The sequence below is a fragment of the Colias croceus genome, chromosome 1 (assembly GCF_905220415.1).
Source record: "Colias croceus chromosome 1, ilColCroc2.1".
Lineage (NCBI taxonomy): Eukaryota > Metazoa > Arthropoda > Insecta > Lepidoptera > Pieridae > Colias > Colias croceus.
The window spans coordinates 2,404-146,582 of record NC_059537.1 but is presented as its reverse complement, the minus strand read 5'-3'; the positions used below and the strand labels follow the sequence as shown (position 1 = coordinate 146,582).

The 144,179-nt window shown below is 38.4% G+C and overlaps 3 protein-coding genes across 3 annotated transcripts; 1 reads left to right on the top strand and 2 right to left on the bottom strand.

Moving 5' to 3' along the window:
- Positions 1–60,959: 60,959 nt before the first annotated feature.
- LOC123697273 (Down syndrome cell adhesion molecule-like protein Dscam2) lies at positions 60,960–102,751 on the top strand. The gene is made up of 39 exons (XM_045643738.1): positions 60,960–60,993; positions 61,793–61,854; positions 62,303–62,507; positions 63,709–63,898; positions 64,957–65,117; positions 68,177–68,329; positions 72,386–72,526; positions 73,233–73,350; positions 73,763–73,976; positions 74,383–74,596; positions 76,124–76,277; positions 76,367–76,518; positions 77,107–77,197; positions 77,488–77,666; positions 77,829–77,974; positions 78,054–78,189; positions 80,202–80,321; positions 80,691–80,897; positions 80,980–81,133; positions 81,223–81,371; positions 81,481–81,682; positions 81,784–81,929; positions 82,038–82,108; positions 82,644–82,911; positions 83,002–83,139; positions 84,116–84,280; positions 84,355–84,484; positions 87,273–87,466; positions 87,576–87,737; positions 88,932–89,120; positions 89,188–89,388; positions 89,910–90,076; positions 90,314–90,422; positions 90,800–91,054; positions 96,254–96,469; positions 101,034–101,132; positions 101,207–101,351; positions 102,025–102,058; positions 102,619–102,751. Exons 1-38 carry the CDS (start codon positions 60,960–60,962, stop codon positions 102,035–102,037), a joined length of 5,850 nt encoding a protein of 1,949 aa, XP_045499694.1. The 3' UTR covers positions 102,038–102,058; positions 102,619–102,751.
- Positions 102,752–104,040: 1,289 nt separating this feature from the next.
- Positions 104,041–108,231, bottom strand: LOC123696330 (odorant receptor 4-like). The gene is made up of 8 exons (XM_045642445.1): positions 107,919–108,231; positions 106,023–106,233; positions 105,355–105,477; positions 105,130–105,252; positions 104,953–105,052; positions 104,755–104,859; positions 104,513–104,668; positions 104,041–104,091 (listed from the first exon to the last, which is right to left on the bottom strand). Exons 1-8 carry the CDS (start codon positions 108,229–108,231, stop codon positions 104,041–104,043), a joined length of 1,182 nt encoding a protein of 393 aa, XP_045498401.1.
- A 2,462-nt stretch (positions 108,232–110,693) lies between these two features.
- Positions 110,694–113,360, bottom strand: LOC123697263. Its single transcript, XM_045643726.1, has 2 exons — positions 112,119–113,360; positions 110,694–110,720 (listed from the first exon to the last, which is right to left on the bottom strand). The coding sequence occupies exons 1-2, from the start codon at positions 113,358–113,360 to the stop codon at positions 110,694–110,696; spliced, it is 1,269 nt and encodes a 422-aa protein (XP_045499682.1).
- Positions 113,361–144,179: the final 30,819 nt, after the last annotated feature.

The following is a 144,179-nucleotide window of genomic DNA, read 5'->3' as shown; positions in this document are numbered from 1 at the left end:
GGCCTACTCGGTAATAGGTTTGGTCTACTCGAAGGTGTGGTCTACTTGGTCGACTCGGTAATAGGTATGGTCTACTTGGACTAATCGGTGAAGGTGCGGTCTACTTGGTCTACTCGGTAATAGGTTTGGTCTACTCGAATGTGCGGTCTACTTGGTCTACTCGGAAATTGATGTAGTCTACTCGGAAATTGGTGTGGTCTACCTACTTGGCCTACTCGGTGAAGGTGAGGTCATGGCGACATATCCAAGGGTGTGGTTTTATGAAACCAAGGTAAAGTGAAACTGTTCGAACGGTTCCGAACACTGCTTTGTGTAGCGCATGTCGCGTGCCGAGTAGGTATATACCTACTCGGCAGCCGCGATACAAGCGACATGCGCTACACAGACCAAAAAGTTTGAGACGATGTAATAAAAGTTTCACTTTAAAAGGCACGATTCTTACGCATACTTGAGTGTATTAAATGTGTGAAAATGTATTTGTTGGATAAATCAGGCCAACCTCATCAAGCAGACACATTTGGATACGAATAATGACTTTGTACTCAGACTTAGGACATCTAGTGCAAGTAAGTATATGGTAAAGGTTTGTAGACCTCAATCCGGCCCAACCGCAGCGAGCGCCGGTCGATACGTCACAGCCACGTGCGGTTACTGATTGATTACCTTGCAACTAACCTTTTGAATTTGCTAATAACAATTGGAAGTACGTTTCCTTATTAATAGAGTTGAGATGTGTGGGCGTACTCGTATTGTCGAAGTGAAGGTTCAATTGCAGGCACAGTCGATGGATAGATCTGGTTTTGTCTTGATAAATCGCAGCTTAGTCAATGAAGGAGAATTATTCGCTTGCAAAGTGATTATTTGTGAAATGTGGTTCAATCATTATTCTAATACTTCTTATACTGTTTTGTTACTCAAACACATAAAAAATTAAACCTGTATGATAATATCATATTTGTATAACACTTACCTACCTACCTGAAGTCTCTTGTAACTTTTAACATAGAAAATATGTAGTCCTACTAATATTATAAATGCGAAAGTTTAGATGTATGGATGTTTGTTACTCTTTCACGTAAAAACTACTGAACCAATTACAATGAAATTTAGCAGACATATAGAGAGTAACTTTGATTAACACAAAGGATAGTTTTTATCCCGGAAATCCCACGGGAACGGGAACTATGCGGGTTTTCCTTTATAAACGCGGGCGAAGCCGCGGGCGGAAATCTAGTATTTTCATAATATCATTATTCTATGATTAATTAGGTGTCAAAAAAGTTAGACTGCTGGGATCAGTCCAGTACTTAAGCTAGTCCTACACTAGAAGAACTTTGATAAATAATATAAAGTGAAAAACTAAAACCCAACTACGACAATAACCGGCGCTGAAAAAGTATAAAACAAGATTTCAGAATACTGAACTGAACAAAGTTGCTAATGTAGTTGCAAGTAAATGGACACAGTAGACTCAACCAAGATGCCTTCGTTGTAAATTGACAATAATGTCATACAATACTATTCTGAAGTATGCAATATTCCACTTAACTTCACTGTCACACGTTACATACCTAATATACCTATCTACCGTAGCACTTCAACAACGTGTGACTACGCCTTTCCAAACATGAAAATTTATCTTTACATAGTGGAATATTGCATACTTCAGAATAGTATTGTATGACATTATTGTCAATTTACAACGAAGGCATCTTGGTTGAGTCTACTGTGTCCATTTACTTGCAACTACATTAGCAACTTTGTTCCGTTCAGTATTCTGAAATCTTGTTTTATACTTTTTCAGCGCCGGTTATTGTCGTAGTTGGGTTTTAGTTTTTCACTTTATATTATTTGTACTATTTTGGTGTTAAAGTGTATTTGGGGGCATAATATTAACAAAAGTTAAACTGATGAACTAATAAAGAAGCTATGGACGAAAAGATGTGAATTATATGCAATCAGCCCATGAATACAGGTAAAGTCACGAGCAAATGCTAGTAATATATATATATTCAAAATGTACAAGGAAAGCGCTTTCAAATGATACCAAACACGGGATATTTATCTTAACTTTATTTTTTTACTTTGTATGTTTTGTCCGATAGAGGACGCCACATTAGATTTTGTGAAACCCCATATAGCCTATAACCAGCGGACAATTAAGACGCTTCTAATGATATGTCATTTGACAAATTCTGATAAGTAGTTTAGACGTTACGAGGGAACAGATGAACATACATACATACATACATACATAGCCTGTCAAAATCATAACCCTCCTTTTGCTTTGCCGTAGTCGGGTAAAAATGCATAATGTTTGTAACATCTATTATGACCGTAATTAAAATATAATTTCAAATATTGTGCAAATCTTAAACGAGAATCTAGATGGGATTTAAAAACCATCAGACTTACAGAATTAAATATTTCATGTATCTTTTTGAAATGCTAAAATTACGACTAATTCAATCGACTTCGTCAGCTAGGGGGTCTTTCTATATTACAAACATTTTAAAAATTACTTCACTAGACAAAAAGTTTTCATATTCTGGACTGATATAGGATGTAGGTCTATAAGTTTTTTTACTGCAGTTCATTACGGCCGACCTCAGAAGCAGCAGAAGCTTGCAGTGACAATTTGTCCAGCCGACTAAGAACATGGCTAGGCCCAGCGCCTAATTACTAACATCGCCAATTCCAAAACAAGCATTTAAAAAGCAATAAACATGACAAACCGGCCATGTATAATGCTCCTTATCTCGCCAATATGGACGTAATTGTAATTTGAAATGAGCGGGTCGCCGTCTCGGTCAATTTATGGGCGAGTTAAAAGTTAGAGTTCGCTGCGCCATTCGTTCTTCGATAGCATCTCAGATAATAGCCGGAATGGGATGATTTAGAGGAACATTTTTAAAGTGTAATTATACGGCGCCCTATTAGCGACTGCTGGTTTGGACTTACTGCTTCATTATCATAATCGCTGTGCTATTTTGAGTTAATCCCCTCCACTCGTGTAGTATTTTACTCACGAAACTATACCAAAAAAATAAAACCATCATAAGTATGTCACATTACTTTTGTAAAAGAAAAGCAATATAATATTTTCTCTCGATGAACATTAAATAGTTTCCTTAAGGATAATTGCCGGAACCATTTTTACTTCCACTGTTACCTTTCTATAATCATTATAATTACAAAGCAGGAATTACATGTAATATATAGCCCACAAATAGTTCGGGTACTTTTATACACGTAGAAGGGCCATTACGGCTGCCAGAGCAAACAAAATGAAATAGTTCTGTAACTCGGAGCAGCTCAGGCGCTCAAGCGGCTAGATACACCCTTGGCCGGATATTAATATCCGGACGGACGGACAAGCCGGATATTTTGTACGCGCTCATACCTCTCGCCTCTAGCCTGCTAAATATTTTATTGTATTGTTTTCGAGCCTTGTGTTACACTGTATTAAACATATTGTTCGTCCAGTGATAGTAACTATAATAAAATGAAATGACAAATTATACGATTTCAAAAGATATAACATGTCATCATCATGACGTCATACAGAAAATCCACAGAACATCAGTGTTGCAATTTTGTTGTAGCGTAGGCAGTGTAACTGTCTCGTTTGTCTCTACTTCTTATTCTCTCATACTTATTTTTTTTAAATTTATTTTTCAATTCATACAAATACTAGTTTAGGCTTAATACGAGTGGTTTTTAGTATGATCATCTGCGAAATGATTCATTGCAACGCACCCTGCCTCAGTACTCCATTAAACATCCACCAAAAGCCGATTTCAATTTGCAACGCTTCTTTTAACTTCAAATGCCCCTAAAACCAAACGACATTCGACCTAAATACGTCACTTTGCGTGACAATAACCCTTGTCAGCGTGTCACGCCGGGACACCAATCCTCACTCTTCTTTTAAATTGTTAATTTTAATGCGTGGGCTACTGGACTCTGTTTTTTTTTATTTAGGCACCTATTTGGCAAATCGAAGCTGACAACACAAAGCAATGATTATAACACAAATCTAAATTATAACTTTCTTATCTGTATGCAATTAATAATTATTAATCGCTAAATAGATGGTTAAATGAAATATAACAATTCATATTCTTACATTTTATTATTTTCCGTTTCAAATATTTTTGAAGTGAAAACTTCTTTAGCGGCGTTGGGTATAAAATCTTAAACTCGCGTCAGGACACGTGGCCTGATCGAAAAAGCGTAAGACGGATGTTTTTTTTTTTTTTAGCCCTTATATTCCATGCGTAAGACGGATACCATTCCAAAATATCAAACATACTGAACGTTAATAATCAAGTTTTCACTTCTGCCGGCACTCCCGGAGTGCAACCCGTCTTTTTTTTTGAAAATGCCTATGCCTATGTTGCTCAGTGAAGATGCAGCTTTCTAATGGTGAAAGAATTTTTGAAATCGGTCCAGTAGTTTATGCGTGAAAACCATACATACATACATATTTACAAACCTCTTATAATATTAAGTATAGAAGTATAGAACTCAAAACTCTTTATAATATTAAGTATAGAAGTATAGATGACCGAATCTATGTCCTATTTCCTTTTTTAATTTCTCCACCTCAATACTACTACAACCCTTTTTTTCATCACCACAGCGACATAAAACAGCAGCTTACAAAGCTCACATATAGATGAGACATCATTTCACGGAACCGCACAAGCGGCTCATTTGTGACGTCACAGGCCTGGGGATTAATCCCGTGGCATCCTTTCCGGGTCAGCGAGCGTCCCGGGCTCGGCGGCTAATTAAACTATTGCCTCCAATCGATGGAACCCTTGTAAATGATCATATGAGCTGCCCTTGTCACGGCTTTAATTGCTGGCTCGGATTACACTTCTATTATTCGAGAGTATTATTGCTAACGAGAAATGTTATACTGTCTTGATATCATACTGAACCTTATATTTTATGGATGACATTTTGACAATAATAGTTACTTAAATATCTCTATTTTACCATGCATGCCATTATAAAAAAAATATCTTCATCATTTACAAATCTCTAACATCTCCTTGTACTCAATGCAATAAATAAAATTCCTGTAAAACGTTTAATTTCGTCTATTTATAAACATGACTAACAAATATATAAAAAGAACACGACTAATGCAAAGCTAATAATAATAGTTTAAAAAAAACTAAAAAACACGCTTTTTATAGAAAACCGAACTAAAAAATAGAAAATTTTATCAAATTAGTGTATTGTCATCGGTCCTCAATAAATCTACAAAGTTTGAACGAAATCTGGCCGTTAAAAGTGGGTCAAAATCGCGCCCAAAGAAGTCGGTGACAAACAAACATACAGGTGAAGCTAATATAAAGCCGTTTATAAATACAAATAAATAAGAAAGTATAAATATTGGTTCTTCTTTTACAAATGAAGCTTAATAATTACGCATATTTACAAATTTATACCAATAAATCTGATTGTTTGCAATCCTGCATGGTATAGAATACTGTTAATGATTTATTCGTTTATTTAGTTAAGATGATAGATAAAATAATTTGGTAGAATTTATGCAAAAGCAATTCCTCCATTTCTCTAAGGCACCATAACAGTATAGACATAATTACATACATGTAAATTGCCTATTTCCATCAAGAATAATCGCCTTAAATGAAGACAAATACAATTAAATTATAAATTTAATCAACACTAGCTCCCGCCCGCGACTCCGTCCGCGCGGATGTCGGTCTTCGCGTGGATGGTTTATTTATCCATTTTGAATACCTCTGACAATAACATCTTATAAATATCTATTGGACCCAATTCCCAAATACGGCTAGGCCTATAATAATACGCAACATGTGTTCGCGGTTCTACGGAACAACGTCTATGGATAAAACTGAAAAATTAAGATTTTTTTTTTCTACGTATTTTTCCAGGATAAAAAGTATCCTATTTTACGCCCAGGATAATAAGGTATAAGTATACAAAGTTTCATCGAAATCGAACCGCTAGTTTTCACGTGATGCCTTCACATACAGACGGACAGACAGACAGACAGACAGACAGACAGACAGACAGACAGACAAAAATTTTTTTAATCACATATATGGGTTTGGTATCGATCCAGTAACACCCCCTGCTATTTATTTTTTCAATATTTTCAATGTACAGAATTGACCCTTCTACAGATTTATTATATGTATAGATAATGTTATATCTTCCACTACTCGCAACAGACGAACTTACGTTTGATATTAACTGTATAATTGCGAACAATTACACAAAGAGAGTCCAACTTCGCACAGATACGTTGCCTTTGAGTACAGAACAGATAATTTACACGAATCATAAGGTTGAGCACAAACGAATCTAAAATTTTCATATAGCAAATCAGAGAAAGTTTAACTATGTAATTTTTTTACCTCATATTATAACGGTAAGAAGAATAATTTAAACTAAGTATATCTTGCAAATTTTCGTTAAATCTCGTTGAATGTATTTACTGGTTTTTGTGCTGTCGTAAGATGAAACAATTCCTAATGGTTTTTCAAATAAATTATATCTTAAACTATATATTATATTGTCGACCTTCCTGAGCTCACCGATCGGCTCGATCCATTGGCTTTGAGGCGTGATGTTGCGTCTCTATGTGTGTTTTATCGCATTTACAACGGCGAGTGTTCTGAGGAACTGTTTGCATTGATACCACCTGCAGAATTCCATCACCGCACTGCTCGGCACAAACAAAAATATCATCGTCACCATCTCGATGCATGGCGTTCGACAACTGTGCGTTTTGCACGGCATTTCTTGCCTAGAACCACACTCTTGTGGAACAAACTACCACCTTCCGTGTTCCCCAACCAATATGACATGGGAACCTTCAAGAAAAAAGCCTACACCCACCTCAAAAGCCTTCTTCCACCTAAAAACCGGCAATACGTTCCCTAATGTTGTGAACTGTCATGGGCGGCGACCATCACCTACCATCAAGTGGGTCGCCTGCTCCATTGCCGGGGTTGCAATAAAAAAAAAATATAATAATAAAATTGATACTGCTGTGAAAAAAGCTAACTTTAACTCATCTCTACAACCAAACGTAGAGCCACAAAAACTATAAGCTCGTTACTTTTATCGTAGTATGAATTGTAACTGCTAGTTTTTACTATTCACTTGTCGGTAACAGCCCGTTCACACATGTCTCCGTTTTACTGTTCCGTTTTATCGTGTACGTTTTTTTTTCGTCGATGGCGTATGTAATTGTATGAGCGACTTCACATATGGCACAGTATACTGTATACAGTAAAAAATATCGTTCCGTAAAAAAATTACATTCCGTTTTGTCATCGAATACTGGACGACGGAACAGTAAAAATATACGGATACGTAGAATTTTAACGGATAGGTCCTGTGTGCGTGAAGAGCGGTGTGTGCGGGGTGTAGAAAGGGGAGTGATGCGACAGGTTTTGACTCACATTTTTTATTGTACATTCAAAGAGAACGCGTGCGTGCATTGTGTGTAATAATAATTATTATAATCATTGATTTCTAGAATAACGGCGGTATACTGCGAGAGATTTCTGTTCACACATCCGATCCAGTAATGACGGATCCGTTGAACGTTATACGGTGCCTATGTGTGAACAGAGCATAAATTTATGACGTATCCGTTAAAAACGTTCAAGTAAAACGGACTCCCATGTGTGAACGGGCTGTTACAGTAAGGTTACCGACGTTCGAGACGCTCTTGTGTGCACCCGCCACGTCTCATTCGTTCGATAAATTATCCCGTAGAGTATTTCCCGTGTATCGTCCCGGAGCGCCAGGCTGATATATTTGTGCCTCATTTTGTTTCTTGTTCTTTCTTAACTTTACCAGATTGTTACTGTACTTGATAGCACATTCAATATAGAGGAAAATGCAATTATGGTGTTCGTATTTGTAATTATTTTCTTCAGTGGTATGATTTTTTTATTGAAATGTAATTGTCTTTGAATACAATTAGAATTTTCAATAATTTTACGTCGTATCATAATACAATCTAAAATCCATCATCAAAAAAGTTTAGGACTGATATATTAGACTGTGATGTTTAGATCTTATTTTAAGTGATCGTACGATAATGTTTAATTTTCCTATTATCATAAGATTTTATACGATTCATAGGTTAAACGAAAAATAACACGCGATAAAAGTTTATGCAATTATAGTATATATGCAATTACGCATGGAACTTGCTTCTCTCTAATTAAACTTCTAAATTTAAAAGCATTAAAATGTTATGTATTCAAGTATGTTTCTTTTAACTATCTCAGTATTATATTAAATACTAAAAAATGTTTAAAACATAAAATTTCACTTTATTTAAAATTCACGCACACTTATAAAAACACAGACCCTTGAATTATTTGATTCGAAAAGCAAAAAGCGTCCATAAATTCCCATACTTTTCTCTCTAGCTACACTCCATCTCGCAGTGACCGCAGGTAATCCATTGCACACACGTGCACACACACATGCACACACACATACGTGCCCGACTCCGCTCGGCCAGCGCTACTCTCAGTGAAATACCACACCGATCCTTGCGGATTTTGCAATATATAGGAGCCATTTGTTTGTTAGCTAAAGGTTTTTATTACTAAAGATATAAAAACCTTTGCATAAAATAAAATGGAAAGAATAAAAACAACTAACCTAAATTACTGGGAAACTGATCCAATAATTAATTCTACTTATCAGGAAGTCATAGAAAGCAATGATTTCAAATTAAGAACTATTGAATTGAAATCTTTTCCACGAACGACAATTACTATCTGTAGCGACTTCCTATCAGTTCATAATTTTTAAGTTTAAGTTAATACAGTAAGCGGCACAAATAAATAACCAATTATAAAAGTAAATACAAAATAGAGGTCATATTAATGATGCCAGGAAACATATTGCAACTAGATATAAATATGAACTTTAACAAACTGACTATTACTTTAATTAAATCACAATTTAAAGCACGCTTTGAAAATTAATTAAAAACCTGTTATTCATTTTCAGTCCAAAATATCACAGCAAGATGAGGAGCCATCATTGTACGTACTTTCATTGTGAAGCTTTTCATTGCATTTTGTAAAGAAATGATGGTATAAAAGCTGACTCTGCAAGTGCAAGACGTTCTGCTGCTCATTAGTATTTAACTGCAAAAATTAAATGGGCTGTATGTGACGTTACTCTCTAAAGCACTTGGAATTATCTGGGAAACTAGAATATGAGGTGCTGATTGTTGTCTCCCCATCCATTACTCAATGGACGAAATTCGACTGTAAAGTATAGATATTGCAACTACCGCGCCAAACTTTTTTGAGCGTAAGTTGAAAGCTCTGCGACCCAATTCTTGCTCAAGCACGCTGGACTCAAACGAGCATTCTCTAAACTGTATTACTTCAGCCAGAAATTGCACACGAGTAAATTTCGTAGCCCTAAATTCGATTACAATATACAAGGAAAGTGTCCCTGTTTTTTGCGAAGTAAATTTCGCTTTTACTCGGCTTTTCGAAGAAATTCGCTCACAACAATGTGTTTTAATTCTGCTAATTACACCCGTAACACCAATTTTACGGTCACTCTCCCGAGGTCACGTAAACCATTTTAAGGCCCACTCAAGAAGCTCCAGCTATTCTGAAGGACGCGCCCTCCCAATTACCTCCCATTCAGCCCTCACTCAATACATTACGAGAGGCCAAGAGGAAAAGCTTTGGAGCAGTAACTCAGTTTATTACATAAATAAGCTGGCTTTGCAACCAACATGTAAGTAATTGATAGAATTTTGTATCATTACTGAATACTGAATACGCGGAATTATTTATGAGTATAGATGTTGTTTTTATTTCTCCGCAAAGGTAACATGAATAAATTGCCTCGAAGTTCAATTATATTGCGAACTTTAATAAAACGAAAATAAAATTAGAAAAAGACTTAATTTGCATTTTGTAACGATCCTTTCTTTGAAATTAGCTTTACAGTCTCCATTCCCAAGCCTACTAAATCAATTAGTAGCCAATTAAACAATAATATTATTTTGCAATAGCTACCCGTGGCTCAAAGAATCCAGGAATGCCTCAATAACGTCCTCGATACGAAACAAAACGCCGCTCGCTTTGAAAGACGAGATCCTTTATCATTCGAGGCGATTGACTTTACTTGTTCAAAGGAAAAATGTTTAATAGACTCTGCGATTTTTAATTATCGTTGTCTTGTTTCTTTGGGAAGCTCTAATTAAAATTCTCTAGAATTCCAGTATTTTGAATCAGTATAGAGTGCTGTATTTCTTTATGTGAGGATGAAATATTATCTTCATTCTTCCAGAATAGTTGTTTCTACTGCGCTGCTTTGGCCTACTTTTAGAATTTTTTTTTTATGTTCTACTCTACAAGTGTATGTGAGAAATGCGATACAAATGAAATATGAACTTGATTAGTAACTTTTCAAACTAGTAGATAAGTTTGAAAAGGGGATTAAATTAATATAAATGAACCTGAAATTAACTTTGTAACAGTTAAGACGAAATGTGTACGAATTTCAAACAAATGTATCTAAATACAAATTACACTTTTTACTTTAAAAGTTTATTTCGATGAAGTTTATTCAGTCCTCAATTTCCCTTATCTAAAGCACGTTAAGGTTATGGTGAAACTGGAGGTGTAGGTATAACACTAAGTGTAGCAGACAATTGCTAGTTGATCAAGCGGAATCGTCCATGAAGTGGCGCAGTTAATCTGTAACAATTGGAGTGAAGGAAAAGTTCGACGGCGGCGGGGTGAGGGGTACAGTGTGGTGAGGGGCGGGGGAGGGGGGTTCATCACGTGATGAGTTTCGCTAAACAAGTAGCGCCTCCGGCTCAGCTGCCCGTAATAAACTTTGTGTTTGCGCCCGCTGTGTACTTTGATCTCGTGAGCGAAACCTCTTGAGGGAACACGCGGGCTCGGAGCCTCGTAGCCGGCACTCCTCGTGGCTACATCGCGAATGATACTACCGGAACATTGTAATTATGTTGCAATTGACTTGATACTTCGGAAAAATTCGATTATGTGTTTTGATTGTTGATGTTGCTATCGTTTCAAAACTAAACTTTGACTAGAAGTGATTCATGCTTGTATTTTTCAATAGATTTTTAATTACACATAACATAAAGAATCAAGCACAACAAACTGGTTATGAAATGCAGAGCTAGATTATATTATTCGTCTAAACTTATTTATTTTACGAAGTTCTAATCATAACAGTTTATAGTATTCTGCGTATGGTATTCTGAAGCAATTTAACAATAAATAATTAGTAATTTATTAAAGGTTACTTCTGACGGTTCGGTACACATAACCTCCCCGTATGTTTCCGTGCATTTTTGCCACAAACACGATATCACGCTATTATACCACCGGCGATGAGACATTTAACACAAATTGTGTTTGCCTAAAACATTTACATGAGCTCGTAGCGGTTGAGGGAGCTTCTATGAGCTTTATGTTTTGCTATTAAAGTATCAAGCGCGAAATGTTCTGTAAACAATCTTAATAATGAATAAGGTTTTAATATATTATAATACTTATAATATACGTATATTATATATTTTTGTATACTCTTCAAAATTCGTTTAAAAACACAGCCAATAAGGGACTAGAATATTTGAGCTGTTCATTCGTTTAAAAAATAGTAATTTATACCAAAATGTTATGAATAAGAAGACATTGAATAATACAAGACACTTGCCACAAGTTCACGTATGATTAATATACACTTTCCATTTTATATATAAAGTCTCAGACTGCGGAAGGTAGGGAGCGACCTTCATGAACCAATGTATAGTGATCATAATATTATAGTGATATAATCCACAACACCGAGACATGTGACACGAGCTGCCCTATCTGTAATCTCGCTAATGCAAATATTATCCCACTTAACACCTTGTTAGCGAAGTTTCTAGCACCCGACTAAATCGTATTCTACGACGAACAAATTATGTACAAACCAAATTATATTAAAGATGTTTAAGAATTTATTAATTTCAAAAGAACTTCTAAAAATTTACGAATATAGATTACACTGAATTTAGATGGCGTCATACACAAATTTAAAATCCTCATGATAAATTTTTATATTCTTTATTTATAGTTCTTCAAAAATTACTAATAAAAAATTACTGACCTAGCATCCCTTTTATTATTGACTAGCTTCCGCCCACGACTTTGTACGTGCATCCCCGTTTTTCCCCGTCCCCGCAAGAATTTCGGGAAATCCTTTCTTAGGGGACGCCTACGTTATGACATCTACCTGCATGCCAAATTTCAGACCGATTTGGGCTGTGCGTTGATAGATCACTATATCAGTCACCTTTGAGTTTTATATATATAGATGTAAGTATTTCGATATAATTTTATTCGTTGATGTACCTTAAACAAATCAATTTTAAAATAGTTGAGTATCTCTATTGGCGAGAAAATAAAATTCAATAAAATATTCATTTGGTTTCAATTCATCTTTCATACAATCCACTGGCACAGGGGAGCGTAATTGAAACTTATACAGCAAATGGAAACTCAATTAGTGTATCGTATGGAATATAAATACGTGCCTACGCTTTGGAATAATACAGATGTTCATTAATATTAACCAAATTGTTATACAAATTAGAGAAAATAAATAAACATTTTAATTGTCTACGCCCTACGGTAGAATTGCCTTCGAGAAACGAAATATAAACAATTATAAACGGATTATCCGACACACAAATGAGAGACCGGTGAATGTAGGAAACTGTGAAGTACACTTTATTGCTCTTCTACTATTTAAGTAGACCTATACATACAAGTTTTCCAATTATTTTAAACCCTGTATTTTATGCGGAGCGTAATTCACTTGTAGTAAAACTTTTTGGTCCTCAGTGTTTCTTGTTTTAATAGTTTTACATACGTAAATAATAACTTTATAGATATTATTATTTATAAGCTAGGAATGGATATTCCAATGAGATTTTCCATAGCTTGTTTAACAAAATCTAACCTGTTAAATACAATGATTTTGAAACAATCGAACACAAACAAACACGTATATTTAAATCGAATTAAATACCCAACTATACACAAACTGTAAGCCTGTTTGAACGTAAACTTAACAAAGTTAACACAAACGAATCGGACACGAAAAGAGAATAACTTTGTTTGTACAATAAAATATTAATAAGAGAGAAAACAAGCATGCTTCACACTGCGTGGAGTCGGGCGCGGGCGTGTTGGCCGGCGGCGTACGGGACCGCTACAAAGCCTGCCCCTGTAGTCTCGACACATTAGTCGGTAATTACCGACAACTAATTTATAGACCCGTCTTCAGCAATGAAAATGATGTCGCTTAATACCTCTCCCCAATTTGATGGAAGCATACAATAGATACATATTTGTTTATAATTTTTATTCTTCACAAAACTTTCCGTTATGCGTCAAAATATTTATATAATAATAGCAGTGTAGTAATGCATTTTTATCTAAATTAATAACATCATTATTTCAATTCCGTAGATATATGAACAATAAATAAAATATAGATTTCATGGATTTGGAAAATCATTTCTTTGCAACACATTCGAATGTTGTCAAAACAAATTATACTTTGACATTGTCAATCGTTATGATACCGACGTTTTGATCTCGACAAGATCTCGATAACTAAAGCCCTTCTCCCATTACGATAATTCTAGAATAGGTACGATACTCGAGTAGAATACTAGATTTGCTCGCTACCCGATGATCGCATATTATGCGACTGAAAAATGACATCGTTATTGCGCCTCGTTTTTGTGGGCGGACGTTATATAATAATAATAATAATTCATTTATTTATTGTAACAACAGTTAGGTCGTTATGTCGAGAAATCAGCGATTCCAGTGACGAAGAAGCTCTTGCATTTTTTCTTTTTTATAGAAATAGAAGACGGCAACATAAGAGTAGGAAGTACTGGATTCATCCATATATTGAAATAAAAAAAAATTGTAGAGATTTGTAGCCGCACGAGAACTACAACTCATGATGATTAGAAATTTTTATTTTTCTACCGAAGAGATACGCGGGAGACGTGACGCAAAAGCGACCAACACGGTGAGTCGTGCGATGCTAGTCGCGGACGTGTAGGATACCGATAGCGTAGTGTGCGAGCCTACATACAAATGTATGTGATAATGTGAGTTAGTCCGCGGCGACTAGTCTCCGAGACTTGCAGGATACTTGAATCGCCTGTGCGTATTGTAATGGGAGAAGGGCCTTACGGTTTGTGTGGGTTTGTAGATACGGTTGAAAATATCGGAAAAATTATAGATTATTATAATCTATATACATATAATAAATCTGTAGAAGGGTCAATTCTGTACATTGCAAATATTGAAAAAATAAATAGCAGGGGGTGTTACTGGATCGATACCAAACCCAAATATGTGATTAAAAAAAATATTTGTCTGTCTTTCTGTCTGTCTGTCTGTATGTGAAGGCATCACATAAAAACTAACGGTTCGATTTCGATGAAATTTGGTATAATTATACCTTATTATCCTGGGCATAAAATAGGATACTTTTTATCCCGGAAAAATACGTAGAAAAAAGAAATCTTAATTTTTCTTAATTTTTCCGCGCGGACGGAATCGCGGGCGGAAGCTAGTTTTATAATAAAAAAGATATTTCACACTTCCGATGCTATATGATTAAACGCAATAATTTTTTCTCTTATTTAATGTTATTGCAATTAAAATAAAATACACAAATAATGTTTTATTTTTAAGATGGTTTCAAAATGTTATTGAAAACTAGCGGTCCGCCCCGGCTTCGCCCGTGGTACATATTCACGTTTTCTTTACATAAGAACCATCCTCGTACTTCAAGGAATATATTAAAAAAGAATTAAAGAAATAGGTTCAGCTGTTCTAAAGTTATGCGCTTACCAACACATTTTGGGATTCATTTTTATATTATAGATGTTAAGAAGCCTCTTATATTACTTATATTAAATAAATATTAGAATAGTTTACTGCTATCTGCATTTATTCAGCCTAAATAATCGATAAATTTCTTTCTGAACTTCTAAGATAATAAAATTATACAGATGAATACAAATAAAATAAAAACGATCCAATTACGAAAAAAAATTTATTAGAAAAATTTAATTTAATAGTTTATAATAGCGTAGTTGAAAATTTGGCTCAAAACCATCATCTCTCACCAACATAATTCTAGTAACTTGTACATCTGTAAAATATAAAATTTATAGATAAATATTTATGTTTAATAAAAATAAATATTTATATTTAAGTAAATCAATTGCGTATATTCATCCTTTGCTTATTAACCGTAATAAAATATACCTACAATGATGCACATAATATTATTGTATAATAAGACAAGCTAAAAATACAAGTGATACAAATTATCCGTTCCGTCTTTAGTTTTAGTTCCGTCCGTTTATATGATGTCTTAAAGATTTTTCGGAAGGCTTCGAATTGAGCAAAATTATCTTGTAGAGCTTTTAGAGTCTTTTGATTAGAATGTTATTGCACTTCACAAATAACGAAATATTACTAAACTAAAACTAATATACTATATAAAAACATAACGCAGATTGATATTTTCTTAGGACATTTGTTATCTAATAGATTTATAGGATTTTTAAGAATATAATTAAAAATTAAATCCTCTTGAAAATACAAAATTTATATTTATTTTGATTGATTGATGTCAAATGTCAAAAAAGTAAATATAGAGATTGCCATAGATGGAATTTTGGATTCCATGAATATGTAATAAATAGAACATTAATTAAACGATTGATATAAAAAAATATCGAATTTGATTAAAATTAAATTAACTGCCATGTTTTTTGTGCATAACATGTGCTTTTTTCATATGCAATTGTATTTGTAATAATGCGAAAAATTTATGTAACTAATTTTAATTTACTATATATTCCATAATATCAAGGTAAATTTCTTGGAAAAACAACACAAAATTTTTTAGGTCCATACTATAGATACTGAAAATCGTTAGTTACCGACCGATTTCGGTCGACATCGATGTCGATTAATGTGTCGAGACTACAAGTACTGATATAATTACAACGGTATGACACACGCTAAACCCACATACTTAGTACGGTATTATGTTTTTCTCACAATTAACACTGAGCTTGCATGACTTGATAACGACTGTGCGGTATTTTTAGCAACATTCACGTTTCTCTTTGTGTGTTTTATTAGAATTTATGTAACAATTGAATGAAAGCTGAGTTGTGAAATTATAATTTTATATTTTATCTCAAAAATGTGTGCTATATAAATTGTTGTCACAGGTTGGCTTAGCAAACAATGCAATTTTAAATAAATGAAGTATTTTTTGTATCTAATAAAGTACAGTTTTACTAGCGGTCCGCCCCGGCTTCGTCCGTGGCACCTACATGTTTATACTATTCTATCTCTCATGTTGGATCGAACTGTACATGGTGTGCGAATTTTATTATAATCGGTTAAGTGGTTTAGGAGTCCATTGAGGACGAATTGTGACACGAGATTTATATATATTGCACGCCTCATAAGCGAAGCGTTGAGGTGGGTACTACTGTCACTTCGCGCAAAACATCTGATTTTTCAAACTTAAAATGTCTTTATGTATCATACATTGCACTTGTAAGATAATACATACACACACATATTAAGAAAAAACACTATTTTTAACATTCATGATATTTTTGATGTCATTTTTGTTATTTAAACTAGTTAAAAAACAGTTTAAAAAAGTTCTGTCTTGGACGTCCGTGTGTCTGTATGTGCGGAGGATTTTCTTGTTAACACGATAGCGACCGAAATACTTTACTAATCGAGTCTTTTTTTTTCTCTTACGCTTGAGTATGCTCAGGAATAGAACCCTTTCATTTTTCAGGGTCTGATTCGATGTGGTTTAATTGTTATTAAATAAACAAAAAAAAAATATCGACTGTTCTCCATAATTTTAGTATATCTATATATGTATATTCTTTATTTTATTTTATTTTTTTATATTTATAGTGTACTCAAAATTCACCATTATAAATTCGATTCTTTATACTATAAGCCAAGGTTTAAAAAAATAAGTTGTTAGTCAGTCCCTTAAACCTGCGCAGTTTCACATCTAGGTGGGGCCACAAGAAAAATAGCTCAATTATTTCGGTACCGCTTTCTTTTTACTTTTCCAACTGTTTTATTTTATTTCTTTTTTATATTTATAGTGTACTCTTTATAAATAATCAATTTTATTGTAAAGGATGAGATTATGAGGCGTGCACTTTTGGATTTTCCAAACTATTTTAATTAATATAATGCCAAGCTTCTTTGAATCGAAAATGAACTAGCGCCAGATATCAATCCCGGCTGACCTGGTGACCCATACAGCCATACAACTTTTTGTCTTTTTCCGTACTCTTCCCCGAGCGTGGAGCGTGGTGGAGCGGAGTGAGCCTGCTCTGTCACATGCTAATATTTTTCCAAGCAATTAGCTAATGGCTAGTTTGCTGGGGTTCTAGTAAGAGCGATTGAAGAAAATTCTCGAGAAAATACTTTTGCTATTAGAATAAAAACATACTAAGCCTTCTGATTTAAGTTGTAGTGAAGTTTTAGTATATTATATCTGAAACTAAAATCGAAAATTCCACACGTAAATTCCACACATAAATATAATTTGAATTTAATGTTCACTTATTTCGCCCTCACCATATTATTATTAAGTATGACAGTAAATAATATAATAATTTATTTAATTTAATGTATTAATATAATTTTCAAATGCTTTCTTCAAATGAATGTGTGCATAAACAACATGTTGTTACGAATTAATACCCTAAATGGATGAAATGGATGGTCCGAGTTTAGTTCCAATGATTTATAATAATTCACACAAGCGCGTGGACGCATGCCAAAACAAAATTTATATATGACTTTGATCCTACTTTGTTGTCACAGATATATGGTTGGTTTAAACGCCAATGAACGTATTTATTTATTTTATATTATATTATTATATTTTGTTATATTAGGTACTAGCTCTCCGCCCGCGGCTTCGCCCGTCTGAGAAAGTCTCTCATTTGGGCAAATGAGAGAAGCGACTTTGCTTTATACTATGTAGTGAGATTATTCCGCTAGATGTGGCGCCCGCCGCCCCGTAGCAGCCGTGCGAGCTCACACGGAAGGATTCTTTAATCTGCATAATGCACGGCAGCACCCCGTGTGTCCCGCACTCGCTGATTGCTGCCGAGCTTCACTTCTCCGCTAATTAATATTCACGCGTCGTCTTTTTGCTTCAACCGCCTGCGATGGGAAATCGCTTCATAGCTTTTTTGATTCACTGAATCTGAAAGTTTGGCAGACTAGTTTTTGTTGCTTCAAATTAGGACATTTCCGAACTAATGCTGATAAAAAATCCATTACAGAGCACTTATTTAATTTAACTCGCCTTTTGTAGTTATCTGTATTTCGTCACGTAATAAAATAACGATAAAAGCTTTCAAATCACATAAAAACATAATCAATTCGCAAATACACAACAATTACGTCAAAATGAAGTCTATTCAAGTTGGCTTTCAGCCAGGCTGGAGCAGGGACAGCATTACGCCCATTTGCATGTACATCGCTGGCTATAAACGTTATACACGGCGCGCTTGCCAATGTGCCGAGCAATGAACAGTGTAAAACGAAATTTTAGATTTTACGGCCGAAGGCAAATCCGAATAAATAGATTTACATAAATGTTTCAGACTTGTTAAAATGTACAAGGCGTAAGAAATATTGTGAAGCAATGGATAGAGACAAAAAATTGTTGTTATTATTTTTTAAAGTGAAACTTTTATTACATCGTCTCAAACTTTTTGGTCTGTGTAGCGCATGTCGCGTGTATCGCGGCTGCCGAGTAGGTATACCTACTCGGCACGCGACATGCGCTACACAAAGCAGTGTTCGGATCCGTTCGAACAGTTTCACTTTTACCGTGGTTTCATAAAACCACACAACATTTTATATATTTTGTATACAATATACATTTTACACACTACTTCTTGTTGAATCCGACCGATGTGACCGATATTATAAAATTTTATTATTTCCTTCACCTTCGTGCTTGATTGTAAATCCTTTTGTTCTGAAAATATAAAAGAGAAGTCTCATATTTTGTAAATTTTAATTATATGAGCTGTAAAATATAATGAAGTCTTAGTCAGATTTTATGATTTTTCAAACCTAAGTCCTTCAGTTGCATTGTAATTCCTGTTTCATTTTGTACATAATTTTAATTTTTCATCCAGCATTACCATATTTTGATATTCCTCATTACAATACCCGTTGCAATACAAAACGAAGGTATACGACAATTAATAAAGAATCCGACTACATCTCGACAGTTCAATATCCGAGACAAAATCTCTATCACAATAACTCCTCGTGAAATAATACCGTATTTTCCTTCCATCCCACAGGAACATGCCTACATGCGACATTAAGCCGTATTACATTGCAATAGCAACGATAATAGCCGATCTAACAGGCCTCTCTAAACATTGATTTCTAATGTATCCTGTTCCAACGGGATAAGGGGGCGTTTTGCTTGGCACATTTGCCACGTAATTGAAATCTAGACTTACCGTGATGCGTATAGAAACTATTTTATGTGCATGTAATAATTCAGAATAATGTGTTTGCTGGATGTAGACTAGGAGCTTTATAGGATTTTAAGCACTGAACAAATAATTCTAAGATATCATATCAAGATGTCATTAGAATGTAAAACGAGTTCATTAATAGTTGGCATTTTGAGCTATTTTAATGAAGTTTGTACTGTTCCCAATATAATGTATACAAAAACCATAATATTTAGGGAGGCGGTCGATCGAAATTTGATTATAAAAAAACCCTCTATTGCTTTCAAACTCTACCTATATTTATGCTTTTATATTATTGAAGTGAAACTTCTTTAAAGGGGTTGGAAAAAAATTTAGTGTAACATTTTTCCGTTACGCGCCATCTTTTTCTTATCCCTACCACGCGTGATTCGACGTTTTTCTGTAAAGTTGCATATAGTAAATTATTTTTTGAAAAATAAGGTCTTAAAGAAGTTTCACTTCTTACGTGGGTACACTAGTACACGCACACATTTTTTTTAACCGACTTCAAAAAAAGGAGGAGGTTATCAATTCGGCCGGTATGTTCTTTTTTTTATGTATGTACACCGATTACTCCGAGGTTTCTGTACGTACGTGATTCTTTTTTTTTCGATGCGGGATGGTGTTGAATTGGTCCCATAAAAATTTTATTCGGATAGGCCCAGTAGTTTTTATTTTATGGGCATTTTGCAAGTGCAAGTTTGAAGTCGGTTGTTTTTAACGCAGTTATTTTATAAATGAGTTCTTGTAAAAGGTATGTTACTTTTACTCTTAATTACAATGCGAAATCTCTTTGATGTTGAAAAAGTCGTCATCTCCGGGAGCAGCATATGAGTCGGTTGAAGCGCAGTCAACAAGCGGCTCAGAGCGAGCACCGCATTACGAGCTGATTTCTCGCTATCAATGACGAGTGCGCTGCGGGGACCAGGGTCACCAGCTTCTTTATACGCGCTTTTTGATTACTAGCAAAGTCTTAGGAAAAAATACCTAGTGAATACAGTATTCTAAGAAACAATTTTTGCTGTTAAGGAAATATTAATAAAAACCTTCCTTCATTGTTTAAAAAGTATTTCACAACGAAGTGCTATTTTTATGTCTATCAATAACTAACCGCTCTTCTAGGATACGTCCGGGTTGGTTTGTGATAAAAAAATATATACAATACTAAGAATACAGTTTTCTGATGATGAATTTAATAATGTTTTAACATGGCTCAGTAGTTTTTAGATAAATCTTTACAAACTTACAACATAATCTTCCCTCTTAATAATATTGAGTAGCGTTATATTATCATCAAAAGTAATATTGATACGTTTAAATCCGGCTTTAATATCAAATGTATTGCTACCTTTACGGTCCACTCTACATAAAGGGCATACGATTTTTTCAAACGCAATTTAAACCAAGAACGTATTTTATAAAAAAAAAAATATCAAAACTTGTCACTGGCAGCCCTGGGCTTGGTTCCCGGAGAGGGGGCTCCAGGCTAATGAATTAACTTCTTTGTTTGCGGTACGCGGGGACAACGCTTTGTCCGCTTGTTTAGATTGTCTATTACTCGGGTATTAAACATCATAACAGGCTGGGATGAATAGTTTAGAATGTAGATAAAAATACTTTGTAACTGGATTGTTTGAGACAAAGAACTTTCTGATTAAACTCTATGAAGGGCTAAATATACGAAGTTCTTGATCAAACGCAACGGATTGGGTTTTTAAAACTGTTCTACTTTAAAAAAATTTTTTAATGCATTCTGTTTATATACATACAACGGCGTAGCATGAGGAACAACTATATAAATGACCTACCTGATAAGAACCAGATATACATACATAGAAATGAAATATTTTCACCTATACATTTCTCACCTCTAAACATTTTAATCATACGGGTGGCAACAATCTTGAATGTAGGTCATTTCCAACACAACTAAAACATATTTGTATTTACCGGATTTAATTTCTATACGAAGTTTATGATGGAATAGTTTAATATGAAAGTTTGAAATTAGCTGGTGCTTGGGTGCGAGAGTGCGGGGTGCGGGGTGCGGGGTGTTAGTGAGCGATCAAGTCGACAAGTCGCTAAATTACTTATCGCGCACCGCACTCTGGTAACTTCATCTGCAGCTGATGCTGCGAGTAACAAGACGCAGCGGTTTTATGTCAAGTTCTGCTGATAACTGAATCAGCAAAATCAAAAGTGCATCCGTATACTGATACGGGAATCAGCAAAATCAAAAGTGCATCCGTATACTGATACGGATGCACTTTTGATTTTACGCATGAGCTGTGTCAAATGCTTGTGATGTAACATTAATTCACCATGGCTTTCCATCAACATACAGTTTATACCTCAATTTTTTTTCAACGTAATTTAACTGCTCTATCGAAATTTAAATCTAATCACAAAAGTATAACACCTATACTATAAAACAACGAATTCCATTTATTATAAAAGAATAATTTGTGCCCTTACTTTGTATTAGTAATTATATTTTGAAATACCTACCTCGTTTATCATTCATATACCTACATATTTCTAATGATTGTTTCTTGGTACATAAAGTTCAACCTCAACCACAACCTACATTGAATTCAATCAATAGTCCCTTCCCACTCAAGAGCTAACAATATAAAGCTCTCCGCGGTTCTCCCGTCCCTTCGACCGATGCAGTGTGCATACATCGCGCCGATAGTCCATCCCGGGCTAGATTGAATACGCTCTTGACAGGATTAGCTGCATCGCCTTACTGACGTTTCTGATAACTATTATAATATTTTAAACATGCAGATTAGAGCGCTTTTGCAAGAAAAATTCTGAACGTAAAATTTTTTGAGCCTTTAACCACAGTTTACTAAATAGTTGCTTTAATGTTCCAACGGTCAAAACACAGAATATGACGGAATTGAAATGAGATTTATTCATTGTGTTATTTCCTCAAAGTTTGATAGACTTTAATTTCTAAAATCAAACAAGAAAATACGAAGAAAAAGATAGTTTCATAATCTTTGCTCAAAGAAAGTTATACAACAAAACACGACAGCTCCACAGACAGCATTATAAGAACTGATTACCAACTTTGCCGAGTTAACTCAATATGCAAAATGTAATTGTAAATTGCATGCCCGTAGTTTTTCCGCTGTCAGCTCCCCTGAGGTAAGGGAGGGGAGAGGGGGGAGGAGTGTGTGAGCTGTATCGCTCAACCGTGAAGGATTTCATTGTGAGATCTAATTTTTGCAGCGATAACCCGAGCGCGATACGGTTCGCTTCATGTAATTTGGATGGCAGATTTTTGCACTAACTCTTCAATATTTATTATTTAGTAACTTTATTTTATTTTTATTTTTAACGTGGTATAATTGATTGTGTTAAAGGTTCATTCATGTAAGTTGCAAAATTAATTAAAGAATGAACTATTATAAAAACGAAAAACGAATATAGTTCATTGAAATGTTACATTTTTTTGGCTTAACCTTGCATTTTTTAGAGGACGCAATTTTATTTTTTGGATGTGTAGGGGGGTTCAATGTGAAGCTAAAACCAAGTTTGTGGGGTCGCCACCCTTGTCCCATGGCCGCCATCTTGAAAATAGTGGTTGAAATGGTTTTTACGATATATCTCTTAAACTATAATTTATCTGATAAAAAAAGTTTGTTGACATTATTTGTTGCAAATTAAATTTTCTACAATTTTGATCCAGTAACTTTTTGTCGTAGAACTATAAAAAAAAAAATATAAAAGAAAATGTTCAGAAATTAGAGCTATTTAAATGTTTCGATAAAATTGTTTTTTATCATTTTACGAAGAAATGATATCAGACCATTTTTGTAGATTGTTTTTCGAGGAACAACTTTTACATACAACATTTTTTCATTACGTCAATAGCTAAGGTTTTACAGCGCTCTGAAGTGAGTACTATTTTTCAGTACTCTTAACTATACATATATTGGCTATTGGCTCTTTTCCCATGCAGCACTGCAAGAACAGAACATTTCAGCCCTGCTTTTCAACGTAAAAAAAACGTGCTTCCAGACTCTAACCTCCTGGATGGTGGGGAAAAGAGTCAATAATTAATTATTAATAATATTGCAAAATTAATTATTAAAAATATTATAATAACAAAAAAAACAATTACTGATGACAAATAATTATTAGTACACACATAATAATATATGTATAACGTATAGCTAAGAGTACTGAAAAATAGTACTAATTTCGGAGCGCTTTAAAACCTTAGCTATTGACTTTATGAAAAAATGTTGTATGTAAAAGTTGTTCCTCGAAAAAAAATCTACAAAAATGGTCTGATATCATTTCTTCGTAAAATGATAAAAAAAAGTTTTATTGAAAAATATAAATATCTCTATTATCTGAACATTTTCACTTATAACTTTTTATTTATAGTTCTACGACAAAAAGTTGCTGGACCAAAATTGTAGAAAATTTAATTTGCAACAAATAATGTCAACAAATTTTTTTTATCAGATAAACAGTTTAAGAGATATATCGTATAAACCATATCTTCCGCTATTTTCAAGATGGCGGCCGTGGGACAAGGCTGGCGACCCCACAAACTTGGTGATAGCTTCACACTAACCCCCTCTACACATCAAAAAAATAAAATTGCGTCCTCTAAGAAATGCAACCCCAAATGTAACTTTTCAATGGACTAATAATATTATTATAATAAATAAGTATATGTAGAGAAATCTTTAATAGAAAAACTTCACTTTATGACACGTTCGATCGATCGAGAGTCGAATAATTGGGCCCAAAAATCTGCTACAAATATTTACCTGTCGATTAAGAAACAATAATCTTTAATATTAATTCCCTATTGACAAAAATAACATTATTGCGAGCATATTATTGTTGGAAGATAATTATGTAATTCATTGTAATCATGCATTCATTTTAATACAACGGTGAAATTTTACTGTGTGTATACTTTATTGTATCATTATAATATTTGATAAACATTTCTATAAAAGAGTAAGCTTTCAGGCGCTATTGACAGACTATCGAATGTCCCATTAGCTCGGCTCTTATCTCGCGTATAGATATTTAGACAGGATTAGACCAGTTCTAGGTCAACCTTCATCATGCTAAAAGGGTAATATTGACACATCAATGGCTCATCTTTCACATTCAATGGGATCTCTCGTTACATGACCTAAATTAGAACAATTACAATATAAATATTATAAGTAAATAATTAAGACTCTTATCTCATTCTTAACACCAGGAGAATAGATAAACTAACTCGTAAATAGTATTTCGGAACACGTCGACGAATATCTAAATTATTATCCGTACCTATACAAATTGCCTAATAAAGGTAAATCAATTTGGATTTATAATATTAATACGTGATACCTACTTTGTTATTAATACGTATCACTTTGTCATTTATACATATTTACTTCGGTGGAGTAATACAACATAATATCGAGTTTAATTACAAAAACATTATTCTTTTGTAGTATGACACCTTTAAATTTTTTCCAGTAAGCGTAGATAAAAATACAGATTGAAACAAAATGGAGTCCCCTTGAAACTCGCTAAAATATTTGAGTTGCAGTGTCGGTTGTTCGACACCACTCCACCGTCGAGGGTGAGCTCAAAGCTGGGCCGATACAGGCTCGATAAGTATCTCCGATAAAACTACGGAGGGATTGCGGCCTCAGAGGCGAGCGAGACGACTGCAGGAGCGGCTGCAATGGGTGATAACTGATAACTATGCTAATTTCTCATTGCACTTTAGAGGTAAATAATATAATTCTAAATATAAAACTTTAAAAATCACAATATGATAAATAATGTGTACTATGTATTTTGAGTACCGAGTTGACTATACCTCCACTAAGATGTTGATAGAGCATGACTTTTATTTAGTCTAAGTTAGAATACAAATCAAGTGCTTTCAGTATGTTTATAAAATATTTAGACTATTTTCCAGTATTCGCTACGCTCTACACCAAGGCTGTGGCCACACCGGCGACCTGAATACAGTCAGCGTTTATATTGGGCGGCTCGGGGCAGATCTGTAGCACGATTATCGAGACTAACGGGAAAGGACTCCACTAACCACGCTAGTGATCCAATTAAGGAGATTAAGATTTCGATTTGGATTAATTAAAATTATTTGCCTCACCAAATAGTACAGAATTTAAATGAGTTTTTAAATTTTATTTAACCATTTTTTTATAAATACAGACACACCGAGTCGCTTTTCATTACCTTATGTTCGTAGTTGTACATGTTTTAATCTACATTGAATATATTATCTTTAATTAATAAAAAATATTTTAAATAATTTACATTGGTACATAAAAAACATTGCAGAATTTGTGACGAATTTAAACAGCAATTTATTGAAATATTTCAAACTATTCTCAAAGGCTCGTGATAAATTTTAATCCGTCACATTTTAATCCGTCTGCGATTAATTTCTAAAATTAAGGCTAGTTTCACAAATTCTAGATAAGTTCCATTTAGCTTATCTGTCCGTTTTAATGATAAATAGTTTAAGATAAAAGGATTAAACCCGGTCCTTAATATTATTTTTATTTGTAACTATCAACACAGTTATCGTAACCTTAATACAAACGTTTTGACGATCAGTTCAAATTACACCAGAGTAGATATACGAATACATAGGACCATAGGAGTTCAACTTCAACTGTATGCAATAGAGTTAACACGTAATCTGTTTGTAACATAAAACAAAATGCTATTTCTGGAATAAAGTAAATTGCGGGTTATAAAGATGTATCTCAGCGCATTTGTCAGGTTGTTGCTGACTCCGGTCACGTGCTAATGCAGTGATTTTTACAGGATGCATCTGTGCATGAGGAATCTGCCGTTCCGGTGAGCTGAGCTGGTTGAAACTTTTAGCATAAATAAAGTTAAGTTTTTAAGTTTAGGTGGTAAATGTACATTTTAAATTTTAATGCATTATCAATTTAACGTCGGTGGTGTTAGAGAAAATATTACCATTACCTACTTATGAATGACCTTTCGACGAAGCCACCTGAAAATAAAAGCTTGCTGCTATTTTACAATAATTTAATTATAGGGACAATATACAAAATAATGGAATTTAATGTCAGAATGAGTACCTACAAATTAAATCTAGAAGTCACATTTAATAGAATAATATTATACCCAATCTGGAAGGCAAGGCCACGGGCAAAGTCGAACCAAAACATTGACCCGGCAAGGAAGGCTAGAGTTCAATAATACGTATGTTTCCCGAAGCAGTCGCGTGCATAAGTTATCTCAATACTGCCGCTGGTCGCACGCCACACGTCAGCTAGGTTTTACGGCGCGGTTTACGGGCTCCTAGCCTGTAACTGGGATACTGATCAATTATGCAAACATTGTATTTTCTATGTTTTATTCAGATTTATATTATTAGGTCAATAAGGTATTTTAATTAAAGTTTGTTTGAAAAAAATTGTAAATACATTGCTACAAAATATTAAGTTTGTATGAAAAAAATAGTAAATATTTTTAATATGGGTTGTGTACTTGTGTGTTATATTTTATTATCTGCAATATGTATGTAATGTATGTAATAATGTAACGCTATCATTATTTTCAAAACAAGTTTATGTATTTTTGCGAAATCATTAATTCAAGAGTTGTTTTCCTGTTTGAAAATTAGATAAATTACGACGGAGTTTCTTAAGTGCTTTTCTATTTTCGGCGTCGAAAATATACTTGAATAAATCTCCTTGTATATTCTATAACATAATTCTGCTTAATACCGAATATTTCAAGCTCCAATAGACGTCCGACGATATGATAGAATCGTAACATGAATCATTTCCTTACATTTCATGACCGTGTAGCCAGTAAAAGTTTTCTAAAAGCTATCGTTGGATATCGGTCCTTGTGGAGGAGGGTACAGGGTTGAGATTGCAGCTTGCGCGTTTGTCTATTTCACGTTCGAGTGGGTAGTCCAGCGCGCCGTGAAGCGTGAAAGCGGATAGGGCCAGCGCGGGCAGCTCTTAGCCGCTGGTTCGATACGATACTGCTAGCCACAATAATAAATATTATCCTTACTAAGAACTGTCTATCTAAGAAAAATTATTTTCAATGTTATCCACCTAAAGAAAATATACGAATAGCATATTTTAAGAATGTCAAATGACTGAGAATAAGAGACCAGCAGGAAAATTTTACTAAAGATTTCCAAAATACGAAACATTATTATATGTTTATCGCAAATAAAGAATTATTGTATATCAATAAACCGGATTGATTTGCAGATAGAAGTTGTGATTTAAAAGTCAAAATATTAACTTTTAAGTATTCAAAGGGAGACGGGAATTAAATTATGCAAAACGTATGTCATATCTATCTCTGGGTTCCAGGGACCGAAAAATTATATTCAGGTCACCAAATTAGATTTGTTGACCTGAAACTCATTATTACGTATAGCTGAAAAATGGAGTGAAATTTGTGTATTATATTTATTTTTATCTCAAAATAAAATAGATTTATTTATTTATTTATTTATTTATTTATTTAAACAATTAGATTACACAGATCCATTTATGTTAGTACGAGACTTAATAACTAATGTTAGTAAATATTAAAAATATACTCATTATTATCAGTTGATGAGGCACTCTATGCGTAAACTTGTCTCTTTGAATGGACAAGTTCACGCACAAAGTGTCCCATGAAAGATGACATGTATCGCTCCGAAATGATCATCATGAGACTGTTGCGACTGCGCCGCACTCTATCTAAAGTAGACGCTGTTTTTCTGCGTATAATCGCCCAGAAGTCGTCAGTATGCGCATTAGCAAACATTCCAGACGCACTGCAGTAGCGAGGCAGTCCCAACAGCATTCTAAACGCATTGTTATACATGACACGCAAGGCATTAAGCGATCTATCAGTATAGTCAAACCATAGACTACCCGTGTAGAAATTTTGACAGTAGGCTTTAAAAAGCGTGATTTTCACTGGATTACTACAACGGGCAAATCTACGGGCCAACATATTACTTCGGATCGCCAATGCCCTACGCTCACGCTCTATATCTACATTATCCTTGAGGTCATCAGTAAGCATGTGTCCGAGGTACTTAAACTCTTTAACTCGTTCAACTGTTATAGCGTAAAGAGATATATCAGACGTACATTTCCTATGCTTACCAACGTCCCCAAAAACAATGCATTTACATTTAGACACATTATAAAGCAGACCGTGAGCAGCGACATATGTCTCACAGACTTTGAGCATCTCAGAAATGGCACTTGCAGTCGGAGCCAGCAATACCATATCATCGGCATAGCTTATGTTGTTACAACTGATACCTCCGATCCGGCAACCAACCCTCATATTGCTGAGTTCGACAACAAGGTCATTTACGTACAAATTGAACAACTTAGGCGACGACAGTCCCCCTTGTCTTACACCGCATTCTAACACATACGATTCGGAAAAAGCGTTAGACCATTTTACAGTATTCTGTTGGTTGGCATACCAATACTTAAAAACATTAAGAATGTTAACTGGTAAGCCCCTGCCCTCCAGCTTGTTCCATAAAACATCGTATGACACGAGGTCAAAAGCCCTGGAAAGGTCTAAAAAACAAGCGTACACTGGTGTGTTACGCTTGGTATAGTATTGTACAGTGTGCTTCAAGCTTAAGATTGCACTTTCAGTGGAAAGTCCTGGTCGAAAGCCAAACTGTGCATCGTGTAAGTCCAAAAAATTGTTTAATCTCGCATCAAGCACACTGTCCAACACCTTGGCCAAAACTGTAGCAAGGGATATGGGACGATAATTTCCAATGTCGGAAATGTCACCTGTTTTGTTTTTTAAAATAGGTACAACGATTGTTTTCATTAGATCTGCTGGCAGATAGGAGTGCCTTATACATAGTGTGTAAAACATCGAGAGTACCTTAGGCAGATGACATCCCGCATATTTTAAATGCTCGATACTGAGCCCGTCATGACCTGGAGATTTACCTCTGCTCATATTCTTAATAATTGACTTAATTTCATTTGAAGAAATAATATGAAACAGAGGTTCATCTCCACGTCCTCCAGACTCCACATTCACTTTTTTATTAGATGATCCAAGAGGTGACTTTACTGTAAAATGATCCTTGAACATCATAGCGATTTCTCTTGGATCATTCTTCCCACCCACACTCACAGGTAGACCCGGCTTAGCATCTAGTTTACGAGTGGATTTCCAAAATTGTATAAAATTTTTAGAAGCTTGATGTTCGGCTAAAATATCCATCCTAATTTGGTCTTGATTATCTTGACACCACTTCAAACGACTTTTAAATTTTTTACGAGTAGTGCACATTTGATCATAAATAATCCCTGATTGTGGACGCTGGTGTGATAACCACAACCTATAACTAAGCCTGGCCTCCCGGTGAGCATTCCTTACATGTTTATTCCACCCACATAATTTTTTAGGCTTATGGGTACGCGCTGGCTGAGGTTCAGGATGAGATAAAATTGCAGATTCAGATAAGCAATGAACAATTTTACTGTACAATCTATCCAGAAATTGCATATGTTCAGACAAAGAACATGAACCGTGACTGCAACCGATTAATTCACGGGGAAAATCAATTTCTTTTAATTTACTATCACATAGCTCTCGGTAAGCATCAATTTCTGAGTTACTTCTTTCACCCCAGTTAACTTTACTACGAGGCATGTCACGAATCACACTCTTACTTCTTACAACACCTAAATTACACGTAATGAATAACGGCAAATGATCCGACACATACACATCTTCTTTAATACTCACGTTAGCAATAGCGTAGAGGAGATTTACAAGAGCGTAGAGGTGAAGTGTACTCGCCAAGACCCATAACGTCTTCGAAGTCAAAACAATACTTATTCAAACTGTTGTGACATGTTTAATAATATTTTTTGAATACGTCAAAATAGAATTTGTCATCACTTTTATTTCACAAAACTCAATGCAATAGAAAACTAAAAAAATAAACACTTTAAATAATATTGGAGATTACTGCCAATGTTAAGAAAGCAAATACTTAGCGATCTAGCTTTTAGTCTGACTCCAGCGCGGCTCTCAAGCGAAGTGGAGCGAGGCTGGCTTGGAGTTATTGCGTCGAGACAGATTTATGAGACTTTCTCTCGTCCTGTGTGTGACTGTGCGATTGGCCTTCCTTGCTAATTCTTATTCTTATAACTAGCTGTTCCCCGCGGTTTCACCCGCATTGCTCCGCTCCTGTAGGTCTTAGCGTGATGATATATAGCCTATAGCCTTCCTCGATAAATGGGCTATCTAACACCGAAATAAGTTTTCAAATCGGACAAGTAGTTCCCGAGATTAGTGCGTTCAAACAAACAAATAAACTCTTCAGCTTTATAATATTAGTATAGATTAACAATAATATTACTCACTAGCTGCTCCGCGCGGTTTCACCCCCGTGGCTCCCCTCCTGTTACCCGTAGCGTGATGAAATATAGCCTATAACCTTCCTCGATAAATGGGCTATCTAAAACCGAAAGAATTTTTCAAATCGGACCAGTAGTTCTCGAGATTTGTGCGTTCAAACAAACAAACAAACTCTTCAGCTTTATAATATTAAGTATTATAATATTAGTATAGATATGATATATCTATACCGGCCAAAAAGTTCCAATGACTTATTATCAAACTGTTTAAGGCTTGATGCCTTTTGGAAATTATTGCTCACCCTCGTCCCAAAAATTATTTTTTATAATTCACGTATACGGGGCTCATGTGTTTATGATTTTTTTTATGTGAGAAGTTGAAAGCGATTCCATTTATTCCTCTTCAAGTTAATAGTAATTGTTAACTGCAAATAAATAATTGAAGCATTAATCTTCCTCCTAAATGTTAAGTATGCACAAGTTACTGTTAAGGTATCCAACAATGAGCAAGGAGCCACTATAAATGACTACAAACCACTATATGCATTTCAGGCAGACATGACTAGAGCGGGTTCACGATTCAAAGTGAATATGACGAGAAACAACAATGATAACTTGCAAATTAATTTAATATCCAATTAAACAAAACAAATTGTCTGTCGAGAGGAATGTTCTAGTTAATTAGCTGTCTCCGGCCTCTATGTGTCGGAGCCGATCCATACCATACGACATGTGGACGATATTGTGATGTCATCATTTTAATATTTCTGCTGTTATAAACATTATTAGTTTTATTTTTGACATGTCTGGAACATACTTGAAATTAATTAATAAGAAATTAAAATACAATATGAATATTAACTGTTTCTACTTTTTTTGATTAAGTTAAAATATATAGCAATTTCTATAGGAATTAAATCAGTACGTTTATAAAAAACAATTGACCGATGTCCTCTCAAACTTAAATTCAAACATTTATTCAATAAGACTTTTTCTAGAAGCACATTTTAAACAGAATAACATAGTTTAACCAATTATCACCGATTCGGAAAGCAGTTTTTACGGAGAGGAACTGGCAAGAAACTCCGTAGTTACTCTTTTAAAATCATCATAATACCTATTACATTGTAATTTTACATAATATCTGCATAATATAAATAGTAACAATTATATCAAGAAATGTCCTGTAGTTCTTCATATTATATTATTTTCATCTTCAATTTCATCAAAATTTTGTTGTTAATAATTATTATTTATTTTTTACATATATTTCTGGTCATGCTGCCTTACGATATTATATCGGATCGCACATATAAACGCACTCAGGAAGCGAGGGGGCAGGAGGTCTTATTACAGCCTCCGACGGCGTCGCGACCAAATTAAATTTGGCCTTAAATCTACGAGTTTCTTTTACAGAATAGAGTCTCCTTTTTAAACGGTGTTGGAAAATTAATAAACTTTTGTCTTGATGACTTCTGCTTTACTTGTTCTTTCGTTGCTAAAATTGCTATGTAATTTTATTCAGATCATTGGTAAATATTATAAATTTTTATTAGTATTTTTGTTATATATTAAATTAGGTTGATGGATGTTATGGAGGAAGGTATCACCATGTCCGTGAACTTAGCAGAGCATTTTTAGCAGATCAAAAAAATAATGTGAGTTCTTATCGCGTGCAGTTGAGTTCTATAGTTCCTGATACTTTTTAGAAATAGTTCTGGCGTTTTTACCTGAAAAAACGACATTTGAAAAAATGATCTGCCAACTTCCCGTAGCAGAGCATTTTTAGCACATCAAAAAAATAATGAGAGTTCTTATCGCGTGCAGTTGAGTTCTAGAGTTCCTGATACTTTTTAGAAATAGTTCTGGCGTTTTTACCTGAAAAAACGACATTTGAAAAAATAACTTAGCAGAGCATTTTTAGCGGATCAAAAAAATAATGTGAGTTCTTATCGCGTGCAGTTGAGTTCTAGAGTTCCTGATACTTTTTAGAAATAGTTCTGGCGTTTAACCTGAAAAAACGACGTTTGAAAAAATAACTTAGCAGAGCATTTTTAGCGGATCAAAAAAATAATGTGAGTTCTTATCGCGTGCAGTTGAGTTCTAGAGTTCCTGATACTTTTTAGAAATAGTTCTGGCGTTTTTACCTGAAAAAACGACATTTGAAAAAATAACTTAGCAGAGCATTTTTAGCGGATCAAAAAAATAATGTGAGTTCTTATCGCGTGCAGTTGAGTTCTAGAGTTCCTGATACTTTTTAGAAATAGTTCTGGCGTTTTTACCTGAAAAAACGACATTTGAAAAAATAACTTAGCAGAGCATTTTTAGCGGATCAAAAAAATAATGTGAGTTCTTATCGCGTGCAGTTGAGTTCTAGAGTTCCTGATACTTTTTAGAAATAGTTCTGGCGTTTAACCTGAAAAAACGACGTTTGAAAAAATAACTTAGCAGAGCATTTTTAGCGGATCAAAAAAATAATGTGAGTTCTTATCGCGTGCAGTTGAGTTCTAGAGTTCCTGATACTTTTTAGAAATAGTTCTGGCGTTTTTACCTGAAAAAACGACATTTGAAAAAATAACTTAGCAGAGCATTTTTAGCGGATCAAAAAAATAATGTGAGTTCTTATCGCGTGCAGTTGAGTTCTAGAGTTCCTGATACTTTTTAGAAATAGTTCTGGCGTTTAACCTGAAAAAACGACGTTTGAAAAAATAACTTAGCAGAGCATTTTTAGCGGATCAAAAAAATAATGTGAGTTCTTATCGCGTGCAGTTGAGTTCTAGAGTTCCTGATACTTTTTAGAAATAGTTCTGGCGTTTTTACCTGAAAAAACGACATTTGAAAAAATGATCTGCCAACTTCCCGTAGCAGAGCATTTTTAGCAGATCAAAAAAATAATGAGAGTTCTTATCGCGTGCAGTTGAGTTCTAGAGTTCCTGATACTTTTTAGAAATAGTTCTGGCGTTTTTACCTGAAAAAACGACATTTGAAAAAATAACTTAGCAGAGCATTTTTAGCGGATCAAAAAAATAATGTGAGTTCTTATCGCGTGCAGTTGAGTTCTAGAGTTCCTGATACTTTTTAGAAATAGTTCTGGCGTTTTTACCTGAAAAAACGACATTTGAAAAAATAACTTAGCAGAGCATTTTTAGCGGATCAAAAAAATAATGTGAGTTCTTATCGCGTGCAGTTGAGTTCTAGAGTTCCTGATACTTTTTAGAAATAGTTCTGGCGTTTTTACCTGAAAAAACGACATTTGAAAAAATTATCTGCCAACTTCCCGTAGCAGAGCATTTTTAGCAGATCAAAAAAATAATGTGAGTTCTTATCGCGTGCAGTTGAGTTCTAGAGTTCCTGATACTTTTTAGAAATAGTTCTGGCGTTTTTACCTGAAAAAACGACATTTGAAAAAATTATCTGCCAACTTCCCGTAGCAGAGCATTTTTAGCAGATCAAAAAAATAATGTGAGTTCTTATCGCGTGCAGTTGAGTTCTAGAGTTCCTGATACTTTTTAGAAATAGTTCTGGCGTTTTTACCTGAAAAAACGACATTTGAAAAAATAACTTAGCAGAGCATTTTTAGCGGATCAAAAAAATAATGTGAGTTCTTATCGCGTGCAGTTGAGTTCTAGAGTTCCTGATACTTTTTAGAAATAGTTCTGGCGTTTTTACCTGAAAAAACGACATTTGAAAAAATGATCTGCCAACTTCCCGTAGCAGAGCATTTTTAGCAGATCAAAAAAATAATGTGAGTTCTTATCGCGTGCAGTTGAGTTCTAGAGTTCCTGATACTTTTTAGAAATAGTTCTGTCGTTTTTACCTGAAAAAACGCCATTTGAAAAAATTATCTGCCAACTTCCCGTAGCAGAGCATTTTTAGCAGATCAAAAAAATAATGTGAGTTCTTATCGCGTGCAGTTGAGTTCTAGAGTTCCTGATACTTTTTAGAAATAGTTCTGGCGTTTTTACCTGAAAAAACGACATTTGAAAAAATAACTTAGCAGAGCATTTTTAGCGGATCAAAAAAATAATGTGAGTTCTTATCGCGTGCAGTTGAGTTCTAGAGTTCCTGATACTTTTTAGAAATAGTTCTGGCGTTTTTACCTGAAAAAACGACATTTGAAAAAATGATCTGCCAACTTCCCGTACTAGATAATTTTTAGCGGATCAAAAAAATAATGTGAGTTCTTATCGCGTGCAGTTGAGTTCTAGAGTTCCTGATACTTTTTTGAAATAGTTCTGGCGTTTTTACCTGAAAAAACGACATTTGAAAAAATTATCTGCCAACTTCCCGTAGCAGAGCATTTTTAGCAGATCAAAAAAATAATGTGAGTTCTTATCGCGTGCAGTGTTTCGTTGTCGTTTTTTCAGGTAAAAACGCCAGAACTATTTCTAAAAAGTATCAGGAACTCTAGAACTCAACTGCACGCGATAAGAACTCACATTATTTTTTTGATCTGCTAAAAATGCTCTGCTACGGGAAGTTGGCAGATTATTTTTTCAAATGTCGTTTTTCAGGTAAAAACGCCAGAACTATTTCTAAAACATATCAGGAACTCTAGAACTCAACTGCACGCAATAAGAACTCACATTATTTTTTTGATCCGCTAAAAATTATCTAGTACGGGAAGTTGGCAGATCATTTTTTAAAATGTCGTTTTTTCAGGTAAAAACGCCAGAACTATTTCTAAAAAGTATCAGGAACTCTAGAACTCAACTGCACGCGATAAGAACTCACATTATTTTTTTGATCCGCTAAAAATGCTCTGCTAAGTTTTTTTTTCAAATGTCGTTTTTTCAGGTAAAAACGCCAGAACTATTTCTAAAAAGTATCAGGAACTCTAGAACTCAACTGCACGCGATAAGAACTCTCATTATTTTTTTGATCTGCTAAAAATGCTCTGCTACGGGAAGTTGGCAGATCATTTTTTCAAATGTCGTTTTTTCAGGTAAAAACGCCAGAACTATTTCTAAAAAGTATCAGGAACTCTAGAACTCAACTGCACGCGATAAGAACTCACATTATTTTTTTATCCGCTAAAAATGCTCTGCTAAGTTTTTTTTCAAATGTCGTTTTTTCAGGTAAAAACGCCAGAACTATTTCTAAAAAGTATCAGGAACTCTAGAACTCAACTGCACGCGATAAGAACTCACATTATTTTTTTGATCCGCTAAAAATTATCTAGTACGGGAAGTTGGCAGATAATTTTTTCAAATGTCGTTTTTTCAGGTAAAAACGCCAGAACTATTTCTAAAAAGTATCAGGAACTCTAGAACTCAACTGCACGCGATAAGAACTCACATTATTTTTTTGATCCGCTAAAAATGCTCTGCTAAGTTATTTTTTCAAATGTCGTTTTTTCAGGTAAAAACGCCAGAACTATTTCTAAAAAGTATCAGGAACTCTAGAACTCAACTGCACGCGATAAGAACTCTCATTATTTTTTTGATCTGCTAAAAATGCTCTGCTACGGGAAGTTGGCAGATCATTTTTTCAAATGTCGTTTTTTCAGGTAAAAACGCCAGAACTATTTCTAAAAAGTATCAGGAACTCTAGAACTCAACTGCACGCGATAAGAACTCACATTATTTTTTTGATCTGCTAAAAATGCTCTGCTAAGTTCACGGACATGGTATCACCAGGGATACTCTTCTCCATAACAATGAAAACAATGAACGTCACAATTTGTTTCCACGGAAATATCTTTAATACGTGCATTTAAATTTTAACTTGTTTATTAATACCCCGGTATTCTTACTCTATATTTTATATTGTGTAAGGGTTTGCGAATACAATATCAAGTAGGAATACCATACGACGAGTGGGTCCCATGATATTGTCTTTTTACGACAACAACTCGGTGCGGCGGGCAAGGGTCGCGGGTTCGAAATCCGGCGTCTAATTGGGTTTTTGCTAATTAAAAGTTGGGGTGTACGGTCTCTGCCCACTATCCAACTTTCACATCGTTTATTCCCAAGGACGGGTCTATTTAATTTACATTCCATGTGATGAGTGCTCCTGGCTACGTTCAGGCTTGGAGTTTGAGCTAACTTTATTTCACTTTGTACATACGTGTTCCGTTTTATTTATTTGTTGAATGTACGCAATCATTTCACGTTGTTTATTCTATATTGATTACAAGCCGTATGTCTACCCACGGATGCGAACACATACATTACCTCCACCTACAATCCTTTCAGAATGTGTATTTTATCATGTACTCTGTTGCATATCGATCCAATTTGAGAAAATAGCAGTAATAAAATACATCTTGACAACATTTCAAAATTTTAAGCTATTCAGTTATTTTTTAATGAAATATTTTTTTCTTTAATCACAATTGCAAAATAAATAATGTTTTTTTTTTTCTTTCATGGCCTTATAGAAAATTAAATCTTATTAATTTCATCCATTAGTCATTAGAATTATATATTTAAAAAAAAATTACGACATTAAATTTTCAAGTTACTTATAAGTAAAAACTAAAAAGGAATAACTTAACTTTTAATTTATAACAAACCGAATTCAGAGAACAACCAGTCACATACCATACTTTAATCATACACTCAACATGTTTTCAGTTCCGGTTATAATAAGTGGGTGTGCTCTCCATGCGAGTGCGCACTCCAGTCGGCGGGCGACGTAGGCCGTAGCGAGCGGCGTAGTGGCGTAGCGAGCGGCGTAGTGGCATAGCGCGTTACTCGCAATTACGTTACGTGTGAGGACCGAGCTGCTGCTAATTTGAGTACTTATCATTGCGTAATCTTTTTATTGTTATTTGTAGCGAAGCATATTCGTGTGTAGCTTTTTCACCTTCTAATTTGACACTTTAGCCTATTTGTTTGAGATTCCTGAAAATCACTATGAATAATCGAAGATCTCTCTGGCATTGATTCTGTTATTTTGGTTAAAACAAGAGCCTGTTTAAAAACCGAATGAATTTTTTTTATTTATTTATTTATTTATTATAAAACATCACTTCCCATTACAGGTCATGCTCAATGCGACAAAGATACAATTTTATTATCAAAACAAACTTAACTAACTTAAAAAACTAAATAAATATTATTATAAATACATAATCTAATATAGAAATAGATGATTGAAATAACTTTCAAAAATAACAGATTAACTGTAATACCATCCTTGCGAATGCACTCTTATGGCAATGAAATAAATGTATATGAATTAATTAATAATCATAAAGAAACGAGTTCGAGATGGCAATAACAATACATATCTCATATTAATCTCACAAATATATTGTGTCATGTTATATAAGCCATATGAAGGCCATACACGTACACCGTACAGGCATGCCTGCGCAGGTTAACCGTAACGCGTGTGGGAGTAGACCTGTGCAGTTTTTTTTACCCGTACCGGCGACCAGAGTAAGATCGAAAACATATCTTTCGAGTGTCACTTTACGGTATACCGGAACGTCCCCACACACTTCAGGTGACCTGTACAGTGGGACCTGTCAGGTGTTCCGTAGCATATTTGGCAGCGATTAGTTGTGTTTTAATTTAAGGCAAGTTTTACTTCCTGATTCTAAAAGCATCAATCCACTCAGCATTATTCACATTTTATATAATACCAGCTTCCGCCTACGACTTTGTACGTGCATCCCCGTTTTTCCCCGTTCCCGCAAGAATTTCGGGAAATCCTTTCTTAGCGTATGCCTACGTCCTAACTGATCTACCTGCATGCCAAACTTCAGCCCGATACGTCCAGTGGTTTGGGCTGTGCGTTGATAGATCACTATATCAGTCACCTTTGAGTTTTATATAGTATTTAGATTATTAATTATTATTATCATCGATAAGTATAGGTATGGAAGAAGGAAGTTGTTATTATTTCTTTGAAACACGAAGTACCCTCGCCAAACCATTGCAAAAACATTTCAAGTGCGCTATTCAAAAGTTGTTTCGCTACAATAGGTATTTTAATAAGTTTGTAGATACAGTTCAAAATGTTGCGATGCGATCAAATTTCAGAGTATTTAGAATCGTATTGCAAGTGGCCAAGTTATCGGTGTGTACAGAGTGTGTGCAGAGATAGAACATAACGTAAATACTTCCTAGAAAAAAAATTTCCGAGAATTTGTTGCACTTGACCTGGTTTAGTGTAACTAGTTTATTTCTACTTCAGTTAAACTCAGAGGAATTGTATCTAGTAGGACCTATATATTGATTTTCTGTATAAACTAAAGGCTTTTCATATTTTCTTTCATTTCCATAGCATATTTCACTTTATTAAAGTTCTTATTCCCGGCCAAAAGTAGACTTTGCCTTTTTTATAAAATACTTAACAATAAACAATCTATAAATAAATACAAAATTTAATAGGCTTTTGAAATTCAGGCCTACATAATAATATGAGCTCGCAACAGTTACATAAAAACTGTTATCGCCCTTTCTTTAATCGTAATTCGGGCAATAACAATTTTTATTTCATGAATTATTTTATTTCATATTATGCTTAAAACAGAAGAGTGAATACTGTACAGTAACTCTCAAAAAGTTGGTGAAACGGCAAAACTTGTATCCAGTATACAGAAGGCAGCGCGGGGTGGGCAGCGCGGGGCTGCGGGCGGAGCGGGCGGGAGCCGCGGGCAGTTATATTGAAAATAATTGGAGGACCGCATCGCTCGGACTGTATCGGTTTATTTATTCGCTTGAATTTTACAAATATACTACACATTTTTTAAAACATTTTGCATTGTAGCGTGTAATATGTTCTTAACGTGATCAGAGAAAATTTATTAATTTAAATAAAAAAAAAAAAATTGTGTGGTTTTATGAAACCACGGTAAAAGTGAAATTTTTTTTCACACTATAGACATTTAACTAAAAATTATCGTATTTGTACGATAATTATCGTACGTATCGTGCGTCACGCGACATGCGCTACACAGAAAAGTTTGAGACGATGTAATAAAAGTTTCAGTTTAATAAAATTGTTATAATTTAGAGCCTAAATGATAATAAATATGCTTCTATCATATTATGTACAAACACACATATCTCACATCTGTTATTTATGCAAAACTCATCATTTCATCAACCAAATCCTAAAAGAAACATAACAAGAAGACATCAATATAGAATTGAAATATGAACTTAATAGAAAGCGGAATATCCATTGCCCAACATTTGTATAATATCATTTGTATTGTTTTATTTCATCGCTGTACAAGCATTACACGCGGGTTATGAGGAAAGTTCAGGAGATAATAATGTCGGTGCGAAATCCAAGATGGCGCCGAAGGTCGAGCTATAAATAATTGTGGCGCGCAAGTTTTCTCATTTCCTGCAGACAGTTGTACGGCCCACGAGTTTGCTTACTCTATGCTTTTCGGAAAATGAGAGCTTTTTCACCATAACAATGAAATTATGGAGCATTTTGGTTCTTCTTTGTTTAATATTCAGTTTCGTTTCAGTGGATGTGAAAGATAATTTTTCAACTTTTGTTTGTAGTTTGGCTAACTAAGTTTCCTTATATGCTATTTCTGCTAATATGATTACAGCCATATTGTTTATCATTAGAATAATATATGAAAAAGATATAAACAAAAAACTAATCTTCACTTCGTACGAAACACAACAGTATTATTATATTCATAAAACGTTGACAAAAACGTTTGACGAGGATGATGATCATAATCCCATGTTTACAATCTTACAGGTGCATTATATACATAGATGAAATAACAGCATCTTCAGACAGCATCTATTTTAATCACATATTTTGTTGACCGTGGCTACATGATGCTAGTAATAATTATCCCACCAAAAACATAAATGTAAAAATTGGAGCCGAGTTCAATCGTTGACTTAATTTGCCAAAAAAAGAAATGAGATCTAAATGTGTGCCAAGTTCTGCAGACAGTCCAGAAATTTATTTACAAAGATGTATTAAGTTCTTAGGTTGACTGAAAACTCAATTGTTTTATTTTCCCTTAGAGAACAATGTTTATTCCAAAATATAACTTTTTTAATTTGAATAATATAATTATTTTCACAAAGCAAACAACTAATGACCTATTGAACCCCATAATTTGATGAGGCTAGTTTTTAGAACCTCACAAAATATAAACAGTATGTAAAACTAGCCTCATCAAATTATGGGGTTCTAGGTCATTAGTTGTTTGCTTTGTGAAAATAATTATATTATTCAAATTAAAAAAGTTATATTTTGGAATAAACATTGTTCTCTAAGGGAAAATAAAACAATTGAGTTTTCAGTCAACCTAAGAACTTAATACATCTTTGTAAATAAATTTCTAGACTGTCTGCAGAACTTGGCACACATTTAGATCTCATTTCTTTTTTTGGCAAATTAAGTCAACGATTGAACTCGGCTCCAATTTTTACATTTATGTTTTTGGTGGGATATCATTACTTTTTGTACAGAAAATTACTCTGCAAATTTGATTTACTTTATGAATATAATACTTTTTATACTTATACGATTTTTTTTATTTTTTCTTGCGGTTTCTCTGTATGGTTTGTTTAGTATTATTTTCTATATTTTCTTGTATGTTATGAATGTCAGCGCACATTGCCCCGTCATTATCTGCAATTTTTTAAACTCGTTTTCTGTTTAAAAGATTACATGATTTTCTAAACATCCAGCGTGAATTTGTACACACACTATTACCAAAATGCAAAGATCGTTGTAGAAGAATCGTCGCCTTACTCCATGACGTTACGGTATTGCCATGACGCGATCTTGAAATTTTACTCTAAACGCGCCTAAAGATGTTTCACTCATATTAATATTACGCAAATTAAATCATTTCGACCTTCGACGAAGCCTTCTTCCATTACCTACACCATTTATGGTAATTATTTTTGCATGCTTGTATTGGCTGAACATGTTTGTGCTTTATTAATATAATTGTATCACCATTGAAAACCATGTTTAAAGCAAAATAAAGATTTTATTTATTTACACTGAAATTAAAACTAAACTAAACACTCATAAATAAAGAATAAATAAATGTGAATATGTAAAATTATATATTATTTTTAACTGTATGAGCAATAAAGGCAATATTTTTATTAAAATTTTCTTTTATTTTACGTTTGATAACAGTTTTGAATCAAGAAATCATGCAATCGAAGTAATCCGCCCAAGCGATACTAGCGCGAGTGAGTGTGATGTCAGAGGCGCTTCGAATCTACAGATGTTTCGTCCTAAAATATGTAAACTTCAATAATCTATATCTAAGTCATTTATTGATGGATTTCAAAATTTCTTTCGGCCACTGATTAGTTTTGATCTATTTTTTAAGACTAGTAAGGTGAATATACTATTTTCTTTTTTTTTAAACTTTTCCATTTTTCCATACAAACAAAATTTATGTCATTGAAAAAAAAATTAAATACAAATAAATTCAGTATTTTCTGATTTTTTCCTTTGTACACTCACTATTACCTAGTTGATTACAAAATTTGAACTTTCTAGGTCATCTGGAAGTGGGTTAGGTTTTGTATATATTATTATCTATAAGTCAGTCAGTCTTAAAAATTGCGATTTTTGGATATTAATATCTACGCAACTGTTTAATCTGTATTTATGAAATTTAAGGTTCTTGTTTATCTTGAGGTCCTCTTGATATGTACCAAATTTGGTTTATATAACTTAAATAGTTTTTGAGTTATAAGGGGGTGAAAAGTGGCTCGAAATGGTTCGTGTAAATATACACACGGCTGCTGCTCGCCAGTTCTCTTCGCTTGAACTCGGCTTGACACGCTGCCGCGTGTCTAGATTATTCAAATTAATATTTTAACTGATAATGATTGAGCTCATCGAATGAAATCACACGATATTATATTTAATTGTATCATTGGCCTCGACTGAACGGATATGGCAGATTTGCTCAAAAGTGTATATCTCAAGTTTACAGCGCCAGGTAAGCGTAACATAATATTCCAATATTATATTGATTTCTACGATGTTGATATAGGAAGTAACAATGTAAAAGGAAACCGCTAAATACCGATGATGTATTCCGAATACCTTTATAATCCAATAACTTATTAGGTTTTATTTAAATTAGAACTAGAAAATATTGTTAAAATATGTTTTAAAAAGGCAGGAATTACAAAAGTAAATGTTGTGAGTATTAGGAGTACAAAATGATGTATAAGTTAAAGGAAAGCACAGGTAGAATAAACATTTTACTTGAGTCAAGACGAGAAGATACTTTGATAAATTACGACAGAATAAACAATTTGTTCGTTTCTCATTAAAGATAAAAAATGTTAAGTTCCTTTCTACGTAATTTATTTCATAGAGACGATCTGTTCCAGTTTCAATTTTGTTTCACATGATATTGAATATCATCAGTATTTATAACTATATCAAGAACGGAACTCGAATCTTGAATTATAAAATATGAAATTAATTCAGCGAGGAGATCGAATCTAGACACGCGGCAGCGTGTCAAGCCGAGTTCAAGCGAAGAGAACTGGCGAGCAGCAGCCGTGTGTATATTTACACGAACCATTTCGAGCCACTTTTCACCCCCTTATAACTCGAAAACTATTTAAGTTAAATAAACCAAATTTGGTACATATCAAGAGGACCTCAAGATAAACAAGAACCTTAAATTTCATAAATACAGATTAAACAGTTGCGTAGATATTAATATCCAAAAATCGCAATTTTTAAGACTGACTGACTTATAGACATATACAAAACCTAACCGACTTCCAGATGACCTAGAAAGTTCAAATTTTGTAATCAGCTAGGTAATAGTGAGTGTACAAAGGAAAAAATCAGAAAATGCTGAATTTATTTGTATTTAATTTTTTTTTCAATGACATTAATTTTGTTTGTATGGAAAAATGGAAAAGTTTAAAAAAATAGAAAATAGTATATTCACCTTACTAGTCTTAAAAAATAGATCAAAACTAGTCAAAGGCCGAAAAAAATTTTGAAATCCATCAATAAATGACTGAGATATAGATTATTGAAGTTTACATATTTTAGCGCGAAACATCTGTAGATTCGATGCGCCTCTGACATCACACTCACTCGCGCTAGTATCGCTAGGGCGGATTACTTCGATTGCATGATTTCTTTATTCAAAACTATTATTAAACGTAAAATAAAAGAAAATTGTAATAAAAATATTGCTCATACAGTTAAAAATAATATATAATTTTACAAATTCACATTTCTTTATTCTTTATCTTTGAGTGTTTAGTTTATTTTTAATTTCAGTGTAATGGAAGAAGGCTTTGTCGAAGGTCGAAATGATTTAATTTGCGTAATATTAATATTAATATAAGTGAAACATCTTTAGGCGCGTTTAGAGTAAAATTTCAAAATCTCGTCATGGCAATACCGTAACGTCATGGAGTAAAGCGACGATTCTTCTACAACGATCTTTGCATCTTTGTAATAGTGTGTGTATATATTCACGCTGGATGTTTAGAAAATCATGTAATCTTTTAAATAGAAAACGAGTTTAAAAAATTGCAGATAATGACGGGGCAATGTGCGCTGACATTCATAACATACAAGAAAATATAGAAAATAATACTAAACAAACCATACAAAGAATCCGCAAGAAAAAATATAAAAAAAATCGTATATAAAAAGTATAATTATATTCATAAAGTAAATCAAATTTGCAGAGTAATTTTCTGTACAAAAAGTAATGATATCCCACCAAAAACATAAATGTAAAAATTGGAGCCGAGTTCAATCGTTGACTTAATTTGCCAAAAAAGAAATGAGATCTAATTAATGTGTGCCAAGTTCTGCAGACAGCGCAGAAATTTATTTATAAAGATGTATTAAGTTCTTAGGTTGACTGAAAACTCAATTGTTTTATTTTCCCTTAGAGAACAATGTTTATTCCAAAATATAACTTTTTTAATTTGAATAATATAATTATTTTCACAAAGCAAACAACTAATGACCTATTGAACCCCATAATTTGATGAGGCTAGTTTTACATACTGTTTATATTTTGTGAAGTTCTAAAAACTAGCCTCATCAAATTATGGGGTTCAATAGGTCATTAGTTGTTTGCTTTGTGAAAATAACTATATTATTCAAATTAAAAAAGTTATATTTTGGAATAAACATTGTTCTCTAAGGGAAAATAAAACAATTGAGTTTTCAGTCAACCTAAGAACTTAATACATCTTTATAAATAAATTTCTGCGCTGTCTGCAGAACTTGGCACACATTAATTAGATCTCATTTCTTTTTTGGCAAATTAAGTCAACGATTGAACTCGGCTCCAATTTTTACATTTATGTTTTTGGTGGGATTTGATATTTATACAAATTCAATTAGTAAATTAATTTTACGTCGATATATTATATAACCCAATCTCAAAGTTTCGTCAAGAGATACATATCGCCGTAAGAGATACATATTGTTAGTAAAACAAAAGAAATACCAAACACATGACTGACAACACCCAGCTCAAATTACCGTTAGCAACACACGACGCATGCCGCGTAATTCGTGAAAACAAAGCAGTCTCGCTCTTAAGGCGCTTATAAGTTGGTTCGTATTTGCGTAAATAATTTCACCTGTAGCTCATTACTTGGTACGTTTGTACAGGCAGTGAAGTGGAATAATATCATTAATATACACGCAATGAGCGGAACTAGTGTAGCCCTTACAAAATAATACGTGTTTAACGAGATATACTCACTGTAACGATTATATTATAATACGCTTTAACTACGCGCGGGGATTACACATAATCCCTTAAAAGACTCTTTCTAGCAGCAGTAAACTTAATATTAATTACGTTATCGTATAGCTGATAATTCACCAGTTAATCGCTTTTACTATAACATAATTAAGCTCAATAGCAGATCTCGTAAAATTCTACTTTTAGTTTTTACTCTGTAATCAATTTTGTACCTTAATAAAGACTCCTCTGTGAAGAACGAAATTTTTAAAACGCTGCAATCTAAAAATGTACTCGTTGCTCTGGCCTATATACACTATAGATACCATGTTATGCAAGTGAAATAAAATGTTGTTTTTTATATTATTACTAACTACTTACTTGTATTTGCTTCGTTATTTTAATTTTGATTAGGTAAGGTTCAAATTTTAAAAAGTATTTTGGCACTAATCTATAAACTTATATTAGAAACAAATAAAATGAGAATACGATGTAGGTATAATTTAGAATTGAATTATCCAAACCTTCTCTTCACTCAATAGGCAACTGCATTGTACGAAAAACTCGACATGATAGTTACTTAAGCACTAAATAATATAAATATAAACAGTCCAAAAACTTATCAATTTCGGTATTAAAAAATACGATATTAATTAATAAAATACAATATTCACATTAAACATACTTTATATTATATTCAAAAGAATTACATTCAAATAATACATTATTTTTAAGAAATAAATTCCCATATTATGCACTTTAATAATTAATAAACATTTTTTCAATAGACCGCTTACTTTTTTTTTATTCATCCACAAAATATAAACTTTCTTTTGAGACACCCTGTGTATCAACAGTTACATTTGATAAGTATACTTATACACATTTCACAGGATCTCGTTACTGGCCGGAAATGCTCTTCACAATGTCTCTAACAACTATTGCCTTTCCTCGATACACGACGACACGACATCGATACGGGTTTCACTTGAAACACTTGCCTATATCCATTCGCATAAGCAGCCAAGGACTGCGGTACTTCAATAATCTTTATATTTATAAGGAAATGTTGTCCCTGGGCTCAGATGTAAGTTACGTAGTAGTGAGTACCTAAAGGATTTGATCCCCGTGTCACACACCCGTGGACCACAGATAGTACTGATTTTTTCCTTTGAGCTAAAAAAAATACAAAAGAAAGTAAGGGTTGTTATTTTTTTGAAAAAATTTAATTTAGTTCATGGAACTATTTCGTTGAGCTCGTCTTATGAATTTAGCTCACACATCGCAGAAATGCCCCTTAACATCTATATTAGCCATTCATGGAGTAATAAGTAAAATCTACTCAAGTTTTTCGCAGAATGGAGCACAAAATGTTCCATGATAATACGCTTTGTACAGCGAAGTAGCTCTCGGAGCGATTCTATTATGGGAACGCGCTCCCGCGACGCGACATGCAGCGGCGGCGGCCGGCGGCATCATAATATATTAAGCGCTGCATATAAACTCCTTTACACAATAACGTTCGAATGTACTCCAATTTCGAATCTCTGTAATATTTTAGTTATGAAACAGATTTATTTTTGAAGAAATAAACATTACAACTTACAAATGTAAAGTAAATGAAAAACTTACATTTTGAAAATGAAATAAATTACACAAGATTATGTACTTATTTCCTATAACACTTTTACAAGTATTTCGAAAAAAGTCATATTAAAACAAAGAAAAGTATTGATTAAAATATTTTTTTCTCAATAAATGTTAAATTTCACAATCTAGATCTATCACAACACGCACTTAACAGACACATAATAATAAAAAAATGTGTGCGTGTACTATTGTACACACATAAGAAGTGAAACTTCTTTATGACATTATTTTTCAAAAAAAAATTCTATATGCAATTGTACAGAAATATGTCAAATCACGCGTGGTAGGGATAAGAAAAAGATGGCGCGTAACGGAAAAATGTCACGCGTAACGAAAAAATGTTACACTAAATTTTTTTCCAACCCCGATAAAGAAGTTTCACTTCAATTATAAGTAATTCTGTATCATAGAACTTCAAAATACTTCGTTCTTGTTTAGGCAGGTTTATAAAAAATGAATGTTAATGGTCATAAAGAACGATAAACCCCAAGACAGACGACATTATGGCCGCGTCTCAAGCGGTATTTAATGTCACGTTATTAGCCCGCCGAGCGCCACCTGCCGCGCACTAAATTAAATTCATTATTTATTATTCTTATTAGGAAAGCAATTGTTCATATTAATTATGCACTACTCAATAAAACGGTACCTAATTTCCTTTTTATGTTTTATACAGAATATCATATTGTATTGTTGATTATACTTATTCTTTGTACTTATGTATAACGACGACTATTACTAATAATTTAGGATAACTTCTAGCCTATAAAATAGTATAGGTACCAAAACAGCCAGTACGAATTCAGAAAACATCGTATCCTACTAGAAAATAGAAATACACTTTAAGAGCAATGCAAAATTTACAAAATGTCAGTATTTTTGCACGTACGAAGTGTCTATGGACCGTTGAGTTTCTCATATCATTTACCCGCGAAGAATAAACATATGCTCGCCTATTTACCCTCTCCAGCCATCCGCGAGATGCACCCCCTCGCCCCCGCGCCCCGCGCCCCGCACCCCGCACTCGCGTCACATCGCGACAAAGCGCATCACTTCCACGTCGCTAGAAACGTCTCCGTCACGCGGACACGATGCATGTCACCAGTAAAATAGAAAAAACTACTCTTGTTAGAATTGCTTTGTACGTAGTGTATATTTTTCTAACAATATTCACGACAGTTTCTTAAATTAGGCATTGTTACTTTCAGAACCTAAACAATTAAATGAATAATTAAATTGAACTTTAAATCAAAGATTATTACCATTACTAAATGTTATTTTTTTCTTTCTGTTTAGTAGTATTTATAACTTATATAGATATAAAAATACTTGGTGAACTTTTAACTTCAAACAAGCGAAATAAAAACAAATTTATTTGATAGAAGCTCTACGTCTCTACGTAGAGCTCTCTCTATGTAATTAACTTCGCACATAACTAATATGTTACCAGATTGTTATAACTGATATGTATGTCTTTGTTAGCTACAATTTAGAAATTAAACGCAAGCATTACGTTTAAAAGACTTAACTAGAAGGAGATGTGTTGTTGTCACACATCGCATATTAAGTTGTTTTCTCTCGCGAGCAAGTTGGGGAAGTATGAATGCAAACGTGGAGTACGGCCGCAGTACGCTCACAGTACGCCATACGAGGGGGGGAACTCTATTATCCTCTTAACTTACAAATACTATCATGTTTCCTGACGCTCTGGCGCTTTTCATGTGTTCTGAAATGTGTTCATGTTTATTGTATAAACTGAATATGGAAACGTAATATTCATTTTCATATCTGCTTATGACGTGCTGCAAATTGAAACTGGGTTTTAGCTTTGTTCAATAGCGCCGGAAGTGTAGTTTCAAATCACTACATACATTTAAGAGTCTGTCTTGTCTGTTGATATAGTAATTGTTTCAACTCGCACTCGCAATAAAAAGCCTTATTTCTACACAGAACCCAAACTATTGTAATGCAGATCAATTATTTCATTAATATTCAACTAAGTAAGGACTCGTTTGTCTACCTCTGGAGTAAACGAACACTAACGACACACATTCGAAGCAAAACAATAAACATCATATGCAATTATGTGAACGTAATTTATGATTTAATTAACGGATATATTTGGAAAGAAAAGCCTTTGTGCGGGCTCCGGCCGGTGATATAGCGCCCATTAAGGCGGCGCGGCCTTTAGTGACCTCATTAATTGGGAACCAGTACTAACTTTTGTTTCTTATTTAGTTTTGCAATCTTCTGGAATCTAATGTTTCTAATTTTGGAATGTTGCTTCTGTTATTGGTCTAAAAGTTGACATAATAATATATTGTTAATAGTTCGGTTGATTATTATTTGGATATCTTATAAAATAAATTATTGCAATTATTAAACCCTATTTATGCTTATTATTTATCTGCAGGTGTAATTATTTTTAACTTAAAAAAGTCAAGTGAATATTAAAACAAACACTATTCATGTACAATACCGCTTTTCCAATAACATACTGTAGCATTAATCGTACCTTCCCACGTAGAACCTGTATTTATTGCTAAGGGACCGAAGCTACGGATGTCGCATCGCAGCTACGACCGTAGCGCCGTAGATACGACTTGCGGCTACACCCGCACTACGAGCTACATTCACGTGGTGATATATTTCACTTTCAAAGTAAAATATCTCTGTTAAGTCTGAATAAAGTATTTATTTGAAACATTCCTGTTTTTCACTTACTCAACGCAATAGTTATTTTGCATAGAAAATAAGCGAAGTAGCTGTCTAACTTTTAGAAAATTGATTTGACAGTATCGTGTACCAAAGGGCGAGTTACACAATTGCATGCTCACTCAATTGCTTACATTCATAGCAGCCCGGCAACAGAGAGGCTCATCCAAGAACAATGCCCCACGTGCAGCCAAGCAACGTCTAATTACATTACAAGAGCATCAGCGCCTCGGCTCGAGGCGGGCGATAATCTCGTTATTGCGATCTAATCAGGTCCGCAGCCGGCCGCGGGTTAACAATACCATGAATCGTTAATTAGCTGCCCGTGATATCATATAGCTGTCGGCTGCCAATAATCTCCACTGCACATAGTTATGCGCTGATTATGGGAATAACATACCACCCATGTTTAATATCTATAGTTCTGTAGTCAGATTAGTAGTAGAAGTGCGGACGTAAAAAAGGGAACAGTTTGCATGAAATCTTTTGAAAATCGATTTTTTTTATCGTACAATAGGCTTGGCCACAATCTCGCCTGATGGTAAACTGAGATGTGGCCTAAGATGGAGCGCGCTTCCCTAAAATGTACCTGTTCACCCTCCTCTTGAATATCGATATTCATGTCAAATTGTCAATCTAAAAATTGTTATGAAACCGGAGTATAACAATATAGGAACATTAGTAAATACCATATATACCTTCTATAAAAGTATCGACAAGTCAAAAATCAATTTACTTTTATTAAGATATACTAATTAAAACTCTAATCAGTAGCCATTTATGCTATTAAAAACAAAGTAAAAACTTATCAATTACTAAGACTTTTTATTTAATTATTTTATCACAATACAATATTCAGGAAAATTCTAGACATATTCCGCGAATTAATTTATTCAGAAATGCTAGCGTTGTCTATTGTTATGTAACGCAATTGTAAAGAAATGTAATTCCATCGAGGACCGAGGTGTATGGATACACCGGCGTGTCTCTGTGCCCGCCAGCGCTCCGGCGCGGCTCCGCGACGCGCGACGCACGGTGCGCTGAGTGGCGCTCTGACGTGAAGCCTGTACAATTATACATGTAAAAGTAAAATTCATTTAATAAAGGAGAATGGCGAAACTGCGCCTAACTGTTACAGAAATCATAATATATTTAAAATTCATTATGTTAATTTTAATAATTCTTTGTATTGATTAGAAATTTTAATATCAGTATAAAATTCTATTTTACCTAACTTTTATATTATAATATTATGTAACTAGACAATACGATTTCTACTCGAACGCTCTAAAATACTCTAAGGCCGTTTCATCCATTACAAGTAAAAACTATGAAATAAAAACACGATGCGTAGAAGTTTTCATTTAGATTGAACGAAGTTGAACGGTTTAAAATGAGTGAGTAACATCGCTCCCGGACTCCGGGGTTTCATTACGGACACCTCTTTGTGTTGTAAGATGCTTCGAGTACCGTTGATATAACACTCTGCTGGATTTATTGAAACCAAATATATTTATACTTACTTCGATAAATTCGCCCAAGGCGACCCGGGATAATATGGCTTTTGTCATGAAAAAATATAACTTTCTATTGTTGAAAAATACTTAGGTAGGTGTCAATAGGTACGTTTTTAATCTAAACTACATTGCATTCAAACTTAAAGACACACGATAAAGCTTTTATATTTTTAATATTGGTTAATTTAAATAATCGAAAATATAATATTATGTTTTATTGTTTCGAATCCAATAAATTAAACAGCCATCGGCAAATATCCGTATCCCTCACATCACATCCAATTAACTAATGTTAACTAAGAGCTCTTAGGACTTAATGCTACGTACAACGATCGCGATGGGAGACATAATTAAAAACGTTGTTACGCCTGTTAAGCGCGAACCTGTTCATTAAGTCCACACCATTTCATTAAATATAATATTGCCATCGCGTTGCTGTCCGTACTTGTTCACGCAGAAAGAAATTAATTTGAGTCCCGTCACGTCGCTCGTCAGTGTACAGTCCGCAATTAAGTGTTGCACAAAATGCATTTCTTTTAATTCTTGTATCATTCCTCGTCCCCGCGGCCCGATCCCCCTCCCCTCGCCCCACGCCTCGCGCCCCGCGCCGCGCCGTTCCCGCGACGACACACAATGCCGTGCAATCTCGTCTGCTTCAGCTACACAGATCACTAGTGGATAGAGTAGCACCACTTGAATGCAATACTGAAAAATGATACTTACAAGCTTCTGAAACAGGCTAACTAAACCTAACGATAGCACATCATAATAATATGTACGCTCTTTAAAGATGGCATAATATGTTTAATAGTCAAGAAAACCATTTCTTTGGTGTGCCACAAAAAATTCTTAATATTTATTGTCACGAATTCTTGTTAATTAAAATAATCGCATCGAATTTTTCTTTTCCTTCAACACAATTATATTGATTTATGCGATATACTGATTTGAATAATTACTACAATAATTTTTTATAAGTACATATCTCAAACCGTGTCACTGGGATCTGTCTGCAGATTGAATGCTCTGTACTTGGCAGTGTTACATCACGCCGGTGCAGGTTTCATTTTCTTTTCATCAAGGTATCTTCACGCTCGGAGGACTTCGTCTCCGCGCCCTGCCCCGCGCCCCGCGCGCCCCGCACGCCGCCCCGCAGCCGCCCGTCGCTCGCAGCCGAGCCTCTGTCCCCGTGAAGACTCCTTAATTCAAGTCCAGTTTCCTTTTAAAAAGAATAAGAAAAAAAAACAATGATACGTAATGCTGAATTAGTTGGACCTTTTCATTTGGCAACTTGTTAAAAGCGGGAAAATTGAATGAATTGTTCTCCTTGTTTTAAGAGTTACAATTGTATGTTGTCCAGTTTTTTTTTAGATTTGTATTAAGTAGTTATAAAGATTAGGATTAGTTATAAAGAGGTTCGAGAAATCGACAAAATACGATGTATACCTATTACCTGCTCATTTTGACTCAATTAAAGACATGCACTACAATAAAACATTTAATACTTCGAGACTATAGCCTCCAGAAGCAAGATTCAAGATAGATTGAAAACAAAACCAAATAAATAAGTTTACATTGAGTTATGCGGAGTCGCTTGAAGGTCCTCATTTCGAGTGTCAATTATAAGACAATATTATCTGGGCTCGAGTCGTCGTGTCGTTATTAACGTTCCATTGTATTATGTTTATTTATTTCTTCTGCAGAAATATGGCAAGATATTGCTTTAATTACAATATGCCTCGTTTGTCGAGTGCTTTAGATTTCACTGCTATCGTGAATAGGCTATATTTGCCCTTTCTTCGAGCTGATGTGTATTTTAATTTGAAGGAATTCCCGGTGTTTGTATAATCTAGATTCTCTAGATCGAATCTGATAGTCTTTCATAATATTATAATTCCTTCAAGCCAAACCAATTATTTTTACTACTTTAAAAGCGATAATAAGTACATCGTGTGTGTGCGAAAAAGTTATTTATTTATTCATAGACATATAACACAAGACGTAAAACATAGCATTGTGTAATACATATTTTATAAACAGTCCTCATTCACTTTGGCGTTAATAATGAAATATAACCTTAACATTAAGAAAACATTATTTATATTTTACCTATAATTGCAGCAAGAGACAAAAGGTCTTTTTATTTATTGTTGAGTTAACAAAGCTCTAATTTTTTTAATTAATAGTAGACGCACATAGAAACAAAAACCTAAGTTTTCTTCAAGTCCACGTAGAAGAACATGTTTCATTGAATTTATTGCTCCGGAATGTTCTAAAGAAAGAGAAAGAAAAATAAACCCAGAAAAATGCGATAAAGTTCAAAGGAAGCCGACGCGGGTTTTAAGTTTCGAATATGTCTCTTCGCCTTTGATACCGACTGCTTTTCATTTAGAGCCGCTCTCGATGTGTTTTATGGCCCGGACGGACAAACTTATATGAAATAAACCCATTTACTGCAATAAAGGGGCAGATTTATACTTTTGAGGGCAATTTAAACAGGTTAATATAAATGAAAAAAAACATACACTTCGATTAAAGTAGATAATATTAAGCTGTCCTGCTCTTGGTAAGAGTAATAAATACATTTTCATCTATATATATAAAAATGAATCCCTATTTCCCTTAGTCACGGCATCACGCGTGAACGGGTGGATCGATTTCGATAATTCTTTTTTTATAATATTCCTTGAAGTACGAGGATGGTTCTTATGAAAAGAAAACGTAAACATGTACCACGGGTGAAGCCGGGGCGGACCGCTGGTAATAGATAAAAATAGACAACTCACTTGTTTATTAGAACAATATTTTCATATAACATTATTCATAGAATATATTAACACAGGGTCTATCTTCACGATTCGCCGGAATATCGAATTAGTCCCTCAATGGAGATGCGAAGTTTCATTTCAAAGCAATCGCCTTTATTAAATGTAGATTAATTTATCTCTCTCCGCTCGAGCTCTATACAGCCTGCTTTAAGTCCTTGAATATGAATCAGTTTGAATCCCAAATACAATTGCGAAATTTAAAGACATAAAACAAAGAATTGTTGAGCCCCGCTGTGGCATTGCGTACATTTATACGTTTGTGTAGCTCGTTAATATTAATGTTTAAGTATTACATTTTATTTTGAATATTATTTATAATGAGAGCTGAAAATATAATCTTATTTTTATTTAGTATTAATGTTTAGTATTCCGTGTTTAATTTCGGTTCCGACAGTCAAACAAGGCAAAGACAGTGTATACTTCTTTGTAGTAATTTAATAGAATGAAAGAAATATTTTATTATAAAATAACAAGAAAATAACAAATAAATAGATCTTAATGAGAGAAACTCCTTAGTAAAATATACTTAAAAAAAATTAAATGTATTAAAATGCATTTTAGAAATCAAAGCGGCAATCGTTACAAAAGTTTACTTTATTTAAGACAATTGGGTTTAAAGGTCTCCAACTCAATCAGAGCAAAGTGCGAGCCGCTCGTAGTCCCGTAGGCCGTAGCTCGGCCAGCCCCTGTAGTCTGTACAAATTAGTCGGTAATTACCGATAACTTATTTATAGACCCGTCTTCAGCAATGAAAATGATGTCGCTTAATACCTCTCCCCAATTTGATGGAAGCATACAATGGATACATATTTGTTTATAATTTTTATTCTTCACAAAACTTTTCTTTATGCGTCAAAATAATTATATAATAATAGCCTTGTAGCAATGCATTTTTATCTAAATCAATAACATCATTATTTCAATTCCGTAGATATATGAAAAATAAATAAAATATAGATTTCATGGATTTGGAAAATCATTTCTTTGCAACACATTCGAATATTGTCAAAACAAATTATTCTTTGACATTGTCAATCGTTATGATACTGACGTTTGATCTCGACAAGATCTCGAAGGCCCTTCTCCCATTACGCTACCGGTATCCTACACGTCCGCGACTAGTATAGGTGGTCGTTTTTGCGTCGCGTTTCGCGCGTATCTCTTCGGAAGAAAGATAAAAAATTCTTATCATCATGTTGTAGTTCTCGTGCGGCTATAAAAACTCTACAATTTACTTATGTTTCTTTCAATATAAGTATGGATGAATCCAGTACATCCTACTTTTACATCGTCACTGGAATCGCTCGACATAGCGTCCGTCTACAAAAACGAGGCACAATAATGATGAATTTAGTCATTTTTCAGTCGCTTAATATGCGAGCATCGGGCAGCGAGCAAATATCTAACTAGTATTCTACTCGAGTATCGTATTCTAGAAGTATCGAAATGGGAGAAGGGCCTTACGGTTTGTGTGGATTTGTAGATACAGTTGATAATATCGGAAACATTATATATTATTATAATTTTATAATAAATAGAAGATATTTCACACTTCCGATGCTATATTATGATTTAACGCAATATTTTTTCCTCTTATTTAATGTTATTGCAATTAAAATAAAATAAACAAATAATGTTTTATTTTTAAGATGGTTTCAAAATCTTATTGAAAATGTTAAGAAGCATCTTATATTATATTAAATAAATATTAAAATAGTGTACTGCTGTCTGCATTTATTCAGCCTAAATTATTGCATTCATATTCGATTAATTTCTTTTTGAACTTCTAGGATAATAAAATTATACAGATGAATACAAATAAAATAAAACGATTCAATTACGAAATAAATTTATTAGAAAATTTTAATTTAACAGTTTATAATAGCGTAGTTGAAAATTTGGCTCAAAACCATCATCCCTCACCAACATAATAATTCTAGTAACTTGTTCATCTGTAAAATATAAAATTTATAGATAAATATTTATATTTAACACATAAATAATATTAACCGTGAACCGCTAAATCAATTGCATTGCATCCTTTGCTTATTAACTGTAATAAAATATACAATGATGCACATAATATAATATAATAATACAAGCTAAAAATACAAGTGATACAAATTATCCGTTCCGTCCTTAGTTTTAGTTCCGTCAGTTTCTATGATGTCTTAAAGATTTCTCAAAAGGCTTCGAATTGAGCAGAATTATCTTGTAGAGCTTTTGGAGTCTTTTGATTAGAATTTTATTGCACTTCACAAATAACAAAATATTACTAAACTAAAACTAATAGCTTTAACTATATAAAAACATAACGCAGATTGATATTTTCTTAGGATATTTGTTATCCAATAGATTTATAGGACTTTTAAGAACATAATTAAAAATTATCCTCTTGAAAACACACAATTTATATTTATTTTGATAGAAATATTATTTTCATGATTGATGATTGATGTCAAATGTCAAAAAAGTAAATAAAGAGGTTGCCATACATGGAATTTTGGATTCCATGAATATGTAATTAATAGAACATTAATTAAACGATTGATATAAAAAATATCGAATTTGATTAAAATTAAATTAATTGCCATGTTTTTTTGTGCATAAAATTTGCTTTTTTTATATGCAATTGCAATTGTAATAATGCGAAAATTAATATAACTAATTTTAATTTACTATCTATTCCCTAAAACTAAGCTAAATTTCTTGGAAAAAGAACACTAAATTTTTTAGGTCTATACTATAGTTACTGATTGGTTACTGATAATCGTTAGTTACCGACCGATTTCGGTCGATATCGATGTCGATTAGTGTCGAGACTACGCCTACAGGAGTTTAGTTCGTCCTGCGCCGCGAAACGAGTCGCACATGCCGCGCGGTGTGCTACGCGGTACTCTACGCGGTTACGTCGCTACGAGGCTACGAATTTGCCGAACATTATTACATTTTATTATTTAGTGATTGTGTAGTGAGTGTTATTTAGGATACTGATATTTTAATGGTAAAGTATTATTTTATAAATTTTACTCATTCATATTATTTTCTAAAAGAGACCAACATACAAATCCAAAAAAGTTTTTAATTGTTTAAAATTTATATAAATAGTCCGATTGAAAAAAAATATTACAAGTATATTTGAGTGTGAAACGTACTGCTTCACATGAATTAAATCTGACTTTTCATATTTCTAATGTTATATCAATAAGAATTTCATCTTGGCATTTTCTTTAAAAAACTCAAAATTATTATTTATAGTTGTAATCTTCGGCACTTTTTTGTGGAACATTAATAAAAGAAGTTAAAATAAAATGAAGATACGACAACCATTTATTATTACGTTCAAGTGTTGAGAAAACTACCACGAGTAATAAAGACGATTACATTACAATTATACTGTTATAATGAGTTCAAGGGAAGAAATACTAAAAAGTACACTAAAAATAATAAGAACTGCATATTGCATAATTTAAAAGAGCAAGTTAGTTTCAAAAGTTCGGACGTCAAGCGCCGGAGCTGATTGTGAGATGCAAGAATAGACTAGGAGCTTAAGCACTTATTTATGTTGTACTTTATATAACACTTAATTTATATACTTTTTAAATACTTTATTTCAGATTTAGAAAAAATATGTTACCTCATTACTTTGTAACAAGTTGAAATATGTTTTTTGCGTAATGACGCAGCTTCGCGTTTGTCTAAATAAAGTAAGTGAAGTGAAAAGACAATAATGTATACTATAATTATATTATACTATTATAAAATAATGATAGTAAATAATAATCTGGAAGACAAATAACCATCCGTCCACCCATCATTCGATCTCTTCCTTATGTTATTATTATGAGTAGTGGTCCTATACATATAAAAATAAAAATTATAGTTTGGTAAAGATTTCATGAAATAAGAATAAACGCTAATGGTTATTGAATCAATTTTAGTCAAAACTATTTCTATTCATTATTTCTTATACGAAAAAAAATCCACAACTCTATGCCTAAAAAGTGGCATCTGAAGTGATAGTAGAATGAGGCCACTCTACTGAGTGAGCTCACTACACTCGCTGCAAACACAACTGCTCACACATCTGGTGGAGAAACCACACCAGATATCAAATAATAATGTATCAGTTAAAAATTCACGTAGTAACTGGAATTATAAAATTATAGAAAAAAAAGTAAGATAAAAAGGTAAAAAATTCCGCCGTTATTTTTATTGAGTCTCGTTATTTCTTCTGTGAATTGTGCAACTAATCCAACAGTGACTTTACGATATGTACTTATAGCAAAATTAAATAATAATCAAAATCTTTACGTTTACGTAGTCTATAAGCCTATATTAACGTCATTGCCTTTTCGTATTGAATTATATTCCCAGTCAAGCCACTCATAACAAATTCAATATTCAATTTAGTGCGAACACACAACACGCTGTAATCGAACACACAAGACGCTTCGAACGAGTAAAAATTTGCTACGAAACTTACTAAAAATGCGTATATATTTACATCTATCCGAATTTTTTTACAAAGGATTTAAAAGCAATTTTAAGAGAGGTGTTTTTACTTTGGTAAAGTTCGTTTGGTAAAATATTACAATTTGGAATCAACAAGAAAAAATCACATAACAAAATTCAGATCGTGTTTTATTAATGAGATACATTCGTAATGAAAGATGTTTCTGGAACGATCAATCACTATTATATAATATGTTATAGTCAAACCCCGCAGCTCGGGCACTCGTAGGTTGGACTGGTCAATTCTCAGGTCTGACATAATGACTTGGTCAATTCCCAAATAAATGCAATATTTCGGCCTTTTACTAAACAATTTTCGTCAAACCTGGGAGAGACTAATTGGGTCAGGCAAACGTCAAAACACCATTTTATTAAATCGGGGATTGACCATTCAAACTTGAATAAGGTATAAAATTCTTATTTTCGTATATGTATTTGAAAGCATTTTATCATTTTACCAGCTTTCAAGTCTTAGAAACCGATTAATTCTATCAGTTCTGACAGCAGGCCGAGACAAATAGCAGACGAATAGAATAACGCTAAGGAATAGAAACTGCTATCGGTCGCACTACCAACGACGACGACGACCACGACAAAAATTCCCATCCAGCCGAAATTTGTTCAAAATAAAATAATAAAATTTCTCGTAGATTTTTTTTAAATAAAAAATTAGATCATCGTTTGACTGAGTTTTGCAATCGCTTCTAGAATTGACCAGGCCAAAACCAAAACAGAATAATTTACGTTTGCCGTTTGGCTGAATTTTTTCTTAGGTTTGAATAAAAATACTTCAATCAAGGCGAGGTAATGGCGAGACTCAAATGTATTTCGAGGATTTCCCGATGGCTTTACCAAACCTAAGATAAACCAGTTCTTTCGTGAAGAAATTGTGTTTCGGGATTTGATTATAACATAATATTATATGTAGTGCCTTTTACTGAAAATTTAATTTAGTTAAACATGTAATTGAGGCACTAATATTCTAGATTAAAATGTTCCAAACTGCAAAGAATTTGAAAAATTTATTAATCATCACTTTATAAAGAACTACATAATTCTAAAATATTGCTTAGTATGAAATGTTAAATGTTTTAATTTCCTTTCCATAATGCGGTGACCTTAAAAAACTTTATTTCCTTAAAACATTCTTAACTTATGCTTTTAAGATATTAAAAATAAATTTCCCCTGTGACGAGTTTTCAATCCTAATAATAATCCAATTACATGAAATTATACTAGTTTTGTTATACATTACAAATTTAATAAGAACATTAATTGCATTCAACTTAATTATACAATATTAATACGAAATATAGTGCCTTTTCTATTAGACAACTCAAAAAAGATCAACAATATTGAAGAGTTATTAAAAATACTGGAACAAATTCGCAGAAGTTGGCAAATTCTTACAGTCAACGATGTGTTCATATTACGGCACGCGAAACGCGAGCTTAGAGTTCAACGAGCGTGTGCCTCGCCCTTCAATATTTAATTCGATTCTAGCCTAAGCTGGGTTAGCGTAAGCATTTTATATCAAAATTAACTTTGTAATAAGTTGGCCTTCCTTTTTCGGGATTCCGAAAACCTGATCAAAATAAAGAGATTATAGGAGCGCTAGATTCTTGCTTATTAATAAGGCCGATGATATTAATCGAATTTATCATTAAATCGGATTTACTGATATTAACCTTCGGAGCTCTTTTTAGAACAAAAAATATTAATGGACAATTATTAAGCTATTGCATAGCTTCTATCGCGGGCCTTGAGCGCGGGGACCGAATCGAGAAATTCCGTAACGAAAAAACCTCACGCTCCCCACTCCGACGGGCGCGGAGGTGTGGCTTGAGGGCATAGCATGCAATAGCTTTACCGCGGCAGTCCCCGAGTGCCACACGTCTTTTTTTATTTTTTCTAAGTATATCATAAACAACATCATTAATGATGCAATCGTGGTGTAATGAGCTCGCAGAAACACGTGAGTTTGGAGTGTAATAATGTGTCGTGAAAATTATAACATAAAGGTGTTTTCTAAGCTTTTAAATTTATTTGCAATTATTATCCTAATCTAAGTGGAGACAAAAACAACAACCAACAACCGGTTGCACTGGAACTTACCTAAGGGAAAGGATTACCAAGTTATAAGTTGTGTAAGGACACAACTTTCTTTTACATATTATATATACACATACATATATATTACTAGCATCCGCCCGCGACTCCGTCCGCGGGGATGTCGGTCTTCGCGTGGATGGTTTATTTCTCCATTTTGAGTAAATCTGACATTGACATCTTATAAATATCTATTGGACCCAAATACGGCTAGGCCTATTATAATACGCAACGTGTGTTCGCGGTTCTACAGAACAACGACTATGGATAAAACTGAAAAATTAAGATTAATTTTTTTCTACGTATTTTTCCAGGATAAAAAGTATCCTATTTTACGCCCAGGATAATAAGGTATAATTATACCAATTTTCATCGTTATCGAACCGTTAGTTTTCACGTGATGTCTTCACATATAGACAGACAGACAGACAAAAATTTTTTTAATCACATATTTGGGTTTGGTATCGATCCAGTAACACCCCCTGCTATTTATTTTTTCATTATTTTCAATGTACAGAATTGACCCTTCTACAGATTTATTATATGTAATAGATAAAGATCGTCCGATTGTATAATTATTTTTATTTCTACTTAATACTAGTTCTACAATATTACGATAAATTGTCATACCAAAAGAAACGTAATCTCATATAATTTGTTTGCAGGTGACAGCGAAGCAGCGTCATGTTCCACATTACCCTGTTGTTCCTCACCTCAGTGTTCAACAGTAAGTAATTTAGTTATTTATCACGAACTAAGCTAACGTCCATGGTTCTGCACACCACGTCATCACACGCTACCACACGCCACACAGGAACCCATGTCACGTTACCGATTTCATCTTTTATGAAAGCTTATTTTCTCATAAAACTATTTTTCATTAAACATTATTTATGAGTGTTCGTGTTTGAGTGCAATTAATAATTTTAGTTGCACTATATAAATTAAATTCCTAAATTGGATACACGAACTAAATAATTGGAAATATCAATTTGGATCTGTTTCAAGCGTATAATTATAAAATTAGAAACAACAAGAGTCATAAATCTGTTAAAAATTAACATAATATTTCATCAACTAGACGCATTGTTATGTATATTGGTACAGCGTGGTATAGTGGTATAGCCGTTGAATGTTATTGAATAATCAAATGTAATTAATTTCCCAAATGCTAGCACACGTCAGGTCCCAACAATGCCGCTGCTCATTCAACCCGTATTCCACAGCCGATAGCTGCGGCTCGGCCCCACACACCCGTAGATTCGGTTTCACAAGACGCGCATTGTTCTCTCCTCCGACATAAAGCCAATCCAATTAAACGAGAATTCCGTACCGTTGCTATTATTCAAAACTCTAACGTGACTACAGATAAGGGCGGCCGTAGGGCGGCGCTCCCACATCTCGTATAAAATTAACATGTTTGTGCGGAGGAACACAGTCAACACGCTGGATTGGAACTCCACTAGAATAATGATTGGTAGGCGTAGATAATTCCAGCGCAAAGTTTAGGAAAGTTCGGTACTTGTCGAGAGTATAGCGCCGGCGCTCTTTAACATTATTGATACTTAAAAGTTTAGTACTTGCACGTAATATGTAATAATTAACAAAGCAGGCGACTAAAATGCAACCGATGCTCGACTAATCGCTTATATAAGGTCGGTCTTACTAGGATATTCTATTCAATTATTCGCCAATGAACCGTCGACTGTAACTGAATTCTGCCTAAATCAATGTTTCAATTTACCGCGCTTTCTACTTCACAATTATGTCAGGAACACGCCTTGATTAAATCAATTCAGCGCGGGATATTGCACGCGTTCGCGCAGTAATTAAAAGCACTGCCGGGGCTTTGTTTCATTTAGGTAATACAGACAAAATTAGTGCAAATGTTTTTTTATAAACTTTATTCATCTTTCTTAATCTCATCTTCACTCATTCTCGGCACTGAAATGTTAATATAACTTATGCAGAATAAAACTTATAAAGTTGATAAGAAATTTGGAATCCTGAGGTAATAAACTTTTATAGTTAGTCGCAAGTTAGCGATAAAACTAAAACACGAACAAACAGTAAACTAGGAACTTAAGAGAATTACGCTTCTGAGGACAATCGCCAAGTTGCTCCGCTTTTTTAGGTCGAACAGTTTGAAACTCCACTTTTGCTGTTGGACTTTTAAGTGGCTCGGAGTTCGGTTTGTGGCGACATTCCGCTCAACTTCACGTCACAGCGTCTCCGGATAAAGAAGCTTCCTTCAAATGTAGTAAAGTGCGTGTACGAATTCGGCTTACGTACGTAATAAAACTTACTTTTTATAAACATGAATACATTAACATCAAAACAATAATTTAATAATCAATAATATTGTAGTTTTTAAAAAAGTAAAGAACACAGTACTTAAATTTATTAAATTATTCGGTATTGTAACCGATCCGTCCAACTAATAAAAGTTTAAATAATAATATTATATTGTTAATAAATCTAATAAAAATGAGTAACATACTACGGGACACGGGCATAGAATTGTTTTAAGAATAGAGTCTCACTTATCGCACGTGTTTGCAACAATACGTTCCGTCAGCAGGCGTGTGGTCGGACGGGGTGTCGCGCGCGGGTCCCGTGTTCACGGAGGAGCCGCCGGCGCTGGTCCGCTTCGCGCGCACGGCGGGCGCGCGCGTGGCGTGCGTGGCGCGAGCCGCCCGCCCCGCGCCCCCGCCGCGCATCACCTGGCTCGCTGACGACGGCGCGCCGCTCACAGACCTGCCCGGAGTCAGGTAATACATTTTTTAGCATTGGAATATAAAACAATATGTAGCGGGTAGCCAATCGGTGGTAAGTGCAGGGGGCCTATTACCATCGCAACTACTCCGTTGCTTTCCATAAAGCAGAATCGTCATATTATTTATGTACACACACACTTGACGTACAAATATACGAAACATTTCATCAAATAAAATAAATGACAAATAACCTAGTAAGTATTAATTTTATTTATATTCTATTTTTTCTTCAGTTTTTTATAATATTATAACATCGGGCGATGAGGTGAAAAGCATGAAGGAAATAACTAATTTACTTTAATGAACAGTATTTTAAATATTTTATTCACGATTTTGCAACTTATACTATAACTTAATAGCGCTGTAAACTATGATGAACACGCGATACCGTCTAAACTGCATTTGCAAGGCATGCAGAGTCGCGGGAGCGCCAAGTGACACACATGAATTAGTAAATTTGAATATTCGTTAAGAAAAGGGGCGAGCAGCGGCGACAGGCACCGCGTCCGCTGTAATTACACGAGGACAAATTGTGGCCGGCGCCGCGGCCATTACTTCACCATTTTCTAAAAAATGGCTCTCGTTAGCACTGTTTGTTCCTGCTCTGATGAATTCACGTTAATTTTTCATTGTCTCTAGAATATTCTCCATTACTTTCAACGTTCTAGTTATTTTGCGACCTGGAATATTGTCGCTTATTTTCCCAGAATTTGCCTTTCATAGATAATTTTTGTAATGATAATTTACAACTTATCCTTCTTTTTTATGTTATTTTTAAACGTTGGCATAATGTAAAAAACATAAGTGGAAGAAGCCCCGCTTCCTGGGACACGGTGTTTTACTTGTTCAATTGCATACGGAGTCAAATTCAAGCTGTATTTATTATGTCAATTAAGTTTCATTATTATTTTAAGTTTGTAATAAAAAAAACCATGCAGTAATTGAATGCTTTACATGTAATTTTGAAAATAACGAAACAATTTATAATGTTAAGCTGATAGATTTAAAGAACACATCATTGACATTATCTTGTTGTTCATACGTTGTGTCAGGCGGATCTACCCGAACGGCACGCTCGAACTGCTGCCGGCGGGCGGGTTCGCGGCGGGCGGCCTGCCGGCGGGCGGCCTTCCGGGCGGGCCGCGCCTTGTGCGCTGCCGGGCCGACAACGCGCACGGGACCATCGTCTCACGAGACGTGCACATTGTGCCTGGTATGCTAATTTTATTTCATTTTCGATGTTCATGAATTTAATTTTTGTATCAATATACAAATGTATAATGTATAATAAAATGTATAATGAATTTAATTTTAAAAAAAATGTATAATAAAATGTATAATGAATTTAATTTTTGTATCAACATATTATACGTACTTTGTTAAATACGTAACAAAGTACGTATATTCTAGGAGCAATTTTGTACCATAGATCGATGCCTCCTAAGTATACTGAGTCAACTAACAAATTTAGGTATTTTCATATTTTTATATAAACGTACATGATAAATCGTGATCTTAACGTTCGTGTTAAAAAAAATTAAAAAAGTACAATAATTACCGAGATAATTTCACGTATACTAAATCAATTTCAACATCGGTTAAAATCGTACATTGTAAACTGATCTAAATAACATTGTACCAGTGTACGCGGGGCGTGAGGGGGGACACAATAAACTTGTATCAATATACAAGTTTATATCGGCTCAGTAGACTATGAATGGCGGCAAGTAAGCACGCAATTTTAGGTAATAATTGTTCTTTAACATGTTAAATTAATATTATTAACAGAAAGCAGTCAAACAGGGCGCGAAAATTTTAAAAATTTACACAAGAATCGATGATATTATGATGATTGATGACATGAATTAATGATATTAAGGTTATTGTTTTTTATGGCATCAACAGGCAGCAAAGAGAGGCGCTAATGAAATTTCCAGCTGTGTTTTCAAGTTTATAGAAGACACGGTGGGTAATGGTGTCAAGTCAGACAACTGTGGAGGCCAAAATAGAAACAGAATTGTATCCTTAATGTGTTATAATATGTTAGCTATTTCGAAGTTTGTTATAGATATTAGTCATAGTACATTTCTATTAGTGGGTCCAAATGAAGGCGACAGTATGCACGCTATAATTGAAAGACAGACGAAATCCATACAAAGTTATTAAAGTGTCTCAGGATTTAGTTAAAGACTTTAAATCAAAGCTATAACTTATAAATAACTGGAAAACTAGCAATGATGGATCAAAAATGCCTTGGAATAAAGCAACAGAAGAACTAGTTTAAGGCTGGTGGATTATCCATATAGGCCGTTTTGTAAAACGAGATACCAAGATGATGCTTACAAGTGGATAGATTGTGCAAAGATATCAAAAGCTACACGAAATAGAAGAGAGTTAATTATTGACGTAAATAATATTTCTTTAGCTTATCAGATACCCATTCCTATTCACCAAAATAAGCACAAAGATTTGATGGATCTTTGTAAAACACTGGTAATTCCTAAAGAGTATCATTTATTTTATAATAATTTGATTTCAACGAACTCTAATGCTCTAATGGATCTAACGACTGATTTTTAATTTGTTAAACCTTATAACTATCTTTTGAGCATTAGAAATGCCTGGATTATTACGTTATTAATTTCTATAATTTTCATTTTTGTTAAACGTAAGTTACCAATTGATATTTTTTTAATAGCGATTTTTTCACGTTGTAGCATTTAGTAAAAACTAAAAATATTAATATGTTGAAAAGATATTCCTACTTAATTATAGCGAAAAATACATTGTGATTCTTCAAAATGAGTTGTTATTGGTTTCTTATTCACGTTCTTCTTCCTAGCTTTTATTAATCCCACACATCGAAAGGTATGTAAAAAAAATCCTAAAAATAAACCTCAGTAAATTACATTGGTCCAGTATACGTTGAGGTTTCAAATGTTAACATTGGGAAGGAAAAATAGTAACCAGTATGTTAATATTTCTAAAAATTGAAAAAAAAAAAAAAAAAAAAAGGCAAGAAAAGTCTCTGGACTATAATCCAGAGGTGGCGCGAACACCCTGTGATGACGGGTGCCAAAAAAAAAAAAATGTTAACATTGCTGATTAATTTCCTAGTATAATGAGTCAAGTGACATAATTTCAGCATTTTATAATTTATTGAGATATAAAAACCCGAAAACAAACAAAAGTAAAATTAAATTAATAAAATGACAATCATTATTTCATGTGATTTTGGTGTAAACGATAGATTTTGATGAACAACGTACATAAATATAACTGGTAGTTAAACCATTTCACTGTTGAGTCCCGCCGGCGTATACCCAGCCATCTACAAAAAAAGCCATTTAAAAACAAAAATCAGCAAATTCATTTTATACGAAAGGAAGAGCTTATATTTTTTATTAAAAAAACATTTACTTTGTTTCGAAGTAATTAGATTTCATTAAAATATAAATGATTTGCCTTCAAATCACTCTCCTGTAAAATTACTAAAATGTCAGTTGACTCATTATACTTAGGAGGCATCGAGATGTAGTGTCTAAAAGCAATATTCCGAAGCTACAAAATCAATAAAGAAAAGCAATATCACGTAGCATATCCGCGATGTTATGGTTTTACTTGTTTTGTTGGAATTATCTACCTGCAGTGAGATATGAGAACTGCAGTGAAATTGCAGTCGTGATTTTGTATTGTCACAGAACAAGCCAGGCACATACCATAAAGCAATAGATTTCCCGAATTGGCTGTTATTTATGTAACTTTTGTCGAATGTCGTCCCGGATCCACATTCAAAAATATTTTATGCTACTAATTTCACGGTATGTGATAAAGTAGACGAATCACTTCTTAGTGATTACATAAACAACATAATATTATGTACTTACACTTCTATGATAATAACATTATATTAAAATTTCATAAAGGACTGCTTTGTCCTACCCACAACTACTGAACTTAGCATTAAGAACCAAATCATTATTATAAAATGTGGTCATTGTTTGTTTACTTTATTATATAATAATTAGTTATTAGCTGTCTCGTAATACATTGTTCTACCTTACTGAAATACTGTAGATATTGTTCGATTATTGATTCTCAAACCTATCTGATATGAAATATATCACAAAATTTCATGAGAATCGATCAACCGTTTCGGTTAACTTGAACACCACGACACGAAAATTTTATGAAGCTATTAGGTAGTACTACATCACATTATTATATGGTAATACTGTGACTAAGTTTTTAATAGTGACATTTGTTGTGCAGTAGCGGACGGCAACTGGGAGGTGACGGTGGAGGCGCCGGCGGCATGCGCGGGCGGCGTGGCGGCGCTCACGTGCCGCGTGAGCGGGGCACCCGCGCGCGCCGCGCTGTGGTACCGCACCGACGCCGTGCTCTCCGTCGATGCGCCCTCGCCTGGTGCGTACCCACCAGCCATACTTCTATGCTTCTTTGTTACACTTTCATAGTCAAATAACAAAGTAAAGTTTGCGCATTTTAATATAGGTACCACTAATCTAGTAGGTACCACACATAATGTATTCAATTTTTTACCGACTTCAAAAAAAAGGAGGAGGTCATCAATTTGGCCGGTATTTTTCTAAGCAATTGCATAGCTTCTATCGCGGGCCTTGAGCGCGGGGACCAAATCGAGAAATTCCGTAACGAAAAAACCTCACGCTCTCCACTCCGACGGGCTCGGAGGTGTGGATTGAAGGCATGCTATGCAATAGCTTTACCGCGGCAGTCCCCGAGTGCCACACGTCTTTATAATAATTCACTCTGCTAAAATTTCTTCTCCCTGTCGAATTGAATTTGTAGCAATCTTGTTATTTATGAAAAAGCGTCTAAAAAGTTTTATCATCAAAAGCTAAAGTATCAAGAGAGTCGAATTTTCCTCTTGAATTATTGGCGCACATAAATAGCGCTGAAGGGGGAAAAGTGGACACCGACAAGTGGGTGTCCATAAATCTATCATCCGACGAGACCCACTCCGTCGCTAATTAATGGAGCAGCAAGATGAGCTCTAAAAATTAATATCTTAGTGTGGAAGCATCTTTGACATGGGCTTTATGTGTTCAGGTAGTACTACCAATTAAATGAAAAAGCAATCCGCTATCCATGTTTATATCATAATATTTGGCTATTATGTCATGTATCATATTCATCTAAAAAGTCGTGTTATTATCTAGACACGCGGCAGCGTGTCAAGCCGAGTTCAAGCGAAGAGAACTGGCGAGCAGCAGCCGTGTGTATATTTACACGAACCATTTCGAGCCACATTTCACCCCCTTATAACTCGAAAACTATTTAAGTTAAATAAACCAAATTTGGTACATATCAAGAAGACCTCAAGATAAACAAGAAACTTAAATTTCATAAATACAGATTAAACAGTTGCGTAGATATTAATATCTAAAAATAGCAATTTTTAAGACTGACTGACTTATAGATATAATATTATGTATACAAAACCTAACCCACTTCCAGATGACCTAGAATGTTCAAATTTTGTAATCAACTAGGTAATAGTGAGTGTACAAAGGAAAAAATCAGAAAATACTGAATTTATCTGTATTTAATTTTTTTTTCAATGACATAAATTTTGTTTGTATGGAAAAATGGAAAAGTTTAAAAAAATAGAAAATATTATATTCACCTTACTAGTCTTAAAAAATAGATCAAAACTAGTCAGTGGCCGAAAAAAAATTTGAAATCCATCAATAAATGACTGAGATATAGATTATTGAAGTTTACATATTTTAGCGCGAAACATCTGTAGATTCGATGCGCCTCTGACATCACACTCACTCGCGCTAGTATCGCTAGGGCGGATTACTTCGATTGCATGATTTCTTTATTCAAAACTGTTATTAAACGTAAAATAAAAGAAAATTGTAATAAAAATATTGCTCATACAGTTAAAAATAATAAATAATTTTACATATTCACATTTATTTATTCTTTATTTATGAGTGTTTAGTTTAGTTTTAATTTCAGTGTAATGGTAGAAGGCTTCGTCGAAGGTCGAAATGATTTAATTTGCGTAATATTAATATAAGTGAAACATCTTTAGGCGCGTTTAGAGTAAAATTTCAAGATCGCGTCATAGCAATACCGTAACGTCATGGAGTAAGGCGACGATTCTTCTACAACGATCTCGGATCTTTGCATCTTGGTAATAGTGTGTGTACGAATTCACGCTGGATGTTTAGAAAATCATGTAATCTTTTAAACAGAAAACGAGTCTAACTCAGCCCCCGGAATCACAGACACAATAGAAAATCTATTGTGTCGTGGCTCGATCGGGCCGCTCGGGGCTCAATGGGTTAAAAAAATGCAGATAATGACGGGGCAATGTGCGCTGACATTCATAATATACAAGAAAATATAGAAAATAATACTAAACAAACCATACAGAGAAACCGCAAGAAAAAATAATAAAAATCGTATAAAAAAAGTATTATATTCATAAAGTAAATCAAATTTGCCGAGTAATTTTCTGTACAAAAAGTAATGATATCCCACCAAAAACATAAATGTAAAAATTGGAGCCGAGTTCAATCGTTGACTTAATTTGCCAAAAAAAGAAATGAGATCTAAATGTGTGCCAAGTTCTGCATACTGTCCAGAAATTTATTTACAAGGATGTATTAAGTTCTTAGGTTGACTGAAAACTCAATTGTTTTATTTTCCCTTAGAGAACAAGGTTTATTCCAAAATATAACTTTTTTAATTTGAATAATATAATTATTTTCACAAAGCAAACAACTAATGACCTATTGAACCCCATAATTTGATGAGGCTAGTTTTACATACTGTTTATATTTTGTGAGGTTCTAAAAACTAGCCTCATCAAATTATGGGGTTCAATAGGTCATTAGTTGTTTGCTTTGTGAAAATAATTATATTATTCAAATTAAAAAAGTTATATTTTGGAATAAACATTGTTCTCTAAGGGAAAACAAAACAATTGAGTTTTCAGTCAACCTAAGAACTTAATACATCCTTGTAAATAAATTTCTGGACAGTCTGCAGAACTTGGCACACATTTAGATCTCATTTCTTTTTTTGGCAAATTAAGTCAACGATTGAACTCGGCTCCAATTTTTACATTTATGTTTTTGGTGGGATATTAATTACGATAGGAAAGTCACATTAATTGCGGTGCCTGTACAATAAATATCTCAAGACATTGTATTCCGAGGGTGTTACCAGAGCAATCGATCGATCATTGGTCGTCGGCATCGACCCTTGCTATATTTAAAGGTAAACAAGGTTATGGAATTCTTGAAATTATGAAATAGTATAAATAAATTCCTACTCTATTAACATTATAATTAATCTATCGAGATTGTTGAACGCTTGCTCATTCGTCGTGCAAACGTCGCAATCTAATGAACTCAGAACTCAGAAGGTACTTCCCCTAGAAGTGTAATAATGACTGCAATAACTCGCACGCGTCGGTTTAACGCCCAACATTAAAACTTAACAAATTCGATACATGCCACTTCGCAAGAAAATAGTGATACTGCCTTTCACACACCTGCTCACTAATGAAACGTTCTTTAAATTATATTTTATATTAGTATGGAATATGGATTTAATGGAATTTAAAATTGATACTATTGTCAATCAAATAATAAATTTAGTGGATTCCAAATACAATTAAATTTGAACAATGACGTACCACCGGAGGAACATGAAGCGCCTTGCATGAGCCGCTTTATGCAACTTAATTCGTAAATCTCATTCCTGACTGCACTCTGGGCTAATCTGCACACAAGTGCTAGTTCTTTATACTATATAAAAGCTGTAGGTAGTTCGGCTTACAAGGCAATATTAATTAAAGCGATATCTCATCGGGGCGGCGGTAACTCAGGCCGACGTGATGTATGGCGCTCCCTCACACTCTTGTGTAATCTTCCTACCAGCGTTTTATCTCGTCCAACTTACTAATCTTGCGATTAAACCGGATATTCTAATTAATTCACGCTACGTCCTCTATAAACACTTATTAAAACTCGATATAACATCCGATATTGTGCTTATTAGGCGCGTCTGAATATTAATGAGTGAACGGGAACTGAAAGTAAACAAATCGAATTCATTAAATTTGACGCCAAGCAAACATATTATACAGTTACCGCTTTCTTACCTGTATATTTGTTTGATATATATTGACAATTTACATAAGTGTTTTTTCTTTTTGATTTTTCGTTTATTTTTGTTATTTTTTTTTTCTGTTTGTATTATGTGGTGCTAAATAAACATTCTTATTCTTATTCTTATTCTTATTCTAAGTGTTGTTTCGCCGGTAAAAAGTTAAGAAGTTATGGTAGTTAACGCAATCCATTCCGTAGATTGGAGCTTTTGACATAATTGGTCTAAAAATCATACATAATTCGTCTATATGTAATATTTTTATGTAATTTGGTTATCGTAGTAATATAATTGTATTTGTTTGCACGTCAGAGTCGCGCTACCTGTCGGCGGGCGACACGCTGCTGATCCGCGGCGTGTCGGCAGCGGACGCGGGCGCGTACAGCTGCCTGGCGCGCCACGACCTCACAGCGCTCACCAAGCGCTCCCGCCCGGCGTTGCTCGACGTGCTGCGTTAGTAATCCCTTGCGTTCTGACTATTGTTACAATAAGCAGGGCAATTCATCATTGTTTTAATACAGCTGTTTATAACTGTAAGATTATTATAATATTATAAAGATAGAATGAAACAATTTTCAAAGATCAATGATCAACTATTATCTTTCCTCATAACATATTCAAGATATGACGAATGGATTGACTTACAGTGTAAGTTGTTAGTTGTTATTGCAGCAAACCTTTAGGAAGCTTCACCGCTGCACGTTTGTTAACGCCAGACTAACAAAGTTGGCAAATTGCCAACATTTGCCACTCCGACTACACAACTAGATCCACTCAATTTATATCAAAGTTCAGCTTAATGTCTTTACTTCAGAGACGTTCAATACTAAAACTTATTTCAAGGTTTATTAAAAGCGTTCCTATCTTTCTTACTTAAAGCTTATATTATTAGGTACGTACTTCGGTAAACTTTTCGTGCGTGGAGTTTGCTTGATTGTATCTATTTATTTACTCTTTGTGCGTTCCATTTATTTTAAAGGGAATATTATATGGCAATTATTGAGAGCTGTATTACTTTTACGTTAAGAATTGCCTACTCTTTTTGATGACGAAATTCAATGCAAATATTATTCTTTATTATATTATGGCTCTTGTAATAATGATAATGTGAAATTGATATCTATTGATAATAATTTGCTTGTACCTGTGGGCAACGCAGCGAGCTCGGCGGGATCTGCGCCGCGCGTGGTGTCACCGGCCCGCGAGCTTGCGCCGCCCGCCGGCGCGCTGCTGTGCCTGCCCTGCGCCAGCACGGACTACCCGCCACCACATTACACGTAACATCTCACTTCCATAAGCAAAATTATTTATAACTTTATTTTATTTCTGTCCAATTTTTACAACATTAAAAATGCCTCTAACTTTAAATTATAATTCTAAAAGCTTGTTTCAACGGACTGGACTTTTGTTACTTATTTCTTACTAGCTTTTCACCCGCGTCTTCGCCCGCGTTTTCAAAGGAAAACCCGCATAGTTCCCGTTCCCGTGGGATTTCCGGGATAAAACCTATCCTATCTGTTAATCCAAGTTACCCTCTATATGTGTGCTAAATTTCATTATAATCGGTTCAGTAGTTTATGCGCGAAAACCATACATACATACAAACCTTTCCTCTTTATAATATTAGTATAGATATAGATTAAGTGAAATATTGAAGATCTCACTATTTTCATTCACTATTTGGTGTAGTTGGTACCGCGAGTCGCAGGGGCGGCTGCAGCCCGTCGAGGCGTCGAGCACCGCCTGGCTGTGGAGCGGCGGCGCGGCGCTGTGCCTGCGCGCCGGCCGGGACACCAGCGGGGCTTGGCTCTGCAAAGCCTATAATGTCTTCGGCGACGCCACGGCTCAAATAAGGCTAGATGTGCAGCTTGACATTACGGTTGACGTACAGCCAGAAGTCACGGTGAGTTTTTTTTTGATGGCTCAGTATTTTAATAAAGTCATAAAGTGTGAATATTAAAAATGTTTCTTTTTTTAAGCTATTGCATAGCTTCTATCGTGGGCCTTGAGCGCGGGGACCAAATCGAGAAATTCCGTAACGAAAAAACCTCACGCTCCTCACTCCGACGGGCTCGGAGGTGTGGCTTGAAGGCATGCTATGCAATAGCTTTACCGCGGCAGTCCCCGAGTGCCACACGTCTTTTTTTTTTGTTCAATTTTAGTGCCAAGTTGACAAAATAGTATCTTTTATTCCGCAAAAACTAAGACGGTCAAATTGGGATACTAACTTTATCATTCAACTTCTCTTCCAAAAAGATTGGAGAGCATAATTAAGTGCAAAGGATATTGACAAATAGCAAGGCGTGCAGGTGGCGGAGGCGGGCAGCACGGTGCGGCTGAACTGCAGCACGAACGAGCCGGGCGCGTCGCTGCAGTGGCTGCACAACGGCGCGGCGCTGGCGGGCGCGGCGGGCGGCGCGCTCGTGCTGCGCGGCGCCGCGCGCGCGCACGCCGGCGTCTACCAGTGCGTGGCGCGCGCCGGCCTGCGCAGCGCACAGGCCTCCGCCGAACTTCGACTAGGGAGTAAGTGCTTCCTGTAGCATTCTGCATTCGACTCTTGAATGTATTGAAGATTTAGCTACGCTCATAATATTTAATAGGTAAATTATAATGTTTTAAATTTATTTTTTTATAAAATTGTACGCATAATTTTATATCATTATAGGTACAATTTCATAAAAAGGGTTTGCGTAAGTATAGATCACCAACAGGCAACAACACTTGATTGACGCGCCGCGAGTCCCGACTCTCCCGGCTGACGCTAATTAACCCCCGCGTCCATCACCCGTGACGCGTGACCCAAATTAATTGACCACTGTCCACTGACTACCCCCCGCCGCTTGTCACACATTATTATATCATATGCCTACTGAAGCCATTCATAATAAAAGAGACGAGAGGATATTAATATATCAAATATTATTACACCAAAATATAAACAACTATCTAACGACAAGCTCCGACGAATCAACTAACGAGAATTTGTCTTTAGGGTCGAATAAAAATTAATCTTTTTTATGCGCCTATTTTAATGAACTATGTTAATGAATGCCAAAGGAAGAAATAGGTTAAGCGTCAACTTCATTAACCATTCGCTGAAAGAAAACAGGAGAAATATCCGATATAATAATATAATAGCGCTAAATTTATGTGTGTAATTCGTCGCATCGTAAAGTGAATCATTATTTATGGGATTATACGGTTTACTTCTTAATAATTTTATAATAGCGTTTAAGTAACAAAGGCGTGCAATATGCGATGAAATGAAATAGTAATAAATAGGTATGCGATGAAATGAAAAAATAATCTCATATATCATAAATGTATCATTGTCGATAAAACCAAAAATATATTTCATTAATTTTGATTGTTTCTTGAATTGATAAAGGCATTGTAATATTCACCATTTATCGCTGTCCTGTCGAATAGTTTCACAGTGTTGGAAGTCTTAATAACTAAATTTGAATTGTTGTCTAAGATAGAATCCGATATGAAAAACGATTTCATTAATTTAGTGCTGCGAGAGATGCCAATCGGGGGGTAGCGGGGCGGGAAGCGAGGGGGAACATCAATTCCAATAAAGTGTTTGAGAGGATGAAATCAATCAGTAAATTGAGTTTGTTTCCGGAACGTATTGTGCGATTAAGCGCATAAATCTACGTTGTATAATGACCGGATAATACCATACTGCGCGAGGCTCTGCGGGTAAATTACAAGCGCTGACTGAAATTGTAGAGTGTGTAAATTTCATTTATAAATTTAATATCATCGGCTTATTACTCGTACTGGGTATCTATTTATGTCATAACTTTCTGGGATTAAAATAATAACTTATTTAACTGCTTAATGACAATATCAAGGTCAATCTGCAACTACAATAAAAACAACATTACAAGCTGCTCTGCCTGTGGTCTCTAAAAAAGCTAACGCGATTCGGAAAACTTTTACATAGGGCTTAACAACATAATAGCACAAAATAGTATGCAATACGAAATTTTATTATTTTGTGAACTCATTATTCTTTTGAGTAATTGAGGGTACAACTGACAGATTCCCCGCCGGAGCTCCAGTACACGTTCATAGAGCAGGCGCTACGCGCTGGCGGCCCCGTGGCGCTGCGCTGCGCCGCCGCCGCCTCGCCGCCGCCCGCCTTCGTGTGGCTGCTCGACTCGCAGCCGCTCGACCGCTACATCGCCAGACACAGGTATCGCAAGCCTCGCCGATACCGCAGCGAGAGACCGCGTAAACAATTTAACCCCATGTTATATAACCAGTAACGGTATGCTCGGACAGGTACTCCATATCGGAGGAGACGACGGTGTCGGGCGAGGTGGTGTCGCTGCTGAACATCTCGGCGGCGGCGGCAGCAGACGGCGGCCGCTACACGTGCCGCGCGCACAACCCGCTCGGCGCCGTCGAACACTCCGCTAGACTCAATATTTATGGTATCTATAACTACTTATATACATCCAATATCATATCTTATAAGTATCAGAGAATAGTGTAAGGAATCGAATCGATAAAAAAGTGAACTTGAGTATCGTAACAGATTAATTGTATATGCCCCGTGTAACGCGGTTTCGAATCCCGCTTCGTGGTAGATTTTTTCTCTTATTCTTTAAAAATTTATCCATTTGAAAATTATACAGGAATTTATGGAAAATGTTCCAACAATTGAACAGTTCTATTTTTTACTATATTTTACATACCTACTAGTAATTACAAGTCGAAGCTTAACGTGTATTTTTCATGATTTTGTAGCATGTATATTAATATGTATGTATGTATATAATGACAATAATATGGGGAATGAAATAAAGACAATTGCGTTTTTTGTTGTCATCAAAAAACAACATTTAAATTTTAAAGCCTTTAATACACTTGAAAATGCTACAATCTACAATACAGAGCCTCGATGTCACTTTGACATCAACAGATAATCTATCGACATAGAAGAAAAATGTGTTCTTTACATGACGTATATTATAGCATGTAACAATAACACAACTAAATAATGTTTTGTCGGATGGCAGGTCCCCCGTCGGTGCGGCCGCTGGGCCCCGTACGCGCGGTGGCCGGCGACAACCTCACGCTGCTGTGCCCCTACGCCGGATATCCGATCAGGTCCATAGAGGTGCATTTGATAGCATAATTCTAAACTTTACATTAATAACATTCTAAAATGGTTGTGCTTTTAACATATTTTTTGCACTAACAATAAATATTAATATTAAACTATATCTATAATATTACGTAAATGTAAAGTTTTGTATAAACTGCCTTACTAGAAATTAATTTTTTTTATGGCCTTCTTTATTAGAATTATCATTATTTCTGTTCCTTATCATGGGAAGAATATGAAACAATAAACAGATTGTTGAACAAAAATAATAAAATAGCTTGGGGGTGCACAGTTCGGTGCGGTGGTCGCGGCGCGGCGGGGCGGCGCTGGGCGGTGCGGGGCGCGTGGCGGCGCGCGGGGCCGCGCTCTCGCTGGCGCCCGCGCTGCCGCAGGACGCCGGCCACTACGCCTGCTCCGTCTCCGCGCCACCCGCGCACCCCGCCTCCAGAGATATCGAAATACAAGTCAGAAGTGAGTGGATTTGGCTATTTTGAATCAAAGGCTACGATTACATAATGTACATAATGTATTCTTGAATTGGGAGTTAATCGTAGTTTGTGTATTAGGTAAACCTTGTTTATGTTGATATGATGACTCAATAAAATAATTATTATATCTTGTGCTGTTATCTAGATCCGCCAAAAATATCACCGTTCATGTTCTCGCCGGAGCTCACAGAAGGCAGTTCCGTGCAAGTGTTATGTGGAGTGTCGTCGGGGGACAAGCCCATGTACTTCTCTTGGCTGAAAGATGGAGCGCCTTTGCCACCTAATTTACAGGTTCAGTTTTATTAACAGAATTTGTTTAGTACCTAAATAACTCACAGTTTCATATTTCTCATTGCTCTATACACCTTAGATCGAAGAGAAGAGCTTGAACGAGTTTTCTCTCCTAATGTTTTCCGAATTGACGGCTCAGCATAGCGGTGCCTATACTTGTCGAGTCGCCAACCACGCCGCCACGGTCAACTACACTGCATCACTCACAGTCAAAGGTAACAAAATCAAAACCCTGCAATATAAATTATTTTGATATTAGTTCATCAATTGACAGGAAATAATAATCGAATTTTAATATTGCTATTTAGTTATTTCTAAATTCATGGCTTCATTTGTTGGTCGTTGTAGTAGGGTTCATAATTACGTAATCATCATCATCATCATCATCATCATCAATCATCAATACATATAATAAAATTGTAGAAAAGTGATGTCTGTACAATGAAAATATTAAAAAAAAAAATAGCAGATGTTATTATTAAATCGATCCTGAACCCAAAACTGTAGTTAAAAAAATTTTTGTCTGTTTGTCTGTTTGTCGGTTTGTCGGTTTGTCTGTATGTTTGAACACGCTAATCTCAGAAACGGCTTATCCGATTTAGATGCGGTTTTCACTAATATATTGTGGTAAGCTTCATTTAACATTTAGTATTTATTTCATGTCAATCGGGTCATAAATAAAAAAGTTATGACCATTTAAGTAATCACAGCGAACATTTACTAAGGCATTCTATACATGAATTACTTTATTACGTAAATTATACGCTAAAGTTATTCCTTGACATGTCCAGATGATCATATCGAAAGTCCCCAAGCGTGGGGGGGGGTAGTAGGGGGGTCAAAGGACCTTTATTTAGATTTTTGCTCATAAGTCTAAAACCTGCACAAATAGCATTATGGTTACTTCTAGGTAAATTTTCTATATAAAAGGTCTTTGAAATTATGTCGTAGGTATTATATTTTAACTCCCGACGCAAAAAGAGGGGTGTTATGTCCGCTATGTGTGTTTACATGTCTGTCTGTGCCACCGTAGCTCGCTAACGGGTAATACGAATTAGATGCGGTTTTTTTTTGTTACATTAGTTGTTTATTATAAATAGGGGTAAGTGGGAATGAAAAAAACGAATGTTGTCGGTTATACCCAAGTGATATATCAAATGAAAATAGACGACATGTCAGAAACAATTAGTCAAATTTTATCAAAATCGGTTCATTCATTTATTTGATATAGGGGTAAAAGTGAGAATAAATAAATAAATTTTATCAAATATACTCAATGACCTGACGTGAGAAGAATAATGAGGCATATTTAATCAAAATCGGTTCATCCATTTATTATAATATAGAGGGGTAAAAGTGGGAATGAAAAAAAGGAATGTTGTCTGTTATACCCAAGTGATATATCAAATGAAAAAAGACGACCTGTCGGAAACAATAAGTCAAATTTTATCAAAATCGGTTCATCCATTTACTATAATATAGAGGGGTAAAAGTGGGAATGAAAAAAACTAATGCTGTCTGTTATACCCAAGTGATATATCAAATGAAAAAAGACGACCTGTCAGAAACAATAAGTCAAATTTTATCAAAATCGGTTCATCCATTTATTTGATATAGGGGTTAAAGTGGGAATAAATAATCGAATGTGGTCAAATAATATACTCAAGCGGCATATCAAATGACGTGTGAATTACAATTAGTCATGTTTTATCAAAATCGGTTAATCTGTTTATTACATATAGGGCACCTTAGGGGTGATAGTGGGGATAAATAATCCAAATGGAGTACCAAACGAAAGGATACATGCACATATATATAGGTAGGATTAGACATGGTTAAGATCAAAATCGGTTCTGCCGGGGTGAAAGGGAAAATTTGAAAGTCTGTGAAAGTAGAAGGATATGGGAGCGGGAGAATAACCACATCCTGGAAATTTTGAACTCTTCTGTACCTAAGTTTTATAGCTCAGTTTAGTAATAAATTTTACTAACAGTTCTTTTGTGTTATTATTTATTTTATTTCTTAACTGTTACATAATAATCTGTAAGTACCTACTTACTTATAATTTAGTTGTATATGATAGTACGTGTTTCAAGACGTGTTTACTCAATAATTCTGTGTTAAGTAGTAACTACTATGCAGTCACTATTCCACGCGGACGAAGTCGCGGGCACAGCTAGTTAATTAATAAGAGAGTCAAAAAATAATAACAGATTATTAAAATTAGTTGCTCCTTCGTGGGTCACGGAGGCCGTTGATTCCGCCGTGCTGCTGGGAGCGCCGTTGCAGTTGGAGTGTGTCGCTAAGGGATATCCCACGCCAATTGTAACGTGGTATAGAAGAATAGGTTTGTATTTTTTTCCAAACGAAGTTTGGTTTATTATCAATGATTTACCTATTATTGCATCTATCTGATCTTTTTATTACCTACAACTTTGCCATTGAACTTTTTTCCGTAGGACTTGTAGTTTTGTCGGAAATCGAGAGAGACCGTTTTTTTCTCTTAAAAGCTCCCTCCCACTTCCCGAACTCGGATTGACCGTAATTTATTTTTTCTTGCATTTTTATCAAATTTTCCTCCTTTTCTAATGGGTTTCATCCTACTGCAATTTTTCTTGTATCAAAAATTATCGGCACTGGTCTAGAAGGTAAAAGCTGGCACGCGGTTACATCTTGAATCCCGCTAACATTGATGAATCATGTCATTATAAAATAGATGGTGTCAATGGACTGGAAGGCTCTGAGCGATGGGAGGTGACGGGCTCCGAGTGGGGCACCGCAGGAGATCAGCAGAGTGAGGGAACGGGACGAGCGGCGCTCGCGGCGCGCGTGGTGTCCCGCTCGCACCAGGGCCTGTACCGCTGCAGCGCGGACAATGGAGTCGGCTCGCCGCTCGTCAAGCATGTTAATATTACAGTGCACGGTTAGTGATCAAGTATCGATATACTTCTTAAGGTTACAATCGTACCGTATCGTTAGTGACGATTTATACCGTTTTAATTTAGAACCTGCTAATTTCGGTACATCGAGTGAGGTGGCACGGAACATCACAAGCGTGCGTGGTCAAAGTGCAGTACTAAGTTGCATCGCCCGGGGCGATTCCCCGCTCACTCTGCATTGGACGCATCGCGAACAAAGACTCGACCTTGATAGCTATCGGTACATATTTATAATAATAAAATAATAATATATAGAATGTATATCATCAATTTTATGAACCTACACAAATAACGAGAAATGTATCCAAGGTGGACCATATCCGAGGTGCGCACAGCGGAGGGCGTCCGCTCCTCGCTCACGCTGCGCGCCGCCGAACGGGAAGACGCAGGCGAATACCGCTGCCACGCCGCCAATAAGTACGGTCGCAGCGATCTGTTACTGTTTCTACATGTTGAAGGTAGGTGTTTAAACGTTAAATGTTCAAACAAACTTCTCAAACTGATTTACATAATCAAATACATAAATAGGAATCGAGGATCACATGCTTACTATCTGTTTTGCACCAGAGCCGCCAGGCGCGCCGCGGTCGCTGCAGCTGTGGGGCGTGGGCGCGGAGTGGGCGCGGGTCCGCTGGCGCGCGCGCCGCGCCGCCGCGGCCGCCGTGCTGTTCGCCGCGCTCGTGGCGCCGCTGCACGTGCTGCCCGCGCACCTCACCTCTGACCCCGCGCACGCTACCTACAATCTGACACTCGATATATCTGACGACAAGTACCTACTATAACTTACCTTATACGCTTACTTAGTTACATTGTTTATTTGTCTTAGGATAATATTGTTTAGAATAAAACATTCTTTTTTTTCATTCGTAGGATTGACGTCGATGGCTCCAGCATATTAAGCGCAAAAATAGAGAATTTAAGAGCGGCAACTACGTACTCGCTTCGCATAGTCGCGTCTAATCACATAGGGCAATCCCCACAATCCGATGCTCTTATCTTCACCACTCTGGAAGAAGGTAGAATCAATTATATAACTTGAAAATAAAAATAATATAATATTAAGAAAACTTATACATATTTCTAACGTTATTTTGGACTTAATTATTGTTTGCCCTTGGTTTCAGCTCCAAATGGTTCACCGCTAAACGTTCGCATCAGACCAATTAATTCCGGAGAAGTACATATTTCATGGTCTGTAAGTAAATTATTGCTAGGTACTTATTTACTTACTTACTTAATATCCTAATGCCCTTAGCTGGGGCTAAGGGCGTCGATAGTACTTCGCCATGTATCCCGATTTTTGGGAGCGTCTTGTATCTCGTCCCAGCATTTGCGTATAGACTTGGCCTCGGGTACTTTGATTTTTGCTTTTTGATTTTTTTGAAGTGAAAACTTCTTTAGCGGCGTTGGGTATAAAATCTTAAACTCGCGTCAGGACACGTGGCCTGATCGAAAAAGCGTAAGACGGATGTTTTTTTTTTTTAGCCCTTATATTCCATGCGTAAGACGGATACCATTCCAAAATATCAAACATGCTGAACCTTAATAATCAAGTTTTCACTTCTGCCGGCACTCCCGGAGTGCAACCCGTCTTTTTTTTCTTTTAAATATATGTAAGAATACTCCGCAAATGAATCGGAGATTTATCATTTAGAGTGAAAGCAAAATTACCAATGGCCAATGAATGAAATAAATTTTTGTTCGTAAAAAAATATAATTGTAAATCCAAGGCTCCGGCGCAAGACAGTTGGAACGGCGAGTTGCTGGGGTACGTAGTTTCATGGCGCGAGCTGAGGGAGGCGGCGGGCGGCAGCACTGGCGGCGGGGCGGGCGAGGGCACCGACACGGGCAGCGCCGTGGCGCGCGGCTGGAGCAGCGCCGAGCTCGTACTGGGCGGCCTGCGCCAGTTCCGCCGCTACGCGCTCGCCGTGCGCGCCTTCAACCGCGCCGGCCCGGGCCCGCCTTCGCCCACTCTCTACACCACCACTGCAGACGGAGGTAGAAATCGACATTATATTATGTACATTCATTACTTTTGAAATAGCTTTATGTGTATGTATTAATTATATTTTTTGTTATGTTGGATAGTTCCTGAAGATGCGCCTAGCCAGGTTTCATGTGAAGCCGTTTCGGCCCGTTCGCTCCGGGTGCGCTGGGCGCCGCCGCACGCCGCGCACGCGCCTCTTGGCTACGATGTGCTCTACGCACCCATGTACTTCTCACAGTGTTAGTGTAATTCAATTATCTGTTACTATTTGCAGTAGAATTTAGCAAAACTCGGACCGAATTGTGATCTGATGTGAATTGTGTGATTTACTGTAAAGACAAAAGAAGTGCTGAACTTCAGAAACAAAAAAATAAAAAATTTGGAAAATCCAAAAGTGCACGACTCATAATGCTCATTTAATTATGAAATATAAAAAAAAAAATATATATATATATATTATATAGATATACAGTCTTGTAGTTTTCGTTTTTTATTAATTGCAATTAAACGACACTGAATTAATTAATCATTCGCATTCAGTGACCTACAATCGTCGATTAGAATATTTAAAAAAAAAATTAACTCAAATGATGGATTTTTTCACAAGTTATAGTGTTTTCAGGTTTGACACATGACGGACAGGAAAATTTTTTGACCTATTTCGGTGTTTTTTTCCAATTCTATTGAAGTAAATCAATTTTTAAAAAGTATGGGATTAATCTCCATTCTATATATATCTATATATATCTCGACAATAGTATGCAAAATATCTTGATTCCGTGAACTAACAAGGCTATAATAATAAGAATAGCTGCAAAAATGAGGCGAAAAAAATTTTTCGATCGTAAAGCACTCTCTGATGCTTCGCATCGTCGTGCAAAAAAGTGTTTTAATTTGGAAATAATTGAAAGAATTTTACATTATTATAATATTACTAGCTTACCGCCCGCGGCTTCGCCCGCTTTCTCTAAAACGATTTGAGATTTAAACTATCCTATCTCTCAAGTTGGATCGAACTGCACGAATGGTGTGCGAATTTTATTATAATCGGTTAAGTGGTTTAGGAGTCCATTGAGGACAAACATTGTGACACGAGATTTATATGTATTAAAGATATTATTTATTTTTACATACAAACGGCGCGATGTACCTTTGTTCGAAAATAACTTGTTCTCCTTATACTATGGCAGTATATTATGATGGGTAACTGTGCAGCGTGGAGCGGCGCGGTGCGGTCGCAGACAGCGCGCGCGGCGGGCGGCGAGGCGCTGCTTCAGGGGCTGCGCGCCGCCGCCAACTACTCCGTGAGCGTGCGCGCGCGCTCCGACCGCGGGCCCGGCCCGCCCTCCGCACCCGTCTACTGCCTCACTAGAGAAGACGGTATATGATATTTCAATGTTTAAGCTGGAACTTACGTGACCGCCTCTATTTAATAACCTTATACCTTGCTATAGTTCCCGGCGCTCCAGAGTTGGTCCGTGCGTTGCCTTCGTCGGCGCAGTCGGTGCGCGTGGCGTGGCTGGCGCCGACGGAGCGCGCGGGCCGCCTCACTCATTATACGCTCTATACGAGGGAACTTGGCAAGTACGAACTTAACTATTTAATAACGATAATTATTTTAAATATTATATGCCCCCAATTATTATTATGAATATTGGATATAACGTTGTTGCAACAAAATGGACAAACAACACCAACAACGATAACAAACAGCATTCTTATGCACCATAGAGATAAGAACATTAAAAAAAACTGCGTTAAAAACAACCGACTTCAAAAACGGAAAAGTAAAAAATAAAAAAGATTTGATATTATTTATAACTATATATTATTTAGATGTGCTATTTACTAAAAAGGTTTGATGTCGGTGCACGGACTCAATACTCAGCGCTTAGTGCTTGCCACCGACTTCAAATCTATTTAATAAATAGCACATCTAAATAATATGTAGTAATTAATAATCCCACCAAAAACATAAATGTAAAAATTGGAGCCGAGTTCAATCGTTGACTTAATTTGCCAAAAAAAGAAATGAAGGGTTTGATTTTACGCGAGTATTATACATTTAGAAATTAATCCAGTCTCCCCGTGACCACGCTCGCTGTAAAGTGTTCGAAACGTCGGGAAAATAATAGAATGAATAAATCGCGTTTAAAATCCGTTAAAAAGTCTTTAATTTCTAAAAGAAATGAAATCTAAATGTGTGCCAAGTTCTGCAGACAGTCCAGAAATTTATTTACAAAGATGTATTAAGTTCTGAGGTTGACTGAAAACTCAATTGTTTTATTTTCCCTTAGAGAACAATGTTTATTCCAAAATATAACTTTTTTAATTTGAATAATATAATTATTTTTAAAAAGCAAACAACTAATGACCTATTGAACCCCATAATTTGATGAGGCCCATTTATTGATGGATATCAAAATTTTTTTCGGCTACTGATTAGTTTTGATCTATTTTTTAAGACTAGTAAGGTGAATATAATATTTTCTATTTTTATAAACTTTTCCATTTTTCCATACAAACAAAATTAATGTCATTGAAAAAAAAAATTAAATACAGATAAATTCAGAATTTTCTGATTTTTTCTTTTGTACACTCACTATTACCTAGTTGATTACAAAATTTGAACTTTCTAGGTCATCTGGAAGTGGGTTAGGTTTTGTATATATCTATAAGTCAGTCAGTCTTAAAAATTGCGATTTTTGGATATTAATATCTACGCAACTGTTTAATCTGTATTTATGAATTTTAAGTTTCTTGTTTATCTTGAGGTCCTCTTGATATGTACCAAATTTGGTTTATTTAACTTAAATAGTTTTCGAGTTATAAGGGGGTGAAAAGTGGCTCGAAATGGTTCGTGTAAATATACACACGGCTGCTGCTCGCCAGTTCTCTTCGCTTGAACTCGGCTTGACACGCTGCCGCGTGTCTAGATTTATTTATTTTTTATTTTTTACATACATAGATTCCTTACAGATATCAAATCTTTTTTTTTATTTTTTACTTTTCCGTTTTTGAAGTCGGTTATTTTTAACGCAGTTATTTTTATTAAGCCAAAAGCATTAAACAAAGTTTGAATTTGGAACAGTAAACAGAACTCAAAATGACGGTAGGTCGTAAACAAACGGAGATATCTATACATATAATAAATCTGTAGAAGGGTCAATTCTGTACATTGAAAATATTGAAAAAATAAATAGCAGGGGGTTTTACTGGATCGATACCAAGCCCAAATATGTGATTAAAAAAATTTTTGTCTGTCTGTCTGTCTGTCTGTCTGTCTGTCTGTCTGTATGTATGTTCAGGCATCACGTGAAAACTAACGGTTCGATTTCAATGAAACTTGGTATAATTATACCTTATTATCCTGGGCATAAAATAGGATACTTTTTATCCCGGAAAAATACGTAGAAAATAAATAAATCTTAATTTTTCCGCGCGGACGGAGTCGCGGGCGGAAGCTAGTATTAGTATAGATAGCTAATACCGGAATCATTTAAACGACTTCCGCCTTCAGTTAGCTAAAAATATCAAAAGCAGTTACGCTCAAAATATCATTATTACAAAGTCACATAGGCATGTGACTGACACTAGGTTAAAACAATAGTATTGACATTAAAAATATACAGGCTACTTATAAAAATATGAGATTACCACAGGCAATAAAACGCATTAGAATAAAGGGCAATTGCCAACAATTTATGAGATATTCCACCAACTCCACGTAGGATCCCATCCCAGGATCCCGGGGGATTCCAGGATGACACCACGACCCGGTAATGTCAGTAACTAATGAGTAATTCCGGGGCATGTGTTTAGAAATTAATGACGCTATTTTAGAGTTTAATCACGTAGGAATTTATCAAGCAAATTAAAACATTTGTTTGAGATTCCCGTGTTGTGCTTTGAAATCTGGGATGTAATAAGTATGTTATTAATAAGTTCACAAAAATGAATATACCATTAGGTATACAAACATTTAATAAGTTTTGAAGATTATCACTATCACTATCACTACATAGTATAAAACAAAGTCGCTTTTTCTGTCCCTATGTCCCTTTGTATGCTAAAATCTTTAAAACTATACGGAACGGATTTTGATGCGGTTTTTTTTAATACATAGAGTGATTCAATAGGAAGGTTTTAGTGTATAATTTATTAGGTTTGAGACAAAGCGGGCGAAGCCGCGGGCGATAAGCTAGTTGATAATAAGTTGATAATTTAGACCTAAGATTTAGATTTTTACAATTAATTATCTTTACTTACGCGACAAACAAATTTTTTGAAACGTAATATAATTAAGTTAGTAGGTACTATTAAGTCAAGTTCAAGATGTAGTAAGTCGGTGACTAAAACAAAACGTCCTTAGAGTGGGGGGCGAGTGGTCTCAACGCGCTGAAGCTAGCGGCCCAGCTGGCGAGGGCTGGGAGGGCGAGGAGGAGCTGAGCCACGACGTGCGCGGGTTGCGCGAGCGCGCCGTATACGAGTTCTGGGTGCGCGCCTCCACGGGCGCCGGCGCCGGTCCGCCCAGCCGCGCAGTCACGGCTGCACCCACTCCTTTAGGTAAACGCTTACACCTATTTATTACCTAATTTACCCATATCGATAACAGTCAACACCATTGTACTCCATTGAAAAACATTGTAGTTCAATAAATACGTTAATTTGTCAGGAGTGGCCCGCATCTCGTCGCTGGGCCGCGTGGTGCGCGCGCCGCTAGGGGCGCGCGTTCGGCTGCCGTGCGCCGCGCTGGGCGCCGCGCCGCTGCTGCGCCGGTGGGCGCCGCTGCCGCCCGCGCACACCGTCACCGACGCGGGAGATCTCATTATACACAGTGTGTACTTACACAATCTTTTACTTCCTTACTCATTTTATAAAGGCGAAAGTGTGATTGTTTGACTAACAATGAATAATGTTATTGATTTTTTTTACAAAATAAGTACCTACTTAAGTAAATAAATTGCAATTGTGGCTAACAAACTTTATTTCAACGATATCTGTATCACAAAGAACTGATCGGCGGCCGTTGACTTTCCAAAATAACATTAATTAACAGTAGAACATACATAATATTATATTGTGGTGTGTCGGTCGGTCAAATCCCTACTTAATATTATAAATGCGAAAGTAACTCTGTCTGACTGTCTGTTTCGCCTTCCCGCTTAAACCTCTCAACCGATTTTGATGAAATTTGGCACAGACAATCTTTAGGCCCTGAGAAAGAACATAGGCTACCTTTTATTGCGAAATATGTATCACGGGCGAAGCCGGGGCGAACCACTAGTATACTTAATAATATAATATTAAAATTAAAGACAATAGGGTACCCTGTAGTAGTCAGCAATACTAGGTATCGCGGGCGACGTTTAACATAAATTAATTCAGTCCACAAAATAACATATTACCGTCGCGACGCGTAACATTTTAACATTATGATATGATTTAGCTAAATTACCTAAATCATTATTTAAGTTAATATTATGCTATAGTTTTGTTATTATTGTGTCATTAACGAAGGTGGACCCCAAAATACAGGCTGTCCTAGTTTGGGGTCCAAATGTTACATGTTTGTACCTAACCCACAAATTGATCAATAAATGATTTTTATTTTTATTTTTTTATTTTTATTAAACATATAACATAACATTTATTTAACAGAATAATTAACATAATATAATTAACAATTATAGCATTAACAGTTAAACATTAGCCAGTAACAGAGTTATATAATTTTATACTTAATTCTTATGTTAACAGTTATAGGTATGTTTTACTAGTTGCTTCGCGCGGTTTCACCCCCGTGACTCCTCTCCCGTTGGTCGTAGCGTGATGATATATAGCCTATAGCCTTCCTCGATAAATGAGCTATCTTACACCGAAAGAATTTTTCAAATCGGACCAGTAGTTCCCGAGATTAGCGCGTTCAAACAAACAAACTCTTCAGCTTTATAATATTAGTATAGATATTTTATTTTTTACATTAGTTTATGTCGAAGTTTGTGATGAAGCTATGAAACATTACATACAGAATTGGATGAGAAATGGTCCCGCAACTACACTTGCTCAGTACGGAACTCAGTCGGGGGCGACGCTGCTCAGTTCAGCGTGCAGGCGCTGCGGCCGCCCGCTACGCCCTCGCCGCGTCTCGCACGCGCCGCGCACCACCGCCTGCACCTCGCGTGGGACCCGCCACATGCAGGAGGGGCACCACTTTTAGGTAAATTTAAAGATTTACATAAAAAACTTTTTTAAGTGTAATGTTGTGAAATGGTTTGGTGCGCTAGGTTACACAGTGTGGTGGTGGGAAGGCTGGGAGGGCCGAGAGGCTGGCGCAGCGAGGGCCCTGCGTGTGCCGGCGGGCGAGGCGGGTGCGGCGCTATACGGGCTGGCTTGCGGCGCGCCGTACAGCGCGGCGCTCAGCGCGCACAACGCCGTCGGCGCCTCGCCGCCGTCCAGCCCGCTCAAACTTCGCACCAGAGGAGACAGTCAGTACTCGTTTTTTTTGTACTTCGTTCCTAATCAATGAAAACTGACCAATTGTTTAGGTATTTTACGTTCTGCTTAAACTAGTAAAATATAGTTATGTAAAGCGATATTAATATTGTGTGCAATAAAGCAAAAAATCTGTTATGCGCGAGACGGGCTCACGACATAAGGTTCCGTATAAATAAGCTATTTTTTATTTTCTTCAATTACATCTTTTTTTATTATCGTAGTTGCCCAACAAATACTAAAAATTAAAAATTAAAAATTAAGGGGGGTCCCCATAGTACGGAACCCTTCGTGCGTGAGTCCGACTCGCACATGGTCGGTTTTTTAGTATTAATTGTTGTTATAGCGGCAAATAAAATTTCTCTGAAATTTTCAAATTTCCAACTATTACGGTTCACGAGATCATATCATCTCAGTCAGTAATAGAGTCCTGTTTAACCCTTTCGGTATGGAACACTAAAAATCGATTGACCGTAATTCCCTACAATGCATAAGAGATAATCGGTTTGCGTAGAGGCTAAGGCGCCGTCGGGCAAAGAGAGTATCTGGGCGAACAGCAGCGCGCTGCGCGTCTCGCTGCTGGCGTGGGGCGGGCGCTGCCCCGTAGCGAGCTGGCGCGTGGCCGTGCGCGCGGCGGGCGGCGCCTGGGCCGACCTGCGCACCGACGGGGAGACCGTGCATGTGAGACATCATATTATGCATATTCCATTTGCCACCAAAAATCTAATTTATTCTTATATCCCCAGAAAAAGTTTTCTCTAGCGTTTCGACTTGAGGGTCTCATTGAATCTCATTTAATGTGAATTTAACTAGTTATTTTAATATTATGTAGTGCACAATGCACATAATTCTTTTTTTTATCAAAAATTGTATAGGCATGACATGAATGACAATAAATATTATGATTATTCACACCAGATAAATAGCCTGGAGCCAGCGACGTGGTATGAAATTCGTATCCTAGCACGTTCGCCCGCAGGCGACACGCCGGCGCTGTACCGGGCAGCTACGCGCGCCCATACTGGTGGTTGGTACATTTGCACTGAACCTAATTTGATATTTTTCCGGCTTTACCTAAACACAAGCTAAACACTATTTATGAAAAATCAAAGAATAAAAACAACCTTATGAATATGTTTTGTTTATACTAACGCCATGGCATTATTATGTGTTGTTATTTTAGTCTACTTTGTTTAACTCTTTACAAGCATGTAAAGGACGAAATGGATAGCTTTAGTCTTTATTATTCTAAACTTTAAGATAAATTAGGTATTTATAATATATTTTCACCTACAAAAAAGTAAAATAAAGTAAAAGTTTGTATGTTATGGGCAAAAATCAATCGCTTCAATGATTTTTGCTCATCAGATCAGATAAAAAATGATAATGTGGTACAATGCGTAGAACAGATAGGCGAGCCGATAGATTTGCCGCTGGAGGCGCGTATGAGCGCGGCTGACGGCGGCGCGGAGGCGGAGCCGCGCGGGGAGCGGGGCTGGGGCCGCGCGGGGCTGGCGGCGGCGCTGGGCGGCGCGGCGCTGGCGCTGCTCGCCGCCGCCGCGCTGCTGCTGCTGGCCTGCCGCCGCCGCGCGCCGCCTCGCCACTATGCCCTGCCGCAACCTACGCACAATAACGGGAAGACGCTGGACCCACCTGACAGTGAGCTATTTTCAACTTTAATTATTTACTTAAAAAAAGTTGAAACAAATGAATTTCAATTTGAATAAAATATATCTTTAACGAAACTGTATAAGTCTATTGTTGAAGAATACCAATAAAACATGAGCATTTTGAGCACATTATGTTTATAATATTATTTACTAGCGACCCGCCCCGGCTTCGCACGGGTGAAATGGCGGCCGGCCAGTACCGCCGCAAACGCTACGTCCCGTAATTTTTAAATCTGTAATATCTTCGAAAATAGAAAAAACATTTTAAGGTCGTTCCCTGAGCGAGTGACCTTGAGCATTCACACTTCTTTCCCGAACCACAGCTATCCGCCGCTTCTACAATACTTCGCAAATAATTCTTGCGCCACCTAACGCGCATCCGCGTGAACTGTTTCAAATACAAGTAAAATTCACAGAGCTCAGAAGTAACAGACATGGCATTTAAAATATTTTTTATAGAAAAACATTATAATGGTGCTAACACATAATTTTGGTCTTTACCAATTCAGAGTTAAATTATAGTCATATGGATGAATTTTATATTAAATTTTTAAAATGAATCAAAATTGATGGTACTCTGTAATGATCATCATTCGGTGATATTTTTATATTTCTTTTAAACTAGATAATCCCATTCAAATGTTATCCAAAAACTGTCGCCAAATGGTTTCTAGTTGAAATAACTTTTTGTCTTGGTGTCATTTTCATGGTTTTTGGGGTACCTATTAACCAATATGAGGTCAAAATTAAAATTCAAGATTGCGCCGACGATAATTTACACCTTTTTGTCATGGGTGTCATTTTCATGGTTTTTGGGATAGGTTTTAACCAATATGAGGTCAAAATTAAAATTCAAGATGGCGCCGACGAAAATTTTACATCTTTTTGTCATGGGTGTCATTTTCATGGTTTTTGGGGTAGCTATTAACCAATATGAGGTCAAAATTAAAATGTAAGATAGCGGCGATGAAAATTTTACATCTTTTCGTCATGGGTGTCATTTTCATGGTTTTTGGGGTACCTATTAACCAATATGAGGTCAAAATTAAAATTCAAGATGGCGCCGACGAAAATTTTACATCCTTTTGTCATGGGTGTCATTTTCATGGTTTTGGGGGTAGGTATAAACCAATATGAGGTCAAAATTAAAATTCAAGATGGCGCCGACGAAAATTTTACATCTTTTTGTCATGGGTGTCATTTTCATGGTTTTTGGGGTAGCTATTAACCAATATGAGGTCAAAATTAAAATGTAAGATAGCGGCGATGAAAATTTTACATCTTTTCGTCATGGGTGTCATTTTCATGGTTTTTGGGGTACCTATTAACCAATATGAGGTCAAAATTAAAATTCAAGATGGCGCCGACGAAAATTTTACATCCTTTTGTCATGGGTGTCATTTTCATGGTTTTGGGGGTAGGTATAAACCAATATGAGGTCAAAATTAAAATTCAAGATGGCGCCGACGAAAATTTTACATCTTTTTGTCATGGGTGTCATTTTCATGGTTTTTGGGGTGGCTATTAACCAATATGAGGTCAAAATTAAAATGTAAGATAGCGGCGATGAAAATTTTACATCTTTTCGTCATGGGTGTCATTTTCATGGTTTTTGGGGTACCTATTAACCAATATGAGGTCAAAATTAAAATTCAAGATGGCGCCGACGAAAATTTTACATCCTTCTGTCATGGGTGTCATTTTCATGGTTTTGGGGGTAGGTATAAACCAATATGAGGTCAAAATTAAAATTCAAGATGGCGCCGACGAAAATTTTACATCTTTTTGTCATGGGTGTCATTTTCATGGTTTTTGGGGTAGCTATTTACCAATATGTGGTCAAAATTAAAATGTAAGATGCGCCGATGAAAATTTTACATCTTTTCGTCATGGGTGTCATTTTCATGGTTTTTGGGGTACCTATTAACCAATATGAGGTCAAAATTAAAATTCAAGATGGCGCCGACGAAAATTTTACATCCTTTTGTCATGGGTGTCATTTTCATGGTTTTGGGGGTAGGTATAAACCAATATGAGGTCAAAATTAAAATTCAAGATGGCGCCGACGAAAATTTTACATCTTTTTGTCATGGTTGTCATTTTCATGGTTTTTGGGGTAGCTATTTACCAATATGAGGTCAAAATTAAAATGTAAGATAGCGCCGATGAAAATTTTACATCTTTTCGTCATGGGTGTCATTTTCAAGAATTCGACTATATAGCTTGTATTTGTTATTTTGTTTTAGTTTACTTTAAAGGAGAAAATTTCGCTTCAAAGGCCTTGTTTTATGTATCAAAAACAAGATCTATCACGAAAGCGAATTTTGTGATATTATTTGAGCCACGGCGTAAATACTCAAATTTGCTATCTAGTCGAATCCTATATATTACGGGAGAAATCAATTTAAAAGAGCATTGATTATTGAAATACATATTTAGAAATGTAATGTAAAACGAAACTCTGTGTCAATATTCCGTCAGATATTCGCTTTTTCACTGTATTCGCTCAACTTTGTTAATTGTTTAAAAAAGAGTTCATCTAATATACTAAAACGAAGAGAATAAAATAAAAAAGAGCGCGTGAGCCGAGAACACATGTCAGAAGTGAAACTTCTTTGGTAAGATTTATAGATACGAAAATCGCCGCCTTTCTCCATGACGTGACGGTATTACCATGACGCGACCTCGTAATTTGACTCTCAACGCGCCTATAGAACTTTCACTTCAAAAAGCTACACCTAAACTACAGAATTTGAATTCTGTTCGATTAATATGTAAACGATTGTAAGAAAAATCACATAAATGACATCCATTTCGAAAAAATATCAAAATTTTGTCAGCGCCTTGTAGTATTTTAGATTTGACCTCATATAAGCTACCACAAAAACAATGAAAATGACACCCATAGCAAAAAGATGTAAAATTTTCGTCGTTGGATTTTATTTTTGACCTCATATTGGTTAATAACTTAATAGCTAACCCAAAAACCATGAAAATGACACCCATGACAAAAATATGTAAAATTTTCATCGGCGCCATCTTGAATTTTAGTTTTGACCTCGTATTGGTTTATACCTACCCCGAAAACCATGAAAATGACACCCATGACAAAAAGATGTAAAATTTTCGTCGGCGCCATCTTGAATTTTAATTTTGACCTCATATTGGTTAATAGGTACCCCAAAAACCATGAAAATGACACCCATGACAAAAAGATGTAAAATTTTTCTCGGCGCCATCTTGGATTTTAGTTTTGACCTCATATTGGTTAATAGGTACCCCAAAAACCATGAAAATGACACCCATGACAAAAATATGTAAAATTTTCGTCGGCGCCATCTTGAATTTTAGTTTTGACCTCATATTGGTTTATACCTACCCCAAAAACCATGAAAATGACACCCATGACAAAGAGATGTAAAATTATCGTCGGCGCCATCTTGAATTTTAATGTTGACCTCATATTGGTTAATAGGTACCCCAAAAACCATGGAAATAACACCCATGACAAAAAGATGCAAAATTTTTCTCGGCGCCATCTTGGATTTTAGTTTTGACCTCATATTGGGTAATTTAGCTACCGCAAAAACCATGAAAATGACACCCATGACAAAAAGTAGTATACATACTTAAAACTTCAAATGTTGTTTGTCTAATCCTAATACTTATTCACTAAAAACTTAAAAAGTAAAATGTGATTTATTGCATAAATTAATAAATTTATAATAATTTTTATAAAATATTTTCGATTATTAAAAAAATTATATTTATAAAGCATTTGAATGTTTTAAAAACTAAATATCATAATTATATAAAAAATATGTTGTGTGGTTTTATGAAACCACGGTAAAAGTGAAACTTTTTTCACACTATAGACATTTAACTAAAAATTTTCGTATTTGTACGATAATTATCGTACATATCGTGCGTCACGCGACATGCGCTACACAGACCAAAAAGTTTGAGACGATGTAATAAAAGTTTCACTTTAATATATTATAATAACTAAAGCTCATTGACCAGTTATTATATTATTGATGATTTCTAAAATCTCACTATAAATTAATAGTAGTAGCGTCTATTCCTCGCTCATTGTTTGATATTCGTACTATTCGAATAAACATGGGTCACGTGATTGTCATGTGACGCTCACGGCGACAAACGACACAAGCTTCACCCTCGAGACCTAGCGGCCGACTGAACCTCCCATACAAGCGCAAGAGATATAGTTGCGAATACGCCCAAAATTTTGAATAAAATGTTTATAAAATCTAGTATAGGTCTTATCAAAAAAAAATTTTTACCATAATTTTCGTAATGAAATTGCCTATCCAATAGTGTAAATACCAAATCAAAAGAATCATTAGTTTAAGAGGAGATACACGGTAAACATAATTATTTCTAATTTCTGGGATTTCTTTGGGAGGAGATTAATTAAACTTTAAGTCAATAAAATAACAAAATACTTTTACCATTTTTGAGCCAAGAATATGTAGAAATTTAATGTATTTTTATTTAGTTGATATATCTTTTGGATAAGAAGGAGATAGCTCCAGAAAACAGTACAAAAAACGGCTAGAGCTGGGTTTTACTCTATTCCGCGCCTTAAGAAAAAATATTCATTATTCACTTAAATCATACGGTCTAAACTCTAAAGGGCCATATAGATCTATATTAAATGAACAATTTATTTAATTGGTTAAGGATTAATGCTGTATTGGTTAAAATCGCTTCGAAAATTAACCATTATTTGTCGCAAAAAGTAAATGACAAAAAAAAGTTATTGTGGGTTATCCATAAGAGATAGACATAATATACCATCACGGACTTTTCTGTAGACCTTTTCAATGTGTACAATACTTAAGTAGTACATTATTTTGATAAAACTCGTAGGGTTCAGCCTGCGTTTGCAATGTAAGCGGAAAAAATGTAATTATTTACCTACGACATCACAGTAGAAACCTCAAAAATAATAGTACTTCTCCACTATTATTTTAATGGGTGTTATTATACATATAAACCTTCCTCTTGAATCACTCTATTTATTAAAAAAAACCGCATCAAAATCCGTTGCGTAGTTTCAAAGATTTAAGCATACAAAGGGACATAGGGTAGGGAAATAGGGACAGAGAACGCGACTTTGTTTTATACTATGTAGTGATTTTAATGTGTTTGTGTTTTTCATCAGACGACATGCACGAAATAAGCCCGTATGCGACGTTCAGTATGTCGTCTGGCGCTTGCGAGAGCGCGGGCAGCGCGGGGGGCGTGTGTGGCGCGGGGGGCGGCGGCGCGAGCGCGCGCTCCGAGCGTTCCTGCGCGCTGCATCTGCGCTCCTTCGCGCGCGAGCCCATCGAACTCGCCGCGCCTCCGCCCCGACCGCATCTATTAGCCCACCCTAATGGTACTGGTAAATCTAATGGTAATGGTAATGTCACTAGTGAGATAAAATCCATACTATTTTATTTATATTATAAATGCGAAAGTAACTCTGTCTGTCTGTTACTCAATCACGCCATAACTAAATAACTGAACCAATTTTTATGAAATTTGGTATAGAGATATTTCGATACCCAAGAAAGGACATAGGCTACTTTTTACCCCGGGAAAAAGGATAGGTTTTATCCCGGGAATCCCACGGGAACGGGAACTATGCGGGTTTCATGTGCTTTCAGCGCTTACTATCTGACATAAAATATTATTTATTTATTTTTCATTGTTATATGTAAGGAAATACAAAAATGAAAACAAAACAAAATAAAAGATATACAATGGGCGGCCTTATGGCTATAAGCCATTTCTTCCAGGCAACCGTCAGGTAAAGGATAAAAATATTATAACTTCGGTAGTGTGAGCTAATAATTATCATGAGTAATAAATGTTAATTAATATCTTTTAAACCAAGAACCTTTTCGGAGTTTTTTAACACCAAGCAATAGGACTAATCTAAAACTCATCCTTGTGATAAATGGACACGTTTATAAAAAGATTCAACTTATTAGATTGCCTATTTTTTTTTTTTTTGGTTGGAATAAACAGACGTAGGTACAGACCAATGGACAGCGTTGATTTGTATTTTAATTTTTCAGTCTGTAGTCACAATTGAAGTTACTACTTTTCAAAACGTGCATTTTAATGACTTTCTTAAATTTCGAGTTTCAATTTTATGTCGTGAACTTGACACAACGTGGTCTTTCAAGAATAGAACACACCTACACGCTTCGCGTTGTGAGGCGTGCAAAAAACCCTCGATTAATCGAGGAATATTCTCTTTCTGTGCACTTTCATTTGAGACCCCACAAGAGTATTTTGTAAGTTGTTCTTCGCCACGATACCACGGATGCATGACTGTTGCCTTGATTAATAATAATTGAGACTTTAAGTAGGAACATTTTTCGCTTCTGCGAAGTTCCAGAATTATTTTTTAGCATTCTCAGTTACTTCACTTCACGATAACAATGAGCAGGATATTAAAAAAAGATTAAGTATCACTAGTTCATCGTCGAGGCATTATCTAACGTTCCAGTGAGTGAGCTTGCAATTTCCGCCGAATGCCTGCGCGGCCCCGGAGGCCCGCTTCCGGCACCCGATCTCACCGTACAAAAAATTGTAGAAACATTAATTATAAATTCTGTCTACTTATCATAGAATAAATACCTACTCTAATGCGACGTAGTACTAATCTCAATCAGAAATAAACTTAAGAGCTATAAATATAGAATACTCAATCAGAAACTACGATATTCTATTTTACGACATTCCTCCTTTTACACCAAAAAATATTTTCTTTGTTTTGCTTCATGTGCTAATATTTCATTGAATATTAAAAATAATAGCACAGTATAAATATTTTCTATGTGATAATAAGATAGATTTTCGTTAAATTTACTGTAAAATAGATACCAAAAATAATTAAAATATTAATACCTAACCAAGATTGACAAGTGTAACGTTAATGAAAATTTAAATTCGTTTGATCTTTAATTTAAATTTACAACACTATAAATTTAAGGATTAAGTAGACCGTAATTAAGTCCTACTATAAATAGACATTCATAATTATACGATTCCTAATTCCACAGCTTGTAGGTATAATAGCACAGTAATTGAACATTTTTTATTAGGGAATTGAAAATTTAATTGTCAAAGCCAAAGCATACTGTACCGCGACTGTTGTAATTACATTTTCGTTGTATTGAAAGTGAAGAAATTGTTGTGGAGGTATGTTGCATCCTCGTCGGTCTTGGTTCAGAGAGCTCTGAGCTACGTACGTTCCACTATCTATTCTACTTTTGTTAAAGTTTTGCAACATAAAATCCTCACAGCCGCCTCTCGCGCCCAACGAGATAAAAGCGTAATCAGAATAATATGGCAAGATATTTCTCGTTGAATGCTGTAGTTTTACGAAACGAGCGTTTACGAGGTGTTCGGAACTGGAAGGGAAGGTAATTAAAGTTCGGCTCTCAGGGGCGGGTTAGTAATAATATAATAATAAAATCATCTTTATTTGGTTCTCACAACATTAATAGGTTACAAAACTTAATTATATTACACAAAGTACAGTAGAGGATAACGTTGTGAGAAACTGGTGCCTGAAATAGACTACATAGAAGTCTGAGGTACAGGTCACCAGCCCACCTCGCGGATATCATACAAAGTAGGTTAACACAAGTTTACGTACCTACATAATGCATAAAAGTATACAATATTTACCAGAAGACAATTTTACTGTAAAAACTCCAATACAAGAAAGACGAACAAATTATTAAATCCTACCAAATCTTAAAGGAATGAATGTGTATGTGATAATGCGAGTATGCTGCTGTGTGTGTTTGAGTATGTGTGCGCGTGTATGTGTGTGGGTGTGTATGTGTGAGTGAGTGTGTGTGTATGTACGCGCTAGTGTATGTGTTCGTGCGTGTGAGTGAGTGTGGAATGTGTAATCATATTGGTAAGTGTGTTTATGTTAATTATTATTCTTTATTTTCCAACACAAGTAATTTACAGGAATGTATACCCAAAACATTACAAGGCAGTTACTTAACTAAAATAATATAATTTTTTTTAACTAAGAAAGAACAAAATAATATTTTTAAATTTATACAAACTTAAACAAAATATATCGCAATCATTGCTGTGAGCGAGCATGTCATTGAGCAGCCTTATTCCTCGTATAAGGGGAGCATTCCTACCACTCTTCGTTCGCCCTCCCAACTGGACGGTGAACAAATCGCGAAGGCGTCGCAAGCCCACGTCCTGAGGACCCGCCACGCTGTACATGATCTTAGGCGGAACGTTTAGACAGATCTGCTCTAGGGCGTCTGGGTTGTCCACACCCCCGTGTAACAGTTGGTGCAGCATAATATGTATTAACATATAATTATAATATTTGCGTCGCGACTCCAGTGACATAAAGCCTGTCATGCCATAAACAAATAAAGAGGGATAAATGTATGGATAGTATAAAGCCTGTCATGCCATAAACAAATAAGGAGGGATAAATGTATGGATAGTATAAAGCCTGTCATGCCATAAACAAATAAGGAGGGATAAATGTATGGATAGTATAAAGCCTGTCATGCCATAAACAAATAAGGAGGGATAAATGTATGGATAGTATAAAGCCTGTCATGCCATAAACAAATAAGGAGGGATAAATGTATGGATAGTATAAAGCCTGTCATGCCATAAACAAATAAGGAGGGATAAATGTATGGATAGTATCCGTACATTTTTTTATAAATGAATCTGCAAAATTTCTTTTGGACTTTTTCGAGCTTTAAAATATATTTATGTTCGCAGGGGTCCCATATAGTACAATAAATACTCAAGGCTGCTTCTTACATATGCGATATAAAGAGAGATGGCACAGTTTATTTTATAAAAATTATGACTAGTACGGATTATAAATCCTAGCGTTTTTAGGGATTTGTTACATAATTTTATTATATGCTCTTTAAAATCTAAGCGAGTTGTAAAGGTGACACCTAAATCTTTTATATTTGAAACGCGCTGCAAATTTGAATTATATAGTTTGTAATTGAAGTTTTGTTGCACTAGGGAGCGCGAAAAGCTCATTATTTTGCACTTTTCAGTGTTGAAAAGCAAACTATTTTCTACACCCCACCGGGCAACAGAATTTATATCGTTTTGAAGCACCTGGTGATCAGTAAAGTTATTAACTGTCAAGTATAACTTGAGGTCATCAGCAAACATCAGACATCTAGCGGTGCTGAATACATTTGGCAAATCGTTTATTAAAATTAAAAACTGGGTTGGCCCTAAATTCGAGCCTTGACTTATACCAGTTATACCCGATCTCGTGTAATACATATGTGATTTATAATTTCCTAACTGTACATACTGTTTCTTATCTTTTAGGTAATTAGCGAAAAATTGTAAAAGCTTCGGATTGAAGCCAAATAGAGCAAATTTATGTAAAAGTATGTCGTTGTCTATTTTATCAAAAGCTTTTTGATAATCAAATATCAAAATATCAATGTCAGTCTACATCAAGTGTTCTTAATTTGCAGTAGAAATGTAGCCCAGGGAATTTTTAAATATGGCCTTTCAGAAGGTCTTAGGTTTGCTGGTAATCTAGTGATTTTAAAAAAGTAGTTAATGTTTGGCCTTTGGGTGGTCTCGTGATAATTGCACACTTTTACTTTACCGACAGAACACAATAATTAACATATTGTGGTTATTGACACGAGGTACCACACCTCACAAATTTAAGTTTATTGTTGACCCGTATTTACGACAACCCTAACATAAATCGAACGAGTACCTAATACAATTGCTATGTACATAATATTATTATCATGTACTTACTGTAAGATTTTAGAAAGAAAATACGTTTAAAATACAATAAATATATTCAAATATTAGTTCTCAGCAAGGCTTAAATAAATACCTGCTTATTTATTCTGAATGTTAATATGTTTGTAATAAATGAATTTTTAATACAGACTACGGCAGCGCTCGCGACACAGACTCGGAGTCGAGCGGGTCGCCGTGCGCCGCCTGCGCCGCCGAGCTGTACCGCCTGCCCGCCGCGCACCTATCCGGTAAGTTATGTTAAGTTATAAACTCGAGTCGGTTTAAAATATCAACGCGGAGTAAAATATAATAATATAAACAGACACGCTGCCGGCCGGCGCAACGACGGCTGCGGAGTCGAGCACGGAGGATGGCTCGTACGGGTCGCGGCGCGCGCGCGACTCGCAGCCCAGAGCACGCGCGCGCCGCCGCGACCACGCGCGCCCCGCGCATGCGCCCACTGTGAGGTGAGCCTTCGTGTACCCAGTGACCACCACTACTCACTTCAATTCCAATAAGTAATCACTTTCTCAATAAATATATATATGAATTGATTCAATGAAATAGAAAGTGTAAAGGAGAATGCCCATTTTTGGTACTGGTTTTTCTCATGCATCAAAACAACAATACTATTAAAAAAAATCTCGGCAATTTAGAGGCCTTCTTACCATCGGAAAATATATTTTGAACAGGGAATGTTTTTCTTGAAATCCGTCCCGGAAGATTTCTGGTGCCTACCTACACTAGCCGATGAACAGATAGACTTTGTCTGAAAGCATAAGCTCTACGCATAATATATTAAATATTTTAAACGAAAAAAACCTTCAGACGATAAAATACTACCTAAATCACACATAAACCTAACTAAATCGGGTTTATTTAAGTTTTGATTTTTCTCAATATCTTGAAAACCCCTGTTTTTATCACAAAAAAATCAATTGTTTAAATTCTTTTGAATATCGAAGAACCCTCCAAAACCACTCTGGCATTGACGCAACACTATACTATGGTCCATACTTTCATGGGCATTCTCCTTTATGTTTTAATAAGTAATTATAGGTATGTATTACATCTATAATATAAGTACTAATAATATCACATATTTGGAATAAAAATGTGAATTTTTCTGTTCCCACGAAGCCACCGGTTCTAGAGAGCGAGGCGATAGATAAAGGTTCGGTTCGACAGCCTCCGTAGACCACCTGTAGTGTGCCAACCCTAGCATGGCTTTTAGCTATTAATGATTCATACTGATAACTAATCAGGGATAATTATAATTCATTTGGCAAATGGCAACAAAAAAATTGTTGTTTGTTATTAATTGCATGATTCGGATTTTAAAATAAAATGTTCGATATAAAACTGGATAACGAGTTCTAGTTAGAAATAAATAATTATTGATAGAATGTAATTTAATAAAATTGATTAAATAAAATAAGAGGTAGAGATTATAAGACAGGGCTACAGTTCCGTCCTGTCCACTCGTAGCAAGCGTTACTACCCCCATTGCCCCGTAGTCGTGGCCGACACACGTGTGACGTCAACACGCATCTAGGTACCTAATTATTCTGCTTGTTCTTCAAGATTCCATGAAACCCAGTTTGAATATAAACTATTATAAGTATTTTTATAGTTAAGGATTTAAATGCGCGAAAAAAATAATAAGAAAAAAACAAGCGCTGGGTATGTTTTGCCCCGTGCGATACTTTTGATGATGTGTATGTGTGTGTGCAGGTACATTGCACCCGCGTCGGGCCAGCGGGAGCTGATGTAACCAGACGCAGGAAATGTTGCAACGACTGTAAATATAGATTTATTTGGGTAGTCACTTTGTAAACGATTTTCATGTTTTCTGATTCCTGACTGAACTTATTTTATTAAATAAAATAATATAATGTTTTCGATGTTTTTGTTTCATTTCCTAATGACAGTAAATATTAAAATATCAAACAAACGTAATAAAAGTATGAACTTTTATTAAGTACCTATGTATGATTGTTTAATCACTACATAGTATAAAACAAAGTCGCTTTCTCTCTCCCTATGTCCCTTTGTATGCTTAAATCTTCAAAACTACTCTACGTATTTTGATGCGGTTTTTTTTAATAGATAGAGTGATTCAAGAGGAAGGTTTTAATATATAATTTATTAGGTTTTAGATAAAGCGGGCGAAGCCGCGGGCGGAAAGCTAGTATACATATAAAATATACATTTTATGGCTAAGAAATGACCTCACTACTGGTGAATTTTCAAAATCATTGAAGTAGTTTATGAGATTTTTCATTACCTTCGTTAAAAATATACAATAATGTATTATTTATTTCATAAGTAATTGTTTATCCGACTTTTTAATGTGTCTGTTTGTAACTTTGTAATAGGTCAATCACGCAAAAACCACAAGGCCAATCTTGACTGAATTATGTATATTGTATGGATATAGACCAATATTAGGTAAAATATATAGGCTACGTTTTGGAACGAAGTTACTTATCGCGCGTTTTGAAACTAGGGGGCTAGACGGAAAAAATTCTTACGAAAAGTTGTCACGACACTTTTTCTAACATTTACGACCCTTTTTAAACCTTCGTAATTTTTATATTAATAAAGTTGTCGTGATGAAAATTCTTGACAAGAAAGTTTAATAGTAACACAATACGTGTACCGTTTTAGAAACATGATTCCATGATATTTTCTCGATAGAAATAAATACAAAGTTTTCATTGTTATTTTTTAAGCTATTTGCATAGCTTCTATCGCGGGCCTTGAGCGCGGGGACCGAATCGAGAAATTCCGTAACGAAAAACCTCACGCTCCCCCACTCCGACGGGCGGAGGTGTGGCTTGAAGGTGTGGAGGAAGGAAGGTGGAATTCCTCCATCGAAAAAGGGAGAATTCACGACCAGTCTACTCGACTGGCCGGCCGTTAAGGACAATTGAGGACAAACATTGTGACACGAGATTTATAATATAATATATTAAGATAATCTTCAAACGCGCTCTTCTCTCTCCAAGCGAGTTGTCGCGGTCGCGGCGTCGCGGTCGGTGTTCTACAATTCTACTCATATACATAGTTTTATTACGGCTTTTGTGTTTATATTTTTCGTTGAGAATCAATGTGCAGTATAATAATAAGTCGAAATTTTATTTAGGAGTGACTTTATTTTGTTTGACGAAGTACAGCGTAAAATGTGTATGAGGATTTTAGAATCTGAAAAGGAAAAAAAAACATTATTACTTTGATAATTATATTCTATTCAGAGTGACAAGTGATAACTGCGTTAAAAACAACCGACTTCAAACTTGCACTTGCAAAATTCACAAATACCTATAGACAAAAATGCTCATAAAATAAAAACTACTGGGCCTATCCGAATAAAATTTTTATGGGACCAATTCGACACCATCCCGCATCGAACAACAAAAGAATCACGTAAATCGGTTCAGAAACCTCGGAGTAATCGGTGTACATACATAAAAAAAAATATATATATACCGGCCGAATTGATAACCTCCTCCTTTTTTTTGAAGTCGGTTAAAAATAGATTTGAGAGGGCAATAATAGGGTAATATTAAGTGGCAATCTGATAATGTAGTGGTAGACGGTTCAGGTTGGCCGGCAGTGGGTTCACCTTAAGGAAGGTATCGAGCGAGAGCGGCACGACGCGCGCGGCGGCGGGGCGCAGCGGGCGGCGCGCGCGCTCCATCAGCAGCACGAGCGCGCGCCGGAACCGCGCGCTCGTGCCCAGCCACCGCATCGCGTACACCGAGCTGGCCAGCCGCTCGCTCTGTCACATGGTATATTACTGGATTTTACTTGCGCATACTCATTAATTACCATTTTAAGATATTATTGACAATAAGGGGACGATACCTCGACTGTGAGCTCAGTGCCATAGTAGCAGTACAGGAACAATTCCGTGAGGATACAGAAAATGAACAACGTCATCGATGCAAACTCGATGCTCAGCACGTTCAACTATATTATTATGGTAATAAAAGATAATATTAGTATTACATTTTATGTCACTTATTTTCGATTGAACTCAAATTATTTCACTTATAAACTTACGCTGACAAGTTTATAAGCAGCCATGCACAATATCCAACCACCTATCCCAAATTGAACCACTATTGCAGTGTTGAAAATATCTTGTAGAAGACTTGCCATCCTGGAAAGTATTATTTTGTATGAAATATTTCTGGGAATATTCCAATTGTTGAACGTTGCATGAGTAAGACTACTTACTCTGTAATACTTTTATAATGATGCAATCGTTCGACAAACATTTCCATCAGAATCTTGTCATAATCCAAACCTGTTTTCAGGCTAAACTTCCACGCACTATCTGGTAGCTCTTCCAACTCCATTCTAAAACAATAACTCTTTCGCTAAAAAGAATCCTTTCAACGAACAAACATAAACGAGCTGTAATATATTTATTTATAAAATATTTTTGAAATAAAAACTGACCTTAGAATTTTAAATTGCGTCTGACATTGATAAAGAATAGTAGCTATGAAGGCATCCATTGTTGTGTTGGCAATACCGACGAGCGTCGTGACGTAGTAGGAATATAGTAACACCAACGTAAATCTGCGTATCAATTGAAACGATTATTTTTCATCTTTTGATGTCCAATTCGGATGTCAACCGACTTTGAAGCAGCCACCGTGCACTTCCTCGAAATCGGTTTTCAGTTTCAGTGTATAATTTTTTGAAGTGACACTTCTTTAGGCGCTTTAAGAGTAAAAGGGTTTGGGTCTAGTGGCGTCGTGATGAAATTTCGCGGCTAGTGATGAAACTTGGATATTTTAAAAGAGCAATATATTGCGTATATAAGCGTCCATATTATTCATACATAGTTTTGATTAGAATTCTAAATAAATAAAGGTGAAAGCTAAAAAACTCAGAAAATGTTATAATAAATCATCTAGATTCTAGGTAAATGAATAATACAAAACCAAATATCTCCTAGTTCCTATTACGTTTCGAGATTTATGTCCATAATAACTTTTACTCACAATATTATATTGCTCTTTTCAAATATACAAGTTTCATCACTGGCCACAAAAGTTCATCACGACGCCAAATTTATCCAAACCCCTTTCACCCCTTTTTTTAAACAAAAATGGTCTCACTGGAGCGGCTGGTCGGCCGCGGCGTGGAGACCGGTGCAGAAGGGGAACTCGACGGGGCGGCCGCGCGCGCGGTCCAGCGCCGCGAACAGCAGCCACAGCGTGCACGTGAGCACAGCGCAGCCCGCGTACACCCGCACCACGCGCCGTGCGCGCACCCTCGTGCACGCGCGCATCCGCTGCGCGCGCTCTCCGCCGCCGTTGTACACCGCACCTTAAGCGTAAGGCAGATTTGCTTCGTGCTGAACTTGGCGGGCCCCCAGATAAAAACCGTGCCGCTCTAAGTTAATTAAAAGCTGTTCCTCTGGTCAAATTGTAATGTGTTGTACTTTACAGAAGTCAAGAAATTAACAGACAAATAGCCCAAGGATGGAGGAAATACTGGTCGATGCAGGAAATAATGAAAAGTAGGGTGTTGGTGCTGGACAATCGTATAAAAAAGAAAACGTTCGACACCTGTATTCTCCCAGTTCTCCCAGCTGCGAAACCTGGTCGACAACTCACTACCACAGAGAGAAGCTTATAAAATGTCAACGTGCCATAGGAACGCAGACACAAGAAAAAGAACAAAGCTCACAGATATACTTACCCGGATAAACATACAAAAATAGAGGTGGACAGGGCACCTATGTTTAGGAATAAAAGGCTATATATATATACTAGCTTACCGCCCGCGGCTTCGCCCGCTTTCTCTAAAACGATTTGAGATTTAAACTATCCTATCTCTCAAGTTGGATCGAACTGCACATGGTGTGCGAATTTTATTATAATCGGTTAAGTGGTTTAGGAGTCCATTGAGGACAAACATTGTGACACGAGATTTATATATATATTATAAGACTAGCAATGCCCTGCGGTTTCACTCGCATAGATAGCGATATTGTGACAGTGAAAGTCTACTATAGGTCGGACTATGGGTTTAATTTTTAATCACATGATAATCACCTTCACCCCGTCCCGCAACTCCCGCACTAAGCCTGCTCATTGTATTAAACAGTATACCTACTATTTTCTGTAGATTGACACTTATAAAAATTCGTTATATCTTTTGAATGGAATAGGTACCCAATTTTTTTAATTTAAAAAGTATTTTGCTGGTATTGAAACAGTCTATTAATAAAACATCATTTAAATGGGATAAGGATTAATATATGTGTAATGTGTATGGATAACATGGTTTGATTACTGTCGGCACTTCTATTTACTTTGAAAACGTAAAAAAGTTGTTGTAGTAACATAACTACTGAAGATGAATATAATTATTATCACAGATATTATGGTATCGCGGACTCTCGCGGGCCTTGAGCGCGGGGACCGAATCAAGAAATTCCGTAACGAAAAACCTCACGCTCCCCCACTCCGACGGGCGGAGGTGTGGCTTGAAGGTGTGGAGGAAGGAAGGTGGAATTCCTCCATCGAAAAAGGAGGTTTTTCGGCCAGTCTACTCGACTGGCCGGCCGTTAAGGCCCCAATGGATGATGTCGGAAAGTTGTATATATAGCTCTGTAACGAAAAAATTTCGATTGCGCGATTCAGAGCGAGGTGTCGCTACAAAGGCATAACATGCAATAGCTTTACCGCGGCAGTCCTCGAGTGCCACACGTCATTTTTTTTGTTCTATCTTCAATAGATTCCGCAGCGCACGCGATGACAGAATTTTTATTAAGGAATTTTTTACACCTTGGGTTACATTATTGCATTTTTGGTAAGGATCTCTAATTTTTTTGAAAATGCATTAGAGCCTATGTTGCTTAGTAAAGATTCAGCTTTCTAATGGTGAAAGAATTTTTGAAATCGGTCCAGTAGTTTATGCGTGAAAACCAGACATACATACATAATTACAAACCTTTCCTCTTTATAATATTAGTATAGATAAGTATAGATAATGTAATTATTCACCATCCAAATCCTCGATCATTTTATCTATTCTGGCCGCATCGACGTGGAACACTATCTGCTTGACGATCGAGGTGACATGGCACAGCAGAAGGAACATGACGCGGGACAGCTTGGCCATGTCGCTGCGCGCCCGGTACGCGTACAGGCACTCCTGCGCCAGGTACAGCGAGGTGAGCGCCAGCACGGCCGCGCGGTACGCCGCGTGCGCCGCGCCGCCCACGCCCCCTGCACCACCCCCGCCGCCCGCACGCAGGAACCCCACCAGCCGCAGCAGCCGCGTGTGCTCTGCTATGCACTCGCCTGCCTCTGACATCTGCTCATAAACAATCATATTATTATAAATTATGTGAAATCGCCTTCCAAATAAATAAAAAGTTGCCCGACCAGTTAACCGACTTATTTGTTGGTTGAACTTTATCGATGCCTACTATGTTACGTATCACTTTCGCAGTGGCTTAAAATTCAAATTCAAATTATATTTATTTGCAAGAATATACCTAGTACAAACTATAGATGTTTAAATTACAATATTATGTGGCTAATACATTCTACCCATTGATTGGGTGTGCAAATATTAAAAAGAAAGTTGATTAGTCTAACTAGTAGTTATTTTTGTAATAAAAGAAGAAAAAGTACTTGTAGGGCGATGTAACCAGTGGTGGGCTACGTGGCTAGTGTTGGAGGGATTTGTTATAAAATCAAACTAAAATGCACACTAATTAATTTATTACTAAAATCACTGCTATTACACTTTTAGTTGTTACTGGTTAATTGTTACTGTTAATTGTTATATTATATGTTAATTATTCTGTTAAATAAATGTTATAATTATATTCTATGCTTAATGTTAAAATATTACGCGTCGCGGTAATATTATGTTGTTTTGTGGACTGACCCGCGATACCTAGTATAGCTGAGTAGGGTGTTCGGTGGTCATTGCACCGAACAGTACTAAATTCCTATACAATAATATAATAGTGTAATATTACTGTATTACAATATTATTGTACTACTGTGATAATATCAAGTCGACGCTGGAAATAATATTATGATAGGTAAGTATGTATTATAGTATTAGTTACATAATAAATTAAATACATATTTAATTTAGTTATTCTTTATTATAACTCACTAAACTTACATTCCAAGCACCTAAAATCAACTAAAATGAAAATATTCAGTACGGCCCGAAGATAAGTAATTATACGATATGTAATAACTAATAAGTCAATAATGATATCAATCAAAGACGATCAACAGTATAATTAGCTGTTCGGTTTAGCGGCCACGCCCTTCCCTCTGATAGTAATTAATACTTGCGTGATATTTTAAAATGCCGTTCTAAATTATTATACCTAACAAAAGGAAACACTAATTGAAACTTAAAAATCGTTCTTTCCTTTTCTGATTGATTGAATTGATCGTGATTTAAATACTTGATGCTCAGATACAGACTGTATGTTGCCTGTCATAATAAAATTTATAAATTACGTGTCATGCTGTTTATTATGCACTCTCTAAACTACTGAACCGATTTGAATAAAATATGACAGATTATTTTATATCCCATACTAGCTAATATATAGGGTGTCCCAAGAAGTAGTGACATACTGAAGCTGTGAGGTAGAGGACCTCGAGGGCTATCCGATTCACCCCTATGTATGTTTGTAAAAAGTAATTTTTACAACTTTTGTCTGTCTGTTCAGGCTAATTTCAAGAATGGCTGGACCCATTTTGACAGGACTTTCACTGACAGATCACACATAGCTGACCACACAAAGCTATTTTTATACCGATACTAGCTGGCACGGCGAACTTTGTACCGCCCAGTCAATGAATGTCGTGTTACCTTTGGGCTTGGAATATATGGACGATAAAAATCCATGGAGGGTTGTCGCGTAAAAACCACAAGACAGTTCATTGGCATATTATGATATATTATGTAGTTAGATATAAGTTTCATATATTGTAATATTTACATGATTTTAAAAGAGCAACTATGGAGTTTCTTGCCGATTCTTCTCCATAGATCACTGCTTTCCAAATCGGTGGTAAATGTTAAAATAATTATGTAATGACGATTCGAAAGTGCTACTAAATAGTAGTCTAATTGAATAAATGAATGTTTGAGTTTGAGTTTGAGTTTGGAACTAAATTTAGGCTTTGATGAACGGAATACAATGATACAAAATAAATATAGATGTAGGTATAATGGCTTTTTATTTCGATGAATAACACATAATATAGAAATAGAATAAAAAAATAATTACTTAAATACTTCATACCTACACGTGTCAGAGAAAAATTATTGAATTAAACTACGTTTTGCAGCCTGGGATTTTCGTGGATACCTTTTGGAACACTCGCTGTCAACCATGCATGGTGATTGGCGGTTGATGGTGCCACACGGTCCATGAATCATATTCGTGATTAGAACATCATGACGTCATGTCGGTCTGGATCGGTTACAGGATTAGCAATGCCCGCACATTCAATTTTTATCTGCCCGAATTCTTTCGACTAACCAAATTAAAATGCGTGCATGCTGCAAGCCTTATTTTTGTCATTCGATTGAATACATCCATCATTGAATAATCCCAAAGATGTGTTGCTATTGTAACTCATGATCGGATTTTTTGTTTGAAAACACGTGTGGTAATGTCGAGCCGATCACTTGATATCTGTCCGGGAAGCAGCAGTTGAATAATTTCCATCCATTTCGGATTACATGTAAATGTAATCTGGCCGACCATAATGACGAAAATATTATGTATGTCAGTGCATCTTGCGCATATTCATGACCTGTGTATGTCGCCGGTAAAATAGTAATCAGACCAACATTTTCTGCATCTTCTTCTCTGTGCTAATTGCATCGCGTAAATGAATGTATTCTTCAAAACGCAATTTAGCTTGGTTGGAACCAATGAGTCAGGGGCTCCGTTTCAATTTTAACGTTATACATAATAATAATAATATATCAACGCAATATTGTTGAAGCCTTGTTGAAGCAGTCGACGAAATTGCAACAAATTATAATTGTCAGAATTTTTACATTTTTATAAACTCAAACTCAAACATTTATTCAAAAAAAAAATTGTTCAAAATGTCACAATAAATGTACCACATATTATAGTAATTATTATATTATGTAAGTTGTCTGTTTTAGTTGTGACTCAACCATGTTTGATTGCAAATAAATGATTTGATTTGATTTATTTATTCAATTAGACTTCTTTTAGAAGCACTTTTGACACGTCATTACATATTTTAACATTTACCACCAAAAAAAAAAAAAAAATTCTTTCATACATTATCACTCCACCCTATTAGGTAAGGTTAGGTTAGGTTAGGTTTTTTTTTTTTTTTTTTTTTTTTTTTTAAAAAGCACCCGCCATCTCAGGGTGTTGTGTGCTTTTCTCTGGAATATAGTCCTTTATTCTTTTAATCAAATAAATACCAAACAGCTTTTTATTCACATTAGGCCTAAATTAATACAATTTAAAATAAAAAAATACAAGTTAACAATTTACTATAACATTTCCAAATTAATAATAAAATACTAAAATTAAATATTATTACATTTAAAAACTTACATTATTAATACATTGCAATGAGAATAATAAAAAACGGGATAAAATAAATGAATACAAATAAAGTTTAAAATACAAATTAATAATTTACAATGAAATTTCCAAGATAATAATAAAATACTAAAATTAAATATTACATTTTAAAAACTTACATCAATTTAAAACATTACAATGAAAATAATAAAACAATACGGCACAACACTTATTAAACTTAACCCTAATATCACAGTAGCTTATCACAATTTCGTTTGTTCACCACCCTCACAATTTGTTGACAAAACTCTAAAAACTCATTTCTCGTCTCGTCCCCCAGGGCCGCAGGCAGATTCTCACCCGTCATCGCGATGCCCAATTTTTGCTCAATAACATATCTATCTCTTGCAAAAATCGGACACTCGAGCAACAGGTGAGAAACCGTCTCGTCGACTCCGGGCTGACACAGACACGATGGATTCTCCTTCAGCTTGAATCTGTTCAAGTAGAAGGCGAATCCACCGTGTCCAGTCAGTGCTTGTGTGGTGTGGTGAGTGATGTTTATTTTCCGAACTATTTTGAATGCAGCAGCAGCGCTTGGGAAAAAGAGCTTCGTGCCTCCAGCCGTCTCCCCCACATCGTATCTCCTGTCCCATTCCCCGATCGTATCCTGTCTCAGGATACGCTTGACGAATGAAACAGGACACAGATCGTAGTCGGGTTTCCTCTTCGACCCCAGAGCGGCCTCCTTGGCTAATTGGTCTACTCTTTCGTTCCCCCTTAGCCCTGCGTGCGCCTTAATCCAAAACAGAGCGACCTCCCGCCTCTGCGAAGCAGCTTTTCGGAGGGCCGCCCTTGTTTGCACAGCAAGGGGGTGGGGGGAACCGAGTGTGACGGCCTGGAGGGCCGATCTGGAGTCGCTGAAGATGCCGACCTTCGCCACTCCACTCTTGCAGGCTCTAATTACTGCTCTTTGGAGCGCTAGGAGTTCGGCCTGGTAGACGGTGCAATACGGCGGCAAAGCAAGCTTGACGGCCTTCGTCTCGGCCTCCCCTTCCCATACGGAAAGGGCGGCTCCGACTCGACCCTCAATCTTGCTGCCGTCCGTGTAGATCCTATGTACGTGGCAATTAGCCACGTCGGAATACGAGTCCTCGTCCACCAGCCCGAACCCCAGCCTTTCCTGCTCTGCCGGATGTGGGTCCTCAATCGCCGGAGCCATTCTTTCCACCTCCCTGTCTCCCAACGCTGGGTGCGACACCCCCTTCTTGATCCCATATAATCTCGAAACTTCGAGTATTCTGAGGTCAAGGGGGAGTATCCCAGCCAACAGCATAGCTGAGTTCAGGGAGACGGTCCGATATGCTCGGCAGATCTTTTGGGCGAACCCCCGTTGTACGGTGTTCAGCCTTTTTTGGACCCCCATCTTTTCCACGGTGGGTGCCCACGCTGCTGATGCATACATAATAGTCGGTTCGATAACAGCTACATAAATAGTTCTTATAATATCTGGGCTAAGTCCCCAACCAACTCTGGCTGCCCTAGCCAAGAGTTTATACCGGGCGATTGCCTTTTGGCATACCGTCCCGACGTGGGCGTTAAAGGTGAGGCCGCTGTCAATCGTTAGGCCTAATATCTTTATCTGAGAAAAATATTTAATTTCCACACTTCCCATAGCGAGCCGTGGCACGTCATATTTCAACCTCCTCGTGGAAAGGAGGGCACAAGTTTTATGCGGTGCAAATTTTAGTTTGTTTTCCTTTCCCCATTGATCTATTGCGTTTAGGACACGGTTCGCTTTAACTTCTATTTCAAGTGCTGTATCACCCTCGAACACCAACACAATGTCGTCGGCAAACGCCTGACAGAATACTTTCATCTCCTCTAACATCCATAGCAGAGGGTCCAGCAAGAGGTTCCACAGGATTGGTCCGCCTATGGACCCCTGCACGCACCCCTTGCTGGTCCCCCTACTCACTTGCACACCCGCATATCTAACTTTCACTCCCCTTTCACTCAGGTAGCTGCTGATCACCCGCCTCACGTTCCCCGGGCACCCAACTTCAGCCAACCGCACCTTTATGGCTGGCTACCAGGCGCTGTCGAAGGCTCCCTCTATGTCCAGCGATACCACAACAGAAATCTTCTTCTCCTCCCTCATATTTCTGATGTGGTTCACTAGTCTATAGAGGGCGTCCTCGGTGCTCCTCTGTGGCATAAAGCCATACTGGTGGGGGCTTATTTTGGGCAACAGGTAAAACCTGAGTCGGCCGACCAGCATCTTTTCGAAGATTTTGCCGAGAACAGGTAAGAGGCCGATCGGTCGATAGGCTTTCGGTACCCGGTATGATTCCCTGCCCGGCTTTCGCAGTATAACCACGGTCGCCCACTTCCACTGTGCGGGGAAGTAGGCGGCAGAGAGGCATCTGTTGAGCAAGGCAAGGAACCATCCCGGGTTACAATCTACAGCGTGCTGACAGATGTCGGCCGTGAGGCCATCCGCCCCGGGGGCCTTCTTGGGGTTGAAGGACCTTACGGATCTCTTCAACTCCTCCATGATGAAAGGAGGGTCGTCCGGGCCCGCCGGTGGTTCGGTGTCCAAGGACTCCGCACACCGGCGCACCCGACGATGCCCCTCACTTTCACCACTTTCCTGGTCCTCGGGGTAGAAGGTCTCCGCCAACAGTTCTGCCGAGCTCCGGGCATCGAGGGTCTCACCACCCCTCGAAAGGGGCAGATCCTCCTCTCTCCCTGTGGCTCTACTAAGCACCCTGTAGATGCCCTCCCAGACCCCCTCCCTATCCTGTTTCCGGCAAAACTCCTTCCAACTCTTCTCTTGCGCTTCTTTCACCGCCTTTTCATACTTCTCTCTTTCTTCCAGGTACAATCCAACCACGCGGTCTCTGCGATCAGGTGCTGCGTTTCGGATCCTGCGTCTCCTCGTGGCCACCTGCTTCTTCATCTGCGCGAGCTCATCATTCCACCACGACAAGGTGAATTTCTGTGTGTGTTTTTTGGTCGGCATTGTGTCTCTGCATGTCTGTGTGATTGCTTCAGTGTATCTGTCTATTGCGTCATCTATTTGTTGTGTGCTGTGTATTGTGTCTATGTCTTGTATAGTTAATTGTCTGTCCAACATCAGCTGGGTCAGTTTCTCATGAAACTGAGTCCAGTTTGCCTTGTGTGTGTTAAATATGCGTGTAGTTCGTATTATGTTCGTGCCTGTGGATTTGTGTTGTCTGATGCCGAAGGATATGCCGTTGTGGTCCGAGCTCGTGAGACTCTCCTCAACCCTCCAGTTGTCCACTCGGTTCAGCAGATCGTCGGAGCACGCTGTCACATCCACGTAGCTGGAGTACCTTTTCCCACCTCTGATGGTATCGAACGTAGGGATGTCCCCGGTGTTGAGTATGTGCATTCCCATTTCTTCCAGTACAGCAGACACGTCTCTTCCTCGCGGGTCTTCCACTTCACCACCCCACCACGGGCTTTTTGCGTTCGCATCGCCTCCCAGGATCATCCTATGGATACCCAGCTCTCTCCCTATCCGCCTAAGATGGTCCAGGTAGAGCCCCACTGGCTTATCGGGCTCGAAGTAGAAGGACACTACAATCATCTCCCAGGCTTTGGTTCTGAGGGTGGCCACAACGATGTTGTTACTGCTAAGGCGTGTATGTAGTTCGACATCCAGTGTGTCGTCGAGTACCACAATACACGCCTTTACTGCGCCACCCCCTTCCCCTTCACACTGGAAGGTCCTCACTCCATTGTATGTCCTCATACTTTTCGCCCCCCCAACGTAGGGCTCTTGCAGCAACGCTACGCATGCCTTACGCTTGGTGGCTTCGAGCAGTAGCTCCTTTGTGGCGATTTGGCTCCGCTGGAGATTAGCCTGCAATATTCGGTACTGGAAGGACTCACCTTGGGCAACCCTAGCAATACGCTACCGCCGATCTGGCTAGAGCGTCCCACTTCTTTCGTTCAAAACATTCACGATCAAAGGCGCTGTGCTCAGCGCTGCCTTTCTTGGCCTTAGTGCAGTTAATGCACTGAGGCGCTTCTCCCCGCAACCACTTGTCGCATTCAGTCCTCATATGAGGACCGGCACAGTGGCTGCATCTTTCCTTTTCCTCCCTACACATCCTCTTAGTATGCCCATAACCAAGGCAGCGGGAGCACTGCACCAGTGGACTATGGTCCATTACTCTCACTCTGCCCAACCCTATGTGGGCGTATCCCTCATTCATCCATCTTCTCCATACCTGTGGGTCCGCTCTTACCACTACGTGGTTTTGGAGGGGGTTCCTAGCTTTCATCACATATGCTATCTCAACATTTCGCTCTTCCCCCTTCAAGCCCTCAAGTATGCCTGCGTTTTGGTTCTTCAGCGCAGTGATGAAGTCAGCAGTGTCACACTTCATCACATCCCTGAAGACCAGAAGGGGGCTCTTATTTCTAACATCTTCCACTACTAGTCCCTCATTCTTACTCAGTCTTTCCTTCACCTTGACTCTTTCTTCCTCATTCGCACAGCCGACGACTACCCTTCTATTCTTAACCTTTCTTACTCTCTCCACCTTTACCCATCCGTCCCTTGCATCCACAGTCTTCCTTATCTTCTCTAGCACCTCATCGCCTGTCTCTTGTTCATCTTTGGACGACACCATGACTGAATGCAGGGCCCTTGCCTCAGGGAGTTTCTCAGTGACTCCCCTCGAGACAACGCTCGCATAGCTCGCCGTTTTGGCGGCAGTCATGCTGCCCTCCAGAAGCGAACTCAATCTTTCCATTTTGCTTTCATTTTCCCTCATGCTTTCCCTCATCTCGTTCATTCTATTCATCATCTCTTTCATTCCTTCACTTAGGTCCAGATTTCTCACCAATGCGTCGTCAACTACGCTGGAACCAGCATCGGATGGCGGGGGGGGATGTATAGGGTCCCCACTACGCCCTCCACTACCAGCCCTGGCATTGGTGAGTTCCAACTCCATCTCTTTTATTATTTCATACATCCTTTCTAGCGCCGTAATAACCCCATCTTTTATCTCAGTCTTTAAATTACGAGACTCTCGTAGATGGCCTTTACCTTTTTGCAGACAGGCTCGCCCTTCTGCAGTCCTACTGGTCATACCTTTAGGCGCTGCTGTGGTTGCAGGCTTCTTGACTGGTTCGGAGATTATGAACGTGTCACTGGCACGCCTCTGGGGAGTGTGGATCATGGTGACAACTTAGGGAAAAAAAAAAAAAAAAAAAAAAAAAAAAAAAAAAAAAAAAAAAAAAACCCCTGTCAATAATTCTTAACACTATTAGGTCTCCCAATAGGGGAGATACCTGTCAATAATTACAATAAAAAAAAAAAAAAAATGAATATCACAGATATAAAATATAACAATATAATATAACAATATAAAATATAATAACAATATTAATAAAATATTAATAGGTCAGTAATAATGAACAATTGTCAATAATAAAAAGTCAAGTCAATACTTATACTTAATCAGGTCTCCCAATAGGGGAGGCACCTGTCAATAATTAACAATAAAAATGATTCACAGCAAGATATAACTAGGTCAATAAATAAAAAGTGAAATTAATCACAATATTAATACAATATTTATATTAACCTCAGCTTTACTTTCTTGACCTAGCCAATAAAATTCCCAAAGGGAAGTGTCCTATCAATAATAATTAAAATGTAAATTTTAAAAAAAGTCAAGTATTTTAAAATGAGTCACAAAATTTGTTCAATATAGATAGTGTTAATAATAAAAAGTTTAGTAATTGTCTTCCAGTAGAGGAGTGCCCACTCAATATAAAGACAATTACAGTTTTTAAAATTAAAATTAGTTACTCAATAGTAACTAGTCTCGGTAGGTCAATAAGTAAAGATAGTCAATAGTAAAGAGTCAGATCAATAATACTTAAAGCTATCAGGTGTCCCAATAGGGGAATCGCCTGTCAATAGTAGTTTAAAATTTAAAAAGACAAATAGATAGTATTATATTCAATAATATTAATAAAATTGAATACAGTAATACTAATCATAGAATTGTAAAATTGTTTAAGCTAGTCAAGTATACTTTCACTGCGCCTAGCAAAATAATTAGCAAAGACGCAGATGGGCATAAATTTTTAAATAATATGTTGAATTTTACAAATAACTTTATGATTGTCCAAACTATAAATTTAGCTTCCAAATTCAAGTAATAAATTTTTGATAATTTCAGCTACTTCTGTATTAAAGTAGTCAATATAAATGAATACATGTATGAACAATAATACATATGAATAATAAATAATTAGTAATATTATATTGTGTTGTGTGTAATGGTCCCTAAGCACTCAGTATAAATAGCTTATTCTAACAGCTACACCAAAAATGATGTAGCTGGTCTATAGATACACTTACAATTTACTAATATACAAATCCAGAATATAATTTAAATTAAATTGAAAAGATAATATAGGTTTAAAAACATTCATCCACCGCCACGTGTTTGTTGTTTTTGTTCATTACACCCGTGACCTACTTAGCTTTTTCTTCCAAGATACGTTATAAGAAGTTATAAGCTTTGTGAAGGAAGGTGTAGGAGGTATTTAGGCACTCAGTTCAATAGAAAACAAGGTGTAAGCGAAAGGGGGAAAGTGCAGTTTTGGCGGAGAAAGTTCTGTTTATAGGTTAAAAACACTTTTGTGTCTAACTTCGCCAATTTAGCTCCGATTTCCCCGGAACAAAAACCAAAGGCTTTGTTTTGATAAGACGCGTCTATTTACACCATTATCTTTCACCATACACTGAGTCATTTGCCCGAACGCGACCCGTTGACAGCGAAATCGCATCGCTCCTAACATTGATTTTTAGAAAAGTGGTATTTTTACAACTTACACATTAGTGTTATATACCAATGGATGCGCGCTAAAACGCAGAATACGGACGCGAAAACGGATCTTAAATCGGATCAGACAGTGGAAAGTTATAGCCAAAAGAAATTTTCACGATATTAACAAAAATTACGACATCGCTGGAAAGTCCCGATTTATATCGGGGACTTCGAGAACTGGAACTGCAGTGTTGTGTGTGTTTGTGAGAAGAGTGTTTGTGCAAATTTTCGGATTTTTTGGACCCATAAATCAAGAAAAACAAACAATTTTTGGTAAGTCGGGCGGTGACAATCCCCCTTTACTCAGTGTATGGTTAGGTTAGGTTAGGTTAGGTTAGGTTAGGTTAGGTTAGGTTAGGTTAGGTTAGGTTAGGTTAGGTTAGGTTAGGTTAGGTTAGGTTAGGTTAGGTTAGGTTAGGTTAGGTTAGGTTAGGTTAGGTTAGGTTAGGTTAGGTTAGGTTAGGTTAGGTTAGGTTAGGTTAGGTTAGGTTAGGTTAGGTTAGGTTAGGTTAGGTTAGGTTAGGTTAGGTTAGGTTAGGTTAGGTTAGGTTAGGTTAGGTTAGGTTAGGTTAGGTTAGGTTAGGTTAGGTTCCCGTGTGGAGTTTCTGGTCTCCCATCGGGCGCGTCCCCAGGTGGCGGATAGGGGGAGGCCCCCCAGATATGGGGGGTACCGGTGGTCTTGCCGGCGCGGACCAAAATCAGCGTGGAGGAACTCGAGGGCTACCACGTCCTCGTTGCAATCTCTGCTTTGCAGAGAAACTGCTGGGTTCGTATTCGGACAGTGCTGCTTTTGCGGCGTGGTATGGCAACCAGTGGTTGCGGACGTTTTAGTCCTACTGGACGACGGGCTGCTCTGCAGCGATGGATGGCGATTGTAACAATCGCGGCGCGGCGGGCTGGGCGGCAGGTCTTCTGTCGCCTGGTTAGGGGCTTCGACCTCCCGTCGGGCAACCTGTTATCCGTCGTAGTGTTGTTGTCACGTCTAGCAGCTACGACGGCCCAGGAGGCTTGCCTTAATCGGCTGGCCTGAGAGGAAGGACACCTCATCAAAAAACCCTCAAATCCGCGTTGTAGTCCAGCGGCGTGGATTTCCTGTCCTTCTTGGACAGTTTGGCTCGGGAGAGCGTGAGCTTTTAGCTGTGTACACCCATGGATACCGCCCGACCTCCATGGTGTAAAAGGGCTATCCGGGTGCAGGGGGCACCGCCCGGATGGACGTTTTATATCCCCCATACTCGTGGGAACAAAAATGTCCTTTAACTCCGAACCGATCAACGACGACTCTAGCAAAAACACAATTATGGACACCGAAAACTTTTATGATTTGGAAGATACTGACGGAAGTATTTCTCCGGCACGTGTCGAAACAAGGCGGGGCAGGGCTGTGCTGCTTTCGAGCTCCAGCTCTGTCAACAGCATTGTAGAAATGGATTGCAAAGACAGGCTGTGGCGGAAGCGGACGCTGGACACCAGTTGTTCTGGTTCCGACACAGAAGATGGAACTGAGGGTCTTGTATCCTCATTTATTAAGACTTCCTCAAAAAGAGGGAAGGGCCGCCCATCGGGTTCAAGCGCCACGCGGCGCGAGGCCACATTTGATTTGACGAGGGTGCGTAAGATGGAGTTGGAGGCGCAGGCCGAGAAGGAGGTTTCTGAGTGCGCCGAGCGCATTGAAGTGGCGCGAGCTAGCGCTCCGCTCCCACCCATACCAGTAAAGTCGAGCACGTCCGAGGCTCTCAGTCGCCGCATTGCCGAGGACCTGGCTACAATTGAGAAGGTGTTGACCAAGTCATCAAATCTCAAGGGCACCTTCAAAAAGGCCTTGAAATTGGCCCACGATGACATTGGGCAGTCAGTAGCACAATTAGAGAAACACACTGTCTCTGAGGAGACGAGATTGCTGCAGGCAGCCAATTCCCGCCTACAGGCGGAGCTCGACTCCCTGAAAAGGGAGCTCCAAGAGGTGAAGGCCTCTCAGGGCTCGTCGCTGCCTGCTCAGCCCCAAGATTCGGACTCCGATCTGGTTGCTGTCATCTTGCGCCAGGTCGGTGCAATGATCAACGCGAGATTTGAGGCTCTAGAGGAGCGTCTGCTACCGGCCAAGCGCATAAGACCTCCGCTGGCGGCGGATAGCAGGAAAGCGGCGAAGGCGGCTGAACAAGCGATGGTCGATGACCTCGCCCCGCCCCCTCCATCAAAGGCGAGGACATATGCAGGTGTTGCGGCGTCATCGCAACCGGGTAGATCGGTGTCTGGGCCCGCAATTAAGAAAACCGCGAAGCAGACGGCGGTCCCAACTTTGGAGATCGAGGCAACCTCGAAGAAGAGGAAAAAGAAATTGGCGAAGGGGAAGGAAAGGGTCCCCGTGCAGCCTGTTCCGGCGGGTTCAAAGCCCCTCAGAAAAGATACGCTGGCCACGTCATCCGGCCCCCCGCAGCAGCCGTCAAAGGACGGAGAGTGGACTGTGGTCGGAAAGCGAGGAAAAGGAAATAAGGGGAAAGGGAAGAAGCCTGCGGCTAAGTCCCGCAAGAAGAAGTCGCGAAAGCTCCACGCTCCGAATTCCTCGGCTGTCGTCCTTACCCTGCAGCCGAGTGCGAAGGAGCGTGGCGTAACCTACGCCGGTGTTTTGACGGAGGCGCGGCGTGGAATAGACCTCGCCGAAATTGGCATCAGGGCAATGCGTTTTAAGCGCGCTGTCACTGGTGCCAGGATACTAGAGATCCCCGGTGCTTCCAGCACCAAGGAAGCGGACTCCCTTGCCGCCAAATTGCGGGAGGTCCTCGGTGAGGATAACGTTAAGGTGTCCAGGCCGGTCAAGTGCGCAGACTTGCGAATCACTGGCCTGGATGACTCGGCCACAGTCGAGGACATTGCGGCCGCGGTCTCGCGCGCAGGGGAGTGTACCGCGGAGCATGTGAAGTGTGGTGGCCTGCGCGCGGGCCCCCGAGGTGCTGTATCAGCCTGGGTTAGTTGCCCGGTGACTGCGGCGAAGAAGCTGGCGCAGGCGGGGCGCGTAATGGTTGGGTGGGTTTCGGCGAAAGTCTCTCTCACCGAGCAGAAGCCCCTGCGCTGTTACCGCTGCCTGGAGTTGGGCCATGTCAGCGCCACGTGCTCCTCGCCGACGGACAGGAGTGCCACTTGCTTCCGCTGCAGTGAAACAGGCCATAAAGCTGGTGGATGCGATGCCGCCTCCGCTCGCTGCGCCCTATGCACGGAGGCAAAGCTACCGGCAGAGCATCGGCTTGGAAGCGCAGCCTGTAAGGCCCCGAAGCCTAAAAGAGGTGGAATGCGGAAGCAAGATGGCGCTCCAACGCCATCACGCTCTGCTCCGGTGCCTGATGAGGTACCGCAAACGGAGGCAGCCATGGAAACGCAGTAATGGCCCCACTGCGTTTCCTACAGGCCAACATCAACCACTGTGCCAGGGCCCAGGACCTTTTACATCAGAGTCTGGCAGAGTGGGAGATTGACGTGGCGGTAGTGTCTGAGCCATACAATCTGCCCCCCCGGGATAACTGGGTGGGCGATCTGGACGGCTTGGTGGCGCTGGTTGCTCAAGGCGACACACAGCTTGAGCAAATCATAAGGCGACGGGGATGCGTCTCGGCGGTTGTCAATGGCTTCACCGTTGTGGGGGCGTACTTCTCGCCGAACCGCTGCCTCGCCGATTTCGAGCAGTTCTTGGTTGAGCTGAGGGATCTGCTAGACTTCGCACAACCTCAATCTGTGCTTGTGGCCGGGGACCTGAACGCCAAGTTGGTGTCTTGGGGCTGCGTGGCAAGTGATATACGTGGCTCGACACTCGCTGACTGGGCAGTTGCGTCGGGACTGACGGTTGTTAACCGTGGAGCAGAATTAACGTGTGTTCGGCAGAGGGGTGGATCCATTGTAGATGTCACGTTTGCGAGCCCCCCTCTCGCTCGTCGTATACAAGACTGGAGGGTTCTTTTGGACGTGGAGACGCTCTCGGATCATCGTTATATCCGGTTTAGCGTCTCCACGCCCTCGACGGCTCCCAGTCAATTCCCCCCTGGCGATTGTCGTCCGCGCTGGGCACTTGGTAGCCTAGATAGGGAGCTCCTCACTGAGGCTGCCTTAGTGCAGGCTTGGCTCCCGTCGCAGCAGAATGGCAGCGGAAGCGTAGAGGAGGAGGCCACTTGGCTTGCCGAAGCCATGTCTCAGGTGTGCGACGCGAGCATGCGGAGGGTGCGGTCGGTTCCACGTAGGCGCCAAATGTACTGGTGGTCCGCCGATGTTGCCCAGCTGCGTGCTTCATGCGTGGCTGCGAGGCGGGCGTACACCAGGCACAGGCGCCGTAGGCGGCGTGACGAAGAGGAGGAAGCGCGGTTATACGCCGTCTATAGGGACTGCATTGTGTCTCTGCAGGACGCCATCAGCAGCGCTAAGACCCGTGCATGGGAGGATATGCTCGAGAGTTTGAACCGCGAACCCTGGGGTCGGCCGTATAAGAGGGTGAGGCAAAAGCTTCGCCCTTGGGCCCCGCCCTTGTCTCAAAGTCTCGAGCCACGATTTCTGGAGCAAGTGGTGACGTCCTTGTTTCCAAGTCGGGGAAGACATTCTCCCCCACCGATGGCACCCACGATGACTGCGCAGGAGGAGCTCAACAACGAAAATGTCCCTCCAGTCACTCGCAACGAGCTCGCTGTGGCAGTAGAGCGCCTTAAGGCGAAGAATGCCGCCCCCGGCCCTGACGGTGTTCCCGGGCGGGCCTGGGTGCTGGCGCTAGAATCTCTTGGACCCAGGGTGGAACAGCTGTTCACAAAATGCCTCCAACATGGCCAATTTCCCCGTAGGTGGAAGACCGGGAACTTGGTCCTGTTGCAGAAGGAGGGACGCCCGCGCGACTCGCCCTCGGCTTATAGGCCGATCGTGCTGCTCGATGAGGTGAGCAAGCTCTTTGAGCGCGTCTTCGCAGCTCGCCTCATCGACCATCTGGAAGGAGTGGGGCCGGACCTAAGCGAGAACCAATTTGGATTTCGCCGGGGAAGGTCCACTATCGATGCGATTGCTGAATTGCGGAACCTCGCTGATCATGCAGATAATGAAGGCGGAGTGCTTTTGGCGGTGTCCCTTGACATCGCCAACGCATTCAACACTCTGCCGTGGAGTTGCGTGATCGAAGCGCTCCGCTACCACAACGTGCCCGGGTATATGGTGCGCTTGTTGCAGTCCTACTTATCGGAGAGGGCTGTGGCGTACCCCGCGCGCCGTGGGTGGCAAGAAAAGGAAGTGACGTGCGGTGTTCCACAGGGCTCGGTTCTTGGGCCCCTTCTGTGGAACATCGGCTACGACTGGGTCCTGCGTGCCACTTATCTACCGGGTGTCAGCGTGCTTTGCTACGCGGATGACACCCTGGTAACTGCACGCGGGGCCTCGTATAGGGAGGCAGCCCTCATTGCGACTGCTGGTGTGGCGGATGTTGTGCGCCGAATCAGACGACTTGGCTTAGAGGTCGCTCTGAACAAGTCAGAGGCAATTTTGTTTCGCGGCCGTCGAAGGGCGCAGGCTGCTGGTTCAGCTATCCAGGTGGGTGGCACGTCCATCGGCGTCGGTTCCACTTTGCGCTACCTGGGCATCGTGCTGGACAGCCGGTGGACATTTGTGGAGCACTTTCGTCGCCTCGCCCCCCGTCTTGTTGGGGTGGCCGGGGCACTTGGAAGTCTGCTCCCGAATCTAAGAGGGGCTGGGGGTGCGTGTCGTCGTCTATACACCGGCGTCATTCGCTCCATGGCCCTCTATGGTGCGCCCATTTGGGCCGACTCTTTGAGCGTCCGTACCAGACCCTACTTGCGTAGACCGCAGCGGGTCATGGCGCTCAGAGTCGTGAGGGCATATCGCACAGTGTCCTTCGAGGCCGCGTGTGTCATGGCTGGGACGCCCCCGTGGGACCTGGATGCCGAGATGCTGGCGGACGTTTATCGCCGCGTCAGCGCGTCCAGATCGCATGGAATTAATCCATACCTGGAGCAAGTCCAGCAATGGAGGGCTGATGCTCTCGAGCGGCGGTTCAGGGAGTGGGAACGCCGGCTCGAGAGGCCCAGCGCAGGAGCGAGGACGGTCGAAGCCATCCGACCGGTCCTACGCGAGTGGTGCGACAGGCGGCATGGGGCAATTACCTTCCGCCTGACACAGGTGCTGTCCGGACACGGCTGTTTCGGGTGGTACTTGTGCAAAGTCGCCAGGCGGGAGCCACAAATGGCTTGCCATTGGTGTGACAGTCCGGAGGACACGGCAGACCACACTCTCGCCGTGTGCCCCGCGTGGTCCGAGCCCCGTGCTCGCCTAGTCGCAGTCATCGGCCCTGACCTCTCCCTGTCTTCCATAGCTCGCGCAATGGTTGGCAGTGACAGGTCGTGGCGCGCGGCTATCACATTCTGTGAAGATGTGATGTCGCAGAAGGAGGAAGCAGAGCGGGTCCGCGAGGGAGATCCCAACGCAGATCCTATTCGGCGGCGACGTCTTATTGGGCGCAGTCGCCGAGTCGCGACCGCTCTACACGGTCGCGATTTGCTTCCCTAATGATGGGTGCCGGACGGTGGAACGGGGACATAATCCATCGTCCGGTGCAGTGAGGCGGCGTGAGACGTGTTCCGTTCACGCCGCCCCCCAGGAAGGAGAAACTGGCGAACACTAGCCAGGTCTTTATCGCGATGGGCCTATATAAAAAATAGGCTGCCGCTGACGGGGTTGCGGAAGCGGTTCCACAAAATACCCGCGACCCTGCCAATATAGCGGAGCGACGGAACACAGTGGAGTTTAGTCGGTAGTCGCCGCATTCTGCGGTGTGAGTCCGACATAACCCAGGGCCCTTTCCCCGAGCGCTCTGGGTATGCCTAAATGCATTCTCCACTATAAAAAAAAAAAAAAAAAAAAAAAAAAAAAAAAAAAAAAAAGGTTAGGTTAGGTTAGGTTAGGTTAGGTTAGGTTTTTTTTTTTTTTTTTTTTTTTTTTTTTTTAAAAGCACCCGCCATCTCAGGGTGTTGTGTGCTTGTCTCTGGAATATAGTCCAGAGGTATTCTTTTTGCCTTTTAATCAAATAAAAACACAATATTATTTATTAACAATTAGGGCCTTAATAATTAAATACAATTAAAATTACAATTACAAATTAGTAATACAAAATAAATAAAAATACAAATTCACAATGTCCAATAAAAATTTAAATTGATTACAATATACAATAATAAAAAGTTACATTTGAAACATAAAATTACAGATTCAATATTACATTTAAAACTTACATTAATTAAAACATTACAATAAAAATACAATTGAAACAGTACGGCCTAAAAATAAAACTTAACCCTAACATCACAGCTTATCACAGTTTCGTTTGTTTACCACCCCAACAATGTACTTACAATATTCCAGGAATTCATTCCTCATTTTGTCCCCCAGGGCCGTAGGCAGATTCTCACCCGTCATCGCGATGCCCAATTTTTGCTCAATAGCATATCTATCTCTTGCAAAAATCGGACACTCGAGCAACAGGTGAGAAACCGTCTCGTCGACTCCGGGCTGACACAGGCACGATGGATTCTCCTTCAGCTTGAATCTGTTCAAGTAGAAGGCGAATCCACCGTGTCCAGTCAGTGCTTGTGTGGTGTGGTGAGTGATGTTTATTTTCCGAACTATTCTGTATGCAGCAGCAGCGCTTGGGAAAAAGAGCTTCGTGCCTCCAGCCGTCTCCCCCACATCGTATCTCCTGTCCCATTCCCCGATCGTATCCTGTCTCAAGATACGCTTGACGAATGAAACAGGACACAGATCGTAGTCGGGTTTCCTCTTCGACCCCAGAGCGGCCTCCTTGGCTAATTGGTCAACTCTTTCGTTCCCCCTTAGCCCTGCGTGCGCCTTAATCCAAAACAGAGCGACCTCCCGCCTCTGCGAAGCAGCTTTTCGGAGGGCCGCCCTTGTTTGCACAGCAAGGGGGTGGGGGGAACCGAGTGTGACGGCCTGGAGGGCCGATCTGGAGTCGCTGAAGATGCCGACCTTCGGCACTCCACTCTTGCAGGCTCTATCTACTGCTCTTTGGAGCGCTAGAAGTTCGGCCTGGTAGACGGTGCAATACGGCGGCAAAGCAAGCTTGACGGCCTTCGTCTCGGCCTCCCCCTCCCATACGGAAAGGGCGGCTCCGACTCGACCCTCAATCTTGCTGCCGTCCGTGTAGATCCTATGTACGTGGCTATTAGCCACGTCGGAATACGAGTCCTCGTCCACCAGCCCGAACCCCAGCCCTTCCTGCTCTGCCGGATGTGGGTCCTCAATCGCTGGAGCCATTCTTTCCACCTCCCTGTCTCCCAACGCTGGGTGCGACACCCCCTTCTTGATCCCATATAGTCTCGAAACTTCGAGTATTCTGAGGTCAAGGGGGAGTATCCCAGCCAACAGCATAGCTGAGTTCAGGGAGACGGTCCGATATGCTCGGCAGATCTTTTGGGCGAACCCCCGTTGTACGGTGTTCAGCCTTTTTTGGACCCCCATCTTTTCCACGGTGGGTGCCCACGCTGCCGATGCATACATAATAGTCGGCTCGATAACTGCTACATAAATAGTCCTAATAATATCTGGGCTAAGTCCCCAACCAACTCTGGCTGCCCTAGCCAAGAGTTTATACCGGGCGATTGCCTTTTGGCATACCGTCCCGACGTGGGCGTTAAAGGTGAGGCCGCTGTCGATTGTAAGGCCCAGTATTTTTATACAAGAATAATATTTAATTTCCACATTCCCCATAGCGAGCCGCGGCACGTCATATTTCAGCCTCCTCGTGGAGAGGAGGGCACACGTTTTATTAGGTGCAAATTTCAATTTATTTTCTTTTCCCCATTCGCTTATTACATTAAGGACACGGTTCGCTTTCGTTTCGATTTCAAGGGCCGTGTCCCCCTCAACGACCAACACAATGTCGTCGGCAAACGCCTGACAAAATACTCCCATCTCCTCTAACATCCATAGCAGAGGGTCCAGCAAGAGGTTCCACAGGATTGGTCCGCCTATGGACCCCTGCACGCACCCCTTGCTGGTCCCCCTACTCACTTCCACACCCGCATATCTAACTTTCACTCCCCTTTCACTCAGGTAGCTGCTGATCACCCGCCTCACGTTCGCCGGGCACCCAACTTCAGCCAACCGCACCTTTATGGCTGGCCACCAGGCGCTGTCGAAGGCTCCCTCTATGTCCAGCGATACCACAACAGAAATCTTCTTCTCCTCCCTCATATTTCTGATGTGGTTCACTAGTCTATAGAGGGCGTCCTCGGTGCTCCTCTGTGGCATAAAGCCATACTGGTGGGGGCTTATTTTGGGCAACAGGTAAAACCTGAGTCGGCCGACCAGCATCTTTTCGAAGATTTTGCCGAGAACAGGTAAGAGGCCGATCGGTCGATAGGCTTTCGGTACCCGGTATGATTCCCTGCCCGGCTTTCGCAGTATAACCACGGTCGCCCACTTCCACTGTGCGGGGAAGTAGGCGGCAGAGAGGCATCTGTTGAGCAAGGCAAGGAACCATCCCGGGTTACAATCTACAGCGTGCTGACAGATGTCGGCCGTGAGGCCATCCGCCCCGGGGGCCTTCTTGGGGTTGAAGGACCTTACGGATCTCTTCAACTCCTCCATGATGAAAGGAGGGTCGTCCGGGCCCGCCGGTGGTTCGGTGTCCAAGGACTCCGCACACCGGCGCACCCGACGATGCCCCTCACTTTCACCACTTTCCTGGTCCTCGGGGTAGAAGGTCTCCACCAACAGTTCTGCCGAGCTCCGGGCATCGAGGGTCTCACCACCCCTCGAAAGGGGCAGATCCTCCTCTCTCCCTGTGGCTCTACTAAGCACCCTGTAGATGCCCTCCCAGACCCCCTCCCTATCCTGTTTCCGGCAAAACTCCTTCCAACTCTTCTCTTGCGCTTCTTTCACTGCCTTTTCATACATCTCTCTTTCTTCCAGGTACAATCCAACCACGCGGTCTCTGCGATCGGGTGCTGCGTTTCGGATCCTGCGTCTCCTCGTGGCCACCTGCTTCTTCATCTGCGCGAGCTCATCATTCCACCACGACAAGGTGAATTTCTGTGTGTGTTTTTTGGTCGGCATTGTGTCTCTGCATGTCTGTGTGATTGCTTCAGTGTATCTGTCTATTGCGTCATCTATTTGTTGTGTGCTGTGTATTGTGTCTATGTCTTGTATAGTTAATTGTCTGTCCGACATCAGCTGGGTCAGTTTCTCATGAAACTGAGTCCAGTTTGCCTTGTGTGTGTTAAATATGCGTGTAGTTCGTATTATGTTCGTGCCTGTGGATTTACGTTGTCTGATGCCGAAAGATATGCCGTTGTGGTCCGAGCTCGTGAGACTCTCCTCAACCCTCCAGTTGTCCACTCGGTTCAGCAGATCGTCGGAGCACGCTGTCACATCCACGTAGCTGGAGTACCTTTTCCCACCTCTGATGGTATCGAACGTAGGGATGTCCCCGGTGTTGAGTATGTGCATTCCCATTTCTTCCAGTACAGCAGACACGTCTCTTCCTCGCGGGTCTTCCACTTCACCACCCCACCACGGGCTTTTTGCGTTCGCATCGCCTCCCAGGACCATCCTATGGATACCCAGCTCTCTCCCTATCCGCCTAAGATGGTCCAGGTAGAGCCCCACTGGCTTATCGGGCTCGAAGTAGAAGGACACTACAATCATCTCCCAGGCTTTGGTTCTGAGGGTGGCCACAACGATGTTGTTACTGCTAAGGCGTGTATGTAGTTCGACATCCAGTGTGTCGTCGAGTACTACAATACACGCCTTTACTGCGCCACCCCCTTCCCCTTCGCACTGGAAGATCCTCACTCCATTGTATGTCCTCATACTTTTCGCCCCACCAACGTAGGGCTCTTGCAGCAACGCTACGCATGCCTTACGCTTGGTGGCTTCGAGCAGTAGCTCCCTTGTGGCGATTTGGCTCCGCTGGAGATTAGCCTGCAATATTCGGTACTGGAAGGACTCACCTTGGGCAACCCTAGCAATACGCTACCGCCGATCTGGCCAGAGCGTCCCACCTCTTTCTTTCTGTACACTCTCGATCAAAGGCGCTGTGCTCTGCGCTGCCTTTCTTGGCCTTGGTGCAGTTAATGCACTGAGGCACTTCTCCCCGCAACCACTTGTCGCATTCAGTCCTCATATGAGGACCGGCACAGTGGCTGCATCTTTCCTTATCCTCCCTACACATCCTTTTAGTATGCCCATAACCAAGGCAGCGGGAGCACTGCACCAGTGGACTATGGTCCATTACTCTCACTCTAGTAAGCCCTATATGGGCGTATCCTACACTCGTACATCTCTTCCATACATGTGGACTCACCCTGGCCACTACGTGGTTCTGGAGGTGGTTCCTTGCTTTCATCACATACGCTACTTCTACCTTTCTCTCTTCCCCCTTCAAGCCCTCAAGGATGCTTACATTCTGATTATTGAATGCTGTGACGAAATCATCAACTTCGCACTTCATCACATCCCTGAAGACCAGAAGGAGGCTCTTATTTTTAACATCTTCCACAACTAGTCCCTCATTCTTTCTCAGTCTTTCCTTCACCTTGACTCTTTCTTCCTCATTCGCACAACCGACGACTACCCTCCTATTTTTAACCTTTCTTACTCTCTCTACCTTCACCCATCCGTCCCTTGCATCCACAGTCTTCCTAATCCTCTCTAGCACCTCATCGCCTGTCTCTTGTTCGTCTTTGGACGACACCATGACTGAATGCAGGGCCCTTGTCTCAGGGAGTTTCTCATTGACTCCCCTCGAGACAACGCTCGCATAAGTCGCCGTTTTGGCGACAGCCATGTTGCCCTCCAAAAGCGAACTCAATCTCTCCATCTTGCTTTCACTTTCCTTCATGCTTTCTGTCATCTCTTTCATTCTATTCATCATTTCTTTGATTCCTTCAGTTAGGTCCACACTGGAGCCAGCATCGGATGGCGGGGGGGGATGTATAGGGTCCCCACTACGCCCTCCACTACCAGCCTTGGCATTTGTGAGTTCTGTCTCCATTTCTTTTATGATGTCATACATTCTTTCTAGTGCCAGTATGACCCCATCTTTTATGTCGGTCTTTAAATTGCGAGACTCTCGCAGATGGGCTTTTCCTTTCAGCAGCCAGGCTTTCCCTTCTGCAGTCCGACTTTTAGGTGCTGCTGTGGTTGCAGGCTTCTTGGCTGGTTCCATTATGAACGTGTCACTGGCACGCCTCTGGGGAGTGTGGATCATGGTGACAGGAGAAAAAAAAAAAAAAAAAAAAAAAAAAAAAAAAAAAAAAAAAAAAAAAACCTGTCAATACTTCTTAACACTATTAGGTCTCCCAAAAGGGGAGGTACCTGTCAATAATTACAATTAAAAATTAATATCACAGATGTAAGATAGAAAAAAAAAAAAAAAAAAAAAAAAAAAAAAAAAAAAAAAAAATATTAAATATTAATAAAATATTAATACGTCACTAATAATTAAAATGGTCAATAGTAAAAAGTCAACTTATACTTAATCAAAATGTTTAAAATTAAATAAAAGTCAAGGCTACTTATACTTAAATCAGGTCTCCTGTCTATAGTTTCAATTTAAAAGTCAATCTATAAATAAATTAATCACAGATTAATAAGATCACAGAATATACAGTATTAATATACAGATATAAAATATTAATAATATCTAGGTCAATAGTAATTACTACTATTCAACAGTAAAAAGGCAAGTCAATAGATAATATATAGTTGTATTTAGGTCAATCAATAAAGCTAAAGCTAGTCAATACTAAAAACTCGTAGTCAATCACAGTAAGTTAAAATATCTAGGTCAATAAAAAAAAAAATGTTCTGTGGTTTCATGAAACCACGGCAAAGCGAAGCTTAATAAAATTATCAATACAACAACAATTATTACGTTCTGTACGGTTTGACCTTGATCTTTGTAGTAAGCTAGCTAGTAAGCTAGTTAGTACCAAACACTCAAGTCAATAATAAATATACTTACCTACACTATCAGGTCTCCCAATAAGGGAGTCGCCTGTTTAATACAATTAATATATAAATAAAATCAAAATGAATACAATATATATGGACAAATAGTACAAATGAATAATAGATAATAATAATATTATAATATTGTGTTGTGTGTACCTTATGGTCCCTAAGCACTCAATATATAGCTAAATCTAACAGCTACACCAAAAATGATGTAGCTGGTCTATTGATACTATTACAATTTACTATTTACTAAACAACTTACAAAAATCCAAAATATAAATTCAATTAAAAAGATAATAATTTAGGTTTAAAAACATTCATGCACCGCCACGCGTTTGTTGTTTTTGTTCATAACACCCGTGACCTACTTAGCTTTTTCTCTTAAAATACTTTATAGAAAGTTATAAGCTTTGTGTAGGAGGGTGTATAAAGTATTTGGGCACACAGTTCAACACAAAACAAGGTGTAAGCGAAAGGGGGAAAGGGGGAAAGTGCAGTTTTGGCGGAGAAAGTTTCTGTTTATAGGTTAAAAACACTTTTGTGTCTAACTTCGCCAATTTAGCTCCGATTTCCCCGGAACAAAAACCAACGGCTTTGTTTTGTAAAGACGCGTCTAATTACACTCTTATCTTTCACTATACATTGAGTAAAGGGGGATTGCCACCGCCCGGCTTACCAAAAATTGTTTGTTTTACTTGATTTTTGAGTCCTAAAAATCCCAAAATTTGCACAGACACTTGTATCACCAACACACACAACACTGCAGTTCCGGTTCGCGAAGTCCCCGATATAAATCGGGACTTCCCAGCGACGTCGTACTTTTTGTTAAATTCGTGAAAATTTCTTTTGGTGATAACTTTTTACTGCCTGACTCGATTTTAAAACCGTTTTCGCGTCCGTATTTGTTGTTTTTGCGCGCATCTATCGGTATATAACACTAATGTGTAAGTCGGAAAAATACCACTTTTCTAAAAAACAATGTAAGGAGCGATGCGATTTCGCTGTCAACGGGTCGCGTTCGGGCAAATGACGGGTTAGGTTAGGTTAGGTTAGGTTAGGTTAGGTTAGGTTAGGTTAGGTTAGGTTAGGTTAGGTTAGGTTAGGTTAGGTTAGGTTAGGTTAGGTTAGGTTAGGTTAGGTTAGGTTTTTTTTTTTTTTTTTTTTTTTTTTTTTTTTTTAAAAGCACCCGCCATCTCAGGGTGTTGTGTGCTTTCCTCTGGATTATTGTCCAGAGATGTTTGTTTTTCTTTAATCAAATAAATACCAACAATTCTTTATTCACATTTTAGGCCTAAATTAGTACAATTAAAAGTAAAATTACAAATTAACAATTTACAATAAATTTCCAAAATAATAATAAGATACTAAAATTAAATATTACCTTTAGAACTTACATTAATTAAAAAAAACATTGCAAAAAATAATAAAAAAAAAGAAATAAAATAAATTAATACAATTAAGAGTAAAAAGTACAAATTAACAATTTATAATGAAATTTCCAAAATGATAATAAAATACTAAATTTAAATATTACATCTAAAACTTACATTCATTAAAAACATTACAATAAAAATACAATTGAAACAGTACGGCACAACAATAAAACTTAACCCTAACATCACAGCTTATCACAGTTTCGTTTATTTACCACCCCAACAATGTACTTACAATATTCCAGGAATTCATTCCTCATTTTGTCCCCCAGGGCCGCAGGCAGATTCTCACCCGTCATCGCGATGCCCAATTTTTGCTCAATAACATATCTATCTCTTGCAAAAATCGGACACTCGAGCAACAGGTGAGAAACCGTCTCGTCGACTCCGGGCTGACACAGACACGATGGATTCTCCTTCAGCTTGAATCTGTTCAAGTAGAAGGCGAATCCACCGTGTCCAGTCAGTGCTTGTGTGGTGTGGTGAGTGATGTTTATTTTCCGAACTATTTTGTATGCAGCAGCAGCGCTTGGGAAAAAGAGCTTCGTGCCTCCAGCCGTCTCCCCCACATCGTATCTCCTGTCCCATTCGCCGATCGTATCCTGTCTCAAGATACGTTTGACGAATGAAACAGGACACAGATCGTAGTCGGGTTTCTTCTTCGACCCCAGAGCGGCCTCCTTGGCTAACTGGTCCACTCTTTCGTTCCCCCTTAGCCCTGCGTGCGCCTTGATCCAAAACAGAGCGACCTCCCGCCTCTGCGAAGCAGCTTTTCGGAGGGCCGCCCTTGTTTGCACAGCAAGGGGGTGGGGGGAACCGAGTGTGACGGCCTGGAGGGCCGATCTGGAGTCGCTGAAGATGCCGACCTTCGGCACTCCACTCTTGCAGGCTCTATCTACTGCTCTTTGGAGCGCTAGAAGTTCGGCCTGGTAGACGGTGCAATACGGCGGCAAAGCAAGCTTGACGGCCTTCGTCTCGGCCTCCCCCTCCCATACGGAAAGGGCGGCTCCGACTCGACCCTCAATCTTGCTGCCGTCCGTGTAGATCCTATGTACGTGGCTATTAGCCACGTCGGAATACGAGTCCTCGTCCACCAGCCCGAACCCCAGCCCTTCCTGCTCTGCCGGATGTGGGTCCTCAATCGCCGGAGCCATTCTTTCCACCTCCCTGTCTCCCAACGCTGGGTGCGACACCCCCTTCTTGATCCCATATAATCTCGAAACTTCGAGTATTCTGAGGTCAAGGGGGAGTATCCCAGCCAACAGCATAGCTGAGTTCAGGGAGACGGTCCGATATGCTCGGCAGATCTTTTGGGCGAACCCCCGTTGTACGGTGTTCAGCCTTTTTTGGACCCCCATCTTTTCCACGGTGGGTGCCCACGCTGCCGATGCATACATAATAGTCGGTTCGATTACTGCTACATATATAGTTCGGATGATATCTGGGCTAAGTCCCCAACCAACTCTGGCTGCCCTAGCTAAGAGTTTATACCGGGCGATTGCCTTTTGGCATACCGTCCCGACGTGGGCGTTAAAGGTGAGGCCGCTGTCAATTGTAAGGCCTAATATCTTAATCTGAGAAAAATATTTAATTTCCACACTTCCCATAGCGAGCCGTGGCACGTCATATTTCAACCTCCTCGTGGAAAGGAGGGCACAAGTTTTATGTGGTGCAAATTTTAATTTGTTTTCCTTTCCCCATTTATCTATTGCGTTAAGGACACGGTTCGCTTCTATTTCAATTTCAAGGGCCGTGTCCCCCTCGAAGACCAACACAATGTCGTCGGCAAACGCTTGACAGAATACTTTCATCTCCTCTAACATCCATAGCAGAGGGTCCAGCAATAGGTTCCACAGGATTGGTCCGCCTATGGACCCCTGCACGCACCCCTTGCTGGTCCCCCTACTCACTTGCACACCCGCATATCTAACTTTCACTCCCCTTTCACTCAGGTAGCTGCTGATCACCCGCCTCACGTTCCCCGGGCACCCAACTTCAGCCAACCGCACCTTTATGGCTGGCCACCAGGCGCTGTCGAAGGCTCCCTCTATGTCCAGCGATACCACAACAGAAATCTTCTTCTCCTCCCTCATATTTCTGATGTGGTTCACTAGTCTATAGAGGGCGTCCTCGGTGCTCCTCTGTGGCATAAAGCCATACTGGTGGGGGCTTATTTTGGGCAACAGGTAAAACCTGAGTCGGCCGACCAGCATCTTTTCGAAGATTTTGCCGAGAACAGGTAGGAGGCCGATCGGTCGATAGGCTTTCGGTACCCGGTATGATTCCCTGCCCGGCTTCCGCAGTATAACCACGGTCGCCCACTTCCACTGTGCGGGGAAGTAGGCGGCAGAGAGGCATCTGTTGAGCAAGGCAAGGAACCATCCCGGGTTACAATCTACAGCGTGCTGACAGATGTCAGCCGTGAGGCCATCCGCCCCGGGGGCCTTCTTGGGGTTGAAGGACCTTACGGATCTCTTCAACTCCTCCATGATGAAAGGAGGGTCGTCCGGGCCCGCCGGTGGTTCGGTGTCCAAGGACTCCGCACACCGGCGCACCCGACGATGCCCCTCACTTTCACCACTTTCCTGGTCCTCGGGGTAGAAGGTCTCCGCCAACAGTTCTGCCGAGCTCCGGGCATCGAGGGTCTCACCACCCCTCGAGAGGGGCAGATCCTCCTCTCTCCCTGTGGCTCTACTAAGCACCCTGTAGATGCCCTCCCAGACCCCCTCCCTATCCTGTTTCCGGCAAAACTCCTTCCAACTCTTCTCTTGCGCTTCTTTCACCGCCTTTTCATACATCTCTCTTTCTTCCAGGTACAATCCAACCACGCGGTCTCTGCGATCAGGTGCTGCGTTTCGGATCCTACGTCTCCTCGTGGCCACCTGCTTCTTCATCTGCGCGAGCTCATCATTCCACCACGACAAGGTGAATTTCTGCGTGTGTTTTTTGGTCGGCATTGTGTCTCTGCATGTCTGTGTGATTGCTTCAGTGTATCTGTCTATTGCGTCATCTATTTGTTGTGTGCTGTGTATTGTGTCTATGTCTTGTATAGTTAATTGTCTGCCCGACATCAGCTGGGTCAGTTTCTCATGAAACTGAGTCCAGTTTGCCTTGTGTGTGTTAAATATGCGTGTAGTTCGTATTATGTTCGTGCCTGTGGATTTATGTTGTCTGATGCCGAAGGATATGCCGTTGTGGTCCGAGCTCGTGAGACACTCCTCAACCCTCCAGTTGTCCACTCGGTTCAGCAGATCGTCGGAGCACGCTGTCACATCCACGTAGCTGGAGTACCTTTTCCCACCTCTGATGGTATCGAACGTAGGGATGTCCCCGGTGTTGAGTATGTGCATTCCCATTTCTTCCAGTACAGCAGACACGTCTCTTCCTCGCGGGTCTTCCACTTCACCACCCCACCACGGGCTTTTTGCGTTCGCATCGCCTCCCAGGACCATCCTATGGATACCCAGCTCTCTCCCTATCCGCCTAAGATGGTCCAGGTAGAGCTCCACTGGCTTATCGGGCTCGAAGTAGAAGGATACTACAATCATCTCCCAGGCTTTGGTTCTGAGGGTGGCCACAACGATGTTGTTACTGCTAAGGCGTGTATGTAGTTCGACATCCAGTGTGTCGTCGAGTACCACAATACACGCCTTTACTGCGCCACCCCCTTCCCCTTCGCACTGGAAGATCCTCACTCCATTGTATGTCCTCATACTTTTCGCCCCACCAACATAGGGCTCTTGCAGCAACGCTACGCATGCCTTACGCTTGGTGGCTTCGAGCAGTAGCTCCCTTGTGGCGATTTGGCTCCGCTGGAGATTAGCCTGCAATATTCGGTACTGGAAGGACTCACCTTGGGCAACCCTAGCAATACGCTACCGCCGATCTGGCTAGAGCGTCCCACTTCTTTCGTTCAAAACATTCACGATCAAAGGCGCTGTGCTCAGCGCTACCTTTCTTGGCCTTAGTGCAGTTAATGCACTGAGGCGCTTCTCCCCGCAACCACTTGTCGCATTCAGTCCTCATATGAGGACCGGCACAGTGGCTGCATCTTTCCTTTTCCTCCCTACACATCCTCTTTGTATGCCCATAACCAAGGCAGCGGGAGCACTGCACCAGTGGACTATGGTCCATTACTCTCACTCTGCCCAACCCTATGTGGGCGTATCCCTCATTCATCCATCTTCTCCATACCTGTGGGTCCGCTCTTACCACCACGTGGTTTTGGAGGGGGTTCCTAGCTTTCATCACATACGCTATCTCAACATTTCGCTCTTCCCCCTTCAAGCCCTCAAGTATGCCTGCGTTTTGGTTCTTCAGCGCAGTGATGAAGTCAGCAGTGTCACATTTCATCACATCCCTGAAGACCAGAAGGGGGCTCTTATTTCTCACATCTTCCACTACTAGTCCCTCATTCTTTCTCAGTCTTTCCTTCACCTTGATTCTTTCTTCCTCATTCGCACAACCGACGACTACCCTCCTATTCTTAACCTTTCTTACTCTCTCTACCTTCACCCATCCGTCCCTTGCATCCACAGTCTTCCTAATCTTCTCTAGCACCTCATCGCCTGTCTCTTGTTCATCTTTGGACGACACCATGACTGAATGCAGGGCCCTTGCCTCAGGGAGTTTCTCAGTGACTCCCCTCGAGACAACGCTCGCATAGCTCGCCGTTTTGGCGGCAGTCATGCTGCCCTCCAGAAGCGAACTCAATCTTTCCATTTTGCTTTCATTTTCCCTCATGCTTTCCCTCATCTCGTTCATTCTATTCATCATCTCTTTCATTCCTTCACTTAGGTCCAGATTTCTCACCAATGCGTCGTCAACTACGCTGGAACCAGCATCGGATGGCGGGGGGGGATGTAAAGGGTCCCCACTACGCCCTCCACTACCAGCCCTGGCATTGGTGAGTTCCAACTCCATCTCTTTTATTATTTCATACATCCTTTCTAGCGCCGTAATAACCCCATCTTTTATCTCGGTCTTTAAATTACGAGACTCCCGCAGATGGCCTTTACCTTTTTGCAGACAGGCTCGCCCTTCTGCAGTCCTACTGGTCATACCTTTAGGCGCTGCAGGCTTTTTTGTTGGTTCTGAAATTGTGAACGTGTCACTGGCACGCCTCTGGGGAGTGTGGATCATAGTGACGACTTAGGGAAAAAAAAAAAAAAAAAAAAAAAAAAAAAAAAAAAAAAAAAAAAAAAAAAAAAAAAAAAACCCTGTCAATAGTACTTAACTCTATCAGGCCTCCCAATAGGGGAGACACCTGTCAATAATTTAGAATAAAATAAAATAAAAATAAAAATGAATTATAAAATATTAATATAAAGATATAAAGTATTAATAATATCTAGGTCAATAATAATTAAAACTAATCAACAGTAAGTCAAGTCAATACTTATAATATATATCTATTAAGTTGTATTTATATAGTCAGTCAATAATTACAATATCACAGTAAGATATTAATAATATCTAGGTCAATAAGTAAAGCTAAAGCCGGTCAATACTGAGAACTCAAGTCAATAATTATTATACAAAATAATCTCTCTGTACGATAATTATCGTACGGCTCGACCTAGTAAGCTAGCTAGTAAGCTAGTCAATAGTCAATACTAAAAACTCAAGTCAATAATTATTTTACTTAAAACTATCAGGCCTCCCAATAGGGGATACACCTGTCAATAATTGAGAATAAAAATGAATCACAGTAAAATATTAATATCTAGGTCAATAAATGTAGTCAATAGTAAGAAGTCAAGTCAATAATAATTATTATACTTAACACTAGATAAAATAGAATGAATGAAAAATCAATGTTTATTTTGCTTTCAATCAAATAAATACCAAGAATTTTTTTTTTTTTTTTTTTTTTTTTTATTAACAATTAGGCCTAAATAATACAATTTTAAGTAGAAAATACAAGATAATAATTTACAATTATATTACCAAATTAATACTAAAACATAAAAATTACATAATTAAATATTACTTTTAAAAACTTACATTAATTAAAACATTGCATTGGGAATAATAAAAAATAAAATATAATAAATTAATACAATTTAAAATTTACAAATAAAATAATAAAATTAAGTATTGAATTTAAAACCTACATAAATTAAAAACATTACAATGAAATTTATAAAAAGAAATAAAACAATACGGCACAACACTTATAAAACTTAACCCTAATATCACAGTAGCTTATCACAATTTCGTTTGTTCACCACCCTCACAATTTGTTGACAAAACTCTAAAAACTCATTTCTAGTCTCGTCCCCCAGGGCCGCAGGCAGATTCTCACCCGTCATCGCGATGCCCAATTTTTGCTCAATAACATATCTATCTCTTGCAAAAATCGGACACTCGAGCAACAGGTGAGAAACCGTCTCGTCGACTCCGGGCTGACACAGACACGATGGATTCTCCTTCAGCTTGAATCTGTTCAAGTAGAAGGCGAATCCACCGTGTCCAGTCAGTGCTTGTGTGGTGTGGTGAGTGATGTTTATTTTCCGAACTATTTTGTATGCAGCAGCAGCGCTTGGGAAAAAGAGCTTCGTGCCTCCAGCCGTCTCCCCCACATCGTATCTCCTGTCCCATTCCCCGATCGTATCCTGTCTCAAGATACGCTTGACGAATGAAACAGGACACAGATCGTAGTCGGGTTTCCTCTTCGACCCCAGAGCGGCCTCCTTGGCTAATTGGTCCACTCTTTCGTTCCCCCTTAGCCCTGCGTGCGCCTTAATCCAAAACAGAGCGACCTCCCGCCTCTGCGAAGCAGCTTTTCGGAGGGCCGCCCTTGTTTGCACAGCAAGGGGGTGGGGGGAACCGAGTGTGACGGCCTGGAGGGCCGATCTGGAGTCGCTGAAGATGCCGACCTTCGGCACTCCACTCTTGCAGGCTCTATCTACTGCTCTTTGGAGCGCTAGAAGTTCGGCCTGGTAGACGGTGCAATACGGCGGCAAAGCAAGCTTGACGGCCCTCGTCTCGGCCTCCCCCTCCCATACGGAAAGGGCGGCTCCGACTCGACCCTCAATCTTGCTGCCGTCCGTGTAGATCCTATGTACGTGGCAATTAGCCACGTCGGAATACGAGTCCTCGTCCACCAGCCCGAACCCCAGCCCTTCCTGCTCTGCCGGATGTGGGTCCTCAATCGCCGGAGCCATTCTTTCCACCTCCCTGTCTCCCAACGCTGGGTGCGACACCCCCTTCTTGATCCCATATAATCTCGAAACTTCGAGTATTCTGAGGTCAAGGGGGAGTATCCCAGCCAACAGCATAGCTGAGTTCAGGGAGACGGTCCGATATGCTCGGCAGATCTTTTGGGCGAACCCCCGTTGTACGGTGTTCAGCCTTTTTTGGACCCCCATCTTTTCCACGGTGGGTGCCCACGCTGCCGATGCATACATAATAGTCGGTTCGATTACTGCTACATATATAGTTCGGATGATATCTGGGCTAAGTCCCCAACCAACTCTGGCTGCCCTAGCTAAGAGTTTGTACCGGGCGATTGCCTTTTGGCATACCGTCCCGACGTGGGCGTTAAAGGTGAGGCCGCTGTCAATTGTAAGGCCTAATATCTTAATCTGAGAAAAATATTTAATTTCCACACTTCCCATAGCGAGCCGTGGCACGTCATATTTCAACCTCCTCGTGGAAAGGAGGGCACAAGTTTTATGCGGTGCAAATTTTAGTTTGTTTTCCTTTCCCCATTGATCTATTGCGTTTAGGACACGGTTCGCTTTAACTTCTATTTCAAGTGCTGTATCACCCTCGAACACCAACACAATGTCGTCGGCAAACGCCTGACAGAATACTTTCATCTCCTCTAACATCCATAGCAGAGGGTCCAGCAAGAGGTTCCACAGGATTGGTCCGCCTATGGACCCCTGCACGCACCCCTTGCTGGTCCCCCTACTCACTTGCACACCCGCATATCTAACTTTCACTCCCCTTTCACTCAGGTAGCTGCTGATCACCCGCCTCACGTTCCCCGGGCACCCAACTTCAGCCAACCGCACCTTTATGGCTGGCCACCAGGCGCTGTCGAAGGCTCCCTCTATGTCCAGCGATACCACAACAGAAATCTTCTTCTCCTCCCTCATATTTCTGATGTGGTTCACTAGTCTATAGAGGGCGTCCTCGGTGCTCCTCTGTGGCATAAAGCCATACTGGTGGGGGCTTATTTTGGGCAACAGGTAAAACCTGAGTCGGCCGACCAGCATCTTTTCGAAGATTTTGCCGAGAACAGGTAAGAGGCCGATCGGTCGATAGGCTTTCGGTACCCGGTATGATTCCCTGCCCGGCTTTCGCAGTATAACCACGGTCGCCCACTTCCACTGTGCGGGGAAGTAGGCGGCAGAGAGGCATCTGTTGAGCAAGGCAAGGAACCATCCCGGGTTACAATCTACAGCGTGCTGACAGATGTCGGCCGTGAGGCCATCCGCCCCGGGGGCCTTCTTGGGGTTGAAGGACCTCACGGATCTCTTCAACTCCTCCATGATGAAAGGAGGGTCGTCCGGGCCCGCCGGTGGTTCGGTGTCCAAGGACTCCGCACACCGGCGCACCCGACGATGGCCCTCACTTTCACCACTTTCCTGGTCCTCGGGGTAGAAGGTCTCCGCCAACAGTTCTGCCGAGCTCCGGGCATCGAGGGTCTCACCACCCCTCGAAAGGGGCAGATCCTCCTCTCTCCCTGTGGCTCTACTAAGCACCCTGTAGATGCCCTCCCAGACCCCCTCCCTATCCTGTTTCCGGCAAAACTCCTTCCAACTCTTCTCTTGCGCTTCTTTCACCGCCTTTTGGTTAGGTTAGGTTAGGTTAGGTTAGGTTAGGTTAGGTTAGGTTAGGTTAGGTTAGGTTAGGTTAGGTTAGGTTAGGTTAGGTTAGGTTAGGTTAGGTTAGGTTAGGTTAGGTTAGGTTAGGTTAGGTTAGGTTAGGTTAGGTTAGGTTAGGTTAGGTTAGGTTAGGTTAGGTTAGGTTAGGTTAGGTTAGGTTAGGTTAGGTTAGGTTAGGTTAGGTTAGGTTAGGTTAGGTTAGGTTAGGTTAGGTTAGGTTAGGTTAGGTTAGGTTAGGTTAGGTTAGGTTAGGTTAGGTTAGGTTAGGTTAGGTTAGGTTAGGTTAGGTTAGGTTAGGTTAGGTTAGGTTAGGTTAGGTTAGGTTAGGTTAGGTTAGGTTAGGTTAGGTTAGGTTAGGTTAGGTTAGGTTAGGTTAGGTTAGGTTAGGTTAGGTTAGGTTAGGTTAGGTTAGGTTAGGTTAGGTTAGGTTAGGTTAGGTTAGGTTAGGTTAGGTTAGGTTAGGTTAGGTTAGGTTAGGTTAGGTTAGGTTAGGTTAGGTTAGGTTAGGTTAGGTTAGGTTAGGTTAGGTTAGGTTAGGTTAGGTTAGGTTAGGTTAGGTTAGGTTAGGTTAGGTTAGGTTAGGTTAGGTTAGGTTAGGTTAGGTTAGGTTAGGTTAGGTTTTTTTTTTTTTTTTTTTAGTAAGCACCCGCCATCTCAGGGTGTTGTGTGCTTTTCCCTGGAATATTGTCCAGGGGTGTTTATTTTTCTTTTTAATCAATAAAATACCATTAAATTATTATTCACAAATTAGGCCTAAAAATAAAATACACTTTAAAGTAAAAAATACAAATTAACAATTTACACTAAAATTTACAAAATAATTATAAAATACTAATATTCAACATTGCATTTAAAACTTACATAAATTAGAACATTACAACGACAATAATATAAAATAAAGAAATAAAACAATACGGCACAACACTTATAAAACTTAACCCTAACATCACTACTTATCACTATGTCTTTTATTTACCACCCCAACAATATATTCACAATAATTCAAAAATTCAGTTCTCATTTTATCCCCCAGGGCCGCGGGCAGATTCTCACCCGTCATCGCGATGCCCAATTTTTGCTCAATAACATATCTATCTCTTGCAAAAATCGGACACTCGAGCAACAGGTGAGAAACCGTCTCGTCGACTCCGGGCTGACACAGACACGATGGATTCTCCTTCAGCTTGAATCTGTTCAAGTAGAAGGCGAATCCACCGTGTCCAGTCAGTGCTTGTGTGGTGTGGTGAGTGATGTTTATTTTCCGAACTATTTTGTATGCAGCAGCAGCGCTTGGGAAAAAGAGCTTCGTGCCTCCAGCCGTCTCCCCCACATCGTATCTCCTGTCCCATTCCCCGATCGTATCCTGTCTCAAGATACGCTTGACGAATGAAACAGGACACAGATCGTAGTCGGGTTTCCTCTTCGACCCCAGAGCGGCCTCCTTGGCTAATTGGTCAACTCTTTCGTTCCCCCTTAGCCCTGCGTGCGCCTTAATCCAAAACAGAGCGACCTCCCGCCTCTGCGAAGCAGCTTTTCGGAGGGCCGCCCTTGTTTGCACAGCAAGGGGGTGAGGGGAACCGAGTGTGACGGCCTGGAGGGCCGATCTGGAGTCGCTGAAGATGCCGACCTTCGACACTCCACTCTTGCAGGCTCTAATTACTGCTCTTTGGAGCGCTAGGAGTTCGGCCTGGTAGACGGTGCAATACGGCGGCAAAGCAAGCTTGACGGCCTTCGTCTCGGCCTCCCCCTCCCATACGGAAAGGGCGGCTCCGACTCGACCCTCAATCTTGCTGCCGTCCGTGTAGATCCTATGTACGTGGCTATTAGCCACGTCGGAATACGAGTCCTCGTCCACCAGCCCGAACCCCAGCCCTTCCTGCTCTGCCGGATGTGGGTCCTCAATCGCCGGAGCCATTCTTTCCACCTCCCTGTCTCCCAACGCTGGGTGCGACACCCCCTTCTTGATCCCATATAATCTCGAGACTTCGAGTATTCTGAGGTCAAGGGGGAGTATCCCCGCCAACAGCATAGCTGAGTTCAGGGAGACGGTCCGATATGCTCGGCAGATCTTCTGGGCGAACCCCCGTTGTACGGTGTTCAGCCTTTTTTGGACCCCCATCTTTTCCACGGTGGGTGCCCACGCTGCCGATGCATACATAATAGTCGGTTCGATAACAGCTACATAAATAGTTTTTATAATATCTGGGCTAAGTCCCCAACCAACTCTGGCTGCCCTAGCCAAGAGTTTATATCGGGCGATTGCCTTTTGGCATACCGTCCCGACGTGGGCGTTAAAAGTGAGGCCGCTGTCGATCGTTAGGCCTAAAATCTTCATTTGAGAAAAATATTTAATTTCCACACTTCCCATAGCGAGCCGCGGCACGTCATATTTCAGCCTCCTCGTGGAGAGGAGGGCACAAGTTTTATGTGGTGCAAATTTAAGTTTATTTTCTTTTCCCCATTCGTTTATTACATTAAGGACACGGTTCGCTTTCGTTTCAATTTCAAGGGCCGTGTCCCCCTCAACGACCAA

Excerpts from the sequence above, each read along its gene's own strand:
- LOC123696330 (XM_045642445.1), bottom strand. The coding sequence starts at position 108,231 with ATGTCAGAGGCAGGCGAGTGCATAGCAGAGCACACGCGGCTGCTGCGG. Across the intron at positions 105,053-105,129 it reads CATTATAAAAGTATTACAGA|GATGGCAAGTCTTCTACAAG; the intron begins GTAAGTAGTCTT and ends AATACTTTCCAG. Across the intron at positions 104,669-104,754 it reads GCACTGAGCTCACAGTCGAG|AGCGAGCGGCTGGCCAGCTC; the intron begins GTATCGTCCCCT and ends ACCATGTGACAG.
- LOC123697263 (XM_045643726.1), bottom strand. The coding sequence starts at position 113,360 with ATGAAAGTATTCTGTCAGGCGTTTGCCGACGACATTGTGTTGGTGTTC. Across the intron at positions 110,721-112,118 it reads AATGGGACAGGAGATACGAT|GTCATGAATATGCGCAAGAT; the intron begins GTGGGGGAGACG and ends CGACATACACAG.
- LOC123697273 (XM_045643738.1), top strand. The coding sequence starts at position 60,960 with ATGCAATCGTGGTGTAATGAGCTCGCAGAAACAC. Across the intron at positions 77,198-77,487 it reads TACGCCGGATATCCGATCAG|TTCGGTGCGGTGGTCGCGGC; the intron begins GTCCATAGAGGT and ends GGGGGTGCACAG. Across the intron at positions 80,322-80,690 it reads AACGTGGTATAGAAGAATAG|ATGGTGTCAATGGACTGGAA; the intron begins GTTTGTATTTTT and ends ATTATAAAATAG.